We start from the raw sequence: 120,056 nt of genomic DNA, 5'->3' as shown, positions 1-120,056 counted from the left end.
CAGTAATGTAATCAAACTTTAAACTGGTAATGTCGTTATCAGTAGTGTAATCAAACTTCAGACTGGTATCGTCGTTATCGGTGATATAATCAAACTTTAAACTAGTAATGTCGTTTATCAGTAATGTAATCAAACATTAAACTAGTAATGTCGTTATCAGTAATGTGATCAAACTTTTAAACTGGTAATGTCGTTATCAGTAGTATAATCAAACTTCAGACTGGTAATGTCGTTTATCAGTGATGTAATCAAACTTTAAACTAGTAATGTCGTTATCAGTAATGTAATCAAACTTTCTTTTAGACTAGTAATGTCGTTATCAGTAATGTAATCAAACTTTAAACTGGTAATGTCGTTATCAGTAATATAATCAAACTTTAAACTGGTAATGTCGTTATCAGTGATATGATCATACTTTTAGACTGGTAATGTCGTTATCAGTAGTGTAATCAAACTTTAGACTGGTAATGTCGTTATCAGTAATGTAATCAAACTTTAAACTGGTAATGTTTATCAGTAATGTAATCAAACTTTAAACTGGTAATGTCGTTATCAGTAATGCAATGAAAACTTTAGACTGGTAATGTCGTTATCAGTAGTGTAATCAAACTTTAAACTGGTAATGTCGTTATCAGTAATGTAATCAAACATTAAACTGGTAATGTCGTTATCAGTAATATAATCAAACTTTAAACTGGTAATGTGTCGTTATGAGGTATGTAATCAAACTTTAGACTGGTAATGTCGTTATAAAATATGTAATCAAACTTTAACTGTTGTGTCGTTATCAGTAATATAATCAAACTTTAGACTGGTAATGTCGTTATCAGTAATGTAATCAAACTTTAAACTGGTAATGTCGTTATCAGTAGTGTAATCAAACTTCAGACTGGTAATGTCGTTATCAGTAATGTAATCAAACTTTTAAACTGGTAATGTCGTTATCAGTAATGTAATAAAACTTTAAACTGGTAATGTCGTTATCAGTAATGTAATCAAACTTTAAACTGGTAATGTCGTTTATCAGTAGTGTTATCAAACTTTAAACTGGTAATGTCGTTATCAGTAATGTATTAATCAAACTTTAGACTGGTAATGTCGTTATCGGTAATAAAATCAAACTTTAAACTGGTAATGTCGTTGTCGGTGGTTATTGATCAGGCTTTTAAACTGGTGATGTCGTTATCGGTAATATAATCAAACTTGGACTGGTAATGATCGTTTAACATCCAGTGATAATGATCAAACTTTAGGCAATGTCGTTATCGGTGATTATTGATCAAACTTTTTACTGGTGTGTCGTTTGTCGGTAATGTAATCAAACATTAAACTGGTAATGTCGTTATCAGTAATATAATCAAACTTTAAACTGGTAATGTCGTTATGAGTAATGTAATCAAACATTAAACTGGTAATGTCGTTATCAGTAATATAATCAAACTTTAAACTGGTAATGTCGTTATCAGTGATGTGATCAAACTTTAAACTGGTAATGTCGTTATCGGTAATGTAATCAAACTTTAAACTGGTAATGTCGTTATCAGTAATTTAATCAAACTTTTAAACTGGTAATGTCGTTATCAGTAGTGTTATCAAACTTTAAACTGGTAATGTCGTTATCAGTGTGTAATCAAACTTTAAACTGGTAATAATCGTTTATCAGTGATGTAATCAAACTTTAAACTAGTAATGTCGTTATCAGTAATGTAATCAAACATTAAACTAGTAATGTCGTTATCAGTAATGTAATCAAACTTTTAAACTGGTAATGTCGTTATCAGTAATGTAATCAAACTTTAAACTGGTAATGTCGTTATCAGTAATGTAATCAAACTTTAAACTGGTAATGTCGTTATCAGTAATGTAATCAAACTTAAACTGGTAATGTCGTTATCAGTAGTGTAATCAAACTTTCAGACTGGTAATGTCGTTATCAGTAATGTAATCAAACTTCAGACTGGTAATGTCGTTATCAGTGATGTAATCAAACTTTAAACTAGTAATGTCGTTATCAGTAATGTAATCAAACTTTAAACTGGTAATGTCGTTATCAGTAATGTAATCAAACTTTAAACTGGTAATGTCGTTATCAGTATGTCGTTATGTGATGTGATCAAACTTTAAACTGGTAATGTCGTTATCAGTAATGTAATCAAACTTTAAACTGGTAATGTCGTTATCAGTAATGTAATCAAACTTTAAACTGGTAATGTCGTTATCAGTAGTGTAGTCAAACTTTAAACTGGTAATGTCGTTATCAGTAATATAATCATACCTTAAACTGGCAGTAATGTCGTTATCGGTAGTATCAATCAAACTTTTAGACTGGTAATGTCGTTATCAGTAATGTAATCAAACTTTAAACTGGTAATGTCGTTATCAGTAATGCAATGAAACTTTAGACTGGTAATGTCGTTATCAGTAGTGTAATCAAACTTAAACTGGTAATGTCGTTATCAGTAATGTAATCAAACATTAAACTGGTAATGTCGTTATCAGTAATATAATCAAACTTTAAACTGGTAATAATCGGTTATGAGTAATGTAATCAAACTTTAGACTGGTAATGTCGTTATGAGTAATGTAATCAAACTTTAGACTGGTAATGTCGTTATCAGTAGTATAATCAAACTTTAGACTGGTAATGTCGTTATCAGTAATGTAATCAAACTTTAAACTGGTAATGTCGTTATCAGTAATGTAATCAAACTTTAGACTGGTAATGTCGTTATCAGTAATGTAATCAAACTTTAAACTGGTAATGTCGTGTATCGTTATCAGTAGTGTAATCAAACTTTAAACTGGTAATGTCGTTATCAGTAATGTAATCAAACTTTAAACTGGTAATGTCGTTATCAGTAATGTAATCAAACTTTAAACTGGTAATGTCAATGGGTATCAGTAATGTAATCAAACTTTAGACTGGTAATGTCGTTATCAGTAATGTAATCAAACTTTAAACTGGTAATGATTTATCAGTAGTGTAATCAAACTTTAAACTGGTAATGTCGTTATCAGTAATGTAATCAAACTTTAAACTGGTAATGTCGTTATCAGTAATGTAATCAAACTTTAAACTGGTAATGTCGTTATCAGTAATGTAATCAAACTTTAAACTGGTAATGTCGTTATCAGTAATGTAATCAAACTTTAAACTGGTAATGTCGTTATCAGTAATGTAATCAAACATTAAACTGGTAATGTCGTTATCAGTAATGTAATCAAACTTTAAACTGGTAATGTCGTTATGAGTAATGTAATCTTTAGGCTGGTAAATGTCGTTATGGTAATGTAATCAAACTTTAAACTGGTAATGTCGTTATCAGTGATGTGATCAAACTTTAGACTGGTAATGTCGTTATCAGTAATGTAATCAAACTTTAAACTGGTAATGTCGTTATCAGTAATTTAATCAAACTTTAAACTGGTAATGTCGTTATCAGTAGTGTTATCAAACTTTAAACTGGTAATGTCGTTATCAGTAATGTAATCAAACTTTAAACTGGTAATGTCGTTATCAGTAATATAATCAAACTTTAAACTGGTAATGTCGTTATCAGTAATGTAATCAAACTTTAAACTGGTAATGTCGTTATCAGTAATGTAATCAAACTTTAAACTGGTAATGTCGTTATCAGTAATGTAATCAAACTTTAAACTGGTAATGTCGTTATCAGTAATGTAATCAAACTTTAAACTGGTAATGTCGTTATCAGTAATGTAATCAAACTTTAAACTGGTAATGTCGTTATCAGTAATGTAATCAAACTTTAAACTGGTAATGTCGTTATCAGTAATGTAATCAAACTTTAAACTGGTAATGTCGTTATCAGTAATTTAATCAAACTTTAAACTGGTAATGTCGTTATCAGTAGTGTTATCAAACTTTAAACTGGTAATGTCGTTATCAGTAATGTAATCAAACTTTAAACTGGTAATGTCGTTATCAGTAGTGTAATCAAACTTTAAACTGGTAATGTCGTTATCAGTAATATAATCAAACTTTAGACTGGTAATGTCGTTATCAGTAGTGTAATCAAACTTTAGACTGGTAATGTCGTTATCAGTAATGTAATCAAACTTTAAACTGGTAATGTCGTTATCAGTAATGTAATGAAACTTTAGACTGGTAATGTCGTTATCAGTAGTGTAATCAAACTTTAAACTGGTAATGTCGTTATCAGTAATGTAATCAAACATTAAACTGGTAATGTCGTTATCAGTAATATAATCAAACTTTAAACTGGTAATGTCGTTATGAGTAATGTAATCAAACTTTAGACTGGTAATGTCGTTATGAGTAATGTAATCAAACTTTAGACTGGTAATGTCGTTATCAGTAATATAATCAAACTTTAGACTGGTAATGTCGTTATCAGTAATGTAATCAAACTTTAAACTGGTAATGTCGTTATCAGTAGTGTAATCAAACTTTAAACTGGTAATGTCGTTATCAGTAATTTAATCAAACTTTAAACTGGTAATGTCGTTATCAGTAGTGTTATCAAACTTTAAACTGGTAATGTCGTTATCGGTAATGTAATCAAACTTTAAACTGGTAATGTCGTTATCAGTAGTATAATCAAACTTTAAACTGGTAATGTCGTTATCAGTAATGTAATCAAACTTTAAACTGGTAATGTCGTTATCAGTAATATAATCAAACTTTAAACTGGTAATGTCGTTATCAGTAGTGTAATCAAACTTTAAACTGGTAATGTCGTTATCAGTGTAATCAAACTTTAAACTGGTAATGTCGTTATCAGTAATATAATCAAACTTTAAACTGGTAATGTCGTTATCAGTGATGTGATCAAACTTTAGACTGGTAATGTCGTTATCGTAATCAAACTTTAAACTGGTCGTTTATCAGTAATGTAATCAAACTTTAAACTGGTAATGTCGTTATCAGTAATGTAATCAAACTTTAAACTGGTAATGTCGTTATCAGTAATGTAATCAAACTTTAAACTGGTAATGTCGTTATCAGTAATATAATCAAACTTTTAAACAGTAAAATGTAATCAAACTTTAAACTGGTAATGTCGTTATCAGTAATATAATCAAACTTTAAACTGGTAATGTCGTTATCAGTAATGTAATCAAACTTTAAACTGGTAATGTCGTTATCAGTAATGTTATCAAACTTTAAACTGGTAATGTCGTTATCAGTAATGTAATCAAACTTTAAACTGATAATGTCGTTATCAGTAATGTAATCAAACTTTAAACTGGTAATGTCGTTATCAGTAATGTAATCAAACTTTAAACTGGTAATGTCGTTATCAGTAATGTAATCAAACTTTAAACTGGTAATGTCGTTATCAGTAAGTGTAATCAAACTTTAGACTGGTAATGTCGTTATCAGTAATGTAATCAAACTTTAAACTGGTAATGTCGTTATCAGTAATGTAATCAAACTTTAAACTGGTAATGTCGTTATCAGTAATGTAATCAAACTTTAAACTGGTAATGTCGTTATCAGTAATGTAATCAAACTTTAAACTGGTAATGTCGTTATCAGTAATGTAATCAAACTTTAAACTGGTAATGTCGTTATCAGTAATGTAATCAAACTTTAAACTGGTAATGTCGTTATCAGTAATGTAATCAAACTTTAAACTGGTAATGTCGTTATCAGTAATGTAATCAAACTTTAGACTGGTAATGTCGTTATCAGTAATGTAATCAAACTTTAAACTGGTAATGTCGTTATCAGTAGTGTAATCAAACTTTAAACTGGTAATGTCGTTATCAGTAATGTAATCAAACTTTAAACTGGTAATGTCGTTATCAGTAATGTAATCAAACTTTAAACTGGTAATGTCGTTATCAGTAATGTAATCAAACTTTAAACTGGTAATGTCGTTATCAGTAATGTAATCAAACTTTAAACTGGTAATGTCGTTATCAGTAATGTGTAATCAAACTTTAAACTGGTAATGTCGTTATCAGTAATGTAATCAAACTTTAAACTGGTAATGTCGTTATCAGTAATGTAATCAAACTTTAAACTGGTAATGTCGTTATCAGTAATGTAATCAAACTTTAAACTGGTAATGTCGTTATCAGTAATGTAATCAAACTTTAAACTGGTAATGTCGTTATCAGTAATGTAATCAAACTTTAAACTGGTAATGTCGTTATCAGTAATGTAATCAAACTTTAAACTGGTAATGTCGTTATCAGTAATGTAATCAAACTTTAAACTGGTAATGTCGTTATCAGTAATATAATCAAACTTTAAACTGGTAATGTCGTTATCAGTAATGTAATCAAACTTTAAACTGGTAATGTCGTTATCAGTAATGTAATCAAACTTTAAACTGGTAATGTCGTTATCAGTAATGTAATCAAACTTTAAACTGGTAATGTCGTTATCAGTAATGTAATCAAACTTTAAACTGGTAATGTCGTTATCAGTAATGTAATCAAACTTTAAACTGGTAATGTCGTTATCAGTAATGTAATCAAACTTTAAACTGGTAATGTCGTTATCAGTAATGTAATCAAACTTTAAACTGGTAATGTCGTTATCAGTAATGTAATCAAACTTTAAACTGGTAATGTCGTTATCAGTAATGTAATCAAACTTTAAACTGGTAATGTCGTTATCAGTAGTGTAATCAAACTTTAAACTGGTAATGTCGTTATCAGTAATGTAATCAAACTTTAAACTGGTAATAAAAACTTTAAACTGGTCGTCGTTATCAGTAATGTAATCAAACTTTAAACTGGTAATGTCGTTATCAGTAGTGTAATGAAACTTTAAACTGGTAATGTCGTTATCAGTAATGTAATCAAACTTTAAACTGGTAATGTCGTTATCAGTAATATAATCAAACTTTAAACTGGTAATGTCGTTATCAGTAGTGTAATCAAACTTTAAACTGGTAATGTCGTTATCAGTAATGTAATCAAACTTTAAACTGGTAATGTCGTTATCAGTAATATAATCAAACTTTAAACTGGTAATGTCGTTATCAGTAGTGTAATGAAACTTTAAACTGGTAATGTCGTTATCAGTAATATAATCAAACTTTAAACTGGTAATGTCGTTATCAGTAATATAATCAAACTTTAAACTGGTAATGTCGTTATCAGTAGTGTAATCAAACTTTAAACTGGTAATGTCGTTATCAGTAATGTAATCAAACTTTAAACTGGTAATGTCGTTATCAGTAGTGTAATCAAACTTTAAACTGGTAATGTCGTTATCAGTAGTGTAATCAAACTTTAAACTGGTAATGTCGTTATCAGTAGTGTAATGAAACTTTAAACTGGTAATGTCGTTATCAGTAATATAATCAAACTTTAAACTGGTAATGTCGTTATCAGTAATATAATCAAACTTTAAACTGGTAATGTCGTTATCAGTAATATAATCAAACTTTAAACTGGTAATGTCGTTATCAGTAATGTAATCAAACTTTAGACTGGTAATGTCGTTATCAGTAGTGTAATGAAACTTTAAACTGGTAATGTCGTTATCAGTAATGTAATCAAACTTTAAACTGGTAATGTCGTTATCAGTAATGTAATCAAACTTTAAACTGGTAATGTCGTTATCAGTAGTGTAATGAAACTTTAAACTGGTAATGTCGTTATCAGTAGTGTAATCAAACATTAAACTGGTAATGTCGTTATCAGTAGTGTAATCAAACTTTAAATTCGTAAGGTCGTTATCAGTAATGTAATCAAACTTTAAATTCGTAAGGTCGTTATCAGTAATGTAATCAAACTTTAAATTCGTAATGTCGTTATCAGTAATGTAATCAAACATTAAACTGGTAATGTCGTTATCAGTAGTGTAATGAAACTTTAAACTGGTAATGTCGTTATCAGTAGTGTAATCAAACTTTAAACTGGTAATGTCGTTATCAGTAATGTAATCAAACTTTAAACTGGTAATGTCGTTATCAGTAATATAATCAAACTTTAAACTGGTAATGTCGTTATCAGTAGTGTAATCAAACTTTAGACTGGTAATGTCGTTATCAGTGATGTAATCAAACTTTAAACTAGTAATGTCGTTATCAGTAATATAATCAAACTTTAGACTGGTAATGTCGTTATCAGTGATGTAATCAAACTTTAAACTAGTAATGTCGTTATCAGTAATGTAATCAAACATTAAACTAGTAATGTCGTTATCAGTAATGTAATGAAACTTTAAACTGGTAATGTCGTTATCAGTAATGTAATAAAACTTTAAACTGGTAATGTCGTTATCAGTAGTGTAATCAAACTTTAAACTGGTAATGTCGTTATCAGTAGTGTAATCAAACTTTAAATTCGTAAGGTCGTTATCAGTAATGTAATCAAACTTTAAATTCGTAATGTCGTTATCAGTAATGTAATCAAACTTTAAACTGGTAATGTCGTTATCAGTAGTGTAATCAAACTTTAAACTGGTAATGTCGTTATCAGTAATATAATCAAACTTTAGACTGGTAATGTCGTTATGAGTAATGTAATCAAACTTTAGACTGGTAATGTCGTTATGAGTAATGTAATCAAACTTTAGACTGGTAATGTCGTTATCAGTAATATAATCAAACTTTAGACTGGTAATGTCGTTATCAGTAATGTAATCAAACTTTAAACTGGTAATGTCGTTATCAGTAGTGTAATCAAACTTTAAACTGGTAATGTCGTTATCAGTAATTTAATCAAACTTTAAACTGGTAATGTCGTTATCAGTAGTGTTATCAAACTTTAAACTGGTAATGTCGTTATCAGTAATGTAATCAAACTTTAAACTGGTAATGTCGTTATCAGTAATATAATCAAACTTTAAACTGGTAATGTCGTTATCAGTAATGTAATCAAACTTTAAACTGGTAATGTCGTTATCAGTAATGTAATCAAACTTTAAACTGGTAATGTCGTTATCAGTAATGTAATCAAACTTTAAACTGGTAATCTCGTTATCAGTAATATAATCAAACTTTAGACTGGTAATGTCGTTATCAGTAATGTAATCAAACTTTAAACTGGTAATGTCGTTATCAGTAATGTAATCAAACTTTAAACTGGTAATGTCGTTATCAGTAATGTAATCAAACTTTAAACTGGTAATGTCGTTATCAGTAATGTAATCAAACTTTAAACTGGTAATGTCGTTATCAGTAATGTAATCAAACTTTAAACTGGTAATGTCGTTATCAGTAATGTAATCAAACTTTAAACTGGTAATGTCGTTATTAGTAATATAATCAAACTTTAAACTGGTAATGTCGTTATCAGTAATGTAATCAAACATTAAACTGGTAATGTCGTTATCAGTAATATAATCAAACTTTAAACTGGTAATGTCGTTATCAGTAATATAATCAAACTTTATACTGGTAATGTCGTTATCAGTAATGTAATCAAACTTTAAACTGGTAATGTCGTTATGAGTAATGTAATCAAACTTTAAACTGGTAATGTCGTTATCAGTAATGTCATCAAACTTTAAACATTTTATATTATCTATTATGAACAGAAAATAATATATCAAACATTAAACTGGTAATGTCGTTATCAGTAGTGTTATCAAACTTTAATGTTGTATATATAAATGTTTCCAACTAACCCTGACGTACACCTTACAGAATCATTACTTAACTTCACATTGATAAGACACATGACTCACTTGTTAAGACCAAACAGGTCAATGAACATGTATATAGCTGCTGACACTTTCTGTTCAGAGTCCAGAGAGAATGGAGAAAAGTTGAATCTGTCCAAAGAATGAATGAGAGATGTTAGAAATTATTTACTTAATATCGTGTATTAGCCATCTATAAACTAGAGATTTAGATAGATAATCACATGGGTAATAGTTGTTTAAAACTAGAATATGTCTTTAAGACGGTCACAAGTGTCCCAGTTGTGACATGTGTTTAAGTCGGTCACATTTGTATTGTCTTATGTGTTGCTTGAAAGATAAAATAAAATGGTACCGGTAGATAAACTGTTTACAGACTTTAAATTTCGAATTAGCCTGTCCTGTAAAACAGTTTGCGTGTAAGTAATAAGTTTCATAAACTGACCAGTCAGTTCAGAATAAAATAGAGTAAACGTAATCTTAAGAGATTAAACATATAAGTAAATAAACGTATTAATTATAATAGTATGAACACAGTGATGATGTAATATTACACAACACGATTTATCTCATTCACTGATTCACGACTCGCTACAAGTGTCATTCTGAACTGGACAGTAGCTGTACATTTTACCTTTGTTTGATTTCTTTTTTGAATTTCGCGCAAAGCTACTCGAGGACTATCTGCGCTATCCGTCCCTTACTTTGCAGTGTAAGACTAGAGGGAAGGCAACTTGTCGTCACCACCCACCGCCAACTCTTGGGCTACTCTTTTACCAACGAATAGCGGGATTGACCCTAACAATATATCGCCCCCACGGCTAAAAGGTCGAGCGTGTTTGGTGTGACGGGGATTCGAACCCACGAATCTCTGTTTGGTCAAGAAGGATGTTCCAATCACTGTGCGATATTTGAATATTCGTAAGAAATAGCCCAATCAGTGTGCAGTATTTGAGCCTCCATAATAAATAGTCCAATCACCGTGCGGTATTTGATGCTACGTAATAAGTAGTCCGATTATCGTGTGTTACTTCAACCTTTGTAATAATCAGTCCAATGACTGTGCGTTATTTGAATCTTTGTAATGAGCAGTCCAATCACTGTGCAATATATGAATCTATGTAATAAATAGTCCAATCACCGTGCGGTATTTGATGTTACGTAATAATCAGTCCAATGACTGTGCGTTATTTGAATCTTTGTAATGAGCAGTCCAATCACTGTGCAATATATGAATCTATGTAATAAATAGTCCAATCACCGTGCGGTATTTGATGTTACGTAATAATCAGTCCAATGACTGTGCGTTATTTGAATCTTTGTAATGAGCAGTCCAATCACTGTGCAATATATGAATCTATGTAATAAATAGTCCACTACGTGATGACGAGAAACCCATTTCAAGTATAAACGTATTTCAGGACATATGGTGTGGGTATTAGCGTATTTTAGGTCATCGTCAGGTTAGCTAAAATGGTCGAAACGTTGTTTACTGCTTTATTTTGGTAAAAGTATCCAGCCGTCCTGGAATGCAAATTGTCCATAACTCTGCGGTGGTTGATTCTACATAATAAACAGTCCAATCACTGTGCGATATTTGATTTTTCGTAATATATAGTCCAATCAGTGTGCAGTATTTGATGCTACGTAAGATATCGTCCAATCAGTGTGCAGTATTGATGATACGTAATATATCGTCCAATCAGTGTGCAGTATTTGATGCTACGTAATATATTGTCCAATCAGTGTGCAGTATTTGATGATACGTAATATATCGTCCAATCAGTGTGCAGTATTTGATGATACGTAATATATCGTCCAATCAGTTTGGAGTAACAATTACACGAGAAAAGGTTTAAACTTCCAATGATCGCAAATTTTTATAACAAATAGTTTGGAAAACTCACCCAGTGTTAGAACTGATGTGTGTACGGAGTTGTCCCGCAAAAAACACACAATAAAACAAACAAACACTTATACGACACTCATAAATACCGTGTTTCCTATCTTTAAAAACAACTTATCCGTTATAGAACGTTGTTTATATGTTTAAACACATTCGTTTGTCTTTATTACTACATTACAGACGACGTCGGAAAAAGAGACACGAAACTTATAAAAAGATACAAATGTAAGTAAACTTACTCCGCCAACGACTGCGCGCTCGGTAAAGGCGGTGAATGTTTAATCTCGTTCACTTCCGTTTCCGTGCACGTGCTATGGTACGATAGAACTTCTAGCGCCACCTTGTATTTCTGTTCGGAACGACGAATTTTATCGTACAACTGTAAAACAAAATGCAATCAAATGTTTAACCATTTAAACACAAAATGTCTCTAAACCATTACCTTGAAACACAAAATGTCTCTAAAACCAGTACCTTCAAACACAAAATGTCTCTACTTTATTATATATATATCAGTTACTAGTGTATTCAAAAGTGTACGCTTCTTATACTGTATTATGGCAGATGGAAAGAAACCACTAAGAGCACTCTACCACACCGCTATCCATGCTAAGAAAAGGATTATTACTCTTATAACACACCCACAAGTTATCAAAGAATAATTTCTGGTGTCACACATTTTGGAACTGGTTCGTCAAAATTAACCACCTACCATTCACACAGAGAATTTGACTGCTACTTCTATAAGGTACCCAATGCCTAACACTTTGCTCACATCTTACCAATGCGAAATATGGGATTCAACACATCATAACAACGCTTACTCAGTCGAAAAGATCGGAGAGGTTTGGTGACGGGATTCAAACTCGCGACCCACAGATTGCGACTCGAGCGCCCTCTAACCACAAGCATAGATATCTTATGCTTGTATAACGACCCTGTATTTTCTAAGCCTACCTTGGCATGATGAAGAGCTAGTCCACAGTAAGTAGCAAAAGTGGCAAACGCTTCCTCGTCAGCTTTACTGAAAGGTCCACTTTCCTTGTTGACCATCTGGACAACTCCGATGACACTGAAATAACGTAGAAAAGAAACCTGTTCATCTGGGCTCACTTTAATAAAGGTCTAAATGTCACATCTACCTCACTGTAGACAAGGTCTAAATGTCACATCTACCTCACTGTAGACAAGGTCTAAATGTCACATCTACCTCACTGTAAACAAGGTCTAAATGTCACATCTACCTCACTGTAGACAAGGTCTAAATGTCACATCTACCTCACTGTAGACAAGGTCTAAATGTCACATCTACCTCACTGTAGACAAGGTCTAAATGTCACATCTACCTCACTGTAGACAAGGTCTAAATGTCACATCTACCTCACTGTAGACAAGGTAGAAATGTCACATCTACCTCACTGTGGACAAGGTCTAAATGTCACATCTACCTCACTGTAGAGAAGGTCTAAATGTCACATCTACCTCACTGTAAACAAGGTCTAAATGTCACATCTACCTCACTGTAGACAAGGTCTAAATGTCACATCTACCTCACTGTAGACAAGGTCTAAATGTCACATCTACCTCACTGTAGACAAGGTCTAAATGTCACATCTACCTCACTGTAAACAAGGTCTAAATGTCACATCTACCTCACTGTAGATAAGGTCTAAATGTCACATCTACCTCACTATAGACAAGGTCTAAATGTCACATCTACCTCACTTTAAACAAGGTCTAAATGTCACATCTATCTCACTGTAGACAAGGTCTAAATGTCACATCTACCTCACTGTAGACAAGGTCTAAATGTCACATCTACCTCAATGTAGACAAGGTGTAAATGTCACATCTACCTCACTGTAGACAAGGTCTAAATGTCACATCTACCTCACTGTAAACAAGGTCTAAATGTCACATCTACCTCACTGTAGATAAGGTCTAAATGTCACATCTACCTCACTTTAAACAAGGTCTAAATGTCACATCTATCTCACTGTAGACAAAATCTAAATGTCACATCTACCTCACTGTAGACAAGGTCTAAATGTCACATCTACCTCACTGTAGACAAGGTCTAAATGTCACATCTACCTCACTGTAGACAAGGTCTAAATGTCACATCTACCTCACTGTAGACAAGGTAGAAATGTCACATCTACCTCACTGTGGACAAGGTCTAAATGTCACATCTACCTCACTGTAGAGAAGGTCTAAATGTCACATCTACCTCACTGTAAACAAGGTCTAAATGTCACATCTACCTCACTGTAGACAAGGTCTAAATGTCACATCTACCTCACTGTAGACAAGGTCTAAATGTCACATCTACCTCACTGTGAGACAAGGTCTAAATGTCACATCTACCTCACTGTAAACAAGGTCTAAATGTCACATCTACCTCACTGTAGATAAGGTCTAAATGTCACATCTACCTCACTATAGATAAGGTCTAAATGTCACATCTACCTCACTTTAAACAAGGTCTAAATGTCACATCTATCTCACTGTAGACAAGGTCTAAATGTCACATCTACCTCACTGTAGACAAGGTCTAAATGTCACATCTACCTCAATGTAGACAAGGTGTAAATGTCACATCTACCTCACTGTAGACAAGGTCTAAATGTCACATCTACCTCACTGTAAACAAGGTCTAAATGTCACATCTACCTCACTGTAAATAAGGTCTAAATGTCACATCTACCTCACTTTAAACAAGGTCTAAATGTCACATCTATCTCACTGTAGACAAAATCTAAATGTCACATCTACCTCACTGTAGACAAGGTCTAAATGTCACATCTACCTCACTGTGGACAAGGTCTAAATGTCACATCTACCTCACTGTAAACAAGGTCTAAATGTCACATCTACCTCACTGTAGACAAGGTCTAAATGTCACATCTACCTCACTGTAAACAAGGTCTAAATGTCACATCTACCTCACTGTAGATAAGGTCTAAATGTCACATCTACCTCACTTTAAACAAGGTCTAAATGTCACATCTATCTCACTGTAGACAAAATCTAAATGTCACATCTACCTCACTGTAGACAAGGTCTAAATGTCACATCTACCTCACTGTGGACAAGGTCTAAATGTCACACCTACCTCACTGTAAACAAGGTCTAAATGTCACATCTACCTCACTGTGGACAAGGTCTAAATGTCACATCTACCTCACTGTAAACAAGGTCTAAATGTCACATCTACCTCACTGTAAACAAGGTCTAAATGTCACATCTACCTCACTGTAAACAAGGTCTAAATGTCACATCTACCTCACTGTAGATAAGGTCTAAATGTCACATCTACCTCACTGTAAACAAGGTCTAAATGTCACATCTACCTCACTGTAGACAACGTCTAAATGTCACATCTACCTCACTGTAGACAAGGTCTAAATGTCACATCTACCTCACTGTAGACAAGGTCTAAATGTCACATCTACCTCACTGTAGATAAGGTGTAAATGTCACATCTACCTCACTGTGGACAAGGTCTAAATGTCATCTACCTCACTGTAAACAAGGTCTTAATGTCACATCTACCTCACTGTAGATAAGGTCTAAATGTCACATCTACCTCACTTTAAACAAGGTCTAAATGTCACATCTATCTCACTGTAGACAAGGTCTAAATGTCACATCTACCTCACTGTAGACAAGGTCTAAATGTCACATCTACCTCACTGTAGACAAGGTGTAAATGTCACATCTACTACACTGTAAACAAGGTCTAAATGTCATCTACCTCACTGTAGACAAGGTCTAAATGTCACATCTACCTCACTGTAGACAAGGTCTAAATGTCACATCTACCTCACTGTAGATAAGGTCTAAATGTCACATCTACCTCAATGTAGACAAGGTGTAAATGTCACATCTACCTCACTGTAAACCAGGTCTAAATGTCACATCTACCACACTGTAGACAAGGTCTAAATGTCACATCTACCTCACTGTAGACAAGGTCTAAATGTCACATCTACCTCACTGTAGACAAGGTCTAAATGTCACATCTACCTCACTGTAGACAAGGTCTAAATGTCACATCTACCTCACTGTAGACAAGGTAGAAATGTCACATCTACCTCACTGTGGACAAGGTCTAAATGTCACATCTACCTCACTGTAGAGAAGGTCTAAATGTCACATCTACCTCACTGTAAACAAGGTCTAAATGTCACATCTACCTCACTGTAGACAAGGTCTAAATGTCACATCTACCTCACTGTAGACAAGGTCTAAATGTCACATCTACCTCACTGTAGACAAGGTCTAAATGTCACATCTACCTCACTGTAAACAAGGTCTAAATGTCACATCTACCTCACTGTAGATAAGGTCTAAATGTCACATCTACCTCACTATAGATAAGGTCTAAATGTCACATCTACCTCACTTTAAACAAGGTCTAAATGTCACATCTATCTCACTGTAGACAAGGTCTAAATGTCACATCTACCTCACTGTAGACAAGGTCTAAATGTCACATCTACCTCAATGTAGACAAGGTGTAAATGTCACATCTACCTCACTGTAGACAAGGTCTAAATGTCACATCTACCTCACTGTAAACAAGGTCTAAATGTCACATCTACCTCACTGTAGACAAGGTCTAAATGTCACATCTACCTCACTTTAAACAAGGTCTAAATGTCACATCTATCTCACTGTAGACAAAATCTAAATGTCACATCTACCTCACTGTAGACAAGGTCTAAATGTCACATCTACCTCACTGTGGACAAGGTCTAAATGTCACACCTACCTCACTGTAAACAAGGTCTAAATGTCACATCTACCTCACTGTAGACAAGGTCTAAATGTCACATCTACCTCACTGTAAACAAGGTCTAAATGTCACATCTACCTCACTGTAGATAAGGTCTAAATGTCACATCTACCTCACTTTAAACAAGGTCTAAATGTCACATCTATCTCACTGTAGACAAAATCTAAATGTCACATCTACCTCACTGTAGACAAGGTCTAAATGTCACATCTACCTCACTGTGGACAAGGTCTAAATGTCACACCTACCTCACTGTAAACAAGGTCTAAATGTCACATCTACCTCACTGTGGACAAGGTCTAAATGTCACATCTACCTCACTGTAAACAAGGTCTAAATGTCACATCTACCTCACTGTAAACAAGGTCTAAATGTCACATGTACCTCACTGTAAACAAGGTCTAAATGTCACATCTACCTCACTGTAGATAAGGTCTAAATGTCACATCTACCTCACTGTAAACAAGGTCTAAATGTCACATCTACCTCACTGTAGACAACGTCTAAATGTCATCTACCTCACTGTAGACAAGGTCTAAATGTCACATCTACCTCACTGTAGACAAGGTCTAAATGTCACATCTACCTCACTGTAGATAAGGTGTAAATGTCACATCTACCTCACTGTGGACAAGGTCTAAATGTCACATCTACCTCACTGTAAACAAGGTCTAAATGTCACATCTACCTCACTGTAGATAAGGTCTAAATGTCACATCTACCTCACTTTAAACAAGGTCTAAATGTCACATCTATCTCACTGTAGACAAGGTCTAAATGTCACATCTACCTCACTGTAGACAAGGTCTAAATGTCACATCTACCTCAATGTAGACAAGGTGTAAATGTCACATCTACTACACTGTAAACAAGGTCTAAATGTCACATCTACCTCACTGTAGACAAGGTCTAAATGTCACATCTACCTCACTGTAGACAAGGTCTAAATGTCACATCTACCTCACTGTAGACAAGGTCTAAATGTCACATCTACCTCAATGTAGACAAGGTGTAAATGTCACATCTACCTCACTGTAAACAAGGTCTAAATGTCACATCTACCACACTGTAGACAAGGTCTAAATGTCACATCTACCTCACTGTAGACAAGGTCTAAATGTCACATCTACCTCACTGTAAACAAGGTCTAAATGTCACATCTACTACACTGTAAACAAGGTCTAAATGTCACATCTACCTCACTGTAGACAAGGTCTAAATGTCACATCTACCTCACTGTAGACAAGGTCTAAATGTCACATCTACCTCACTGTAGACAAGGTCTAAATGTCACATCTACCTCACTGTAAACAAGGTCTAAATGTCACATCTACCTCACTGTAAACAAGGTCTAAATGTCACATCTACCTCACTGTGGACAAGGTCTAAATGTCACATCTACCTCACTGTAGACAAGGTCTAAATGTCACATCTACCTCACTGTAGACAAGGTCTAAATGTCACATCTACCTCACTGTAGACAAGGTCTAAATGTCACATCTACCTCACTGTAGACAAGGTCTAAATGTCACATCTACCTCACTGTAGACAAGGTCCAAATGTCACATCTACCTCACTGTGGACAAGGTCTAAATGTCACATCTACCTCACTGTAGATAAGATCTAAATGTCACATCTACCTCACTGTAAACAAGGTCTAAATGTCACATCTACCTCAATGTAGACAAGGTGTAAATGTCACATCTACCTCACTGTAAACAAGGTCTAAATGTCACATCTACCTCACTGTAAACAAGGTCTAAATGTCACATCTACCACACTGTAGATAAGGTCTAAATGTCACATCTACCTCACTTTAAACAAGGTCTAAATGTCAAATCTATCTCACTGTAGACAAGGTCTAAATGTCACATCTACCTCACTGTAGACAAGGTCTAAATGTCACATCTACCTCACTGTAGATAAGGTCTAAATGTCACATCTACCTCAATGTAGACAAGGTGTAAATGTCACATCTACCTCACTGTAAACCAGGTCTAAATGTCACATCTACCACACTGTAGACAAGGTCTAAATGTCACATCTACCTCACTGTAGACAAGGTCCAAATGTCACATCTACCTCACTGTAGATAAGGTCTAAATGTCACATCTACCTCACTGTAGACAAGGTCTAAATGTCACATCTACCTCACTGTAAACAAGGTCTAAATGTCACATCTACCTCACTGTAGACAAGGTCTAAATGTCACATCTACCTCACTGTAGAGAAGGTCTAAATGTCACATCTACCACACTGTAGACAAGGTCTAAATGTCACATCTACCTCACTGTAGACAAGGTCCAAATGTCACATCTACCTCACTGTAGACAAGGTCTAAATGTCACATCTACCTCACTGTAAACAAGGTCTAAATGTCACATCTACTACACTGTAAACAAGGTCTAAATGTCGCATCTACCTCACTGTAGACAAGGTCCAAATGTCACATCTACCTCACTGTAGATAAGGTCTAAATGTCACATCTACCTCTGTGTCGACAAGGTCTAAATGTCACATCTACCTCACTGTAAACCAGGTGTAAATGTCACATGTACCTCACTGTAAACAAGGTCTAAATGTCACATGTACCTCACTGTAAACAAGGTCTAAATGTCACATCTACCTCACTGTAAACAAGGTCTAAAAGTCACATGTACCTCACTGTAAACAAGGTCTAAACTATACACAAACTTATTGCAGATGATGACACACACAACGGCCTTACTTGTTTCTGATGGACACATAACAACAACCTTACTTGTTTCTGATGAAGATTGGCATACATAGTAAGTTCCTTGTTCTGTAACCTGTCTGCTGATCCACTGTCCTGTTCAGAAACGTTAAGGATCATTTATATATTAATAATGTAGTTAACACAACTGAAAATATGAATTACTATACTGGTGTCTTTGATATTTATAATTAACACGTTACATTGTTAGATAATCCTCTATATCTATAAAGCACATTGTTAGCTAATCCTATATATCTATACAGCACATTGTTAGCTAATCCTATATATCTATACAGCACATTGTTAGCTAATCCTATATATCTATAGAGCACATTGTTAGCTAATCCTATACATCTATACAGCACATTGTTAGCAAATCTTGTATATCTATAAAGCACATTGTTAGCTAATCCTCTATTTCTATGAAGAACACTATCAGCTAATTTTTTATATTTATACAGCACATTGTTAGCTAATCTTGTATATCTATAAAGCACATTGTTAGCTAATGCTCTATATCTATGAAGAACATTGTTAGCTAATCCTTTATATCTATAAAGCACATAGTTAGCTATCCCTCTATATCTATAAAGCACATTGTTAGCTATTCCTTTATATTTATAGAGCACATTGTTAGCTAATCCTATATATCTATACAGCACATTGTTAGCTAATCCTATATATCTATACAGCACATTGTTAGCTAATCCTATATATCTATAGAGCACATTGTTAGCTAATCCTATACATCTATACAGCACATTGTTAGCTAATCTTGTATATCTATAAAGCACATTGTTAGCTAATCCTCTATTTCTATGAAGAACACTATCAGCTAATTTTTTATATTTATACAGCACATTGTTAGATAATCTTGTATATCTATAAAACACATTGTTATCTAATCCTATATATCTATAATGCACATTGTTCGCTAATCCTATATATCTATAAAGCACATTGTTAGCTAATCCTGTATATCTATACAGCACATTGTTAGCTAATCCTATATTTCTATAAAGCACATTGTTAGCTAATCCTGTGCATCTATAAAGCACATTGTTATCTAATCGTATATTTCTATAAAGCACATTGTTAGCTAATCCTCTATATCTATAAAGCACATTGTTAGTTAATCCTCTATACCTATGAAGCACATTGTTATCTAATCCTATATTTCTATAAAGCACATTGTTAGCTAATCCTGTGCACCTATAAAGCACATTGTCAGCTAATCCTTTATATTTATACAGCACATTGTTAGCTAATCTTGTATATCTATAAAGCACATTTTTAGCTAATCCTCTATATCTATGAAGAACATTATCAGCTAATCCTTTATATCTATACAGCGCATTGTTAGCTAATTCTTTATATCTATACAGCACATTGTTAGTTAATCCTCTATACCTATGAAGCACATTGTTATCTAATCCTATATTTCTATAAAGCACATTGTTAGCTAATCCTCTATATCTAGATAATAAACTACTGATATCTAAGAAAGGAAGGTTACAAAAACCTAGATAAAAATAATTTATTATAAAAATTTCTCTCACCTGTTGAATCTGTCATCATCATATGCATCTGGAATGTTCAGTGATTGCCCTGTCAAAGCAACATGTCCAGCTATTCCCTTCCCAACTGGAAACCTGAACATACAGATGAAGTTATCTAATGAACAGTTGGGAAGACCACTATAACACAACATCAAATAGATATCACATAATTTACAGTCGAACCAATAATTTTTGTACACAACAAATAATACCAAACTTTAAAGAGAACCCATGATGTTTAACCATACATACTATTATATAACGAATATTATTACAGGTGGATATGAATATAACTAATAACAGTCTAGTGTCATCTACAGAATATACCATAATATATTAAAAATATTCCATACTGCACACAGATAAAAACACTGATCCACCTTTCAACCTTCTAAAGTAAAAAAACAGCAAAGTCACCAGAATAATACTAACAACAACAATAGTGCAACCAAAATACTACTAACAACAATAGTACAACCAGAATAATACTAACAACAACAGTAATACAACCAGAATAATACTAACAACAATAGTACAACCAGAATAATACTAACAACAACAGTAGTACAACCAGAATACTAATAACAACAATAGTACAACCAGAATAAAACTAACAACAAGAATAGTACAACCAGAATAATTCTAACAACAATAGTACAACCAGAATAATACTAACAACAGTAATACAACCAGAATAATACTAAGAAAAACTGTAGTACAACCAGAATAATTCTAAAAACAGTAGTACAACCATATTACTACTAACAACAGTAGTACAACCAGAATAATACTAAAAACAGTACTACAACCAGAATAATACTAACAACAACAATAGCTAAACCAGAATAATACCAACAACAACATTAGTACAACCAGAATAATACTACGAATAACAGTACTACATCCAGAATAATACTAACAACAACAATAATACAACCAGAATAATACTAACAACAATAGTATAACCAAAATACTAAAAACAACAATAGTAATACAACCAGAAAAATACTAATAACAACAGTACAACCAGAATAATACTAACAACAACAGTAGTACAACCTGAATACTACTAACAACAATAGTACAACGAGAATAATACCAACAACAACAGTAATACAACCAGAATAATACTAACAACAATAGTACACACAGAATAATACTAACAACAGTAGTACAACCAGAATAATACAATAGTACAACCAGAATAATACTAACAACAATGGTAGTACAACCAGAATAATACTAACAACAATGGTAGTACAACCAGAATAATACTACGAATAACAGCAGTACAACCAGAATAGTACCAACAACAACATTAATATACAACCATAATACTACTAAAAACAACATTAGTACAACCATAATACTACTAACAACAACAGTACTACAACCAGAATAATACTACGAATAACAGTAGTACAACCAAAATACTACTAAAAACATTAATACAACCATAATACTACTAACAACAGTAGTACAACCAGAATACTACTAACAACAGCAGTAGTACAACGAGAATAATACTACGAAAAACAGTAGTACAACCAGAATACTAACAGCAACATTAGTACAACCATAATACTACTAACAACAACAGTAGTACAACCAGAATACTACTAACAACATTGGTAGTACAACCAGAATACTACTAACAACAACAGTACAACCAGAAAAATACTAAAAACAACAATAGTAGAACCAGAATAATACTAACAACAATAATACTACCAGAATAATACTAACAATAGTACAACCAGAATAATACTAACAACAACAATAATAGAACCAGAATAATACTAAAAGCAACATTAGCACAGCCAGAATAATACTACGAATAGCAGTAGTACAACCAGAATACTACTAACAACAATGTTAGTAGAACGAGAATAATACTAAAAACAGAACTACATCCAGAATAATACTAACAACAACAACAGTACAACCAGAATAATACTAACAACAGTAGTGCAACCAGAATAATTCTAACAACAGTAATAAAACTAGAATAATACTGACAACAATAGTACAACGAGAATAATACTAAAAACAGAACTACAACCAGAATGATACTAACAACAATAATAATACAACCAGAATAATATTAAGAACAATAGTATAACCAAAATAATAATAACAACAGTAATACAACCAGAATATTACTAACAACAACAATAGTACAACCAGAATAATACTAACAACAATAGTACAACCAGAATAAAATTAACAACAACAGTAATATAACCAGAATTATACTAACTACAATAGTAGTACAAACATAATACTACTAACAACAACAGTAGTAAAACCAGAATACTACTAACAACAATGGTAGTACAACCAGAATAATACTAGGAATAACAGTAGTACAACCGGAATACTACCAGCAACAATGGTAGTACAACCAAAATAATAGTACGAATAACGGTAGTACAACCAGAATAATACTAAAAACAATAGTACAACCAGAATAATACGAAAAACAACAATAGTAGAACCAGCATACTACTTACAACAACAGTAATACTACCAGAAAAATACTAACAATAGTAAAACCAGAATATTACTAACAACAACAGTAATACAACTAAAATAATACTAAGAAGAACAGTAGTACAACCAGAATAATTCTATAAAAAGTAGCAAAAGCAGAATAATTCTAAAAACAATAGTACAACCAGAATAATACTAACAACAATTGTACAACCAGGATAATACTAACAACAACAATAACAGTAATACAACCAGAATAGCACTACGAATAACAATAGTACAACCAGAATATTACTAACAACAATGGTAGTACAACCAGAATAGCACTAACAACAATAGTAGTACAACCAGAATAGTACTACGAATAACAGTAGTACAACCAGAATACTACTAACAACAACATTAGCACAACCATAATACTACTAACAATAACAGTAGTACAAACATATTACTACTAATAACAACATTAATACAACCAGAATAATACTAAGAACAACTGTAGTACAACCAGAATAATTCTAAAAACAGTAGTACAACCAGATTACTACTAATAACAACATTAATACAACCAGAATAATACTAAGAACAACTGTAGTACAACCAGAATAATTCTAAAAACAGTAGTACAACCAGAATAATACTAACAATAGTACAACAAGAATAATACTAACAACAATAGTACAACCAGAATAATACTAACAATAATGGTAGTACAACCAGAATAATACTAACAACAACAATAGCAGAACCAGAATAATACTAACAACAACATTAGTACAACCAGAATAATACTACGAATAACAGTAGTACAACCAGGATACTACTAACAATAATGGTAGCAGAACGAGAATAATACTAAAAACAGAACTACATCCAGAACAATTCTAACAACAACAACAATACAACCAGAATAATACTAACAACAGTAGTACAACCAGAATAATTCTAACAACAACAGTAATACAACCAGAATAATACTGACAACAATAGTACAACGAGAATAATACTAAAAACAGAACTACATCCAGAACAATTCTAACAACAACAACAATACAACCAGAATAATACTAACAACAGTAGTACAACCAGAATAATTCTAACAACAACAGTAATACAACAAGAATAATACTAACAACAATAGTACAACCAGAATAATACTAACAATAATGGTAGTACAACCAGAATAATACTAACAACAACATTAGTACAACCAGAATAATACTACGAATAACAGTAGTACAACCAGGATACTACTAACAATAATGGTAGCAGAACGAGAATAATACTAAAAACAGAACTACATCCAGAACAATTCTAACAACAACAACAATACAACCAGAATAATACTAACAACAGTAGTACAACCAGAATAATTCTAACAACAACAGTAATACAACCAGAATAATACTGACAACAATAGTACAACGAGAATAATACTAAAAACAGAACTACAACCAGAATAATACTAACAACAAGAATAATACAACCAGAATAATATTAATAACAATAGTAATACAACCAGAATAATACTAACAACAACAGTAGTACAACCAAAATAATACTAACGACAATAGTACAACCAGAATAATATTAACAACAATAGTACAACCAGAATAATACTAACAACAACAGTAATATAACCAGAATAATACTAACAACAATAGTAGTACAAACATAATACAATTAACAACAACAGTAGTACAACCAGAATACTACTAACAACAATAGTACAACCAGAATAATACTACCAACAACAGTAATACAACCAGAATAATACTAACAACAATAGTAGTACAACCAGAATAACATTAAGAATATTAGTACAACAAGAATAATACTAACTACAACAGTAGTACAACAAGAATAATACTAACTACAACAGTAGTACAACAAGAATAATACTAACGACAGTAGTACAACCAGAATAATACTAACAACAACAATAGTACAACCAGAATAATTCTAACAACAATAGTACAACCAGAATAATACTAACAACAGTATAATAACCATAATACTACTAACAACAGTAATACAACCAGAATAATACTAAGAACAACTGTAGTACAACAAAAATAATACTAAAAATATTACAACCAGCATAATACTAACAACAACAGTACTACAACCAAAATACTACTAACAACAACAATAGTAAACCCAGAATAACAATAATACAACCAGAATAGTACTACGAATAACAGTAATACAACCAGAATAATACTAAGAACAATAGTAGTTCAACCAGAATAACACTACGAATAACAGTAATACAACCAGAATAGTACTACGAATAACAGTAATACAACCAGAATAATACTAAGAACAATAGTACAACCAGAATAATACTAACAGTAGTACAACCAGAATACTACTAACAACAACAGTAATACAACCAGAATAATACTAACAACAACAATAGTACAACCAGAATACTACTAACAACAATGGTAGTACAACCAGAATAATACTAGGAATAACAGTAGTACAACCGGAATACTACCAGCAACAATGGTAGTACAACCAAAATAATAGTACAAATAACGGTAGTACAACCAGAATAATACTAAAAACAATAGTACAACCAGAATAATACGAACAACAACAATAGTAGAACCAGCATAATACTTACAACAACAGTAATACTACCAGAATAATACTAACAATAGTAAAACCAGAATATTACTAACAACAACAGTAATACAACCAGAATAATACTAAGAAGAACAGTAGTACAACCAGAATAATTCTATAAAAAGAAGCAAAAGCAGAATAATTCTAAAAACAATAGTACAACCAGAATAATACTAACAACAATTGTACAACCAGAATAATACTAACAACAACAGCAATAACAGTAATACAACCAGAATAGCACTACGAATAACAATAGTACAACCATAATATTACTAACAACAATGGTAGTACAACCAGAATAGCACTAACAACAATAGTAGTACAACCAGAATAGTACTACGAATAACAGTAGTACAACCAGAATACTAATAACAACAACATTAGTACAACCATAATACTACTAACAATAACAATAGTACAAACAGAATACTACTAATAACAACATTAATAGAACCAGAATAATACTAAGAACAACAGTAGTACAACCAGAATAATAATAACAATAGTACAACAAGAATAATACTAACAACAATAGTACAACCAAAATAATACTAACAACAATAGCAGAACCAGAATAATACTAACAACAACATTAGTACAACCAGAATAATATTACGAATAACAGTAGTACAACCAGAATACTACTAACAATAATGGTAGCAGAACGAGAATAATACTAAAAACAGAACTACATCCAGAACAATTCTAACAACAACAATACAACCAGAATAACACTAACAACAGTAGTACAACCAGAATAATTCTAACAACAACAGTAATACAACCAGAATAATACTGACAACAATAGTACAACGAGAATAATACTAAAAACAGAACTACAACCAGAATAATATTAACAACAAGAATAATACAACCAGGATAATACTAATAACAATAGTAATACAACCAGAATACTACTAACAACAACAGTAATACAACCAGAATAATACTAACAACAATAGTAGTACAACCAGAATAACATTAAGAACATTAGTACAACCAGAATAATACTAACTACAACAGTAGTACAACAAGAATAATACTAACGACAGTAGTACAACCAGAATAATACTAACAACAACAATAGTACAACCAGAATAATTCTAACAACAATAGTACAACCAGAATAATACTAACAACAGTAATACAACCAGAATAATACTAAGAACAACTGTAGTACAACAAAAATAATACTAAAAATATTACAACCAGCATAATACTAACAACAACAGTAGTACAACCAAAATACTACTAACAACAACAGTAGTAAACCCAGAATAACACTACGAATAACAGTAATACAACCAGAATAGCACTACGAATAACAGTAATACAACCAGAATAATACTAAGAACAATAGTAGTACAACCAGAATAATACTAACAACAACAGTAGTACAACCAGAATAATACTAACAACAACAATAATACAACCAGAATAATTCTAACAACAATAGTACAACCAGAATAATACTAACAACAGTAGTACAACCAGAATACTACTAACAACAGTAATACAACCAGAATAATACTAAGAATAACAGTAGTACAACCAGAATAATTCTAAAAACAGTAGTTCAACCAGATTACTAACAACAACAGTAGTACAACAAGAATAATACTACGAATAACAGTAGTAAAACCAGAATACTACTAAACACAACATTAGTACAACCATAATACTACAAACAACAATAGTAGTACAAACAAAATACTACTAACAACAACAGTAGTAAAACCAGAATAATACTACGAATAACAGTAATACAACCAGAATAGCACTTCGAATAACAATAGTACAACCAGAATATTACTAACAACAATGGTAGTACAACCAGAATAGCACTAACAACAACAGTAGTACAACCAGAATAATACTAACAACAACAATAATACAACCAGAATAATTCTAACAATAACACTAGTACAAACAGAATACTACTAATAAGAACATTAATACAACCAGAATAATACTAAGAACAACTGTAGTACAACCAGAATAATTCTAAAAACAGTAGTACAACCAGATTAGTACTAACAACAGTAATACAACCAGAATAATACTGACAATAGTACAACAAGAATAATACTAACAACAATGGTAGTACAACCAGAATAATACTAACAACAACAATAGCAGAAACAGAATAATACTAACAACAACATTAGTACAACCAGAATAACACTACGAATAACAGTAATACAACCAGAATAGCACTACGAATAACAGTAATACAACCAGAATAATACTAAGAACAATAGTAGTACAACCAGAATAATACTAAAAACAATAGTAGTACAACAATAATAATAATAACAACAATAGTACAACCAGAATAATTCTAACAACAATAGTACAACCAGAATAATACTAACAACAGTAGTAGAACCAGAGTAATACTAACAACAAAAATAGCAGAACCAGAATAATACAAACAACAACAGTAGTACAACCAGAATAATAAAAACAACAATAGTAATACAACCAGAATACTACTAACAACAACATTAGTACAACCATAATACTACTAACAACAACAGTAGTACAACCAGAATACTACTGACAACAATGGTAGTACAACCAGAATAATACTACGAATAACAGTAGTACAACCAGAATAATACTAACAACAACAATAGTACAACCAGAATAATTCTAACAACAATAGTACAACCAGAATAATACTAACAGTAGTACAACCAGAATAGAACTAACAACAACAGTAATACAACCAGAATAATACTAAGAATAATATTAGTACAACCAGAATAATTCTAAAAACAGTAGTACAACCAGAATAATTCTAACAACAACAGTAATACAACCAGAATAATACTAACAACAATAGTACAACGAGAATAATACTAAAAACAGTACTACAACCAGAATAATACTAACAACAACAATAGTACAACCAGAATAATACTAACAACAATGGTAGTACAACCAGAATAGCACTAACAACAATAGTAGTACAACCATAATACTTCTAACAATAACAGTAGTACAAACAGAATACTACTAATAACAACATTAATACAACCAGAATAATACTAAGAACAAATGTAGTACAACCAGAATAATTCTAAAAACAGTAGTACAACCAGATTAGTACTAACAACAGTAGTACAACCAGAATAATAATAACAATAGTACAACAACAATAATACTAACAACAATAGTACAACCAGAATAATAATAACAATAATACAACAAGAATAATACTAACAACAATAGTACAACCAGAATAATACTAACAACAATAGCAGAACCAGAATAATACTAACAACAACATTAGTACAAGCAGAATAATACTACGAATAACAGTAGTACAACCAAAATACTACTAAAAACAATGGTAGTACAACCAGAATAGCACTAACAACAATAGTAGTACAACCACAATAGTACTACGAATAACAGTAGTACAACCAGAATACTACTAACAATAACACTAGTACAAACAGAATACTACGAATAAGAACATTAATACAACCAGAATAATACTAAGAACAACTGTAGTACAACCAGAATAATTCTAAAAACAGTAGTACAACCAGATTAGTACTAACAACAGTAATACAAGCAGAATAATACTGACAATAGTACAACAAGAATAATACTAACAACAATGGTAGTACAACCAGAATAATACTAACGACAATAGTACAACCAGAATAATATTAACAACAATAGTAAAACCAGAATAATACTAACAACAATAGTACAACGAGAATAATACTAAAAACAGAACTGCAACCGGAATAATACTAACAAGAATAATACAACCAGAATAATACTAATAACAATAGTAATACAACCAGAATAATACTAACAACAACAGTGCTACAACCAAAATAATACTAACAACAATAGTACAACCAGATCACTACTAACAACAGTAGTACAACAAGAATAATACTAAAAATATTACAACCAGCATAATACTAACAACAATAGTACAGCCAGAATAATACTAACAACAACAGTAGTACAACCAAAATACTACTAACAACAACAGTAGTAAACCCAGAATAACACTACGAATAACAGTAATACAACCAGAATAGCACTACGAATAACAGTAATACAACCAGAATAATACTAAGAACAATAGTAGTACAACCAGAATAATACTAACAACAACAGTAGTACAACCAGTATAATACTAAGAATAATATTAGTACAACCAGAATAATTCTAAAAACAGTAGTACAACCAGAATAATTCTAACAACAACAGTAATACAACCAGAATAATACTAACAACAATAGTACAACGAGAATAATACTAAAAACAGTACTACAACCAGAATAATACTAACAACAACAATAGTACAACCAGAATAATACTAACAACAATAGTAGTACAACAATAATAATAATAACAACAATAGTACAACCAGAATAATTCTAACAACAATAGTACAACCAGAATAATACTAACAACAGTAGTAGAACCAGAATAATACTAACAACAAAAATAGCAGAACCAGAATAATACAAACAACAACAGTAGTACAACCAGAATAATACAAACAACAAAAGTAATACAACCAGAATACTACTAACAACAACATTAGTACAACCATAATACTACTAACAACAACAGTAGTACAACCAGAATGCTACTAACAACAATGGTAGTACAACCAGAATAATACTACGAATAACAGTAGTACAACCAGAATAATACTAACAACAACAATAGTACAACCAGAATAATTCTAACAACAATAGTACAACCAGAATAATACTAACAGTAGTACAACCAGAATACAACTAACAACAACAGTAATACAACCAGAATAATACTAAGAATAATATTAGTACAACCAGAATAATTCTAAAAACAGTAGTACAACCAGAATAATTCTAACAACAACAGTAATACAACCAGAATAATACTAACAACAATAGTACAACCAGAATAATACTAAAAACAGTACTACAACCAGAATAATACTAACAATAACAATAGTACAACCAGAATAATACTAACAACAATGGTAGTACAACCAGAATAGCACTAACAACAATAGTAGTACAACCATAATACTTCTAACAATAACAGTAGTACAAACAGAATACTACTAATAACAACATTAATACAACCAGAATAATACTAAGAACAAATGTAGTACAACCAGAATAATTCTAAAAACAGTAGTACATCCAGATTAGTACTAACAACAGTAGTACAACCAGAATAATAATAACAATAGTACAACAAGAATAATACTAACAACAATAGTACAACCAGAATAATAATAACAATAGTACAACAAGAATAATACTAACAACAATAGTACAACCAGAATAATACTAACAACAATAGCAGAACCAAAATAATACTAACAACAACATTAGTACAAACAGAATAATACTACGAATAACAGTAGTACAACCAGAATACTACTAACAATAATGGTAGCAGAACGAGAATAATACTAAAAACAGAACTACATCCAGAACAATTCTAACAACAACAATACAACCAGAATAATACTAACAACAGTAGTACAACCAGAATAATTCTAACAACAACAGTAATACAACCAGAATAATACTGACAACAATAGTACAACGAGAATAATACTAAAAACAGAACTACAACCAGAATAATACTAACAACAAGAATAATACTAATAACAATAGTAATACAACCAGAATAATACTAACAACAACAGTAGTACAACCAAAATAATACTAACGACAATAGTACAACCAGAATAATATTAACAACAATAGTACAACCAGAATAATACTAACAACAACAGTAATTTAACCAGAATAATACTAACAACAATAGTAATACAAACATAATACTACTAACAACAACAGTAGTACAACCAGAATACTACTAACAACAATAGTATAACCAGAATAATACTACCAACAACAGTAATACAACCAGAATAATACTAACAACAATAGTAGTACAACCAGAATAACATTAAGAACATTAGTACAACCAGAATAATACTAACTACAACAGTAGTACAACAAGAATAATACTAACGACAGTAGTACAACCAGAATAATACTAACAACAACAATAGTACAACCAGAATAATTCTAACAACAATAGTACAGCCAGAATAATACTAACAACAGTATAATAACCATAATACTACTAACAACAGTAATACAACCAGAATAATACTAAGAACAACTGTAGTACAACAAAAATAATACTAAAAATATTACAACCAGCATAATACTAACAACAACAGTAGTACAACCAAAATACTACTAACAACAACAGTAGTAAACCCAGAATAACACTACGAATAACAGTAATACAACCAGAATAGCACTACGAATAACAGTAATACAACCAAAATAATACTAAGAACAATAGTAGTACAACCAGAATAATACTAACAACAACAGTAGTACAACCAGAATAATTCTAACAACAATAGTACAACCAGAATAATACTAACAACAATACTAATACAACCAGAATAATACTAACAACAACAGTAGTACAACCAGAATACTACTAAGAACAATAGTACAAAGAGAATAGAACTAACAACAACAATAGTACAACCAGAATAATACTAACAACAATGGTATAACCAAAAGAATAATAACAACAATAGTAATACAACCAGAATATTACTAACAACAACAGTATTACAACTAGAACACTACTAACAACAATAGAACAACGAGAATAGTACTAACAACAATGGTAGTACAACGAGAATAATACTACGAATAACCGCAGAACAACCAGAATACTACTAACAACAATGGTAGTACAACCAGAATAGCACTAACAACAATAGTAGTACAACCAGAATAGTACTACGAATAACAATAGTACAAGCAGAATACTACTAACAACAACATTAGTACAACCATAATACTACTATCAATAACAGTAGTACAAGCAGAATACTACTAACAACAATGGTAGTACAACCAGAATAATACTACGAATAACAATAGTACAAGCAGAATACTACTAACAACAATATTAGTACAACCATAATATTACTAACCACAATGGTAGTACAACCAGAATAATAATACGAATTACATTTGTACAACAAGAATACTACTTACAACAATGGTAGTACAACCAGAATACTACTAACAACAATGGTAGTACAACCAGAATAATACTACGAATAACAATAGTACAACCAGGATACTACTAACAACAACACTAGTACAACCAGAATATTACTAACAACGATGGTAGTACAACCAGAATAATAATACGAATTACATTAGTACAACAAGAATACTACTTACAACAATGGTAGTACAACCAGAATACTACTAACAACAATGGTAGTACAACCAGAATAATACTACGAATAACAATAGTACAACCAGGATACTACTAACAACAACATTAGTACAACCATAATAATACTGACAACAATGGTAGTACAACCAGAATAACACTACGAATAACAGTAGTACAACCAGAATAGTACTAACAACATCATTAGTACAACCATAATACTACTAACACCAGTAGTACAACCAGAATACAACTAACAACAACAGTAGTACAATGAGAATAATACTACGAATAACAGTAGTACAACCAGAATACTACTAACAACAACATTAGTACAACCATAATACTAGTAACAACAACAGTAATAAAACCAGAATATTACTAACAACAATGGTAGTACAACCAGAATAATACTAACAACAACATTAGTACACCCATAATAATACTAACACCAATGGTAGTACAACCATAATAATACTACGAATAACAGTAGTACAACCAGAATACTAACAACAACATTAGTACAACCATAATACAACTAACAAGAACAGTAGTACAACCAGAATACTTCTCACAACAACAGTAGTACAAGGAGAATAATACTACGAATAACAGTAGGACAACCAGAATACTACTAACAACATTGGTAGTATAATCAGAATAATACTAACAACAACAGTACAACCAGAAAAATACTAACAACAACAATAGTAGAACCAGAATAATACTAACAACAGTAATACTACCAGAATAATACTAACAATAGTACAACCAGAATAATACTAAAAACAGTACTACAACCAGAATAATACCAACAACAACAATAGCAGAACCAGAATAATACTAACAACCATGGTAGTACAACCAGAATAATACTAACAACAACAGTAGTACAACCAGAATAATACTAACAACAGTAGTACAACCAGAATAATACTACGAATAACAGTAGTACAACCAGAATACTACTAACAACATTAGTACAACCATAATACTACTATAACAACAACAGTAGTACAACCAGAATACTACTAACAACAATGGTAATACAACCAAAATACTACTAATAACAATGGTAGTACAACCATAATACTACTTACAACAATGATAGTACAATCAGAATAGTACTATGAATAACAGTAGTGCAACCAGAATAATACTACGAATAACAGTTGTACAACAACCACAATACCAACAATAACAAGGTTTTATTGTTTCTCTACTTAGACACTGCTGTTATACGAGTATGTTTTTCACAGATAACCTTAGTTTGTAATAAATTATTGTTTATTATTATAATCTACACATGGTTACACTGTCATGTAACACTCAATGTGGTTTATTTGGTTATATTTATTCACTTAAATACTGTTTATCTCTACCGGATTTCTTTCGACGTCTCTGAAACAGACACAGTAGACTTGCTCTCTTGGTCTCCGCTGACGTCAAATATTCGAGCATACAATTCCTTAGTTCGTCCGTCAACCAGGAAAAGTGAAGCCCTGTCAGCGTTCACCAGCTTTTGAGCGAATGTCTGAAGATGTAATAAAGATAAAATATCTCATTAAAACCATTGACGTAAATAATATGTACAATATTTAATAAAAGGTATCACGGTAAGTGAAGGGTATCGCTTATCTTAAGGAAATGTTACGATAAGCAACAATAACTCAAACACACACAATAAATATTAATACCTCCCCCAGTTGTGGTAATAAAATCTTATAAGTTACGTTTGTTGAAAGTAAAGACCTGTAGACATGAGGCTTCATTATCTCATCTTGGACTCTGTATCTTTATTATAATCATGAGAGTCAACTGTCTGCCATCTCTCATTATTTAGACTAATTCAAACAAATTCGCTATATCTGGGAAAACAGTTTTTCGTGCAAATGCCAATTTACATTCTGTTATTAATTAATTTTAATAAATATGTTTCCTGATATTAATATGTTTTCAATTAACTTACATTCAGGTTTTTAATTTGTTTGGTTTCTTAGTCTTATAGGGCCTGCTCTGTTCATGACCAACCTGATATTATAATTTTCCTAATTAATACACATTTTGTTTTTAATTAGTTTCACAACGAACTTTCGTGTTTATTAAATATCTGCCTGGTCTGTGATATCGGGGTTAAATTCCCTTATTTTATGATCAATATCTATTTGCTTATATTTAATAACTGAATATGAATATTATTTGAGCTTCAATGTCTTTAGTTTTAGATATATGTAAAATATTAACAATAAAATATAGTTATTGTTGTTAGTGCCATACGTTCATTTATTACCTATTTATAAAGATAAAATAAAGCGAGGGAAAACTAAACAACGGTTAGGCTTAACCTCCAAACAAAATTATAAACATGATTCGATTTGTTCTTGTTAATGTAACAAGGCGAGTATTCAACTAAGAACAGTTAGGCTTAACCTCCAACCTAAATTATAAACATAATTCTATTTGTTCTTGTTAATATAACAAGGCGAGTATTCAACTAAGAACAGTTAGGCCTAACCTCCAAACTAAATTATAAACATGATTCTATTTGTTCTTGTTAATATAACAAGGCGAGTATTCAACTAAGAACAGTTAGGCTTAACCTCCAAACTAAATTATAAAAAGAATTTGGGATCATTGTTATTTAAATAACAAGATAAGAGTTAAACTACACAATGATTGGGCTTAACCTTCAAACTAAACTAAAAACCGAAAATAGTCTGATATTCATCCAATAAAACAATAGGTAGAATTAACCAGTTTAAAGTACTAGATAACGCGACAACATGTTCTTACCATTATCTTGACTATCACTGAGTCCATTGAAATCATGTCTTGAAAGATTGACCTAAAATATATGTATAACATTATTTTCTGCCTACTGTATATCTGCCCTGAAGATTTCAACAAATACAATCACCATATAACTGTATCTTAGCTCAACAAATAACATCACCATGTAACTCTAACTTAGCTCAACAAATAACATCACCATATAACTCTAACTTACCCCTAATACAAAAGAAAAGTTAAAAAAGTATTTGAAATAATAAGTCGCAATTATTTTTAACTTTCAAACCTCATTATACAAAATAATTTAAAACATCTAAAGCAATCCTATTCAGACAACATTATCCTATTATAGTCCTCACCACACAATGTTATTTTGAACCTATTGTAGTCCTCATCACACAATGTTATATTGAAACTATTGTAATCATCATCAATGATAGTTCTACTGTAGTCATCATCAATGATAATCCTACTGTAGTCATCATCAATGATAGTCCTGCTGTAGTCATCATCAATGATAGTCCTACTGTAGTCATCATCAATGACAGTCCTACTGTAGTCATCATCAATGACAGTCCTACTGTAGTCATCATCAATGGCAGTCCTACTGTAGTCATCATCAATGTTAGTCCTGCAGTAGTCATCATCAATGACAGTCCTACTGTAGTCATCATCAATGACAGTCCTGCTGTAGTCATCATCAATGACAGTCCTACTGTAGTCATCATCAATGATAGTTCTACTGTAGTCATCATAAATGATAATCCTGCTGTAGTCATCATCAATAATAGTCCTGCTGTAGTCATCATCAATGACAGTCCTACTGTAGTCATCATCAATGACAGTCCTGCTGTAGTCATCATCAATGACAGTCCTACTGTAGTCATCATCAATGATAGTTCTACTGTAGTCATCATCAATGATAATCCTGCAGTAGTCATCATCAATGATAGTCCTGTTGTAGTCATCATCAATGATAGTTCTACTGTAGTCATCATCAATGATAATACTGCAGTAGTCATCACCAATGATAGTCCTGCTGTAGTCATCATCAATGATAGTCCTACTGTAGTCATCATCAATGACAGTCCTACTGTAGTCATCATCAATGATAGTTCTACTGTAGTCATCATAAATGATAATCCTGCTGTAGTCATCATCAATGATAGTCCTGCTGTAGTCATCATCAATGACAGTCCTACTGTAGTCATCATCAATGACAGTCCTGCTGTAGTCATCATCAATGACAGTCATACTGTAGTCATCATCAATGAGAGTTCTACTGTAGTCATCATCAATGATAATCCTGCAGTAGTCATCATCAATGATAGTCCTGTTGTAGTCATCATCAATGATAGTTCTACTGTAGTCATCATCAATGATAATCCTGCAGTAGTCATCACCAATGATAGTCCTGCTGTAGACATCATCAATGATAGTCCTACTGTAGTCATCATCAATGATAGTTCTACTGTAGTCATCATCAATGATAGTCCTGCTGTAGTCATCATCAATGACAGTCCTGCTGTAGTCATCATCAATGACAGTCCTGCTGTAGTCATCATCAATGATAGTCCTGCTGTAGTCATCATCAATGATAATCCTGCTGTAGTCATCATCAATGATAGTTCTACTATAGTCATCATCAATGATAGTCCTGCTGTAGTCATCATCAATGATAGTTCTACTTTAGTCATCATCAATGACAGTCCTGCTGTAGTCGTCATCAATGACAGTTCTACTGTAGTCATCATCAATGATAGTCCTGCTGTAGTCATCATCAATGATAGTCCTGCTGTAGTCATCATCAATGATATTTCTACTGTAATCATCATCAATGATAGTTCTACTGTAGTCATCATCAATGATAGTCCTACTGTAGTCATCATCAATGTTAGTCCTGCTGTAGTCATCATCAATGACAGTTCTACTGTAGTCATCATCAATGACAGTCCTGCTGTTGTCATCATCAATGATAGTTCTACTATAATCATCATCAATGATAGTTCTACTATAGTCATCATCAATGATAGTTCTACTGTAGTCATCATCAATGATAGTCCTGCTGTAGTCATCATCAATGATAGTTTTACTGTAGTCATCATCAATGATAGTCCTGCTGTAGTCATCATCAATGATAGTTCTACCGTAGTCATCATCAATGATAATCCTGCTGTAGTCATCATCAATGACAGTTCTACTGTAGTCATCATCAATGACAGTCCTGCTGTTGTCATCATCAATGATAGTTCTACTATAATCATCATCAATGATAGTTCTACTATAATCATCATCAATCATAGTTCTACTATAGTCATAATCAATGATAATCCTGCTGTAGTCATCATCAATGATAGTCCTGCTGTAGTCATCATCAGTGATAGTTCTACTGTAGTCATCATCAATGATAGTTCTACTGTAGTCATCATCAATGATAGTCCTACTGTAGTCATCATCAATGATAGTTCTACTGTAGTCATCATCAATGATAGTCCTGCTGTAGTCATCATCAATGATAGTTCTACTGTAGTCATCATAAATGATAGTTCTACTGTAGTCATCATCAATGATAGTCCTACTGTAGTCATCATCAATGTTAGTCCTGCTGTAGTCATCATCAATGATAGTTCTACTGTAGTCATCATCAATGATAATCCTGCTGTAGTCATCATCAATGTTAGTCCTACTGTAGTCATCATCAATGATAGTTCTACTGTAGTCATCATCAATGACAGTTCTACTGTAGTCATCATCAATGACAGTCCTGCTGTAGTCATCATCAATGATAGTTCTACTGTAGTCATCATAAATGATAGTCCTGCTGTAGTCATCATCAAAGATAGTTTTACTGTAGTCATCATCAATGATAGTCCTGCTGTAGTCATCATCAATGATAGTTCTACCGTAGTCATCATCAATGATAGTCCTACTGTAGTCATCATCAATGTTAGTCCTGCTGTAGTCATCATCAATGATAGTTCTACTGTAGTCATCATCAATGATAATCCTGCTGTAGTCATCATCAATGATAGTTCTACTGTAGTCATCATCAATGTTAGTCCTGCTGTAGTCATCATCAATGACAGTCATACTGTAGTCATCATCAATGACAGTCCTACTGTAGTCATCATCAATGATACTTCTACTGTAGTCATCATCAATGATAGTCCTGCTGTAGTCATCATCAATGTTAGTCTTGCTGTAGTCATCATCAATGACAGTTCTACTGTAGTCATCATCAATGACAGTCCTGCTGTTGTCATCATCAATGATAGTTCTACTATAATCATCATCAATGATAGTCCTACTGTAGTCATCATCAATGACAGTCCTACTGTAGTCATCATCAATGATAGTTCTACTGTAGTCATCATAAATGATAATCCTGCTGTAGTCATCATCAATGATAATCCTGCTGTAGTCATCATCAATGACAGTCCTACTGTAGTCATCATCAATGACAGTCCTGCTGTAGTCATCATCAATGACAGTCCTACTGTAGTCATCATCAATGATAGTTCTACTGTAGTCATCATCAATGATAATCCTGCAGTAGTCATCATCAATGATAGTCCTGCTGTAGTCATCATCAATGATAGTTCTACTGTAGTCATCATCAATGATAATCATGCAGTAATCATCACCAATGATAGTCCTGCTGTAGTCATCATCAATGATAGTTCTACTGTAGTCATCATAAATGATAATCCTGCTGTAGTCATCATCAATGATAGTCCTGCTGTAGTCATCATCAATGACAGTCTTACTGTAGTCATCATCAATGACAGTCCTGCTGTAGTCATCATCAATGACAGTCCTACTGTAGTCATCATCAATGATAGTTCTACTGTAGTCATCATCAATGATAGTCCTGCTGTAGTCATCATCAATGACAGTCCTGCTGTAGTCATCATCAATGACAGTCCTGCTGTAGTCATCATCAATGATAGTCCTGCTGTAGTCATCATCAATGATAATCCTGCTGTAGTCATCATCAATGATAGTTCTACTATAGTCATCATCAATGATAGTTCTACTATAATCATCATCAATGATAGTTCTACTATAGTCATCATCAATGATAATCCTGCTGTAGTCATCATCAATGATAATCCTGCTGTAGTCATCATCAATGATAGTTCTACTGTAGTCATCATCAATGATAGTCCTGCTGTAGTCATCATCAATGATAGTCCTTCTGTAGTCATCATCAATGATAGTTCTACTGTAATCATCATCAATGATAGTCCTGCTGTAGTCATCATCAATGATAGTCCTGCTGTAGTCATCATCAGTGATAGTTCTACTGTAGTCATCATCAATGACAGTCCTACTGTAGTCATCATCAATGTTAGTCCTGCTGTAGTCATCATCAATGACAGTTCTACTGTAGTCATCATCAATGACAGTCCTGCTGTTGTCATCATCAATGATAGTTCTACTATAATCATCATCAATGATAGTTCTACTATAGTCATCATCAATGATAATCCTGCTGTAGTCATCATCAATGATAGTCCTGCTGTAGTCATCATCAATGATAGTTCTACTGTAGTCATCATCAATGATAGTCCTACTGTAGTCATCATCAATGATAGTTCTACTGTAGTCATCATCAATGATAGTCCTGCTGTAGTCATCATCAATGATAGTTCTACTGTAGTCATCATCAATGATAGTTCTACTGTAGTCATCATCAATGATAGTCCTACTGTAGTCATCATCAATGTTAGTCCTGCTGTAGTCATCATCAATGATAGTTCTACTGTAGTCATCATCAATGATAATCCTGCTGTAGTCATCATCAATGTTAGTCCTACTGTAGTCATCATCAATGATAGTTCTACTGTAGTCATCATCAATGACAGTCCTGCTGTAGTCATCATCAATGATAGTTCTACTGTAGTCATCATCAATGATAGTTGTACTGTAGTCATCATCAATGATAGTCCTACTGTAGTCATCATCAATGATAGTTCTACTGTTGTCATCATCGATGATAGTCCTACTGTAGTCATCATCAATGATAGTCCTACTGTAGTCATCATCAATGATAGTCCTGCTGTAGAATATAGTCGCTTCAATCTTACTATCTTCATCATAGTGATAGTTTCATCCACTTCAAATATCCAGTTAAGTGAATGCTATTCACGATACGTACGGAAATCTTTTCAGTAAGTTCAGGTGAAAACGTTCAACTGCTGGACATATGAAATAAACGGTATATAAATTACTCTAACAAAATGTTGTTAGATATTTTTATCGGTAAAAACAAAGCATGAAGCAAGAACTGTAAAATACATTGTAGCTGATAAGTTGGTACCAGTAAGTGTGTAATCCTAAACCATCACAAGCATTGTAAAATACATTGTAGCTGATAAGTTGGTACCAGTAAGAGTGTAATCCTAAACCATCACAAGCATTGTAAAATACATTGTAGCTGATAAGTTGGTACCAGTAGGAGTGTAATCATAAACCATCACAAACACTGTAAAATACATTGTAGCTGGTAAGTTGGTACCAGTAAGAGTGTAATCCTAAACCATCACAAGCATTGTAAAATACATTGTAGCTGATAAGTTGGTACCAGTAAGAGTATAATCCTAAACCATCACAAACACTGTAAAATACATTGTAGCTGATAAGTTGGTACCAGTAAGAGTATAATCCTAAACCATCACAAACACTGTAAAATACATTGTAGGTGATAAGTTGGTACCAGTAAGTGTGTAATCCTAAACCATCACAAACACTGTAAAATACATTGTAGGTGGTAAGTTGGTACCAGTAAAAGTGTAATCCTAAACCATCACAAACACTATAAAATACATTGTAGGTGGTAAGTTGGTACCAGTAAGAGTATAATCCTAAACCATCACAAACACTGTAAAATACATTGTAGGTGGTAAGTTGGTACCAGTAAGAGTGTAATCCTAAACCATCACAAGCATTGTAAAATACATTGTAGCTGATAAGTTGGTACCAGTAAGTGTGTAATCCTAAACCATCACAAGCATTGTAAAATACATTGTAGCTGATAAGTTGGTACCAGTAAGAGTGTAATCCTAAACCATCACAAGCATTGTAAAATACATTGTAGCTGATAAGTTGGTACCAGTAGGAGTGTAATCCTAAACCATCACAAGCATTGTAAAATACATTGTAGGTGATAAGTTGGTACCAGTAAGAGTGTAATCCTATACCATCACAAGCATTGTAAAATACATTGTAGCTGATAAGTTGGTACCAGTAGGAGTGTAATACTAAACCATCACAAACATTGTAAAATACATTGTAGCTGATAAGTTGGTACCAGTAAGAGTGTAATCCTATACCATCACAAGCATTGTAAAATACATTGTAGCTGATAAGTTGGTACCAGTAGGAGTGTAATACTAAACCATCACAAGCATTGTAAAATACATTGTAGCTGATAAGTTGGTACCAGTAAGAGTGTAATCCTAAACCATCACAAGCATTGTAAAATACATTGTAGCTGATAAGTTGGTACCAGTAAGAGTGTAATCCTAAACCATCACAAGCATTGTAAAATACATTGTAGCTGATAAGTTGGTACCAGTAAGAGTGTAATCCTAAACCATCACAAGCATTGTAAAATACGTTGTAGCTGATAAGTTGGTACCAGTAAGAGTGTAATCCTAAACCATCACAAGCATTGTAAAATACGTTGTAGCTGATAAGTTGGTACCAGTAAGAGTGTAATCCTAAATCATCACAAACACTGTAAAATACATTGTAGCTGATAAGTTGGTACCAGTAAGAGTGTAATCCTAAACCATCACAAGCATTGTAAAATACATTGTAGGTGATAAGTTGGTACCAGTAAGTGTGTAATCCTAAATCATCACAAACACTGTAAAATACATTGTAGCTGATAAGTTGGTACCAGTAGGAGTGTAATCCTAAACCATCACAAACACTGTAAAATACATTGTAGGTGGTAAGTTGGTACCAGGAAGTGTGTAATCCTAAACCATCACAAACACTGTAAAATACATTGTAGCTGATAAGTTGGTACCAGTAAGTGTGTAATCTTAAACTATCACAAGCATTGTAAAATACATTGTAGCTGATAAGTTGGTACCAGTAAGTGTGTAATCTTAAACTATCACAAACACTGTAAAATGCATTGTAGCTGATAAGTTGGTACCAGTAAGAGTGTAATCCTAAACCATCACAAGCACTGTAAAATACATTGTAGGTGGTAAGTTGGTACCAGTAAGAGTGTAATACTAAACCATCACAAACACTGTAAAATACATTGTAGGTGATAAGTTGGTACCAGTAAGAGTGTCATCCTAAACCATCACAAACACTATAAAATACATTGTAGGTGGTAAGTTGGTACCAGTAAGTGTATAATCCTAAACCATCACAAACACTATAAAATACATTGTAGGTGATAAGTTGGTACCAGTAAAAGTGTAATCCTAAACCATCACAAACACTGTAAAATACATTGTAGCTGATAAGTTGGTACCAGTAAGAGTGTCATCCTAAACCATCACAAACACTATAAAATACATTGTAGGTGATAAGTTGGTACCAGTAAGTGTATAATCCTAAACCATCACAAACACTATAAAATACATTGTAGCTGATAAGTTGGTACCAGTAGGAGTGTAATCCTAAACCATCACAAGCATTGTAAAATACATTGTAGCTGATAAGTTGGTACCAGTAGGAGTGTAATCCTAAACCATCACAAACACTGTAAAATACATTGTAGGTGGTAAGTTGGTACCAGGAAGTGTGTAATCCTAAGCCATCACAAACACTGTAAAATACATTGTAGCTGATAAGTTGGTACCAGTAGGAGTGTAATCCTAAACCATCACAAACACTGTAAAATACATTGTAGCTGATAAGTTGGTACCAGTAGGAGTGTAATACTAAACCATCACAAACACTGTAAAATACATTGTAGGTGGTAAGTTGGTACCAGTAAGTGTGTAATCCTAAACCATCACAAACACTGTAAAATACATTGTAGCTGATAAGTTGGTACCAGTAAGAGTATAATCCTAAACCATCACAAGCATTGTAAAATACATTGTAGCTGATAAGTTGGTACCAGTAAAAGTGTAATCCTAAACCATCACAAACACTGTAAAATACATTGTAGCTGATAAGTTGGTACCAGTAGGAGTGTAATACTAAACCATCACAAACACTGTAAAATACATTGTAGGTGGTAATTTGGTACCAGTAAGAGTGTAATCCTAAACCATCACAAACACTGTAAAATACATTGTAGCTGATAAGTTGGTACCAGTAAGAGTATAATCCTAAACCATCACAAACACTATAAAATACATTGTAGCTGATAAGTTGGTACCAGTAAGAGTATAATCCTAAACCATCACAAGCATTGTAAAATACATTGTAGCTGGTAAGTTGGTACCAGTAATAGTGTAATCCTAAACCATCACAAGCATTGTAAAATACATTGTAGCTGATAAGTTGGTACCAGTAAGAGTGTAATCCTAAACCATCACAAACACTGTAAAATACATTGTAGCTGATAAGTTGGTACCAGTAAGAGTATAATCCTAAACCATCACAAACACTGTAAAATACATTGTAGCTGATAAGTTGGTACCAGTAAGAGTATAATCCTAAACCATCACAAACACTGTAAAATACATTGTAGCTGATAAGTTGGTACCAGTAAGTGTGTAATCCTAAACTATCACAAGCACTGTAAAATACATTGTAGCTGATAAGTTGGTACCAGTAAGAGTGTAGTCCTAAACCATCACAAGCATTGTAAAATACATTGTAGCTGATAAGTTGGTACCAGTAAGAGTGTAATCCTAAACCATCACAAACACTGTAAAATACATTGTAGCTGATAAGTTGGTACCAGTAAGAGTATAATCCTAAACCATCACAAACACTGTAAAATACATTGTAGCTGATAAGTTGGTACCAGTAAGAGTATAATCCTAAACCATCACAAACACTGTAAAATACATTGTAGCTGATAAGTTGGTACCAGTAAGTGTGTAATCCTAAACTATCACAAGCACTGTAAAATACATTGTAGCTGATAAGTTGGTACCAGTAAGAGTATAATCCTAAACCATCACAAACACTGTAAAATACATTGTAGCTGATAAGTTGGTACCAGTAAGTGTGTAATCCTAAACCATCACAAACACTGTAAAAGTACATTGTAGGTGATAAGTTGGTACCAGTAAGAGTGTAATCCTAAACCATCACAAACACTGTAAAATACATTGTAGGTGATAAGTTGGTACCAGTAAGAGTATAATCCTAAACCATCACAAGCATTGTAAAATACATTGTAGCTGATAAGTTGGTACCAGTAAGAGTATAATCCTAAACCATCACAAGCATTGTAAAATACATTGTAGCTGATAAGTTGGTACCAGTAAGAGTATAATCCTAAACCATCACAAACACTGTAAAATACATTGTAGGTGATAAGTTGGTACCAGCAAGTGTGTAATCCTAAACCATCACAAACACTGTAAAATACATTGTAGGTGGTAAGTTGGTACCAGTAAAAGTGTAATCCTAAACCATCACAAACACTATAAAATACATTGTAGGTGGTAAGTTGGTACCAGTAAGAGTATAATCCTAAACCATCACAAACACTGTAAAATACATTGTAGGTGGTAAGTTGGTACCAGTAAGAGTGTAATCCTAAACCATCACAAACACTGTAAAATACATTGTAGGTGATAAGTTGGTACCAGTAAAAGTGTAATCCTAAACTATCACAAGCACTGTAAAATACATTGTAGCTGATAAGTTGGTACCAGTAAGAGTGTAATCCTAAACCATCACAAACACTGTAAAATACATTGTAGGTGATAAGTTGGTACCAGTAAAAGTGTAATCCTAAACCATCACAAACACTGTAAAATACATTGTAGCTGATAAGTTGGTACCAATAAGAGTGTAATCCTAAACCATCACAAGCATTGTAAAATACATTGTAGCTGATAAGTTGGTACCAGTAAGAGTGTAATCGTAAACCATCACAAACACTGTAAAATACATTGTAGGTGATAAGTTGGTATCAGTAAAAGTGTAATCCTAAACCATCACAAACACTGTAAAATACATTGTAGCTGATAAGTTGGTACCAGTAAGTGTGTAATCTTAAACTATCACAAGCACTGTAAAATACATTGTAGCTGATAAGTTGGTACCAGTAAGAGTGTAATGCTAAACCATCACAAACACTGTAAAATACATTGTAGCTGATAAGTTGGTACCAGTAAGAGTATAATCCTAAACCATCACAAACACTGTAAAATACATTGTAGCTGATAAGTTGGTACCAGTAAGAGTGTAATACTAAACCATCACAAACACTGTAAAATACATTGTAGGTGATAAGTTGGTACCAGTAAGAGTGTAATGCTAAACCATCACAAGCATTGTAAAATACATTGTAGCTGATAAGTTGGTACCAGTAAGAGTGTAATGCTAAACCATCACAAGCATTGTAAAATACATTGTAGCTGATAAGTTGGTACCAGTAAGTGTATAATCCTAAACCATCACAAACACTATAAAATACATTGTAGCTGATAAGTTGGTACCAGTAGGAGTGTAATCCTAAACCATCACAAGCATTGTAAAATACATTGTAGCTGATAAGTTGGTACCAGTAAGAGTATAATCCTAAACCATCACAAGCATTGTAAAATACATTGTAGCTGATAAGTTGGTACCAGTAAGAGTATAATCCTAAACCATCACAAACACTATAAAATACATTGTAGGTGATAAGTTGGTACCAGTAAGAGTATAATCCTAAACCATCACAAGCATTGTAAAATACATTGTAGCTGATAAGTTGGTACCAGTAAGAGTATAATCCTAAACCATCACAAACACTGTAAAATACATTGTAGCTGATAAGTTGGTACCAGTAAGAGTATAATCCTAAACCATCAAAACACTGTAAAATACATTGTAGGTGATAAGTTGGTACCAGTAAGTGTGTAATCCTAAACCATCACAAACACTGTAAAATACATTGTAGGTGGTAAGTTGGTACCAGTAAAGTGTAATCCTAAACCATCACAAACACTATAAAATACATTGTAGGTGGTAAGTTGGTACCAGTAAGAGTATAATCCTAAACCATCACAAACACTGTAAAATACATTGTAGGTGGTAAGTTGGTACCAGTAAGAGTGTAATCCTAAACCATCACAAGCATTGTAAAATACATTGTAGCTGATAAGTTGGTACCAGTAAGAGTGTAATCCTAAACCATCACAAACACTGTAAAATACATTGCAGGTGATAAGTTGGTACCAGTAAAAGTGTAATCCTAAACCATCACAAACACTGTAAAATACATTGTAGCTGATAAGTTGGTACCAGTAAGAGTGTAATCCTAAACCATCACAAGCATTGTAAAATACATTGTAGCTGATAAGTTGGTACCAGTAACAGTGTAATCGTAAACCATCACAAACACTGTAAAATACATTGTAGGTGATAAGTTGGTACCAGTAAAAGTGTAATCCTAAACCATCACAAACACTGTAAAATACATTGTAGCTGATAAGTTGGTACCAGTAAGTGTGTAATCTTAAACTATCACAAGCACTGTAAAATACATTGTAGCTGATAAGTTGGTACCAGTAAGAGTGTAATGCTAAACCATCACAAACACTGTAAAATACATTGTAGCTGATAAGTTGGTACCAGTAAGAGTGTAATGCTAAACCATCACAAGCATTGTAAAATACATTGTAGCTGATAAGTTGGTACCAGTAAGAGTGTAATACTAAACCATCACAAACACTGTAAAATACATTGTAGGTGATAAGTTGGTACCAGTAAGAGTGTCATCCTAAACCATCACAAACACTATAAAATACATTGTAGGTGGTAAGTTGGTACCAGTAAGTGTATAATCCTAAACCATCACAAACACTATAAAATACATTGTAGGTGATAAGTTGGTACCAGTAAAAGTGTAATCCTAAACCATCACAAACACTGTAAAATACATTGTAGCTGATAAGTTGGTACCAGTAAGAGTGTCATCCTAAACCATCACAAACACTATAAAATACATTGTAGGTGATAAGTTGGTACCAGTAAGTGTATAATCCTAAACCATCACAAACACTATAAAATACATTGTAGCTGATAAGTTGGTACCAGTAGGAGTGTAATCCTAAACCATCACAAGCATTGTAAAATACATTGTAGCTGATAAGTTGGTACCAGTAGGAGTGTAATCCTAAACCATCACAAACACTGTAAAATACATTGTAGGTGGTAAGTTGGTACCAGGAAGTGTGTAATCCTAAGCCATCACAAACACTGTAAAATACATTGTAGCTGATAAGTTGGTACCAGTAGGAGTGTAATCCTAAACCATCACAAACACTGTAAAATACATTGTAGCTGATAAGTTGGTACCAGTAGGAGTGTAATACTAAACCATCACAAACACTGTAAAATACATTGTAGGTGGTAAGTTGGTACCAGTAAGTGTGTAATCCTAAACCATCACAAACACTGTAAAATACATTGTAGCTGATAAGTTGGTACCAGTAAGAGTATAATCCTAAACCATCACAAGCATTGTAAAATACATTGTAGCTGATAAGTTGGTACCAGTAAAAGTGTAATCCTAAACCATCACAAACACTGTAAAATACATTGTAGCTGATAAGTTGGTACCAGTAGGAGTGTAATACTAAACCATCACAAACACTGTAAAATACATTGTAGGTGGTAATTTGGTACCAGTAAGAGTGTAATCCTAAACCATCACAAACACTGTAAAATACATTGTAGCTGATAAGTTGGTACCAGTAAGAGTATAATCCTAAACCATCACAAACACTATAAAATACATTGTAGCTGATAAGTTGGTACCAGTAAGAGTATAATCCTAAACCATCACAAGCATTGTAAAATACATTGTAGCTGGTAAGTTGGTACCAGTAATAGTGTAATCCTAAACCATCACAAGCATTGTAAAATACATTGTAGCTGATAAGTTGGTACCAGTAAGAGTGTAATCCTAAACCATCACAAACACTGTAAAATACATTGTAGCTGATAAGTTGGTACCAGTAAGAGTATAATCCTAAACCATCACAAACACTGTAAAATACATTGTAGCTGATAAGTTGGTACCAGTAAGAGTATAATCCTAAACCATCACAAACACTGTAAAATACATTGTAGCTGATAAGTTGGTACCAGTAAGTGTGTAATCCTAAACTATCACAAGCACTGTAAAATACATTGTAGCTGATAAGTTGGTACCAGTAAGAGTGTAGTCCTAAACCATCACAAGCATTGTAAAATACATTGTAGCTGATAAGTTGGTACCAGTAAGAGTGTAATCCTAAACCATCACAAACACTGTAAAATACATTGTAGCTGATAAGTTGGTACCAGTAAGAGTATAATCCTAAACCATCACAAACACTGTAAAATACATTGTAGCTGATAAGTTGGTACCAGTAAGAGTATAATCCTAAACCATCACAAACACTGTAAAATACATTGTAGCTGATAAGTTGGTACCAGTAAGTGTGTAATCCTAAACTATCACAAGCACTGTAAAATACATTGTAGCTGATAAGTTGGTACCAGTAAGAGTATAATCCTAAACCATCACAAACACTGTAAAATACATTGTAGCTGATAAGTTGGTACCAGTAAGTGTGTAATCCTAAACCATCACAAACACTGTAAAGTACATTGTAGGTGATAAGTTGGTAACAGTAAGAGTGTAATCCTAAACCATCACAAACACTGTAAAATACATTGTAGGTGATAAGTTGGTACCAGTAAGAGTATAATCCTAAACCATCACAAGCATTGTAAAATACATTGTAGCTGATAAGTTGGTACCAGTAAGAGTATAATCCTAAACCATCACAAGCATTGTAAAATACATTGTAGCTGATAAGTTGGTACCAGTAAGAGTATAATCCTAAACCATCACAAACACTGTAAAATACATTGTAGGTGATAAGTTGGTACCAGCAAGTGTGTAATCCTAAACCATCACAAACACTGTAAAATACATTGTAGGTGGTAAGTTGGTACCAGTAAAAGTGTAATCCTAAACCATCACAAACACTATAAAATACATTGTAGGTGGTAAGTTGGTACCAGTAAGAGTATAATCCTAAACCATCACAAACACTGTAAAATACATTGTAGGTGGTAAGTTGGTACCAGTAAGAGTGTAATCCTAAACCATCACAAACACTGTAAAATACATTGTAGGTGGTAAGTTGGTACCAGTAAAAGTGTAATCCTAAACTATCACAAGCACTGTAAAATACATTGTAGCTGATAAGTTGGTACCAGTAAGAGTGTAATCCTAAACCATCACAAACACTGTAAAATACATTGTAGGTGATAAGTTGGTACCAGTAAAAGTGTAATCCTAAACCATCACAAACACTGTAAAATACATTGTAGCTGATAAGTTGGTACCAGTAAGAGTGTAATCCTAAACCATCACAAGCATTGTAAAATACATTGTAGCTGATAAGTTGGTACCAGTAAGAGTGTAATCGTAAACCATCACAAACACTGTAAAATACATTGTAGGTGATAAGTTGGTATCAGTAAAAGTGTAATCCTAAACCATCACAAACACTGTAAAATACATTGTAGCTGATAAGTTGGTACCAGTAAGTGTGTAATCTTAAACTATCACAAGCACTGTAAAATACATTGTAGCTGATAAGTTGGTACCAGTAAGAGTGTAATGCTAAACCATCACAAACACTGTAAAATACATTGTAGCTGATAAGTTGGTACCAGTAAGAGTATAATCCTAAACCATCACAAACACTGTAAAATACATTGTAGCTGATAAGTTGGTACCAGTAAGAGTGTAATACTAAACCATCACAAACACTGTAAAATACATTGTAGGTGATAAGTTGGTACCAGTAAGAGTGTAATGCTAAACCATCACAAGCATTGTAAAATACATTGTAGCTGATAAGTTGGTACCAGTAAGAGTGTAATGCTAAACCATCACAAGCATTGTAAAATACATTGTAGCTGATAAGTTGGTACCAGTAAGTGTATAATCCTAAACCATCACAAACACTATAAAATACATTGTAGCTGATAAGTTGGTACCAGTAGGAGTGTAATCCTAAACCATCACAAGCATTGTAAAATACATTGTAGCTGATAAGTTGGTACCAGTAAGAGTATAATCCTAAACCATCACAAGCATTGTAAAATACATTGTAGCTGATAAGTTGGTACCAGTAAGAGTATAATCCTAAACCATCACAAACACTGTAAAATACATTGTAGGTGATAAGTTGGTACCAGTAAGAGTATAATCCTAAACCATCACAAGCATTGTAAAATACATTGTAGCTGATAAGTTGGTACCAGTAAGAGTATAATCCTAAACCATCACAAACACTGTAAAATACATTGTAGCTGATAAGTTGGTACCAGTAAGAGTATAATCCTAAACCATCACAAACACTGTAAAATACATTGTAGGTGATAAGTTGGTACCAGTAAGTGTGTAATCCTAAACCATCACAAACACTGTAAAATACATTGTAGGTGGTAAGTTGGTACCAGTAAAAGTGTAATCCTAAACCATCACAAACACTATAAAATACATTGTAGGTGGTAAGTTGGTACCAGTAAGAGTATAATCCTAAACCATCACAAACACTGTAAAATACATTGTAGGTGGTAAGTTGGTACCAGTAAGAGTGTAATCCTAAACCATCACAAGCATTGTAAAATACATTGTAGCTGATAAGTTGGTACCAGTAAGAGTGTAATCCTAAACCATCACAAACACTGTAAAATACATTGCAGGTGATAAGTTGGTACCAGTAAAAGTGTAATCCTAAACCATCACAAACACTGTAAAATACATTGTAGCTGATAAGTTGGTACCAGTAAGAGTGTAATCCTAAACCATCACAAGCATTGTAAAATACATTGTAGCTGATAAGTTGGTACCAGTAACAGTGTAATCGTAAACCATCACAAACACTGTAAAATACATTGTAGGTGATAAGTTGGTACCAGTAAAAGTGTAATCCTAAACCATCACAAACACTGTAAAATACATTGTAGCTGATAAGTTGGTACCAGTAAGTGTGTAATCTTAAACTATCACAAGCACTGTAAAATACATTGTAGCTGATAAGTTGGTACCAGTAAGAGTGTAATGCTAAACCATCACAAACACTGTAAAATACATTGTAGCTGATAAGTTGGTACCAGTAAGAGTGTAATGCTAAACCATCACAAGCATTGTAAAATACATTGTAGCTGATAAGTTGGTACCAGTAAGAGTATAACCCTAAACCATCACAAGCATTGTAAAATACATTGTAGCTGATAAGTTGGTACCAGTAAGAGTGTAATCCTAAACCATCACAAGCATTGTAAAATACATTGTAGGTGGTAAGTTGGTACCAGTAAGAGTGTAATACTAAACCATCACAAACACTGTAAAATACATTGTAGGTGATAAGTTGGTACCAGTAAGAGTGTCATTCTAAACCATCACAAACACTGTAAAATACATTGTAGCTGATAAGTTGGTACCAGTAAGAGTGTCATCCTAAACCATCACAAACACTGTAAAATACATTGTAGCTGATAAGTTGGTACCAGTAAGAGTGTCATCCTAAACCATCACAAACACTATAAAATACATTGTAGGTGATAAGTTGGTACCAGTCAGAGTGTAATCCTAAACCATCACAAACACTGTAAAATACATTGTAGGTGATAAGTTGGTACCAGTAAAAGTGTAATCCTAAACCATCACAAACACTGTAAAATACATTGTAGCTGATAAATTGGTACCAGTAAGTGTGTAATCCTAAACCATTACAAACACTGTAAAATACATTGTAGCTGATAAGTTGGTACCAGTAAGAGTGTAATACTAAACCATCACAAGCATTGTAAAATACATTGTAGCTGATAAGTTGGTACCAGTAAGAGTGTAATCCTAAACCATCACAAACACTGTAAAATACATTGTAGCTGATAAGTTGGTACCAGTAAGTGTGTAATCCTAAACCATTACAAACACTGTAAAATACATTGTAGCTGATAAGTTGGTACCAGTAAGAGTGTAATCCTAAACCATCACAAGCATTGTAAAATACATTGTAGCTGATAAGTTGGTACCAGTAAGAGTGTAATGCTAAACCATCACAAGCATTGTAAAATACATTGTAGCTGATAAGTTGGTACCAGTAAGAGTGTAATGCTAAACCATCACAAACACTGTAAAATGCATTGTAGCTGATAAGTTGGTACCAGTAAGAGTGTAATCCTAAACCATCACAAGCATTGTAAAATACATTGTAGCTGATAAGTTGGTACCAGTCAGAGTGTAATACTAAACCATCACAAATACTGTAAAATACATTGTAGCTGATAAGTTGGTACCAGTAAGAGTATAATCCTAAACCATCACAAACACTGTAAAATACATTGTAGCTGATAAGTTGGTACCAGTAATAGTGTAATCTTAAACCATCACAAGCATTGTAAAATACATTGTAGGTGATAAGTTGGTACCAGTAAGAGTGTAATCCTAAACCATCACAAGCATTGTAAAATACGTTGTAGCTGATAAGTTGGTACCAGTGAGAGTGTAATCCTAAACCATCACACCGTGATTGAATAATTAGTTTTATTTTTTTGTTAAGAGCAGAGTTTCACTTCTGACTGTTTGCATTCTACCCGTTGTAGGTATCAAAACTCGATATTTAGCGTGATAAGCTGAACCATTATAGGGAGAGAATGTTAAAAGCTATGAAAATAGAAAGATGTAAGACAACTGAAGCGTTAGAAACTTCCAATTAACCATTTGCTGGTTTATCCGTGATATGAGGAACGTCATAGCCTTAAAACGGAAATGACGTCAATAAAACAGTGCTGTACCTATATTTCTTTTGTGGTACCCAAATGGATCACTGATCAATATTCTGTAATCGTCCACACCGTCATATCCACAATGTTTGTAAACGTGATTATTTTATAATTAATGCAGAATATTTTCTGTTCGTTTTAACCCATTTTCTTGTTTTAATAAGTTAAATATCATTCAGTTTGTTTGTTCTAGGTAGCTAAGAAATGACTTTTCTCTCTCTCTGAGTTAGTCCTAAATCAAACTCACCTGACAACAGCCAATAGGAAGTTGTTGAGTTTCCTCTGTCGCGCCATATTGGTGTACATCTGAAATTTTGAACATGAAGATTATGAAAGACAAAAACGCCCAATATTATTATCAGCTTACATACAACTGGTGAATATCAAAGGACTCTAAACATAGTTAGCAATATCAGTAAATCGCAGGAAACAATTAGAACTTTAAGAAAACCTAATAAAATCAAGAGATATTAAAATAATTTTATCATATATTATTATAACGAACCCCTTGCACTGATTAAGTAATTAAATATTAAGACAGTGAGATATGCTATCTTAAATTAAACGCTAAGACATGTTAAGAGCCAGTCGATCCAAGATCATACATTTGTTTGTTTTGAATTTCATGCAAAGCTACTCGAGGGTTATCTGCACTAGCCGTCCCTAATTTAGCAGTGTAAAACTAGAGGGAAGGCAGCTAGTCATCACCACCCACCGTCAACTCTTAAGCTACTCTTTACCAACGAATAGTGGGATTGACCGCAACATTATAACACCCCTACGGCTGAAAGGGCGAGCATGTTTGGTGTGATAGGAATTCGATCTCGTGACCCTCGGATTAGGAGTCGAGTGCCTTAATCACCTGGCCATGCCAGGTCTAGATCATATGTCAACCTGGAGAAATTACTAGGCATACCTAGTACGGTTGGTCATGATACAAGGCCAAGGTTTTCCCATAGAAATCACCAGACAGCTCCGGTATGGTTGACCATCAAACAAGGCCTAAGCTTTCCTCGAGAAATTATAAGACTGCTATAGTATGGTTGACTATCAGACAAGGCCTAGGCTCTCCTACAGAAATTACTAGACAGCTTTCTTATGGTTGGACATCAGACAAGGCCTATGTTTTCCTATAGAAATCACTAGACAGCTATGGTTTTATTGTTGACCATCAGACGAAGCTTAGGGTTTCCTATAAAAATTTACTAGAAAACTCCGATACTGTTGGACATCAGACAAAGCCTATGTTTTCTTGTATAACCTAAAGAAGGATGGAGCTTAAGGTATTTTTACAATATAGATGAACGGTGGGATGATCTGATTGTTAGTGATGCTTATATATGTGTATTTAATCAAGTACGTAAGGTAAGATTGTGGTAATATAATGATATTAATGTACCGCATCACTGGTACGCAAACTTTTAATGGTGTCCCCTCACTAAACGTATTATGTTGTCCCCTTACTAAACGTATTATGTTGTCCCCTTACTAAACGTATTATGTTATCCCCTTACTAAACGTATTATGTTGTCCCCTTACTAAACGTATCATGTTGTCCCCTTACTAAACGTATCATGTTGTCCCCTTACTAAACGTATTATATTGTCCCCTTAATAAACGTATCATGTTGTCCCCTTACTAAACGTATCATGTTGTCCCCTTACTAAACGTATTATGTTGTCCCCTTACTAAACGTATTATGTTGTCCCCTTACTAAACGTATTATGTTATCCCCTTACTAAACGTATTATGTTGTCCCCTTACTAAACGTATCATGTTGTCCCCTTACTAAACGTATTATATTGTCCCCTTACTAAACGTATCATGTTGTCCCCTTACTAAACGTATCATGTTGTCCCCTTACTAAACGTATTATGTTGTCCCCTTACTAAACGTATTATATTGTCCCCTTACTAAACGTATTATGTTGTCCCCTGCTCCCAGTATAACTTTGCACACTGTACATAATATTTTTCCACTTTAATTGTTCTTACTATATTAATTAATACCAGTAACATTTATACACTAGTTTTTAAAACATGTTTGGTTTAAAATTTCTACTTTCAGATGTAATTTACATGTTCCAAGTTGTGCTTCCAACCGCCCTCCCGACTCTCCACGTCCCTCTTGGAAGAGACGACCCATAGTTTGAGTACCACGGCCCTATTCGACCACACAAGTCTAACTTTTCATTAATTAATATAAACGATTCATTTGAATACTATTACTACACATTAACTACAACAATAAAGTAACTACACCTAGGTGATCGTGCACGCTAGCAACCATGACAACGAATAAGTTAATTATTAGATGTTGGTACATACCTCGGCGTAATGTAGAGCAATACCTCCCCATACCAGATAGCTGTTGATGATCTAATAAAACAATAAGGACCACACGTGACTTTCTGTTTTAACATCATTGGTTACAAGTTACCCGCTATATTAAATTAGCTACGTTATTTACTAGACGAATTTCTAGTTTTCTCTATAAAAATAGTTTAATTTAAATGGTTACATAGCAACTGTATGGATCAAACAACGGATCTGTGGCTAATGATAAACACCTGTTATTACCTCCTCGTCTTCCTCGTGGAACGGTCCTTCTTCAGAATTCCGGTATAATTCGAGAACCCCTGTTTGAAATGAAAAAATAATCGTAATTATTGTTTGTTAATTCAAACGAAGGAAACAAATCCCTGGCTCGATTCAAAGCTCTGGATATAGAGTTCTGACAAAGGTGGCGACCTCTCACTTACCGTTAGATCTCACATAATACGAGAAAATTACAATTATTAACTAATATTGTGTTGTGTGAGATAATTTTTCTTACTTCGATTCTATTTGTTTTTGATGAGTTATACGATTGGTCAAAAATTCATTTTAAGTTCTAACCTTTAGCTAATGGCCAATAGCAGGCTAGCGTCGGAGCATGCGCAAAACGCATTTTAAAATTGCACTACAACTATTTTATACATATCACGCTTCGAAGGTCATTGTTCATAGGTCAGTGGCCCTTCATTAAAATGGTTCTCGCCAGATCGAGAAAGTAATGAATCCAGAAGATGGTCGACATGTATCTAGCTTGTTGGTCTTTGAATTTCACGTAAAGCTACACGAAGGCTATCTGTGCTAGTCGTTCCTAATTTAGCAGTGTGAGACAAAGGGAAGGCAGCTAGTCATCACCGCTCACCGTCAACTCTTGGGCTGCTATTTTATCAAGGAATAGTGAGATTGATCGTGCCATTATAACGCCTCCACGCCTGAAAAGGCGAGCATGTTAAGTGGGATGAAGATTCGAACCTGAGACGTTCAGAATCAAACAGCCCAAAACACCTGGCCAAGCCGGGGCCAACTTGTATTTATGGATATCGCGAGCAGTGCAAATGTTATTATTCTATTTTTCTTTCTACACATTAAAACATATTCAGCACGTGCGCATTATGACGTAAGTTACTTTACTCTGTTAATACACTACGCGCACATTTTGTCGAATTACCAAACTGACTGAAACTAAAAACAAGTGTTAAATTAGAGTTTCGGTTTTTGCTGGTAAGTTAAAACTGTAAAGGTGGATAACTGAATTTAATTTTTTTAGGTTAAAACACCTGGTTAAACGTGAACTCGTGACCTCACAAATCAACAGCCACAGCTTATAGAAGTGGTTTTAATCACCTGTTAATTCCCCGTCTGGTTGTTGAATGGGATGTGCTAAGATGAAAGCTGCCGAATCCGGGTAGACCATCGCGCCATCTGGAAATCTAGGATCCTACAGAGAGTCGAGATTCAATGAAACCAAAATTAATAACTTGAAGTATTTAATGGATTTAGACGACTAGCTTTTATTTATCCACTTAAAAAAAACTGATGCTTTTACAACAATGTAAAAACGTGCGCTATTACAGTGGTAAAAATGAACTGGTCATATAGTAAACGATGTTTTTAAACTACATTTATTTACTAATCACAGAAATGGATTTTGCGTTTATTCAAAAAATAGAATTTCTAGAGTTTGATACTTAATCTTATTACGTAATTGCTAATCATTCACGTGGCTATAAAATATTCCATTTTTACTACCAGATTATGTGAAGGAAGACGATTACCATAACAGCAGGCCCGGCATGGCCAGGTGGTAAAGGCACTCGACTCATAATCTGAGGGTCGCGAGTTAGAATTTCTGTCACACCAAACATGCCCGCCCTTTCAGCCGTGTGGGCATTATAATGTGACGGACAATCTCATTATTCGTTGGTAAAAGAGTAGCCAAAGAGTTGACGGTGGGTGGTGATGACTATCAGCCTTTCCTCGAGTCTTACTCTGCTAAATTGGGAACGGCTGGCGCAGATAGCCCTCGTGTAGCTTTGCGCAAAAATTCAAGACAAGTAAATAAACAAACCATAAGAGCGTAGTGACGTTAAAAAAGGCAGCAGGACGCATGCGCAGCAATAGACTCTGCCGAATGTGTTATGTTTGTATGTTTTGAATTTCGCGCAAAGCTACACGAAGGCTATCTGTGCTAGCCCTCCCCAATTTAGCAGTGTAGGATAGAGGGAAGGCAGCTAGTCATCACCACCCACCATCAACTCTTGGACAACTCTTTTACCAAAGAATAGTGGGATTGGTCGTAACTTTATAACGCCTCCTCGACTGAAAGGGCTAGCATGTTTGGTGCGACGGAGACTCAAATCTGCGACCCTCAGATTACGAGTCGAGTACCTTAACCACCTGGCCATGCTGGGCCACTGTATTACGTTAACCAAGTAATCACGGAAAATATAATAATTTGTTTACTGGAGAAATAAATTACGTCATCCTCTTTCCTTGGTTCGACAAAGAAAGGTAGTAAATTTAAAATGTGGTAAAATATATTTACATTTCGAATTGGTATTTATTACAAATATTAGACCTGTTCGTTTCTAATTCTTCGCTGGTTTTGAAATATTAATTTTACTTCATATTTCTAAATCACTAGAGGGTGCTCTGGTCGTTTTATGCATGTGCGATTGCATTCGTAATAATTTATATATACATAAGGCTCAAGAAAAGACAATATTAATTAAATTGTTGAAAATAATAGAGAAAAATTAAATAAAAACACAAACAGCTGGACTTGTTCTTAATCTATTTCACCCAAAAGCCTTTCTTTGAGATACGTATATAGAAATGTCGTTAAATAACAAACCAACCGAACCTTCTAGATACAATACCAAACATTGCATCTCATTTACAGAAATCTACAATCTGATATATATAAGTATAATAGTACCGTCTGTTGACTGTTATCTATATAAATGTAATAGTACGGACTGTTTTACGTCCATGTAACTACTTTACAGGTTGTGGATGTTCATTAGGTTTATTCGGGGTACATATGAACTTCCAATTTTGCGTTTTGCAGTTTTTATGAGATTTTTGCTGCTTTCCTACTACTTCGCCCCCTGTTGATGGATCTTCACAAAATCTAGAATGAACGTTTGTTAGGTCCATGCGAAGATACATAAATAAATAAATTTATGGTTTCGCATTTTGTGTTTTACACTTTTTTAGCAATTACATATAAGAGAAACAACTTTTCATGTGCTGAAATAACCTTTAGTCGATCATGAATTTACATAACTTCCGGCCAGGGGGCGGTACTGCACCTAGTAAAACTATTATATAACAATGCGTTACTACTGTATTACTGAAACAGAGAGACGTTAAAATTAAATATATAGCTATAATAAATGTTATATAGATACAGGTACGTATAATAATATGTATTGTTGTTGCTACAGATATACAGGTACATATAATAATATGTATTGTTGCTACAGATATACAGGTACATATAATAATATGTATTGTTGTTGCTATAGAGATACATGTACGTATAATTAGAGGTATTGTTGTTGCTGTAGAGATACAGGTACGTATAATTAGATGTATTGTCGTTGCTATACAGATACAGGTACGTATAATTACATGTATTGTCGTTGCTATAAAAATACCGGTACGTATAATTAGAGGTATTGTCGTTACTATAGAGATACAGGTACGTACAATTAGATGTATTGTTGTTGCTATAAAAATACCGGTACGTATAATTAGATGTATTGTTGTTGCTATAAAAATACCGGTACGTATAATTAGAGGTATTGTTGTTGCTATAAAAATACCGGTACGTATAATTAGAGGTATTGTCGTTGCTATAGAGATACAGGTACGTACAATTAGATGTATTGTTGTTGCTATAAAAATACCGGTACGTATAATTAGAGGTATTGTTGTTGCTATAAAAATACCGGTACGTATAATTAGAGGTATTGTTGTTGCTGGAAACATACAGGTACGTATAATAAGATGTATTGTCGTTACTATGCGTTGGTTATAGTGAGAAAAGAACTAAACATAAATATAATACTAAATAACTATATTTATCATAGTTTTCACGTATTTCTCACCGGTTCTCCAATGGCTATTCTTACTGGCTCTGAGTTTCTCGCCACAAAAGCTGTGATGTTGTTTTCCGCGTGGATGGAGATTTTACGAACTGTGCCTTCAGAGCTGCATAATTAACTGAATGTTAGGAAATAACTGATATGAAATGTTTCACTTTAATACTATCATAAGTTATAAAGACAAATAACTGATATCAAATGTTTTATCATAATGGGATTGAGTGTGGTTAACATATCATAACGGGATTGGGTGTGGTTAACATATCATAACGGGATTGAGTATGGTTAACACAACATAATGGGATTGAGTGTGGTTAACATATCATAATGGGATTGAGTGTGGTTAACATATCATAACAGGATTGAGTGTGGTTAACATATCATAACGGGATTGAGTATGGTCAACATATCATAACGGGATTAAGTATGGTTAACACATCATAATGGGATTGAGTGTGGTTAACATATCATAACGGGATTGAGTATGGTCAACATATCATAACGGGATTGAGTATGGTTAACACATCATAATGGGATTGAGTGTGGTTAACATATCATAACGGGATTGAGTATGGTCAACATATCATAACGGGATTGAGTATGGTTAACACATCATAATGGGATTGAGTGTGGTTAACATATCATAACAGGATTGAGTGTGGTTAACATATCATAACGGGATTGAGTATGGTTAACACATCATAATGGGATTGAGTGTGGTTAACATATCATAATGAGATTGAGTATGGTTAACACATCATAATGGGATTGAGTATGGTTAACACATCATAATGGGATTGAGTATGGTTAACACATCATAATGGGATTGCGTATGGTTAACACATCATAATGGGATTGAGTATGGTTAACACATCATAATGGGATTGAGTGTGGTTAACATATCATAACGGGATTGAGTATGGTTAACACATCATAATGGGATTGAGTGTGGTTAACATATCATAACAGGATTGAGTGTGGTTAACACATTATAACAGGATTGAGTATGGTTAACATATCATAACGGGATTGAGTATGGTTAACACATCATAACGGGATTGCGTATGGTTAACATATCATAATGGGATTGAGTATGGTTAACACATCATAACGGGATTGCGTATGGTTAACACATCATAATGGGATTGAGTATGGTTAACACATCATAATGGGATTGAGTATGGTTAACATATCATAACGGGATTGAGTATGGTTAACACATCATAACGGGATTGAGTATGGTTAACATATCATAACGGGATTGAGTATGGTTAACACATCATAACGGGATTGAGTATGGTTAACACATCATAATGGAATTGAGTATGGTTAACACATCATAATGCGATAGAGTATGGTTAACATATCATAACGGGATTGAGTATGGTTAACACATCATAACGGGATTGAGTATGGTTAACACATCATAACGGGATTGAGTATGGTTAACACATCATAACGGGATTGAGTATGGTTAACACATCATAATAGGATTGAGTATGGTTAACACATCATAATAGGATTGAGTGTGGTTAACACATCATAACGGGATTGAGTATGGTTAACACATCATTACGGGATTGAGCGTGGTTAACACATCATAACGGGATTGAGTATGGTTAACACATCATAATAGGATTGCGTATGGTTAACACATCATAATGGGATTGAATATGGTTAACACATCATAATAGGATTGAGTATGGTTAACACATCATAATGGGATTGAATATGGTTAACACATCATAATAGGATTGAGTATGGTTAACACATCATAATGAGATTGAGTATGGTTAACACATCATAATGGGATTGAGTATGGTTAACACATCATAATGGGATTGAGTATGGTTAACACATCATAATGGGATTGCGTATGGTTAACACATCATAACGGGATTGAGTATGGTTAACACATCATAATGGGATTGAGTATGGTTAACATATCATAATGAGATTGAGGATGGTTAACACATCATAATGGGATTGAGTATGGTTGACACATCATAATGGGATTGAGTATGGTTAACACATCATAATGGGATTGAGTATGGTTAACATATCATAATGAGATTGAGGATGGTTAACACATCATAATGGGATTGAGTATGGTTAACACATCATAATGGGATTGAGTATGGTTAACACATCATAATGGGATTGAGTATGGTTAACACATCATAATGGGATTGAGTATGGTTAACACATCATAATGGGATTGAGTATGGTTAACACATCCTGAATATTCGACCATTAAAATTTATATAAAACAACAATTCTTACACCAACTCTTTCGGGTTTCTTTATCATTAATGTAATCCTAACAGGAAGCAGAGATCCGTCGACAGGAAGTGACGTCACGAGAACAGCTTTTACTTTATAAATGCTTCACATTTGTGTTTTAGGCAGTTAACACCTAAACACCTCGCTATCTTTAGTTATAGATGGTTCATATCGTTAAAAGTATTGCTTTTATTGTAACCCTAGTCGGAGGTTTAGTTTTCAGAAGGCCCTGTGTTACACTTACTAATGTATGAACAAAGATGACAGTTATAAAACGGTAACAGTTCTGTAAAAAAACTTACTTTGGACGGTTGTCTTCTTTAGTGAAGCCATGCAGTTCCTAGAAGAAGAAAAAAATAAAAACTAAAACCATTTATTGTGTGACGTGATAAAATTTGTGCGGGTAAAAGCGCGAGAGAGCTTCCAGTTTGTAAATAAAGTATAACAAACTGTGTTACAATAGTCACGTTCTGAAGTGGCCGTGACAACGGATAAACGCACATTTAAACGTTAGCGTAGCAAATGAAATTTTTCAGCCAATATTGACTACTACCAACCTTGCAGCTTGTCTTATGTTGTAAATATTGGGTGGAAAATTTGTTTGTTTGCTTAATTTTCTCATAAAACCACCAGCTGTCCTTAATTTTGAACCGACGGAAAGCAGGTAGTCAACACCACTCGTCGCCAACATTCGGGCTTCTCTTGTCAGACCAAAAAATGGGGTTTGACCGTAACTCTTATAACGCACCCACGGCTCCAAAATGATGAGTGGACTTGTTATTTTTTATTTGACGTTACGAGACGCGAACCAGGAACTTTACGTCTATGTAGCGTCACACTATCTAGTTAGCTGTTCTCGCCCGATCACAATTCACAAATTATTGCTTTACTGTAGTGCAGATTAGTATTAACAAGAGATCACTGTTTTGGTAAGATTGTCAAATTATTCTGTAACTCGCGTGGCCTTGTGAATCTGAAAATTAAGGGTTCACGTCCCATGGTCGCAAAATAGACTTCACACTTTAAAGCCATGGTGTGTTTTTGGATTGACAGTAAAATTCTTCTATTGGGCAAGAAAAGAATAGTCCAACATGTGACGATGGATGTTGTTGCCTTCCTTCTAGTCTATCGGGTACGGCCAGCATTTATAACCATAGTATAGTTTTACAGGAACATTTAAAAAAAAAAAAACAAGCCAGCGTAACAAGTTTTTCAACCAAAGTTCATTCAGCTTAGCGAACTTTACCAGTTGAGTGACAAATGTTTAAACATTTTGATTTAATGGAAATTAGGGTTATTCTTAACGACAGGTCTTTTTTTTGTATGGTGAAAGCGAGCATAAATGGACACTAATATGTGGTCAACATGAATTGGTACTGACATGAGGTCAACATAACAACACTGATGTAGGGTCAACATGAATGGCTACTGACACGGGGTCAACATAACAACACTGATGTAGGGTCAACATAACAATACTGATGTTGGGTCAACATAACAACACTGATGTAGGGTCAACATAACAATACTAATGTAGGGTCGACATAAATGGACACTAACGTCTGATCAACATGAATGGCTACTGACATGAGGTCAACATAACAACACTGACGTAGGATCAACATAAATGGACACTAACGTCTGTTCAACGTGAATGGATACTGACATTAGGTCAACTTAACAACACTGATGTAGGGTCAACATGAATGAATACTGACAAGTCCCAGAGTTTTAACAATCAGTCTTAGAGTGAAAGTTGAATGTTAAACTGGTGTCTTTGTGGTTTGTTATATTTTTGTATACGCATAACAGACGTCAAAACCGGATGGTGGTGGGGACTGGTGGTGGTGATACATAACCATTAATAATTAAACCATAATTACTGATCGTAATTTCGTATTAAGTCTTTGTTTCTGTGCAGCTGTTTGAGTTTTTGTTTATCTACAATGAAAGGTAACTACTGTTCTTTGATGACGTCTACACAAACAACTTTGTTAGAATCTTTTCGTGTCTCTGTGTATTATCTGAAGGATTCATTCATTAACTTTGTAGCAACATAACAAACAACTTGTATCTTGTTTGTAAAATATGGTTTTTGTTGTCGTGTTGTTTACACTGATTCGTTTATAACGTGTCTAAAATCGAAAGAAACTTGCAATAGAAAAAATTCATTGTTTCCGTTAACCCTAAAAAAATTAAAAAAATACTCTCGTCAACAGAGATAACTACAGAGTTTCGTTCTCTTGACTTTTCAAACGCCTTATATACTTATCTCAAGTACTGCCACTCATTAACATACTGTAAGAGACATCAGAACACCAGTGGACAAGCTTGTCTACAATCACGTACCAGTCGGAATGATAAGCCGTTATCTTACGTTTTCGTAATACGGCTTGTCCGTGCAATACCAAACTCTAACCTTGGGAACTGATAAGTAACAAGTACTATTCGTTTATTTTTGTTTAACATATAGTTACATAATGGAAATAACTGTGCTGTATCCATCACGAGTATCAAATCCCGAGTTTGAGCGTCATAAGCCCAAGGCTTACTGCTCAACCATTTTAGGACAAACAAAAATAAACAGTTATGTCGAGAAAACCCACTTGCATAGAAAAATATTTATGTAAAAACGGCTCATTTGGGTTGAGAAAATTTTTTTTACGTGGAGCAGCGAACAACGTTTCGACCTTTGACATTCTAAACAATAATGAAGTTTATTTATTCTTGTTAAGTTCACAGGCACACAATGAGCTATTTGTGCTGTGTCAACCACGGGTATCGAATCCTGATTTTTAGCGTCATAACTCATCACACTTACCGCTCAGCCACTGGCGGGACAGACTAGAAGGGAAGTTATTTCTTTTGTTAATGGCATAGCAACATAATGAGTGACGTGCGCCGTGCCCACCATGAGTACTGAACTCCAATTTCCAACCTTCGTAAGTCCTCAGACTAGATGGTAAACGACACCCACCGTAATACCTTGTGTTACCCTAATCAAACAGATGGACTTTGACCATCCTTACTGTAACGTCCGGTTGCTCAGCGTTTTTTGTTTTTTTTTACGCGAAGAACTGGGTTTCAATACCCGTGATGGACAAAACACAGACGGTCCATTCTGTAGTTTTGCTCATAACACCAAACGAACAAAATTTAAGGAAGCCATGACCAACATTAAATAACATCTTATTATTACTTGTTTTAGTTTTTACAGGTTCGTTAACTACTGAGTCACGTTTGATCTGAGTTCGTTTCTATGTAATTATGTGAGATTTGTTGAAACCATTAACTTATCGTTTTGTTATCAAAGCTAAGAACGTGTGGGCTAATAAATCATCGAACTGCCAATACTGTTGAAGTATTCTAGAATATAATTTCTATTTTGGTTGTTATGAAAGTAGAACTTGTCGTCATTCATACATCCACAAACAACAGGTACACAAATATAATTTTTTTATCACTTCGGACACTCATAAGGATAAAATTACATGAGTTATTCACAAAATATGCTCGTTTTATAAGCCGAACAAAAACTAAAGTCTCCATTATTTTCCTATAAAACATAATATGACATAGTCTGTCCGAATCATAAAATAAATTATCAATGAATAATTGGTTATTGACAAATAAAAATAATTAATCACTTAAGTGTAATATTTATTACGTAAAAAAAAAAATTATATCAGACCAGTGTACTTATAAGTCCGTCCTCTAACTTCTCTTGTCTTTACAGGTAAACCCTCTTGTACTTATAAACCAATCAGGTAAGCTCTCTTGTACTTATAAACCAATCACGTAATCTCTCTTTTAATTACAGACAAAAATTACGACGAAATAACTAAGTGCACGAAACTTAATCTCAGTAAAACTAAGCTACTTTTAAACCATTTTATTATCGATTTCTCTGTTAAGTAATTATATTCAATGGGTATTTTCCAAGGTTGTTTGGGTAATAACTGCTAATTATATTGATTCATTAACTAAAACAATTTTCTTAATTAATTAAAAATTCTTAATTAAGATTTCAATGGTTATCCCCTACCACAGATCCTAAGATTATGATTACACTAAATATCAGCTCCACCTATACTCATGACTCTTAGCCCTAACTCTACATCCGAAAAATCCTACCACTTCCCACTATGGTTAAAGAAACAAAAGAACTAGTTACAGCAGTCCATACCTGAGTTCCCCTGTCGAATAGGTAAAGGTTCCAGCATTCCACATTCACGGCAGAGGCAATGGTGGCCACGAGCTCAGAAAGAACGTGCATCATGTTTGGACTCGTATAAAGACTTGTGGTCAGGTCCTGGAGCATCTTCCTTTTGTCTGCATGGACACAAAACTAGAAGGAAGAAAACAAAAACACCTTGTCGGACTACAATGACTCGAAACTAGAAGGAAGTTAAACTATTCACCCCGAGACTTAAACCAGTAATTTTCAAATTACAAAATTTGTAATCTGAAACCTCCGTCTACGTGTATACACCCCGTTCCTTACGTGTAGACTCGCCAGTTTCTTTCCTTTCAAACTGACAAAAAACAAGTTTTTCAGTTGCACAAGAGAAACAATAAACTAATTCACATTAATGGACAGGTGTCAAATATATAATTTATTTTACTACTAGATACTCGTTTTCTTTAATTATACCTGACAAAAGAAAGTTTGTCTTTGATAAATATACTCTATTTCTATACCTTTTCTTTAACCATCTGAATAAATGACAGCTTTATTCTTTATCATAATGTAGTTTTCTTTATTTTCTATTCTTTCTTTATCATAATTTAATTTCTTCAAACTTGACTTCTCACGAAATGTTATTTTAATTTCTACCTCCAAGAAAGTACAGCACAAGTACGAAAACACACGAATAACTTTAATAAATAAACTGTTTAAACTATCATTAATTCTTGTTATCTATGTTATAATATAAGAAATAAATACTTACCTTCCAGCGAGACAGGCTAGTCTTCCGTTCAGTTCGTCCTAAACACACAATGTATAAATATAGAATTTACAATTCGTCTCAAACACACATTGTTTATATCTCTAGTTTATAATTTGTCCTAAACACACAATGTGCAAATCTAGAATTTACAATTCGTCTCAAACACACATTGTTTATATCTCTAGTTTATAATTTGTCCTAAACACACAATGTACAAATCTAGAATTTACAATTCGTCTCAAACACACATTGTTTATATCTCTAGTTTATAATTTGTCCTAAACACACAATGTACAAATCTAGAATTTACAATTCGTCTCAAACACACATTGTTTATATCTCTAGTTTATAATTTGTCCTAAACACACAATGTACAAATCTAGAATTTACAATTCGTCTCAAACACACATTGTTTATATCTCTAGTTTATAATTTGTCCTAAACACACAATGTACAAATCTAGAATTTACAATTCGTCTCAAACACACATTGTTTATATCTCTAGTTTATAATTTGTCCTAAACATACAATGTACAAATCTAGAATTTACAATTCGTCTCAAACACACATTGTTTATATCTCTAGTTTATAATTTGTCCTAAACACACAATGTACAAATCTAGAATTTACAATTCGTCTCAAACGCACATTGTTTATATCTCTAGTTTATAATTTGTCCTAAACATACAATGTACAAATCTAGAATTTACAATTCGTCTCAAACACACATTGTTTATATCTCTAGTTTATAATTTGTCCTAAACACACAATGTGCAAATCTAGAATTTACAATTCGTCTCAAACACACATTGTTTATATCTCTAGTTTATAATTTGTCCTAAACACACAATGTACAAATCTAGAATTTACAATTCGTCTCAAACACACATTGTTTATATCTCTAGTTTATAATTTGTCCTAAACACACAATGTACAAATCTAGAATTTACAATTCGTCTCAAACACACATTGTTTATATCTCTAGTTTATAATTTGTCCTAAACACACAATGTACAAATCTAGAATTTACAATTCGTCTCAAACACACATTGTTTATATCTCTAGTTTATAATTTGTCCTAAACATACAATGTACAAATCTAGAATTTACAATTCGTCTCAAACACACATTGTTTATATCTCTAGTTTATAATTTGTCCTAAACACACAATGTACAAATCTAGAATTTACAATTCGTCTCAAACGCACATTGTTTATATCTCTAGTTTATAATTTGTCCTAAACATACAATGTACAAATCTAGAATTTACAATTCGTCTCAAACACACATTGTTTATATCTCTAGTTTATAATTTGTCCTAAACACACAATGTACAAATCTAGAATTTACAATTCGTCTCAAACACACTACTGCAGACACACTACTCAAAACATTAGTTTGTAGCTCGTCCAGAACATATATTGTTTTAGCTGATAGCAGAGCTAACCTTGTGTGACAACATTATTTATTGTAACTTAGTCGAACTTCGAAACATGAACTAATAAAACAGTTTTCATGTTAATACTAGCAGTATTTACATCATTTTATTATAAAGTTTGCCCAGGTCGAGCGACTAACATTTTCTTACGAGTTATTATTTATTTTCTTTGTTATTCAAGTGTATAAAACAAACAAATGACGTTACCGTTAACTTCCACAGACTGTGACCTGTTACGAGACTTCTGAACCCCTCGGATCATCCATCTTTCTAGAAGTTCCAAGCCAACATTGTTGATGACGTATTCTTCAAGAAAATCGATATTTTCACGAAGAAAATTTGTTACCTTCTCAGGGTTCAAACCTGTACAGAGTGTTTCTATTAATCATGGATACCACGTATCACGGTTTCAAAGTCGTCAAGTGCTATAATATTTGTACAGAATCAACCCTTACCCCCAATAAGTTTCAGGGTTTATAACGCAAAAAAACCGAGATTCGATGCCTAAAGTAGGAACAACCCAGACAACAACACCAACACTGTAGAGAAATTCTATCCTACCGTCGTGCACAAGTGAGGTGGCGACTCCTGTCCACCATAATAAGTTAAGTACTGACCACAATAATAATAATTTGGATGTTCAATAACACGTTATGTGTTGATCTCTCCCACAATAATAATAATTTGGATGTTCAATAACACGTGTTATGTGTTGATCTCTCCCCACAATAATAATAATTTAATCTTCAATAACACGTTATGTGTTGATCTCTCCCCACAATAATAATAATTTAGATCTTCAATAACACGTTATGTGTTGATCTCTCCCCACAATAATAATAATTTGGATGTTCAATAACACGTTATGTGTTGATCTCTCCCCACAATAATAATAATTTGGATGTTCAATAACACGTTATGTGTTGATCTCTCCCCACAATAATAATAATTTGGATGTTCAATAACACGTTATGTGTTGATCTCTCCCCACAATAATAATAATTTGGATGTTCAATAACACGTTATGTGTTGATCTCTCCCCACAATAATAATAATTTGGATGTTCAATAACACGTTATGTGTTGATCTCTCCCCACAATAATAATAATTTGGATGTTCAATAACACGTTATGTGTTGATCTCTCCCCACAATAATAATAATTTGGATGTTCAATAACACGTTATGTGTTGATCTCTCCCCACAATAATAATAATTTAGATGTTCAATAACACGTTATGTGTTGATCTCTCCCCACAATAATAATAATTTGGATGTTCAATAACACGTTATGTGTTGATCTCTCCCCACAATAATAAGATAGGCACAATCATGTATCTTATGATATTTGCTTTTTTATTTAATAAATAACAAATCTGCAAGATTTTATTAATCTACAACAATAAAAATCTTATCATATTTATTTCGTAATACTCAATACCACAGTTGTTAAGTCCGGTCCATCCGAAGGGCGTAATGTGCTATTGAGGTTAAAATACACTTTCAGACACAACTGAAGTTGTGGGCGTGTTTCAAACAAACCATAAAGTAATAACTTGTAGAATGAAATAATTAAACAAAACAGGATAAACCGGGAGTGGCCAGGTGGTTAAGGTGCTCGACTCGTAATCTAAGGGTCGCGGGTTCGAATCCTCCGTTACATCAAACATGCTCGTGTGTTGGAGTTATAATCTTACGGTCAATCACACTATTTGTTGATAAAAGAGTAGCCCAAAAACTGGCGGTGTGTCGTGATGAATAGCCGCTTCCCTCTAGTCTTATACCACTACATTAGGGACGGCTAGCGCAGATAGCCCTCGTGTAGCTTTAAGCATAATCCAAAACAAATAATTAAAAAATAGATATTTTAGGCCTAGGTTTGTCGTGCAGGAAGTGACGTGTGAAACTTTGTATTTCTGTTTTGCAGCTTATAAAAACATTAGGTATGAACTAAAATAATCAATCAAGTTTCATTTATTTAATATTATACCTTGATTCGATCCAAATGACGTTATCGCCGTAATGAAAGTCCAATGGTTGTCATGGCGACAGTCAATGGAAACCAACAAGATTTTACGAGATAATCGAACCTGCGGTTGATAAGAGTCTATCTCCCAGTTTTGTTTTCAGTTCATTAAAATTCGCACTCTAACCTTTAATGTCAAATGACGTGTGACACACTAAGCCGAAAAAGATGGTGGCTTCATTGTGCATCGTTCACCAACGTAACTAAACACATGTGTTAAGTGCTCTACAAATAACAGGTTGTTTGATTAAACCACTTACACTTACAAAACTCCAAGCTCTAATCTTACACGTACATCTATTTGTCTATCACTCTACAGTTTAAGCTAACTTTCCCAACTTAATTTGTCATCTGTCTTCATTTATTTGGGTTTTTTTTGTCATGGTTGTCAGTTTTTATTTCTAACCTAATTTTGTTTTTAATCTTTCACTCAATATTTAATAAGTGTTTCGTTACTGATACAAGTTGTTATTTTTAAACTAATATTATTTTTCAGTATATATATATATATATAATTCTTAAAAAATCCTTTTGTGATACACGTAATTTTATGTGTTTACCTTTACTGCTCAGGTTGTCATGGGAACAGCTTCTCATCATCTTCGTAGCGTTGTTACTAAGGAGATTACTGGAACCTATAAAAAACGAAAAGACAATAGATTATTACTCAGCCAATCAAAACGTTGCAAACAGTCCTTCGATGTGATACAAATGAATAATAGATTAGGTGTTATCCCGTGTTACAGATCAAGCTCAAAATACATGTTACACTAAACACCCGCGAGGCAGTTGTTATTTACTTACAAACATAATTACGGCTGATTTCCCTCTCTGTTCACTCTTCTACACAAGTCTTTCTAGCAATGCTGTTCTTCACTGTTGAATAAGTAGTTGTATCTATACGTATCGCTGGTCTTTATCGAACAACTGATAATTATGTACACAACTATTCTTTTGGGAAGTGTTAAATCTATTAAGCCTTAAGTCTCAAATTTAGGATTAAAATCTGTCAGCTCTGCTGAGCCTCGAGATTTACTTTCAACATAATATTCTGTCAGCTGTGCTAAGCCTAAAGTCATATTTTCACCATAATGTTCTGTCAGCTCTGCTAAACCTTTAGTCTTATTTTCAGCATGATGTTCTGTCAGCTCTGCTAAGCCTGAAGTTTTACTTTCAGAATAACATCCTTTCAGCTCCGCTAAGCCTAAAGTCTTACTTTCAGCATGATATTTTCAGTTCTGCTAAGCCTAAAGTCTTACTTTCGAGATGAATATCTGTCACTTTTCTTTACATCACATAAAATAAGTACTTCAAAAACTCTGAGGTAACAAACATCAAAACTAAAGTTGTGTATAATTTAAACACGTTACAAAAGTCTTAATGGTTAGCACGTCGAGTTGAGGGTGAGCAGATACAAGTTTGGACTTGCAACATTTCAGTAAACACATTATACACTTTTAGCTGTGGGCGCGATTTAAAATTGACAGTCAGTTCCGTTAATCAATATATAAAGTAGCTCTGATGCTACTGTTTCTATACCTTCCCTCTGACCAACAGTTTTAATTATGGGTAGCCAAGCCTTAACTTTGCAGTCTCTGATGCGATTGTTTAGCTCATGGGGTTTCATACCTTCAAAATATCAAATACGTTTTAAAATGTCTGTTTGTTCAAGGTAATCTTGTACAAATTATTCGTACTGTAAATGTTTTAAGGTAAATTAAATCATTCAGCTTTGAGTCGTTTTTAGCAGCCAAAGTGTGTTTCAGCAACAAACAAACGTTGAAGTTAAATCAAAATCTCTGTATTACAGAAAGTCTATGAACATCTACAAACGACAGTTTGTTTAACGTTCAAATAAATCTATTAACACGCATACAGATCACGTGTGCCAGAAATGGTAATGATTCTTTGATGGACAGGGTTCTACAAGAAATATATATCTTCTGGTTGTTAACAATCACCTGCTTTCCGTCTACTCTCTGCACCTCCTATTTCTGACATTGTTAGCACTACATAAATCATGATTCAATTCCACCCACTCTCTATTTTGTATTTTCATTGTGTTGAGTACAGCTACAAACACATTCAGGGTACAGCTACAAACACATTCAGGGTACAGCTACAAACACATTCAGGGTACAGCTATAAACACATTCAGGGTACAGCTACAAACACATTCACTTCCCTGAACACAACTGTATAGATATTCCACACACACACGAATTTAACGTTTTTAACATAGGCTTGGAAATTGGGCACAGCGAACCAACGAGACAGATATTATGGAATGAGATGCGTTTCACTCTCTTCCATCTTAAAACAGTATCTTCAACAGTGAGGAAATACAAAAACTTTGTTTCTATCAAATGTACATCAGAACAGGTTACGTCTATTAGCTATGCTTGGGATAGATTAACATCTGTTAAAGGTGGTTTCAGTATGTACATCTGAACAGGTTACGTCTATTAGCTATGCTTAAAATAGATTAACATCTGTTAAAGGTGGTTTCAGTATACATTAGAATAGGTTAACATCTATTATAGGTGGTTTCAGTATACATTAGGATAGATTAACATCTGTTAAAGGTGGTTTCAGTATACATTAGAATAAGTTAACATCTATTAAAGGCGGTTTTACTATACATTAGGATAAGTTAACATCTGTTAAAGATGGTTTCACTATACATTAGGATAAGTTAACATCTGTTAAAGATGGTTTCACTATACATTAAGATAGATTAAAATCTATTGAAGGTGGTTTTGGTAATCATTAGGATAACACCTATTAACGGTGGTTTCGTTACCTGTTAGAATATGTTAAAAGTGATTTCAGTACATATTACAATAAACCATTTCTTCTTAAGAAATCTTTTCCTGGTTTTGTGTCTTACAAAACATCACATGAACTATGTTTAGTCACTAGACGCTAAGTGGTTTTGACAAACCACGTGAAAATCTAGATGTGTGACGTAGTCTATTATCTATCTAAAACCCGATAAAGTGATGGTATACAAAGGTTGGACTGAAACAAAAGATACTGTTTTACACACCTGCGACATGATAAAAATTCAGGCTTAAAGCTTTAGTTGAAAGGTTATGATAAACAAAGATGATTGGTGTTTAAGTGAAAGTCCTGCTTGTATTTACATGTACGATAAACATTAAATCTCGACAATATTTGTAGCTTATACTAACCCGAATGTGGAGTTAGCGTTAGATAAAAGGTAGTAGTTAAAAATTAGTTTTGAAAGTGAGCAGACACATAACCAAAACGTTTTGCTAACAATCGAAACGGTTATGTTTTATCTGATGTAGATTCACGCCATTACGTTTTGCTAACAATGATAACGTCAGGATCGTCTTTTGTAAACTCATGACCGAAACGTTACATTAAAAGCTAAAACGTTGGGGTTATACCTAAACTAAATTCAAAACCGAAACGTTTCACTAAAACCAAAAGTTAGGGATGTATTTATGTCGACTTGTGAGCGAAACATTTCACTAAAATCCAAGAAGTTAGGGATGTATTTATGTCGACTTATGAGCGAAACATTTCACTAACAACCAAGAAGTTAGGGATGTATTTATGTCGACTTATGAGCAAAACGTTTCACTAACAACCAAGAAGTAGGGATGCATTTATGTCGACTTATGAGCAAAACGTTTCACTAAAAACCAAGAAGTTAGGGATGTATTTATGTCGACTTGTGAGCGAAACGTTTCACTAAAAACCAAGAAGTTAGGGATGTATTTATGTCGACTTGTGAGCGAAACATTTCACTAAAAACCAAGAAGTTAGGGATGCATTTATGTCGACTTATGAGCAAAACATTTCACTAAAAACCAAGAAGTTAGGGATGTATTTATGTCGACTTATGAGCAAAACATTTCACTAAAAACCAAGAAGTTAGGGATGTATTTATGTCGACTTATGAGCGAAACGTTTCACGAGCTTCTTTGTGCTGCTAGCTAACATAATTCCAGTTGGTCGTTTTAGTTTTCTTGTAAGTCTTACGTTGTACAGCGAAGCTAGAGTTAAACGATTTAAAACTCAGGACATTAAGTTACCATAGATGATGAAATGTCCCCTGCCGACACAAGTCCCAACATCTTACATGTAATTAACATATGCAAACAAAAATTAATCGATAAATCAATCTACTCTAACACTAGTCACGTTCGTATTGATTATTCTTTGTCATACTTTATGTTTTCATTATCTGATGACCTTAAGATAAGATGTTTCTAAACATAATAATGTTTCACTTAGACAATTTAATCGACTATAAATAGCGCCATCTGGGGTGTATTCAATTTGCTGGAATAATTCGGGCCGATATTAGAAAAGTCTAACCAAACCGTAAATCACACGATAGCAATTTGGTTTGTTTTTTGAATGTTTCGCGAAGCTACACGAGGGCTATCTGCGCTAGCAGTGAACCTAATTTAGTCGTGTAAGACTAGAGGAAAGGCAGCTACTCAGCATCATCCACCACCAAACTCTTCGACTACTCATTTTACCAACGCATTGTGAAATTGACCATCACATTATAACGCCCCGATGGCTAAAGGGTAAGTACATTTGACGTGACAGAGAATCGAACCCGCGCCCCTCGGATTACGACTCGAGTGCTCTAACCACCTGGCCGTGTCGAGCCCATGATAACGACCTATTTGCAAAGTGACTATAGTTTCTGAAATACAACAGTTAAAGTTCCAACTCTGGGAAAATAGAACATGTTCGTTTCTGGTGTTCGGGATTTTCATGCAAAACCAGACAATGAACAATTTATGATAGCCGACCCCAATTCTGAACTGAAGAACTGGACGGAAGGAAACAAGTTAAGAAAACGCATCACTCTTACAATGCATCCACGGTCAAATGTGCCGCGATCGTTCACCTGGCAACAGGAGACAAACCACCGGATTCACAGTCCGAGCGGCCTGACAAGAAGGCTGCGCCCGGCCTAACACTACACTGTTAATGATATAAGCGTTATGTTACCAACATAAGGAACTGCAGAGTCAAGTCGAGTAGTAAAACAAAAATACCTATAGCGCGGGTTGGCTCTCTGATAGAAATGTGGATTCTGGAACTGGTAAACCAGGTTCGAATCCACACGATTCCACAAAATGTTTCCCGCACTTTACACTACGGATGCGTTAGAAGAATAACAACCAAATCCTTACAGTGGAGAGTGTTCCTCATTGGCCACCTTCTCTTATGGTCAGCAGTTAAAAATTGAGGATGTGAACAAACCAAGTCCTTACAGTGAAGGGTGTTCCTCATTGGTCACCTTCTCTTCTGGTCAACAGTTAAACACTGAGGATGTGAACAAACCAAGTCCTTACAGTGAAGGGTGTTCCTCATTGGTCACCTCTCTCTGGTCAACAGTTAAACACTGGTCAACAGTTAAACACTGAGGATGTGAACAAACCAAGTCCTTACAGTGGAAGGTGTTCCTCATTGGTCACCTTCTCTTCTGGTCAACAGTTAAAAACTGAGGATGTGAACAAATCAAGTCCTTACAGTGGAGGGTGTTCCTCATTGGTCACCTTCTCTTCTGGTCAACAGTTAAAAATTGAGGATGTGAACAAACATTTTCAGTAGCTTCCTCACGAAAACAAAATACAAATCGAAAAAGATCGTTCGTTGGAAACCGCATGTTAGCACTACAAAATATCTATAGGTTACTCACCTCTGTTAATTAGAAACTGCGACATTAGCTGTGCTTCTTACATACTAAGCCCTAGCACTACAAAACAAGTACTTAAGTTTTGAAATATCAAAACCTAAGTTATAAAAAAAAAGGTAAGTAACTACACTTTTTCGTCACCTGTGGCTTGTTTGTGTCTGTTATCTTCTCTCAGTGACAAGCTTGTTACATACCCTAAGTTCTGGAAACAGATAACTGAGATGAAAGATCGATAAGGAAACCTCAGCAAGATTGAGAAATGAAGAGAAACCGTCACAATTTAAAGGTTTGGTGGATTTAATAACAACATGGGTTATTATCTTAAATAAGTTATCTTATTTAATAACATCAGATGTGGAAAGACTTTATCCAATTTCGAATCTTGCGCATATTTGTACAAGTAAACAAGCCTAATACAAACAGGAAGTTGCTCTTTTCAACCGGATGTGACGAAAGCTATAAGCGAAAGTAATTATTACTGTTTATATTTATGAAATACACTAGTAACTTCAATGAATGTCATCCTATAACTGTGCAGACCCTTGGTACCTATACTGATGTTCGAAATAAGTCCAATAGAATAAACAATAACCACCGTAGTCTGCACTAGCCACTACAACATCACACTTTATATACGTAGAAGCAGAGGTTTAAAAAGACACCAAACAGTGAGACAATACATCAGTAACAACGTTCACTAGGAGTGTAGAAGGTCATCAAACAGTAAGACAACACATCAGTAACCACGTTCACTAGGAGTGTAGAAGGTCATCAAACAGAGACAAAACATCAGTAACAACGTTCACCAGGAGAGCAGAAGGCCATCAAACAGTGAGACAAGACATCAGTAACAACGTTCACCAGGAGTGTAGAAGGTCATCAAACAGTGAGACAAGACATCAGTAACACCGTTCACTAGGAGTGTAGAAGGTCATCAAACAGTGAGACAAAACATCAGTAACAACGTTCACCAGGAGTGTAGAAGGTCATCAAACAGTGAGACAAGACATCAGTAACAACGTTCACTAGGAGTGTAGAAGGTCATCAAACAGTGAGACAAGACATCAGTAACAACGTTCACCAGGAGTATAGAAGGTCATCAAACAGTGAGACAAGACATCAGTAACAACGTTCATTAGGAGTGTAAAAGGTCATCAACCAGTAAGACAAGACATCAGTAACAACGTTCACTAGGAGTGTATGTCATCAAACAGTGAGACAAGCATCAGTAACAACGTTCATTAGGAGTGTAGAAGGTCATCAAACAGTGAGACAAGACATCAGTAACAACGTTCACTAGGAGTGTAGAAGGTCATCAAACAGTGAGACAAGACATCAGTAACAACGTTCACTAGGAGTGTAGAAGGTCATCAAACAGTGAGACAAGACATCAGTAACAACGTTCACCAGGAGTGTAGAAGGTCATCAAACAGTGAGACAAGACATCAGTAACAACGTTCACTAGGAGTGTAAAAGGTCATCAAACAGTGAGACAAGACATCAGTAACAACGTTCACCAGGAGTGTAGAAGGTCATCAAACAGTGAGACAAGACATCAGTAACAACGTTCACTAGGAGTGTAGAAGGTCATCAAACAGTGAGACAAGACATCAGTAACAACGTTCACCAGGAGTGTAGAAGGTCATCAAACAGTGAGACAAGACATCAGTAACAACGTTCACCAGGAGTGTAGAAGGTCATCAAACAGTGAGACAAGACATCAGTAACAACGTTCACTAGGAGTGTAGAAGGTCATCAAACAGTGAGACAAGACATCAGTAACAACGTTCACCAGGAGTGTAGAAGGTCATCAAACAGTGAGACAAGACATCAGTAACAACGTTCACCAGGAGTGTAGAAGGTCATCAAACAGTGAGACAAGACATCAGTAACAACGTTCACCAGGAGTGTAGAAGGTCATCAAACAGTGAGACAAGACATCAGTAACAACGTTCACCAGGAGTGTAGAAGGTCATCAACCAGTGAGACAAGACATCAGTAACAACGTTCACTAGGAGTGTAGTAGGTCATCAAACAGTGAGACAAAACATCAGTAACAACGTTCATCAGGAGTGTAGAAGGTCATCAAACAGTGAGACAAGACATCAGTAACAACGTTCACCAGGAGTGTAGAAGGTCATCAACCAGTGAGACAAGACATCAGTAACAACGTTCACTAGGAGTGTAGGTCATCAAACAGTGAGACAATGCATCAGTAACAACGTTCACTAGGAGTGTAATAGGTCATCAAAGAGTAACAACGTTGACTAGGAGTATAGAAGGTGATCAAACAGTGAGACAGGACATCAGTAACAACGTTCACTAGGAGTGTAGAAGGTCATCAAACAGTGAGACAAGACATCAGTAACAACGTTCACTAGGAGTGTAGAAAGTCATCAAACAGTGAGACAACACATCAGTAACAACGTTCACTAGGAGTGTAGAAGGTCATCAAACAGTGAGACAACACATCAGTAACAACGTTCACTAGGAGTGTAGAAGGTCATCAAACAGTGAGACAAAACATCAGTAACAACGTTCACCAGGAGTGTAGAAGGTCATCAAACAGTGAGACAAGACATCAGTAACAACGTTCACTAGGAGTGTAGGTCATCAAACAGTGAGACAAGACATCAGTAACAACGTTCACTAGGAGTGTAGAAGGTCATCAAACAGTGAGACAAGACATCAGTAACAACGTTCACTAGGAGTGTAGAAGGTCATCAAACAGTGAGACAAGACATCAGTAACAACGTTCACCAGGAGTGTAGAAGGTCATCAAACAGTGAGACAAGACATCAGTAACAACGTTCACCAGGAGTGTAAAGGTCATCAAACAGTGAGACAAGACATCAGTAACAACGTTCACTAGGAGTGTAGAAGGTCATCAAACAGTGAGACAAGACATCAGTAACAACGTTCACTAGGAGTGTAGAAGGTCATCAAACAGTGAGACAAGACATCAGTAACAACGTTCACCAGGAGTGTAGAAGGTCATCAAACAGTGAGACAAGACATCAGTAACAACGTTCATTAGGAGTGTAGAAGGTCATCAAACAGTGAGACAAGACATCAGTAACAACGTTCACCAGGAGTGTAGAAGGTCATCAAACAGTGAGACAAGACATCAGTAACAACGTTCACTAGGAGTGTAGAAGGTCATCAAACAGTGAGACAAGACATCAGTAACAACGTTCACTAGGAGTGTAGAAGGTCATCAAACAGTGAGACAAGACATCAGTAACAACGTTCACCAGGAGTGTAGAAGGTCATCAAACAGTGAGACAAGACATCAGTAACAACGTTCACTAGGAGTGTAGTGAAGGTCATCAAACAGTGAGACAAGACATCAGTAACAACGTTCACTAGGAGTGTAGAAGGTCATCAAACAGTGAGACAAGACATCAGTAACAACGTTCACCAGGAGTGTAGAAGGTCATCAAACAGTGAGACAAGACATCAGTAACAACGTTCACCAGGAGTGTAGAAGGTCATCAAACAGTGAGACAAGACATCAGTAACAACGTTCACTAGGAGTGTAGAAGGTCATCAAACAGTGAGACAAGACATCAGTAACAACGTTCACCAGGAGTGTAGAAGGTCATCAAACAGTGAGACAAGACATCAGTAACAACGTTCACCAGGAGTGTAGAAGGTCATCAAACAGTGAGACAAGACATCAGTAACAACGTTCACTAGGAGTGTAGAAGGTCATCAAACAGTGAGACAAGACATCAGTAACAACGTTCACTAGGAGTGTAGAAGGTCATCAAACAGTGAGACAAGACATCAGTAACAACGTTCACCAGGAGTGTAGAAGGTCATCAAACAGTGAGACAAGACATCAGTAACAACGTTCACTAGGAGTGTAGAAGGTCATCAAACAGTGAGACAAGACATCAGTAACAACGTTCACTAGGAGTGTAGAAGGTCATCAAACAGTGAGACAAGACATCAGTAACAACGTTCACCAGGAGTGTAGAAGGTCATCAAACAGTGAGACAAGACATCAGTAACAACGTTCACTAGGAGTGTAGAAGGTCATCAAACAGTGAGACAAGACATCAGTAACAACGTTCACTAGGAGTGTAGAAGGTCATCAAACAGTGAGACAAGACATCAGTAACAACGTTCACTAGGAGTGTAGAAGGTCATCAAACAGTGAGACAAGACATCAGTAACAACGTTCACTAGGAGTGTAGAAGGTCATCAAACAGTGAGACAAGACATCAGTAACAACGTTCACCAGGAGTGTAGAAGGTCATCAAACAGTGAGACAAGACATCAGTAACAACGTTCACTAGGAGTGTAGAAGGTCATCAAACAGTGAGACAAGACATCAGTAACAACGTTCACCAGGAGTGTAGAAGGTCATCAAACAGTGAGACAAGACATCAGTAACAACGTTCACCAGGAGTGTAGAAGGTCATCAAACAGTGAGACAAGACATCAGTAACAACGTTCACCAGGAGTGTAGAAGGTCATCAAACAGTGAGACAAGACATCAGTAACAACGTTCACTAGGAGTGTAGAAGGTCATCAAACAGTGAGACAAGACATCAGTAACAACGTTCACCAGGAGTGTAGAAGGTCATCAAACAGTGAGACAAGACATCAGTAACAACGTTCACCAGGAGTGTAGAAGGTCATCAAACAGTGAGACAAGACATCAGTAACAACGTTCACTAGGAGTGTAGAAGGTCATCAAACAGTGAGACAAGACATCAGTAACAACGTTCACTAGGAGTGTAGAAGGTCATCAAACAGTGAGACAAGACATCAGTAACAACGTTCACTAGGAGTGTAGAAGGTCATCAAACAGTGAGACAAGACATCAGTAACAACGTTCACTAGGAGTGTAGAAGGTCATCAAACAGTGAGACAAGACATCAGTAACAACGTTCACCAGGAGTGTAGAAGGTCATCAAACAGTGAGACAAGACATCAGTAACAACGTTCACTAGGAGTGTAGAAGGTCATCAAACAGTGAGACAAGACATCAGTAACAACGTTCACTAGGAGTGTAGAAGGTCATCAAACAGTGAGACAAGACATCAGTAACAACGTTCACTAGGAGTGTAGAAGGTCATCAAACAGTGAGACAAGACATCAGTAACAACGTTCACTAGGAGTGTAGAAGGTCATCAAACAGTGAGACAAGACATCAGTAACAACGTTCACTAGGAGTGTAGAAGGTCATCAAACAGTGAGACAAGACATCAGTAACAACGTTCACTAGGAGTGTAGAAGGTCATCAAACAGTGAGACAAGACATCAGTAACAACGTTCACTAGGAGTGTAGAAGGTCATCAAACAGTGAGACAAGACATCAGTAACAACGTTCACTAGGAGTGTAGAAGGTCATCAAACAGTGAGACAAGACATCAGTAACAACGTTCACCAGGAGTGTAGAAGGTCATCAAACAGTGAGACAAGACATCAGTAACAACGTTCACTAGGAGTGTAGAAGGTCATCAAACAGTGAGACAAGACATCAGTAACAACGTTCACTAGGAGTGTAGAAGGTCATCAAACAGTGAGACAAGACATCAGTAACAACGTTCACCAGGAGTGTAGAAGGTCATCAAACAGTGAGACAAGACATCAGTAACAACGTTCACTAGGAGTGTAGAAGGTCATCAAACAGTGAGACAAGACATCAGTAACAACGTTCACTAGGAGTGTAGAAGGTCATCAAACAGTGAGACAAGACATCAGTAACAACGTTCACTAGGAGTGTAGAAGGTCATCAAACAGTGAGACAAGACATCAGTAACAACGTTCACTAGGAGTGTAGAAGGTCATCAAACAGTGAGACAAGACATCAGTAACAACGTTCACCAGGAGTGTAGAAGGTCATCAAACAGTGAGACAAGACATCAGTAACAACGTTCACTAGGAGTGTAGAAGGTCATCAAACAGTGAGACAAGACATCAGTAACAACGTTCACTAGGAGTGTAGAAGGTCATCAAACAGTGAGACAAGACATCAGTAACAACGTTCACCAGGAGTGTAGAAGGTCATCAAACAGTGAGACAAGACATCAGTAACAACGTTCACCAGGAGTGTAGAAGGTCATCAAACAGTGAGACAAGACATCAGTAACAACGTTCACCAGGAGTGTAGAAGGTCATCAAACAGTGAGACAAGACATCAGTAACAACGTTCACTAGGAGTGTAGAAGGTCATCAAACAGTGAGACAAGACATCAGTAACAACGTTCACCAGGAGTGTAGAAGGTCATCAAACAGTGAGACAAGACATCAGTAACAACGTTCACCAGGAGTGTAGAAGGTCATCAAACAGTGAGACAAGACATCAGTAACAACGTTCACAGGAGTGTAGAAGGTCATCAGACATCCAGGAGTGTAGAAGGTCATCAAACAGTGAGACAAGACATCAGTAACAACGTTCACTAGGAGTGTAGAAGGTCATCAAACAGTGAGACAAGACATCAGTAACAACGTTCACTAGGAGTGTAGAAGGTCATCAAACAGTGAGACAAGACATCAGTAACAACGTTCACCAGGAGTGTAGAAGGTCATCAAACAGTGAGACAAGACATCAGTAACAACGTTCACTAGGAGTGTAGAAGGTCATCAAACAGTGAGACAAGACATCAGTAACAACGTTCACTAGGAGTGTAGAAGGTCATCAAACAGTGAGACAAGACATCAGTAACAACGTTCACTAGGAGTGTAGAAGGTCATCAAACAGTGAGACAAGACATCAGTAACAACGTTCACATCAAACAGTGAGACAAGTGTAGGAAGGTCATCAAACAGTGAGACAAGACATCAGTAACAACGTTCACTAGGAGTGTAGAAGGTCATCAAACAGTGAGACAAGACATCAGTAACAACGTTCACAGTGAGACAAGGAGTGTAGAAGGTCATCAAACAGTGAGACAAGACATCAGTAACAACGTTCACTAGGAGTGTAGAAGGTCATCAAACAGTGAGACAAGACATCAGTAACAACGTTCACTAGGAGTGTAGAAGGTCATCAAACAGTGAGACAAGACATCAGTAACAACGTTCACTAGGAGTGTAGAAGGTCATCAAACAGTGAGACAAGACATCAGTAACAACGTTCACTAGGAGTGTAGAAGGTCATCAAACAGTGAGACAAGACATCAGTAACAACGTTCACTAGGAGTGTAGAAGGTCATCAAACAGTGAGACAACACATCAGTAACAACGTTCACTAGGAGTGTAGAAGGTCATCAAACAGTGAGACAAGACATCAGTAACAACGTTCACCAGGAGTGTAGAAGGTCATCAAACAGTGAGACAAGACATCAGTAACAACGTTCACTAGGAGTGTAGAAGGTCATCAAACAGTGAGACAAGACATCAGTAACAACGTTCACCAGGAGTGTAGAAGGTCATCAAACAGTGAGACAAGACATCAGTAACAACGTTCACTAGGAGTGTAGAAGGTCATCAAACAGTGAGACAAGACATCAGTAACAACGTTCACTAGGAGTGTAGAAGGTCATCAAACAGTGAGACAAGACATCAGTAACAACGTTCACTAGGAGTGTAGAAGGTCATCAAACAGTGAGACAAGACATCAGTAACAACGTTCACCAGGAGTGTAGAAGGTCATCAAACAGTGAGACAAGACATCAGTAACAACGTTCACCAGGAGTGTAGAAGGTCATCAAACAGTGAGACAAGACATCAGTAACAACGTTCACTAGGAGTGTAGAAGGTCATCAAACAGTGAGACAAAACATCAGTAACAACGTTCACTAGGAGTGTAGAAGGTCATCAAACAGTGAGACAAGACATCAGTAACAACGTTCACCAGGAGTGTAGAAGGTCATCAAACAGTGAGACAAGACATCAGTAACAACGTTCACTAGGAGTGTAGAAGGTCATCAAACAGTGAGACAAGACATCAGTAACAACGTTCACCAGGAGTGTAGAAGGTCATCAAACAGTGAGACAAGACATCAGTAACAACGTTCACTAGGAGTGTAGAAGGTCATCAAACAGTGAGACAAGACATCAGTAACAAACGTTCACCAGGAGTGTAGAAGGTCATCAAACAGTGAGACAAGACATCAGTAACAACGTTCACTAGGAGTGTAGAAGGTCATCAAACAGTGAGACAAGACATCAGTAACAACGTTCACCAGGAGTGTAGAAGGTCATCAAACAGTGAGACAAGACATCAGTAACAACGTTCACCAGGAGTGTAGAAGGTCATCAAACAGTGAGACAAGACATCAGTAACAACGTTCACTAGGAGTGTAGAAGGTCATCAAACAGTGAGACAAGACATCAGTAACAACGTTCACTAGGAGTGTAGAAGATCATCAAACAGTGAGACAAAACATCAGTAACAACGTTCATCAGGAGTGTAGAAGGTCATCAAACAGTGAGACAAGACATCAGTAACAACGTTCACTAGGAGTGTAGAAGGTCATCAAACAGTGAGACAAGACATCAGTAACAACGTTCACTAGGAGTGTAGAAGGTCATCAAACAGTGAGACAAGACATCAGTAACAACGTTCACTAGGAGTGTAGAAGGTCATCAAACAGTGAGACAAGACATCAGTAACAACGTTCACTAGGAGTGTAGAAGGTCATCAAACAGTGAGACAAGACATCAGTAACAACGTTCACTAGGAGTGTAGAAGGTCATCAAACAGTGAGACAAGACATCAGTAACAACGTTCACTAGGAGTGTAGAAGGTCATCAAACAGTGAGACAAGACATCAGTAACAACGTTCACTAGGAGTGTAGAAGGTCATCAAACAGTGAGACAAGACATCAGTAACAACGTTCACTAGGAGTGTCAGTCATCAAACAGTGAGACAAGACATCAGTAACAACGTTCAGTAGGAGTGTAGAAGATCATCAAACAGTGAGACATGACATCAGTAACAACGTTCACTAGGAGTGTAGAAGGTCATCAAACAGTGAGACAAGACGTCAGTAACAACGTTCACTAGGAGTATAGAAGGTCATCAAACAGTGAGACAAGACATCAGTAACAACGTTCACTAGGAGTGTAGAAGGTCATCAAACAGTGAGACAAGACATCAGTAACAACGTTCACTAGGAGTGTAGAAGGTCATCAAACAGTGAGACAAGACATCAGTAACAACGTTCACCAGGAGTGTAGAAGGTCATCAAACAGTGAGACAAGACATCAGTAACAACGTTCACTAGGAGTGTAGAAGGTCATCAAACAGTGAGACAAGACATCAGTAACAACGTTCACTAGGAGTGTAGAAGGTCATCAAACAGTGAGACAAGACATCAGTAACAACGTTCACTAGGAGTGTAGAAGGTCATCAAACAGTGAGACAACACATCAGTAACAACGTTCACTAGGAGTGTAGAAGGTCATCAAACAGTGAGACAAGACATCAGTAACAACGTTCACCAGGAGTGTAGAAGGTCATCAAACAGTGAGACAAGACATCAGTAACAACGTTCACTAGGAGTGTAGAAGGTCATCAAACAGTGAGACAAGACATCAGTAACAACGTTCACTAGGAGTGTAGAAGGTCATCAAACAGTGAGACAAGACATCAGTAACAACGTTCACCAGGAGTGTAGAAGGTCATCAAACAGTGAGACAAGACATCAGTAACAACGTTCACCAGGAGTGTAGAAGGTCATCAAACAGTGAGACAAGACATCAGTAACAACGTTCACTAGGAGTGTAGGTCATCAAAAGGTCATCAACGTTCAGTGAGACAGTGAGACAAGACATCAGTAACAACGTTCACTAGGAGTGTAGAAGGTCATCAAACAGTGAGACAAGACATCAGTAACAACGTTCACTAGGAGTGTAGAAGGTCATCAAACAGTGAGACAAGACATCAGTAACAACGTTCACTAGGAGTGTAGAAGGTCATCAAACAGTGAGACAAGACATCAGTAACAACGTTCACTAGGAGTGTAGAAGGTCATCAAACAGTGAGACAAGACATCAGTAACAACGTTCACTAGGAGTGTAGAAGGTCATCAAACAGTGAGACAAGACATCAGTAACAACGTTCACTAGGAGTGTAGTCATCAAACAAGGTCATCAAACAGTGAGACAAGACATCAGTAACAACGTTCACTAGGAGTGTAGAAGGTCATCAAACAGTGAGACAAGACATCAGTAACAACGTTCACCAGGAGTGTAGAAGGTCATCAAACAGTGAGACAAGACATCAGTAACAACGTTCACTAGGAGTGTAGAAGGTCATCAAACAGTGAGACAAGACATCAGTAACAACGTTCACTAGGAGTGTAGAAGGTCATCAAACAGTGAGACAAGACATCAGTAACAACGTTCACTAGGAGTGTAGAAGGTCATCAAACAGTGAGACAAGACATCAGTAACAACGTTCACTAGGAGTGTAGAAGGTCATCAAACAGTGAGACAAGACATCAGTAACAACGTTCACTAGGAGTGTAGAAGGTCATCAAACAGTGAGACAAGACATCAGTAACAACGTTCACCAGGAGTGTAGAAGGTCATCAAACAGTGAGACAAGACATCAGTAACAACGTTCACTAGGAGTGTAGAAGGTCATCAAACAGTGAGACAAGACATCAGTAACAACGTTCACCAGGAGTGTAGAAGGTCATCAAACAGTGAGACAAGACATCAGTAACAACGTTCACTAGGAGTGTAGAAGGTCATCAAACAGTGAGACAAGACATCAGTAACAACGTTCACCAGGAGTGTAGAAGGTCATCAAACAGTGAGACAAGACATCAGTAACAACGTTCACCAGGAGTGTAGAAGGTCATCAAACAGTGAGACAAGACATCAGTAACAACGTTCACTAGGAGTGTAGAAGGTCATCAAACAGTGAGACAAGACATCAGTAACAACGTTCACTAGGAGTGTAGAAGGTCATCAAACAGTGAGACAAGACATCAGTAACAACGTTCACTAGGAGTGTAGAAGGTCATCAAACAGTGAGACAAGACATCAGTAACAACGTTCACCAGGAGTGTAGAAGGTCATCAAACAGTGAGACAAGACATCAGTAACAACGTTCACCAGGAGTGTAGAAGGTCATCAAACAGTGAGACAAGACATCAGTAACAACGTTCACTAGGAGTGTAGAAGGTCATCAAACAGTGAGACAAGACATCAGTAACAACGTTCACTAGGAGTGTAGAAGGTCATCAAACAGTGAGACAAGACATCAGTAACAACGTTCACTAGGAGTGTAGAAGGTCATCAAACAGTGAGACAAGACATCAGTAACAACGTTCACTAGGAGTGTAGAAGGTCATCAAACAGTGAGACAAGACATCAGTAACAACGTTCACTAGGAGTGTAGAAGGTCATCAAACAGTGAGACAAGACATCAGTAACAACGTTCACTAGGAGTGTAGAAGGTCATCAAACAGTGAGACAAGACATCAGTAACAACGTTCACTAGGAGTGTAGAAGGTCATCAAACAGTGAGACAAGACATCAGTAACAACGTTCACCAGGAGTGTAGAAGGTCATCAAACAGTGAGACAAGACATCAGTAACAACGTTCACTAGGAGTGTAGAAGGTCATCAAACAGTGAGACAAGACATCAGTAACAACGTTCACTAGGAGTGTAGAAGGTCATCAAACAGTGAGACAAGACATCAGTAACAACGTTCACTAGGAGTGTAGAAGGTCATCAAACAGTGAGACAACACATCAGTAACAACGTTCACTAGGAGTGTAGAAGGTCATCAAACAGTGAGACAAGACATCAGTAACAACGTTCACCAGGAGTGTAGAAGGTCATCAAACAGTGAGACAAGACATCAGTAACAACGTTCACTAGGAGTGTAGAAGGTCATCAAACAGTGAGACAAGACATCAGTAACAACGTTCACTAGGAGTGTAGAAGGTCATCAAACAGTGAGACAAGACATCAGTAACAACGTTCACCAGGAGTGTAGAAGGTCATCAAACAGTGAGACAAGACATCAGTAACAACGTTCACTAGGAGTGTAGAAGGTCATCAAACAGTGAGACAAGACATCAGTAACAACGTTCACTAGGAGTGTAGGTCATCAAAGGTCATCAAACAGTGAGACAAGACATCAGTAACAACGTTCACTAGGAGTGTAGAAGGTCATCAAACAGTGAGACAAGACATCAGTAACAACGTTCACTAGGAGTGTAGAAGGTCATCAAACAGTGAGACAAGACATCAGTAACAACGTTCACTAGGAGTGTAGAAGGTCATCAAACAGTGAGACAAGACATCAGTAACAACGTTCACTAGGAGTGTAGAAGGTCATCAAACAGTGAGACAAGACATCAGTAACAACGTTCACTAGGAGTGTAGAAGGTCATCAAACAGTGAGACAAGACATCAGTAACAACGTTCACCAGGAGTGTAGAAGGTCATCAAACAGTGAGACAAGACATCAGTAACAACGTTCACTAGGAGTGTAGAAGGTCATCAAACAGTGAGACAAGACATCAGTAACAACGTTCACTAGGAGTGTAGAAGGTCATCAAACAGTGAGACAAGACATCAGTAACAACGTTTCACTAGGAGTGTAGAAGGTCATCAAACAGTGAGACAAGACATCAGTAACAACGTTCACCAGGAGTGTAGAAGGTCATCAAACAGTGAGACAAGACATCAGTAACAACGTTCACTAGGAGTGTAGAAGGTCATCAAACAGTGAGACAAGACATCAGTAACAACGTTCACAAGGTCATCAAACAGTGAGACAAGACATCAGTAACAACGTTCACTAGGAGTGTAGAAGGTCATCAAACAGTGAGACAAGACATCAGTAACAACGTTCACTAGGAGTGTAGAAGGTCATCAAACAGTGAGACAAGACATCAGTAACAACGTTCACTAGGAGTGTAGAAGGTCATCAAACAGTGAGACAAGACATCAGTAACAACGTTCACTAGGAGTGTAGAAGGTCATCAAACAGTGAGACAAGACATCAGTAACAACGTTCACCAGGAGTGTAGAAGGTCATCAAACAGTGAGACAAGACATCAGTAACAACGTTCACTAGGAGTGTAGAAGGTCATCAAACAGTGAGACAAGACATCAGTAACAACGTTCACCAGGAGTGTAGAAGGTCATCAAACAGTGAGACAAGACATCAGTAACAACGTTCACTAGGAGTGTAGAAGGTCATCAAACAGTGAGACAAGACATCAGTAACAACGTTCACTAGGAGTGTAGAAGGTCATCAAACAGTGAGACAAGACATCAGTAACAACGTTCACCAGGAGTGTAGAAGGTCATCAAACAGTGAGACAAGACATCAGTAACAACGTTCACTAGGAGTGTAGAAGGTCATCAAACAGTGAGACAAGACATCAGTAACAACGTTCACTAGGAGTGTAGAAGGTCATCAAACAGTGAGACAAGACATCAGTAACAACGTTCACCAGGAGTGTAGAAGGTCATCAAACAGTGAGACAAGACATCAGTAACAACGTTCACTAGGAGTGTAGAAGGTCATCAAACAGTGAGACAAGACATCAGTAACAACGTTCACTAGGAGTGTAGAAGGTCATCAAACAGTGAGACAAGACATCAGTAACAACGTTCACAGTGAGGAGTGTAGAAGGTCATCAAACAGTGAGACAAGACATCAGTAACAACGTTCACTAGGAGTGTAGAAGGTCATCAAACAGTGAGACAAGACATCAGTAACAACGTTCACCAGGAGTGTAGAAGGTCATCAAACAGTGAGACAAGACATCAGTAACAACGTTCACCAGGAGTGTAGAAGGTCATCAAACAGTGAGACAAGACATCAGTAACAACGTTCACTAGGAGTGTAGAAGGTCATCAAACAGTGAGACAAGACATCAGTAACAACGTTCACTAGGAGTGTAGAAGGTCATCAAACAGTGAGACAAGACATCAGTAACAACGTTCACCAGGAGTGTAGAAGGTCATCAAACAGTGAGACAAGACATCAGTAACAACGTTCACCAGGAGTGTAGAAGGTCATCAAACAGTGAGACAAAACATCAGTAACAACGTTCACTCAGGAGTGTAGAAGGTCATCAAACAGTGAGACAAGACATCAGTAACAACGTTCACCAGGAGTGTAGAAGGTCATCAAACAGTGAGACAAGACATCAGTAACAACGTTCACCAGGAGTGTAGAAGGTCATCAAACAGTGAGACAAGACATCAGTAACAACGTTCACTAGGAGTGTAGAAGGTCATCAAACAGTGAGACAAGACATCAGTAACAACGTTCACTAGGAGTGTAGAAGGTCATCAAACAGTGAGACAAGACATCAGTAACAACGTTCACTAGGAGTGTAGAAGGTCATCAAACAGTGAGACAAGACATCAGTAACAACGTTCACTAGGAGTGTAGAAGGTCATCAAACAGTGAGACAAGACATCAGTAACAACGTTCACTAGGAGTGTAGAAGGTCATCAAACAGTGAGACAAGACATCAGTAACAACGTTCACTAGGAGTGTAGAAGGTCATCAAACAGTGAGACAAGACATCAGTAACAACGTTCATTAGGAGTGTAAAAGCTCATCAACCAGTAAGACAAGACATCACTAACAATGTTCACCAAAAGTGTAGAAGGTCATCAAACAGTGAGGCAAGACATAAATAACAACGTTCACTAGGAGTGTAGAAGGTCATCAAACAGTGAGACAAGACATCAGTAACAACGTTCACTAGGAGTGTAGAAGGTCATCAAACAGTGAGACAAGACATCAGTAACAACGTTCACTAGGAGTGTAGAAGGTCATCAAACAGTGAGACAAGACATCAGTAACAACGTTCACTAGGAGTGTAGAAGGTCATCAAACAGTGAGACAAGACATCAGTAACAACGTTCACCAGGAGTGTAGAAGGTCATCAAACAGTGAGACAAGACATCAGTAACAACGTTCACCAGGAGTGTAGAAGGTCATCAAACAGTGAGACAAGACATCAGTAACAACGTTCACTAGGAGTGTAGAAGGTCATCAAACAGTGAGACAAGACATCAGTAACAACGTTCACTAGGAGTGTAGAAGGTCATCAAACAGTGAGACAAGACATCAGTAACAACGTTCACCAGGAGTGTAGAAGGTCATCAAACAGTGAGACAAGACATCAGTAACAACGTTCACCAGGAGTGTAGAAGGTCATCAAACAGTGAGACAAGACATCAGTAACAACGTTCACTAGGAGTGTAGAAGGTCATCAAACAGTGAGACAAGACATCAGTAACAACGTTCACTAGGAGTGTAGAAGGTCATCAAACAGTGAGACAAGACATCAGTAACAACGTTCACTAGGAGTGTAGAAGGTCATCAAACAGTGAGACAAGACATCAGTAACAACGTTCACTAGGAGTGTAGAAGGTCATCAAACAGTGAGACAAGACATCAGTAACAACGTTCACTAGGAGTGTAGAAGGTCATCAAACAGTGAGACAAGACATCAGTAACAACGTTCACTAGGAGTGTAGAAGGTCATCAAACAGTGAGACAAGACATCAGTAACAACGTTCACTAGGAGTGTAGAAGGTCATCAAACAGTGAGACAAGACATCAGTAACAACGTTCACCAGGAGTGTAGAAGGTCATCAAACAGTGAGACAAGACATCAGTAACAACGTTCACTAGGAGTGTAGAAGGTCATCAAACAGTGAGACAAGACATCAGTAACAACGTTCACCAGGAGTGTAGAAGGTCATCAAACAGTGAGACAAGACATCAGTAACAACGTTCACTAGGAGTGTAGAAGGTCATCAAACAGTGAGACAAGACATCAGTAACAACGTTCACCAGGAGTGTAGAAGGTCATCAAACAGTGAGACAAGACATCAGTAACAACGTTCAAGGTCATCAAACAGTGAGACAAGACATCAGTAACAACGTTCACTAGGAGTGTAGAAGGTCATCAAACAGTGAGACAAGACATCAGTAACAACGTTCACTAGGAGTGTAGAAGGTCATCAAACAGTGAGACAAGACATCAGTAACAACGTTCACCAGGAGTGTAGAAGGTCATCAAACAGTGAGACAAGACATCAGTAACAACGTTCACTAGGAGTGTAGAAGGTCATCAAACAGTGAGACAAGACATCAGTAACAACGTTCACTAGGAGTGTAGAAGGTCATCAAACAGTGAGACAAGACATCAGTAACAACGTTCACTAGGAGTGTAGAAGGTCATCAAACAGTGAGACAAGACATCAGTAACAACGTTCACTAGGAGTGTAGAAGGTCATCAAACAGTGAGACAAGACATCAGTAACAACGTTCACCAGGAGTGTAGAAGGTCATCAAACAGTGAGACAAGACATCAGTAACAACGTTCACTAGGAGTGTAGAAGGTCATCAAACAGTGAGACAAGACATCAGTAACAACGTTCACTAGGAGTGTAGAAGGTCATCAAACAGTGAGACAAGACATCAGTAACAACGTTCACTAGGAGTGTAGAAGGTCATCAAACAGTGAGACAAGACATCAGTAACAACGTTCACCAGGAGTGTAGAAGGTCATCAAACAGTGAGACAAGACATCAGTAACAACGTTCACTAGAGTGTAGAAGGTCATCAAACAGTGAGACAAGACATCAGTAACAACGTTCAGGAGTGTAGAAGGTCATCAAACAGTGAGACAAGACATCAGTAACAACGTTCACTAGGAGTGTAGAAGGTCATCAAACAGTGAGACAAGACATCAGTAACAACGTTCACTAGGAGTGTAGAAGGTCATCAAACAGTGAGACAAGACATCAGTAACAACGTTCACCAGGAGTGTAGAAGGTCATCAAACAGTGAGACAAGACATCAGTAACAACGTTCACTAGGAGTGTAGAAGGTCATCAAAAAGTGAGACAAGACATCAGTAACAACGTTCACTAGGAGTGTAGAAGGTCATCAAACAGTGAGACAAGACATCAGTAACAACGTTCACTAGGAGTGTAGAAGGTCATCAAACAGTGAGACAAGACATCAGTAACAAACTAGGAGTGTAGAAGGTCGTTCACATCAGTAACAACGAGTGTAGAAGGTCATCAAACAGTGAGACAAGACATCAGTAACAACGTTCACTAGGAGTGTAGAAGGTCATCAAACAGTGAGACAAGACATCAGTAACAACGTTCACTAGGAGTGTAGAAGGTCATCAAACAGTGAGACAAGACATCAGTAACAACGTTCACTAGGAGTGTAGAAGGTCATCAAACAGTGAGACAAGACATCAGTAACAACGTTCACCAGGAGTGTAGAAGGTCATCAAACAGTGAGACAAGACATCAGTAACAACGTTCACTGAGGAGTGTAGAAGGTCATCAAACAGTGAGACAAGACATCAGTAACAACGTTCACCAGGAGTGTAGAAGGTCATCAAACAGTGAGACAAGACATCAGTAACAACGTTCACTAGGAGTGTAGAAGGTCATCAAACAGTGAGACAAGACATCAGTAACAACGTTCACCAGGAGTGTAGAAGGTCATCAAACAGTGAGACAAGACATCAGTAACAACGTTCACCAGGAGTGTAGAAGGTCATCAAACAGTGAGACAAGACATCAGTAACAACGTTCACTAGGAGTGTAGAAGGTCATCAAACAGTGAGACAAGACATCAGTAACAACGTTCACTAGGAGTGTAGAAGGTCATCAAACAGTGAGACAAGACATCAGTAACAACGTTCACTAGGAGTGTAGAAGGTCATCAAACAGTGAGACAAGACATCAGTAACAACGTTCACTAGGAGTGTAGAAGGTCATCAAACAGTGAGACAAGACATCAGTAACAACGTTCACCAGGAGTGTAGAAGGTCATCAAACAGTGAGACAAGACATCAGTAACAACGTTCACTAGGAGTGTAGAAGGTCATCAAACAGTGAGACAAGACATCAGTAACAACGTTCACCAGGAGTGTAGAAGGTCATCAAACAGTGAGACAAGACATCAGTAACAACGTTCACTAGGAGTGTAGAAGGTCATCAAACAGTGAGACAAGACATCAGTAACAACGTTCACCAGGAGTGTAGAAGGTCATCAAACAGTGAGACAAGACATCAGTAACAACGTTCACCAGGAGTGTAGAAGGTCATCAAACAGTGAGACAAGACATCAGTAACAACGTTCACTAGGAGTGTAGAAGGTCATCAAACAGTGAGACAAGACATCAGTAACAACGTTCACTAGGAGTGTAGAAGGTCATCAAACAGTGAGACAAGACATCAGTAACAACGTTCACTAGGAGTGTAGAAGGTCATCAAACAGTGAGACAAGACATCAGTAACAACGTTCACCAGGAGTGTAGAAGGTCATCAAACAGTGAGACAAGACATCAGTAACAACGTTCACCAGGAGTGTAGAAGGTCATCAAACAGTGAGACAAGACATCAGTAACAACGTTCACTAGGAGTGTAGAAGGTCATCAAACAGTGAGACAAGACATCAGTAACAACGTTCACTAGGAGTGTAGAAGGTCATCAAACAGTGAGACAAGACATCAGTAACAACGTTCACTAGGAGTGTAGAAGGTCATCAAACAGTGAGACAAGACATCAGTAACAACGTTCACTAGGAGTGTAGAAGGTCATCAAACAGTGAGACAAGACATCAGTAACAACGTTCACTAGGAGTGTAGAAGGTCATCAAACAGTGAGACAAGACATCAGTAACAACGTTCACTAGGAGTGTAGAAGGTCATCAAACAGTGAGACAAGACATCAGTAACAACGTTCACAGTGAGACAGGAGTGTAGAAGGTCATCAAACAGTGAGACAAGACATCAGTAACAACGTTCACTAGGAGTGTAGAAGGTCATCAAACAGTGAGACAAGACATCAGTAACAACGTTCACTAGGAGTGTAGAAGGTCATCAAACAGTGAGACAAGACATCAGTAACAACGTTCACTAGGAGTGTAGAAGGTCATCAAACAGTGAGGACATCAGTAACAACGTTCACTAGGAGTGTAGAAGGTCATCAAACAGTGAGACAAGACATCAGTAACAACGTTCACCAGGAGTGTAGAAGGTCATCAAACAGTGAGACAAGACATCAGTAACAACGTTCACCAGGAGTGTAGAAGGTCATCAAACAGTGAGACAAGACATCAGTAACAACGTTCACTAGGAGTGTAGGAGGTGTGAGAAGGTCATCAAACAGTGTAGAAGGTCATCAAACAAGACATCAGTAACAACGTTCACCAGGAGTGTAGAAGGTCATCAAACAGTGAGACAAGACATCAGTAACAACGTTCATTAGGAGTGTAGAAGGTCATCAAACAGTGAGACAAGACATCAGTAACAACGTTCACTAGGAGTGTAGAAGGTCATCAAACAGTGAGACAAGACATCAGTAACAACGTTCACTAGGAGTGTAGAAGGTCATCAAACAGTGAGACAAGACATCAGTAACAACGTTCACTAGGAGTGTAGAAGGTCATCAAACAGTGAGACAAGACATCAGTAACAACGTTCACTAGGAGTGTAGAAGGTCATCAAACAGTGAGACAAGACATCAGTAACAACGTTCACTAGGAGTGTAGAAGGTCATCAAACAGTGAGACAAGACATCAGTAACAACGTTCACCAGGAGTGTAGAAGGTCATCAAACAGTGAGACAAGACATCAGTAACAACGTTCACCAGGAGTGTAGAAGGTCATCAAACAGTGAGACAAGACATCAGTAACAACGTTCACTAGGAGTGTAGAAGGTCATCAAACAGTGAGACAAGACATCAGTAACAACGTTCACTAGGAGTGTAGAAGGTCATCAAACAGTGAGACAAGACATCAGTAACAACGTTCACTAGGAGTGTAGAAGGTCATCAAACAGTGAGACAAGACATCAGTAACAACGTTCACTAGGAGTGTAGAAGGTCATCAAACAGTGAGACAAGACATCAGTAACAACGTTCACCAGGAGTGTAGAAGGTCATCAAACAGTGAGACAAGACATCAGTAACAACGTTCACTAGGAGTGTAGAAGGTCATCAAACAGTGAGACAAGACATCAGTAACAACGTTCACTAGGAGTGTAGAAGGTCATCAAACAGTGAGTCAGTAACAACGTTCACAGGAGTGTAGAAGGTCATCATCAGTGAACACATCAGTAACAACGTTAGGAGTGTAGAAGGTCATCAAACAGTGAGACAAGACATCAGTAACAACGTTCACCAGGAGTGTAGAAGGTCATCAAACAGTGAGACAAGACATCAGTAACAACGTTCACTAGGAGTGTAGAAGGTCATCAAACAGTGAGACAAGACATCAGTAACAACGTTCACTAGGAGTGTAGAAGGTCATCAAACAGTGAGACAAGACATCAGTAACAACGTTCACTAGGAGTGTAGAAGGTCATCAAACAGTGAGACAAGACATCAGTAACAACGTTCACTAGGAGTGTAGAAGGTCATCAAACAGTGAGACAAGACATCAGTAACAACGTTCACTAGGAGTGTAGAAGGTCATCAAACAGTGAGACAAGACATCAGTAACAACGTTCACCAGGAGTGTAGAAGGTCATCAAACAGTGAGACAAGACATCAGTAACAACGTTCACTAGGAGTGTAGAAGGTCATCAAACAGTGAGACAAGACATCAGTAACAACGTTCACCAGGAGTGTAGAAGGTCATCAAACAGTGAGACAAGACATCAGTAACAACGTTCACTAGGAGTGTAGAAGGTCATCAAACAGTGAGACAAGACATCAGTAACAACGTTCACCAGGAGTGTAGAAGGTCATCAAACAGTGAGACAAGACATCAGTAACAACGTTCACCAGGAGTGTAGAAGGTCATCAAACAGTGAGACAAGACATCAGTAACAACGTTCACTAGGAGTGTAGAAGGTCATCAAACAGTGAGACAAGACATCAGTAACAACGTTCACTAGGAGTGTAGAAGGTCATCAAACAGTGAGACAAGACATCAGTAACAACGTTCACCAGGAGTGTAGAAGGTCATCAAACAGTGAGACAAGACATCAGTAACAACGTTCACAAACAGGAGTGTACGTTCAAGGTCATCAAACAGTGAGACAAGACATCAGTAACAACGTTCACTAGGAGTGTAGAAGGTCATCAAACAGTGAGACAAGACATCAGTAACAACGTTCACTAGGAGTGTAGAAGGTCATCAAACAGTGAGACAAGACATCAGTAACAACGTTCACTAGGAGTGTAGAAGGTCATCAAACAGTGAGACAAGACATCAGTAACAACGTTCACTAGGAGTGTAGAAGGTCATCAAACAGTGAGACAAGACATCAGTAACAACGTTCACTAGGAGTGTAGAAGGTCATCAAACAGTGAGACAAGACATCAGTAACAACGTTCACTAGGAGTGTAGAAGGTCATCAAACAGTGAGACAAGACATCAGTAACAACGTTCACTAGGAGTGTAGAAGGTCATCAAACAGTGAGACAAGACATCAGTAACAACGTTCACTAGGAGTGTAGAAGGTCATCAAACAGTGAGACAAGACATCAGTAACAACGTTCAGGAGTGTAGAAGGTCATCAAACAGTGAGACAAGACATCAGTAACAACGTTCACTAGGAGTGTAGAAGGTCATCAAACAGTGAGACAAGACATCAGTAACAACGTTCACTAGGAGTGTAGAAGGTCATCAAACAGTGAGACAAGACATCAGTAACAACGTTCACCAGGAGTGTAGAAGGTCATCAAACAGTGAGACAAGACATCAGTAACAACGTTCACCAGGAGTGTAGAAGGTCATCAAACAGTGAGACAAGACATCAGTAACAACGTTCACTAGGAGTGTAGAAGGTCATCAAACAGTGAGACAAGACATCAGTAACAACGTTCACTAGGAGTGTAGAAGGTCATCAAACAGTGAGACAAGACATCAGTAACAACGTTCACTAGGAGTGTAGAAGGTCATCAAACAGTGAGACAAGACATCAGTAACAACGTTCACTAGGAGTGTAGAAGGTCATCAAACAGTGAGACAAGACATCAGTAACAACGTTCACTAGGAGTGTAGAAGGTCATCAAACAGTGGACATCAGTAACATCAAACAGTGAGACAAGACATCAGTAACAACGTTCACTAGAGTGTAGAAGGTCATCAAACAGTGAGACAAGACATCAGTAACAACGTTCACCAGGAGTGTAGAAGGTCATCAAACAGTGAGACAAGACATCAGTAACAACGTTCACCAGGAGTGTAGAAGGTCATCAAACAGTGAGACAAGACATCAGTAACAACGTTCACTAGGAGTGTAGAAGGTCATCAAACAGTGAGACAAGACATCAGTAACAACGTTCACCAGGAGTGTAGAAGGTCATCAAACAGTGAGACAAGACATCAGTAACAACGTTCACTAGGAGTGTAGAAGGTCATCAAACAGTGAGACAAGACATCAGTAACAACGTTCACCAGGAGTGTAGAAGGTCATCAAACAGTGAGACAAGACATCAGTAACAACGTTCACTAGGAGTGTAGAAGGTCATCAAACAGTGAGACAAGACATCAGTAACAACGTTCACTAGGAGTGTAGAAGGTCATCAAACAGTGAGACAACACATCAGTAACAACGTTCACTAGGAGTATAGACGGTCATCAAACAGTGAGACAAGACATCAGTAACAACGTTCACCAGGAGTGTAGAAGGTCATCAAACAGTGAGACAAGACATCAGTAACAACGTTCACTAGGAGTGTAGACAAGGTCATCAAACAGTGAGACAAGACATCAGTAACAACGTTCACCAGGAGTGTAGAAGGTCATCAAACAGTGAGACAAGACATCAGTAACAACGTTCACTAGGAGTGTAGAAGGTCATCAAACAGTGAGACAAGACATCAGTAACAACGTTCACTAGGAGTGTAGAAGGTCATCAAACAGTGAGACAAGACATCAGTAACAACGTTCACCAGGAGTGTAGAAGGTCATCAAACAGTGAGACAAGACATCAGTAACAAGAGGTCATCAGTGAACAAACATCAGTAACAACGTTCACTAGGAGTGTAGAAGGTCATCAAACAGTGAGACAAGACATCAGTAACAACGTTCACTAGGAGTGTAGAAGGTCATCAAACAGTGAGACAAGACATCAGTAACAACGTTCACCAGGAGTGTAGAAGGTCATCAAACAGTGAGACAAGACATCAGTAACAACGTTCACTAGGAGTGTAGAAGGTCATCAAACAGTGAGACAAGACATCAGTAACAACGTTCACTAGGAGTGTAGAAGGTCATCAAACAGTGAGACAAGACATCAGTAACAACGTTCACCAGGAGTGTAGAAGGTCATCAAACAGTGAGACAAGACATCAGTAACAACGTTCACTAGGAGTGTAGAAGGTCATCAAACAGTGAGACAAGACATCAGTAACAACGTTCACTAGGAGTGTAGAAGGTCATCAAACAGTGAGACAAGACATCAGTAACAACGTTCACTAGGAGTGTAGAAGGTCATCAAACAGTGAGACAAGACATCAGTAACAACGTTCACTAGGAGTGTAGAAGGTCATCAAACAGTGAGACAAGACATCAGTAACAACGTTCACTAGGAGTGTAGAAGGTCATCAAACAGTGAGACAAGACATCAGTAACAACGTTCACAAGTGTAGAAGGTCATCAGTAACAACGTTCACCAGGAGTGTAGAAGGTCATCAAACAGTGAGACAAGACATCAGTAACAACGTTCACCAGGAGTGTAGAAGGTCATCAAACAGTGAGACAAGACATCAGTAACAACGTTCACCAGGAGTGTAGAAGGTCATCAAACAGTGAGACAAGACATCAGTAACAACGTTCACGTTAGGAGTGTAGAAGGTCATCAAACAGTGAGACAAGACATCAGTAACAACGTTCACCAGGAGTGTAGAAGGTCATCAAACAGTGAGACAAGACATCAGTAACAACGTTCACCAGGAGTGTAGAAGGTCATCAAACAGTGAGACAAGACATCAGTAACAACGTTCACTAGGAGTGTAGAAGGTCATCAAACAGTGAGACAAGACATCAGTAACAACGTTCACCAGGAGTGTAGAAGGTCATCAAACAGTGAGACAAGACATCAGTAACAACGTTCACTAGGAGTGTAGAAGGTCATCAAACAGTGAGACAAGACATCAGTAACAACGTTCACAGTGAGACAAGACATCAGTAACAACGTTCACTAGGAGTGTAGAAGGTCATCAAACAGTGAGACAAGACATCAGTAACAACGTTCACTAGGAGTGTAGAAGGTCATCAAACAGTGAGACAAGACATAGTAACAACGTTCAACGTTAGGAGTGTAGAAGGTCATCAAACAGTGAGACAAGACATCAGTAACAACGTTCACTAGGAGTGTAGAAGGTCATCAAACAGTGAGACAAGACATCAGTAACAACGTTCACTAGGAGTGTAGAAGGTCATCAAACAGTGAGACAAGACATCAGTAACAACGTTCACTAGGAGTGTAGAAGGTCATCAAACAGTGAGACAAGACATCAGTAACAACGTTCACTAGGAGTGTAGAAGGTCATCAAACAGTGAGACAAGACATCAGTAACAACGTTCACTAGGAGTGTAGAAGGTCATCAAACAGTGAGACAAGACATCAGTAACAACGTTCACTAGGAGTGTAGAAGGTCATCAAACAGTGAGACAAGACATCAGTAACAACGTTCACTAGGAGTGTAGAAGGTCATCAAACAGTGAGACAAGACATCAGTAACAACGTTCACTAGGAGTGTAGAAGGTCATCAAACAGTGAGACAAGACATCAGTAACAACGTTCACTAGGAGTGTAGAAGGTCATCAAACAGTGAGACAAGACATCAGTAACAACGTTCACTAGGAGTGTAGAAGGTCATCAAACAGTGAGACAAGACATCAGTAACAACGTTCACTAGGAGTGTAGAAGGTCATCAAACAGTGAGACAAGACATCAGTAACAACGTTCACCAGGAGTGTAGAAGGTCATCAAACAGTGAGACAAGACATCAGTAACAACGTTCACCAGGAGTGTAGAAGGTCATCAAACAGTGAGACAAGACATCAGTAACAACGTTCACCAGGAGTGTAGAAGGTCATCAAACAGTGAGACAAGACATCAGTAACAACGTTCACTAGGAGTGTAGAAGGTCATCAAACAGTGAGACAAGACATCAGTAACAACGTTCACTAGGAGTGTAGAAGGTCATCAAACAGTGAGACAAGACATCAGTAACAACGTTCACTAGGAGTGTAGAAGGTCATCAAACAGTGAGACAAGACATCAGTAACAACGTTCACTAGGAGTGTAGAAGGTCATCAAACAGTGAGACAAGACATCAGTAACAACGTTCACCAGGAGTGTAGAAGGTCATCAAACAGTGAGACAAGACATCAGTAACAACGTTCACCAGGAGTGTAGAAGGTCATCAAACAGTGAGACAAGACATCAGTAACAACGTTCACTAGGAGTGTAGAAGGTCATCAAACAGTGAGACAAGACATCAGTAACAACGTTCACTAGGAGTGTAGAAGGTCATCAAACAGTGAGACAAGACATCAGTAACAACGTTCACTAGGAGTGTAGAAGGTCATCAAACAGTGAGACAAGACATCAGTAACAACGTTCACTAGGAGTGTAGAAGGTCATCAAACAGTGAGACAAGACATCAGTAACAACGTTCACCAGGAGTGTAGAAGGTCATCAAACAGTGAGACAAGACATCAGTAACAACGTTCACTAGGAGTGTAGAAGGTCATCAAACAGTGAGACAAGACATCAGTAACAACGTTCACTAGGAGTGTAGAAGGTCATCAAACAGTGAGACAAGACATCAGTAACAACGTTCACTAGGAGTGTAGAAGGTCATCAAACAGTGAGACAAGACATCAGTAACAACGTTCAGTAACAACGTTCACTAGGAGTGTAGAAGGTCATCAAACAGTGAGGCAAGACATCAGTAACAACGTTCACAGGAGTGTGGAAGGTCATCAAACAGTGAGACAAGACATCAGTAACAATGTTCACTAGGAGTGTAGGTCATCAAACAGTGAGTCAAGACATCAGTAACAACGTTCACCAGGAGTGTAGAAGGTCATCAAACAGTGAGACAAGACATCAGTAACAACGTTCACCAGGAGTGTAGAAGGTCATCAAACAGTGAGACAAGACATCAGTAACAACGTTCACTAGGAGTGTAGAAGGTCATCAAACAGTGAGACAAGACATCAGTAACAACGTTCACTAGGAGTGTAGAAGGTCATCAAACAGTGAGACAAGACATCAGTAACAACGTTCACTAGGAGTGTAGAAGGTCATCAAACAGTGAGACAAGACATCAGTAACAACGTTCACCAGGAGTGTAGAAGGTCATCAAACAGTGAGACAAGACATCAGTAACAACGTTCACCAGGAGTGTAGAAGGTCATCAAACAGTGAGACAAGACATCAGTAACAACGTTCACTAGGAGTGTAGAAGGTCATCAAACAGTGAGACAAGACATCAGTAACAACGTTCACTAGGAGTGTAGAAGGTCATCAAACAGTGAGACAAGACATCAGTAACAACGTTCACTAGGAGTGTAGAAGGTCATCAAACAGTGAGACAAGACATCAGTAACAACGTTCACTAGGAGTGTAGAAGGTCATCAAACAGTGAGACAAGACATCAGTAACAACGTTCACTAGGAGTGTAGAAGGTCATCAAACAGTGAGACAAGACATCAGTAACAACGTTCACTAGGAGTGTAGAAGGTCATCAAACAGTGAGACAAGACATCAGTAACAACGTTCACTAGGAGTGTAGAAGGTCATCAAACAGTGAGACAAGACATCAGTAACAACGTTCACTAGGAGTGTAGAAGGTCATCAAACAGTGAGACAAGACATCAGTAACAACGTTCACCAGGAGTGTAGAAGGTCATCAAACAGTGAGACAAGACATCAGTAACAACGTTCACCAGGAGTGTAGAAGGTCATCAAACAGTGAGACAAGACATCAGTAACAACGTTCACTAGGAGTGTAGAAGGTCATCAAACAGTGAGACAAGACATCAGTAACAACGTTCACTAGGAGTGTAGAAGGTCATCAAACAGTGAGACAAGACATCAGTAACAACGTTCACCAGGAGTGTAGAAGGTCATCAAACAGTGAGACAAGACATCAGTAACAACGTTCACCAGGAGTGTAGAAGGTCATCAAACAGTGAGACAAGACATCAGTAACAACGTTCACCAGGAGTGTAGAAGGTCATCAAACAGTGAGACAAGACATCAGTAACAACGTTCACCAGGAGTGTAGAAGGTCATCAAACAGTGAGACAAGACATCAGTAACAACGTTCACCAGGAGTGTAGAAGGTCATCAAACAGTGAGACAAGACATCAGTAACAACGTTCACTAGGAGTGTAGAAGGTCATCAAACAGTGAGACAAGACATCAGTAACAACGTTCACAGTGAGGACATCAGTGTTCACCAGGAGTAGAAGGTCATCAAACAGTGAGACAAGACATCAGTAACAACGTTCACCAGGAGTGTAGAAGGTCATCAAACAGTGAGACAAGACATCAGTAACAACGTTCACTAGGAGTGTAGAAGGTCATCAAACAGTGAGACAAGACATCAGTAACAACGTTCACTAGGAGTGTAGAAGGTCATCAAACAGTGAGACAAGACATCAGTAACAACGTTCACCAGGAGTGTAGAAGGTCATCAAACAGTGAGACAAGACATCAGTAACAACGTTCACTAGGAGTGTAGAAGGTCATCAAACAGTGAGACAAGACATCAGTAACAACGTTCACTAGGAGTGTAGAAGGTCATCAAACAGTGAGACAAGACATCAGTAACAACGTTCACTAGGAGTGTAGAAGGTCATCAAACAGTGAGACAAGACATCAGTAACAACGTTCACTAGGAGTGTAGAAGGTCATCAAACAGTGAGACAAGACATCAGTAACAACGTTCACTAGGAGTGTAGAAGGTCATCAAACAGTGAGACAAGACATCAGTAACAACGTTCACTAGGAGTGTAGAAGGTCATCAAACAGTGAGACAAGACATCAGTAACAACGTTCACCAGGAGTGTAGAAGGTCATCAAACAGTGAGACAAGACATCAGTAACAACGTTCACTAGGAGGAGGTCAAACAGTACAAAGGTCATCAAACAGTGAGACAAGACATCAGTAACAACGTTCACTAGGAGTGTAGAAGGTCATCAAACAGTGAGACAAGACATCAGTAACAACGTTCACTAGGAGTGTAGAAGGTCATCAAACAGTGAGACAAGACATCAGTAACAACGTTCACCAGGAGTGTAGAAGGTCATCAAACAGTGAGACAAGACATCAGTAACAACGTTCACTAGGAGTGTAGAAGGTCATCAAACAGTGAGACAAGACATCAGTAACAACGTTCACTAGGAGTGTAGAAGGTCATCAAACAGTGAGACAAGACATCAGTAACAAACGTTAGGAGTGTAGAAGGTCATCAAACAGTGAGACAAGACATCAGTAACAACGTTCACCAGGAGTGTAGAAGGTCATCAAACAGTGAGACAAGACATCAGTAACAACGTTCACCAGGAGTGTAGAAGGTCATCAAACAGTGAGACAAGACATCAGTAACAACGTTCACCAGGAGTGTAGAAGGTCATCAAACAGTGAGACAAGACATCAGTAACAACGTTCACTAGGAGTGTAGAAGGTCATCAAACAGTGAGACAAGACATCAGTAACAACGTTCACCAGGAGTGTAGAAGGTCATCAAACAGTGAGACAAGACATCAGTAACAACGTTCACCAGGAGTGTAGAAGGTCATCAAACAGTGAGACAAGACATCAGTAACAACGTTCACCAGGAGTGTAGAAGGTCATCAAACAGTGAGACAAGACATCAGTAACAACGTTCACTAGGAGTGTAGAAGGTCATCAAACAGTGAGACAAGACATCAGTAACAACGTTCACCAGGAGTAGAAGGTCATCAAACAGTGAGACAAGACATCAGTAACAACGTTCACTAGGAGTGTAGAAGGTCATCAAACAGTGAGACAAGACATCAGTAACAACGTTCACAGTGAGGAGTGTAGAAGGTCATCAAACAGTGAGACAAGACATCAGTAACAACGTTCACTAGGAGTGTAGAAGGTCATCAAACAGTGAGACAAGACATCAGTAACAACGTTCACTAGGAGTGTAGAAGGTCATCAAACAGTGAGACAAGACATCAGTAACAACGTTCACTAGGAGTGTAGAAGGTCATCAAACAGTGAGACAAGACATCAGTAACAACGTTCACCAGGAGTGTAGAAGGTCATCAAACAGTGAGACAAGACATCAGTAACAACGTTCACTAGGAGTGTAGAAGGTCATCAAACAGTGAGACAAGACATCAGTAACAACGTTCACTAGGAGTGTAGAAGGTCATCAAACAGTGAGACAAGACATCAGTAACAACGTTCACTAGGAGTGTAGAAGGTCATCAAACAGTGAGACAAGACATCAGTAACAACGTTCACTAGGAGTGTAGAAGGTCATCAAACAGTGAGACAAGACATCAGTAACAACGTTCACCAGGAGTGTAGAAGGTCATCAAACAGTGAGACAAGACATCAGTAACAACGTTCACCAGGAGTGTAGAAGGTCATCAAACAGTGAGACAAGACATCAGTAACAACGTTCACCAGGAGTGTAGAAGGTCATCAAACAGTGAGACAAGACATCAGTAACAACGTTCACTAGGAGTGTAGAAGGTCATCAAACAGTGAGACAAGACATCAGTAACAACGTTCACTAGGAGTGTAGAAGGTCATCAAACAGTGAGACAAGACATCAGTAACAACGTTCACTAGGAGTGTAGAAGGTCATCAAACAGTGAGACAAGACATCAGTAACAACGTTCACCAGGAGTGTAGAAGGTCATCAAACAGTGAGACAAGACATCAGTAACAACGTTCACTAGGAGTGTAGAAGGTCATCAAACAGTGAGACAAGACATCAGTAACAACGTTCACCAGGAGTGTAGAAGGTCATCAAACAGTGAGACAAGACATCAGTAACAACGTTCACTAGGAGTGTAGAAGGTCATCAAACAGTGAGACAAGACATCAGTAACAACGTTCACCAGGAGTGTAGAAGGTCATCAAACAGTGAGACAAGACATCAGTAACAACGTTCACTAGGAGTGTAGAAGGTCATCAAACAGTGAGACAAGACATCAGTAACAACGTTCACTAGGAGTGTAGAAGGTCATCAAACAGTGAGACAAGACATCAGTAACAACGTTCACCAGGAGTGTAGTCATCAAACAAGGTCATCAAACAGTGAGACAAGACAACATCAGTAACAACGTTCACAGTGAGACAAGACATCAGTAACAAGTGTAGAAGGTCATCAAACAGTGAGACAAGACATCAGTAACAACGTTCACTAGGAGTGTAGAAGGTCATCAAACAGTGAGACAAGACATCAGTAACAACGTTCACTAGGAGTGTAGTCATCAAACAGTGAGTAACAAACAACAGTGAGACATCAGTAACAACGTTCACTAGGAGTGTAGAAGGTCATCAAACAGTGAGACAAGACATCAGTAACAACGTTCACTAGGAGTGTAGAAGGTCATCAAACAGTGAGACAAGACATCAGTAACAACGTTCACTAGGAGTGTAGAAGGTCATCAAACAGTGAGACAAGACATCAGTAACATCAGTCAAACAGTGAGACAAGACATCAGTAACAACGTTCACCAGGAGTGTAGAAGGTCATCAAACAGTGAGACAAGACATCAGTAACAACGTTCACCAGGAGTGTAGAAGGTCATCAAACAGTGAGACAAGACATCAGTAACAACGTTCACCAGGAGTGTAGTCATCAAACAAGGTCATCAAACAGTGAGACAAGACATCAGTAACAACGTTCACCAGGAGTGTAGAAGGTCATCAACCAGTAAGACAAGACATCAGTAACAACGTTCACTAGGAGTGTAGAAGGTCATCAAACAGTGAGACAAGACATCAGTAACAACGTTCACTAGGAGTGTAGAAGGTCATCAAACAGTGAGACAAGACATCAGTAACAACGTTCACTAGGAGTGTAGGTCATCAAACAGTGAGACAATACATCAGTAACACCTAGGAGTGTAGAAGGTCATCAAACAGTGAGACAAGACATCAGTAACAACGTTCACAGTGAGGAGTGTAGAGTGTAGAAGGTCATCAAACAGTGAGACAAGACATCAGTAACAACGTTCACCAGGAGTGTAGAAGGTCATCAAACAGTGAGACAAGACATCAGTAACAACGTTCACCAGGAGTGTAGAAGGTCATCAAACAGTGAGACAAGACATCAGTAACAACGTTCACCAGGAGTGTAGAAGGTCATCAAACAGTGAGACAAGACATCAGTAACAACGTTCACTAGGAGTGTAGAAGGTCATCAAACAGTGAGACAAGACATCAGTAACAACGTTCACCAGGAGTGTAGAAGGTCATCAAACAGTGAGACAAGACATCAGTAACAACGTTCACCAGGAGTGTAGAAGGTCATCAAACAGTGAGACAAGACATCAGTAACAACGTTCACCAGGAGTGTAGAAGGTCATCAAACAGTGAGACAAGACATCAGTAACAACGTTCACTAGGAGTGTAGAAGGTCATCAAACAGTGAGACAAGACATCAGTAACAACGTTCACCAGGAGTGTAGAAGGTCATCAAACAGTGAGACAAGACATCAGTAACAACGTTCACAAGACATCAGTAACAACGTTCACTAGGAGTGTAGAAGGTCATCAAACAGTGAGACAAGACATCAGTAACAACGTTCACTAGGAGTGTAGAAGGTCATCAAACAGTGAGACAACACATCAGTAACAACGTTCACTAGGAGTGTAGAAGGTCATCAAACAGTGAGACAAGACATCAGTAACAACGTTCACTAGGAGTGTAGAAGGTCATCAAACAGTGAGACAAGACATCAGTAACAACGTTCACTAGGAGTGTAGAAGGTCATCAAACAGTGAGACAACACATCAGTAACAACGTTCACTAGGAGTGTAGAAGGTCATCAAACAGTGAGACAAGACATCAGTAACAACGTTCACTAGGAGTGTAGAAGGTCATCAAACAGTGAGACAAGACATCAGTAACAACGTTCACCAGGAGTGTAGAAGGTCATCAAACAGTGAGACAAGACATCAGTAACAACGTTCACTAGGAGTGTAGAAGGTCATCAAACAGTGAGACAATACATCAGTAACAACGTTCACCAGGAGTGTAGAAGGTCATCAAACAGTGAGACAAGACATCAGTAACAACGTTCACTAGGAGTGTAGAAGGTCATCAAACAGTGAGACAAGACATCAGTAACAACGTTCACTAGGAGTGTAGAAGGTCATCAAACAGTGAGACAAGACATCAGTAACAACGTTCACTAGGAGTGTAGAAGGTCATCAAACAGTGAGACAAGACATCAGTAACAACGTTCACTAGGAGTGTAGAAGGTCATCAAACAGTGAGACAAGACATCAGTAACAACGTTCACCAGGAGTGTAGAAGGTCATCAAACAGTGAGACAAGACATCAGTAACAACGTTCACCAGGAGTGTAGAAGGTCATCAAACAGTGAGACAAGACATCAGTAACAACGTTCACTAGGAGTGTAGAAGGTCATCAAACAGTGAGACAAGACATCAGTAACAACGTTCACTAGGAGTGTAGAAGGTCATCAAACAGTGAGACAAGACATCAGTAACAACGTTCACTAGGAGTGTAGAAGGTCATCAAACAGTGAGACAAGACATCAGTAACAACGTTCACTAGGAGTGTAGAAGGTCATCAAACAGTGAGACAAGACATCAGTAACAACGTTCACTAGGAGTGTAGAAGGTCATCAAACAGTGAGACAAGACATCAGTAACAACGTTCACCAGGAGTGTAGAAGGTCATCAAACAGTGAGACAAGACATCAGTAACAACGTTCACTAGGAGTGTAGAAGGTCATCAAACAGTGAGACAAGACATCAGTAACAACGTTCACTAGGAGTGTAGAAGGTCATCAAACAGTGAGACAAGACATCAGTAACAACGTTCACCAGGAGTGTAGAAGGTCATCAAACAGTGAGACAAGACATCAGTAACAACGTTCACCAGGAGTGTAGAAGGTCATCAAACAGTGAGACAAGACATCAGTAACAACGTTCACCAGGAGTGTAGAAGGTCATCAAACAGTGAGACAAGACATCAGTAACAACGTTCACTAGGAGTGTAGAAGGTCATCAAACAGTGAGACAAGACATCAGTAACAACGTTCACTAGGAGTGTAGAAGGTCATCAAACAGTGAGACAAGACATCAGTAACAACGTTCACCAGGAGTGTAGAAGGTCATCAAACAGTGAGACAAGACATCAGTAACAACGTTCACTAGGAGTGTAGAAGGTCATCAAACAGTGAGACAAGACATCAGTAACAACGTTCACTAGGAGTGTAGAAGGTCATCAAACAGTGAGACAAGACATCAGTAACAACGTTCACCAGGAGTGTAGAAGGTCATCAAACAGTGAGACAAGACATCAGTAACAACGTTCACTAGGAGTGTAGAAGGTCATCAAACAGTGAGACAAGACATCAGTAACAACGTTCACTAGGAGTGTAGAAGGTCATCAAACAGTGAGACAAGACATCAGTAACAACGTTCACTAGGAGTGTAGAAGGTCATCAAACAGTGAGACAAGACATCAGTAACAACGTTCACTAGGAGTGTAGAAGGTCATCAAACAGTGAGACAAGACATCAGTAACAACGTTCACTAGGAGTGTAGAAGGTCATCAAACAGTGAGACAAGACATCAGTAACAACGTTCACCAGGAGTGTAGAAGGTCATCAAACAGTGAGACAAGACATCAGTAACAACGTTCACCAGGAGTGTAGAAGGTCATCAAACAGTGAGACAAGACATCAGTAACAACGTTCACTAGGAGTGTAGAAGGTCATCAAACAGTGAGACAAGACATCAGTAACAACGTTCACTAGGAGTGTAGAAGGTCATCAAACAGTGAGACAAGACATCAGTAACAACGTTCACTAGGAGTGTAGAAGGTCATCAAACAGTGAGACAAGACATCAGTAACAACGTTCACTAGGAGTGTAGAAGGTCATCAAACAGTGAGACAAGACATCAGTAACAACGTTCACCAGGAGTGTAGAAGGTCATCAAACAGTGAGACAAGACATCAGTAACAACGTTCACTAGGAGGAGGTGTAGAAGGTCATCAACCAGTGAGACAAGACATCAGTAACATCGTTCACAGAGAGTGTAGAAGGTCATCAAACAGTGAGACAAAACATCAATAACAACGTTCACCAGGAGTGTAGAAGGTCATCAAACAGTGAGACAAGACATCAGTAACAACGTTCACTAGGAGTGTAGAAGGTCATCAAACAGTGAGACAAGACATCAGTAACAACGTTCACCAGGAGTGTAGAAGGTCATCAAACAGTGAGACAAGACATCAGTAACAACGTTCACTAGGAGTGTAGAAGGTCATCAAACAGTGAGACAAGACATCAGTAACAACGTTCACTAGGAGTGTAGAAGGTCATCAAACAGTGAGACAAGACATCAGTAACAACGTTCACTAGGAGTGTAGAAGGTCATCAAACAGTGAGACAAGACATCAGTAACAACGTTCACCAGGAGTGTAGAAGGTCATCAAACAGTGAGACAAGACATCAGTAACAACGTTCACTAGGAGTGTAGAAGGTCATCAAACAGTGAGACAAGACATCAGTAACAACGTTCACCAGGAGTGTAGAAGGTCATCAAACAGTGAGACAAGACATCAGTAACAACGTTCACCAGGAGTGTAGAAGGTCATCAAACAGTGAGACAAGACATCAGTAACAACGTTCACCAGGAGTGTAGAAGGTCATCAAACAGTGAGACAAGACATCAGTAACAACGTTCACTAGGAGTGTAGAAGGTCATCAAACAGTGAGACAAGACATCAGTAACAACGTTCACCAGGAGTGTAGAAGGTCATCAAACAGTGAGACAAGACATCAGTAACAACGTTCACCAGGAGTGTAGAAGGTCATCAAACAGTGAGACAAGACATCAGTAACAACGTTCACTAGGAGTGTAGAAGGTCATCAAACAGTGAGACAAGACATCAGTAACAACGTTCACCAGGAGTGTAGAAGGTCATCAAACAGTGAGACAAGACATCAGTAACAACGTTCACTAGGAGTGTAGAAGGTCATCAAACAGTGAGACAAGACATCAGTAACAACGTTCACTAGGAGTGTAGAAGGTCATCAAACAGTGAGACAAGACATCAGTAACAACGTTCACTAGGAGTGTAGAAGGTCATCAAACAGTGAGACAAGACATCAGTAACAACGTTCACCAGGAGTGTAGAAGGTCATCAAACAGTGAGACAAGACATCAGTAACAACGTTCACCAGGAGTGTAGAAGGTCATCAAACAGTGAGACAAGACATCAGTAACAACGTTCACTAGGAGTGTAACAAGAAGGTCATCAAACAGTGAGACAAGACATCAGTAACAACGTTCACTAGGAGTGTAGAAGGTCATCAAACAGTGAGACAAGACATCAGTAACAACGTTCACTAGGAGTGTAGAAGGTCATCAAACAGTGAGACAAGACATCAGTAACAACGTTCACTAGGAGTGTAGAAGGTCATCAAACAGTGAGACAAGACATCAGTAACAACGTTCACTAGGAGTGTAGAAGGTCATCAAACAGTGAGACAAGACATCAGTAACAACGTTCACTAGGAGTGTAGAAGGTCATCAAACAGTGAGACAAGACATCAGTAACAACGTTCACTAGGAGTGTAGAAGGTCATCAAACAGTGAGACAAGACATCAGTAACAACGTTCACTAGGAGTGTAGAAGGTCATCAAACAGTGAGACAAGACATCAGTAACAACGTTCACCAGGAGTGTAGAAGGTCATCAAACAGTGAGACAAGACATCAGTAACAACGTTCAAACAGGAGTGTAGAAGGTCATCAAACAGTGAGACAAGACATCAGTAACAACGTTCACCAGGAGTGTAGAAGGTCATCAAACAGTGAGACAAGACATCAGTAACAACGTTCACCAGGAGTGTAGAAGGTCATCAAACAGTGAGACAAGACATCAGTAACAACGTTCACTAGGAGTGTAGAAGGTCATCAAACAGTGAGACAAAAGACATCAGTAACAACGTTCACTAGGAGTGTAGAAGGTCATCAAACAGTGAGACAAGACATCAGTAACAACGTTCACTAGGAGTGTAGAAGGTCATCAAACAGTGAGACAAAACATCAGTAACAACGTTCACCAGGAGTGTAGAAGGTCATCATCAGTAACAAACAGTGAGACAGTGAGACAAGACATCAGTAACAACGTTCACCAGGAGTGTAGAAGGTCATCAAACAGTGAGACAAGACATCAGTAACAACGTTCACCAGGAGTGTAGAAGGTCATCAAACAGTGAGACAAGACATCAGTAACAACGTTCACCAGGAGTGTAGAAGGTCATCAAACAGTGAGACAAGACATCAGTAACAACGTTCACCAGGAGTGTAGAAGGTCATCAAACAGTGAGACAAGACATCAGTAACAACGTTCACCAGGAGTGTAGAAGGTCATCAAACAGTGAGACAAGACATCAGTAACAACGTTCAGTAGGAGTGTAGAAGGTCATCAAACAGTGAGACAAGACATCAGTAACAACGTTCACTAGGAGTGTAGAAGGTCATCAAACAGTGAGACAAGACATCAGTAACAACGTTCACTAGGAGTGTAGAAGGTCATCAAACAGTGAGACAAGACATCAGTAACAACGTTCACCAGGAGTGTAGAAGGTCATCAAACAGTGAGACAAGACATCAGTAACAACGTTCACTAGGAGTGTAGAAGGTCATCAAACAGTGAGACAAGACATCAGTAACAACGTTAGGAGTGTAGAAGGTCATCAAACAGTGAGACAAGACATCAGTAACAACGTTCACCAGGAGTGTAGAAGGTCATCAAACAGTGAGACAAGACATCAGTAACAACGTTCACTAGGAGTGTAGAAGGTCATCAAACAGTGAGACAAGACATCAGTAACAACGTTCACTAGGAGTGTAGAAGGTCATCAAACAGTGAGACAAGACATCAGTAACAACGTTCACTAGGAGTGTAGAAGGTCATCAAACAGTGAGACAAGACATCAGTAACAACGTTCACCAGGAGTGTAGAAGGTCATCAAACAGTGAGACAAGACATCAGTAACAACGTTCACCAGGAGTGTAGAAGGTCATCAAACAGTGAGACAAGACATCAGTAACAACGTTCACCAGGAGTGTAGAAGGTCATCAAACAGTGAGACAAGACATCAGTAACAACGTTCACTAGGAGTGTAGAAGGTCATCAAACAGTGAGACAAGACATCAGTAACAACGTTCACTAGGAGTGTAGAAGGTCATCAAACAGTGAGACAAGACATCAGTAACAACGTTCACTAGGAGTGTAGAAGGTCATCAAACAGTGAGACAAGACATCAGTAACAACGTTCACTAGGAGTGTAGAAGGTCATCAAACAGTGAGACAAGACATCAGTAACAACGTTCACTAGGAGTGTAGAAGGTCATCAAACAGTGAGACAAGACATCAGTAACAACGTTCACTAGGAGTGTAGAAGGTCATCAAACAGTGAGACAAGACATCAGTAACAACGTTCACCAGGAGTGTAGAAGGTCATCAAACAGTGAGACAAGACATCAGTAACAACGTTCACTAGGAGTGTAGAAGGTCATCAAACAGTGAGACAAGACATCAGTAACAACGTTCACCAGGAGTGTAGAAGGTCATCAAACAGTGAGACAAGACATCAGTAACAACGTTCACCAGGAGTGTAGAAGGTCATCAAACAGTGAGACAAGACATCAGTAACAACGTTCACCAGGAGTGTAGAAGGTCATCAAACAGTGAGACAAGACATCAGTAACAACGTTCACCAGGAGTGTAGAAGGTCATCAAACAGTGAGACAAGACATCAGTAACAACGTTCACTAGGAGTGTAGAAGGTCATCAAACAGTGAGACAAGACATCAGTAACAACGTTCACCAGGAGTGTAGAAGGTCATCAAACAGTGAGACAAGACATCAGTAACAACGTTCACCAGGAGTGTAGAAGGTCATCAAACAGTGAGACAAGACATCAGTAACAACGTTCACTAGGAGTGTAGAAGGTCATCAAACAGTGAGACAAGACATCAGTAACAACGTTCACTAGGAGTGTAGAAGGTCATCAAACAGTGAGACAAGACATCAGTAACAACGTTCACCAGGAGTGTAGAAGGTCATCAAACAGTGAGACAAGACATCAGTAACAACGTTCACCAGGAGTGTAGAAGGTCATCAAACAGTGAGACAAGACATCAGTAACAACGTTCACCAGGAGTGTAGAAGGTCATCAAACAGTGAGACAAGACATCAGTAACAACGTTCACCAGGAGTGTAGAAGGTCATCAAACAGTGAGACAAGACATCAGTAACAACGTTCACTAGGAGTGTAGAAGGTCATCAAACAGTGAGACAAGTAACATCAGTAACAACGTTCACGTTAGGAGTGTAGAAGGTCATCAAACAGTGAGACAAGACATCAGTAACAACGTTCACTAGGAGTGTAGAAGGTCATCAAACAGTGAGACAAGACATCAGTAACAACGTTCACTAGGAGTGTAGAAGGTCATCAAACAGTGAGACAAGACATCAGTAACAACGTTCACTAGGAGTGTAGAAGGTCATCAAACAGTGAGACAAGACATCAGTAACAACGTTCACTAGGAGTGAAGAAGGTCATCAAACAGTGAGACAAGACATCAGTAACAACGTTCACTAGGAGTGTAGAAGGTCATCAAACAGTGAGACAAGACATCAGTAACAACGTTCACTAGGAGTGTAGAAGGTCATCAAACAGTGAGACAAGACATCAGTAACAACGTTCACTAGGAGTGTAGAAGGTCATCAAACAGTGAGACAAGACATCAGTAACAACGTTCACCAGGAGTGTAGAAGGTCATCAAACAGTGAGACAAGACATCAGTAACAACGTTCACCAGGAGTGTAGAAGGTCATCAAACAGTGAGACAAGACATCAGTAACAACGTTCACTAGGAGTGTAGAAGGTCATCAAACAGTGAGACAAGACATCAGTAACAACGTTCACCAGGAGTGTAGAAGGTCATCAAACAGTGAGACAAGACATCAGTAACAACGTTCACTAGGAGTGTAGAAGGTCATCAAACAGTGAGACAAGACATCAGTAACAACGTTCACTAGGAGTGTAGAAGGTCATCAAACAGTGAGACAAGACATCAGTAACAACGTTCACTAGGAGTGTAGAAGGTCATCAAACAGTGAGACAACACATCAGTAACAACGTTCACTAGGAGTGTAGACGGTCATCAAACAGTGAGACAAGACATCAGTAACAACGTTCACCAGGAGTGTAGAAGGTCATCAAACAGTGAGACAAGACATCAGTAACAACGTTCACCAGGAGTGTAGAAGGTCATCAAACAGTGAGACAAGACATCAGTAACAACGTTCACTAGGAGTGTAGAAGGTCATCAAACAGTGAGACAAGACATCAGTAACAACGTTCACCAGGAGTGTAGAAGGTCATCAAACAGTGAGACAAGACATCAGTAACAACGTTCACTAGGAGTGTAGAAGGTCATCAAACAGTGAGACAAGACATCAGTAACAACGTTCACTAGGAGTGTAGAAGGTCATCAAACAGTGAGACAAGACATCAGTAACAACGTTCACCAGGAGTGTAGAAGGTCATCAAACAGTGAGACAAGACATCAGTAACAACGTTCACTAGGAGTGTAGAAGGTCATCAAACAGTGAGACAAGACATCAGTAACAACGTTCACTAGGAGTGTAGAAGGTCATCAAACAGTGAGACAAGACATCAGTAACAACGTTCACTAGGAGTGTAGAAGGTCATCAAACAGTGAGACAAGACATCAGTAACAACGTTCACTAGGAGTGTAGAAGGTCATCAAACAGTGAGACAAGACATCAGTAACAACGTTCACCAGGAGTGTAGAAGGTCATCAAACAGTGAGACAAGACATCAGTAACAACGTTCACCAGGAGTGTAGAAGGTCATCAAACAGTGAGACAAGACATCAGTAACAACGTTCACCAGGAGTGTAGAAGGTCATCAAACAGTGAGACAAGACATCAGTAACAACGTTCACCAGGAGTGTAGAAGGTCATCAAACAGTGAGACAAGACATCAGTAACAACGTTCACCAGGAGTGTAGAAGGTCATCAAACAGTGAGACAAGACATCAGTAACAACGTTCACCAGGAGTGTAGAAGGTCATCAAACAGTGAGACAAGACATCAGTAACAACGTTCACCAGGAGTGTAGAAGGTCATCAAACAGTGAGACAAGACATCAGTAACAACGTTCACTAGGAGTGTAGAAGGTCATCAAACAGTGAGACAAGACATCAGTAACAACGTTCACCAGGAGTGTAGAAGGTCATCAAACAGTGAGACAAGACATCAGTAACAACGTTCACCAGGAGTGTAGAAGGTCATCAAACAGTGAGACAAGACATCAGTAACAACGTTCACTAGGAGTGTAGAAGGTCATCAAACAGTGAGACAAGACATCAGTAACAACGTTCACTAGGAGTGTAGAAGGTCATCAAACAGTGAGACAACACATCAGTAACAACGTTCACTAGGAGTGTAGAAGGTCATCAAACAGTGAGACAAGACATCAGTAACAACGTTCACCAGGAGTGTAGAAGGTCATCAAACAGTGAGACAAGACATCAGTAACAACGTTCACCAGGAGTGTAGAAGGTCATCAAACAGTGAGACAAGACATCAGTAACAACGTTCACCAGGAGTGTAGAAGGTCATCAAACAGTGAGACAAGACATCAGTAACAACGTTCACTAGGAGTGTAGAAGGTCATCAAACAGTGAGACAAGACATCAGTAACAACGTTCACTAGGAGTGTAGAAGGTCATCAAACAGTGAGACAAGACATCAGTAACAACGTTCACTAGGAGTGTAGAAGGTCATCAAACAGTGAGACAAGACATCAGTAACAACGTTCACTAGGAGTGTAGAAGGTCATCAAACAGTGAGACAAGACATCAGTAACAACGTTCACTAGGAGTGTAGACAAGGTCATCAAACAGTGAGACAAGACATCAGTAACAACGTTCACTAGGAGTGTAGAAGGTCATCAAACAGTGAGACAAGACATCAGTAACAACGTTCACCAGGAGTGTAGAAGGTCATCAAACAGTGAGACAAGACATCAGTAACAACGTTCACCAGGAGTGTAGAAGGTCATCAAACAGTGAGACAAGACATCAGTAACAACGTTCACCAGGAGTGTAGAAGGTCATCAAACAGTGAGACAAGACATCAGTAACAACGTTCACTAGGAGTGTAGAAGGTCATCAAACAGTGAGACAAGACATCAGTAACAACGTTCACTAGGAGTGTAGAAGGTCATCAAACAGTGAGACAAGACATCAGTAACAACGTTCACCAGGAGTGTAGAAGGTCATCAAACAGTGAGACAAGACATCAGTAACAACGTTCACCAGGAGTGTAGAAGGTCATCAAACAGTGAGACAAGACATCAGTAACAACGTTCACCAGGAGTGTAGAAGGTCATCAAACAGTGAGACAAGACATCAGTAACAACGTTCACCAGGAGTGTAGAAGGTCATCAAACAGTGAGACAAGACATCAGTAACAACGTTCACCAGGAGTGTAGAAGGTCATCAAACAGTGAGACAAGACATCAGTAACAACGTTCACTAGGAGTGTAGAAGGTCATCAAACAGTGAGACAAGACATCAGTAACAACGTTCACCAGGAGTGTAGAAGGTCATCAAACAGTGAGACAAGACATCAGTAACAACGTTCACCAGGAGTGTAGAAGGTCATCAAACAGTGAGACAAGACATCAGTAACAACGTTCACCAGGAGTGTAGAAGGTCATCAAACAGTGAGACAAGACATCAGTAACAACGTTCACCAGGAGTGTAGAAGGTCATCAAACAGTGAGACAAGACATCAGTAACAACGTTCACTAGGAGTGTAGAAGGTCATCAAACAGTGAGACAAGACATCAGTAACAACGTTCACCAGGAGTGTAGAAGGTCATCAAACAGTGAGACAAGACATCAGTAACAACGTTCACCAGGAGTGTAGAAGGTCATCAAACAGTGAGACAAGACATCAGTAACAACGTTCACTAGGAGTGTAGAAGGTCATCAAACAGTGAGACAAGACATCAGTAACAACGTTCACCAGGAGTGTAGAAGGTCATCAAACAGTGAGACAAGACATCAGTAACAACGTTCACTAGGAGTGTAGAAGGTCATCAAACAGTGAGACAAGACATCAGTAACAACGTTCACCAGGAGTGTAGAAGGTCATCAAACAGTGAGACAAGACATCAGTAACAACGTTCACTAGGAGTGTAGAAGGTCATCAAACAGTGAGACAAGACATCAGTAACAACGTTCACCAGGAGTGTAGAAGGTCATCAAACAGTGAGACAAGACATCAGTAACAACGTTCACGTTCAGGAGTGTAGAAGGTCATCAAACAGTGAGACAAGACATCAGTAACAACGTTCACTAGGAGTGTAGAAGGTCATCAAACAGTGAGACAAGACATCAGTAACAACGTTCACCAGGAGTGTAGAAGGTCATCAAACAGTGAGACAAGACATCAGTAACAACGTTCACCAGGAGTGTAGAAGGTCATCAAACAGTGAGACAAGACATCAGTAACAACGTTCAGGTCAAACAGTGAACGACATCAGTAACAACGTTCACTAGGAGTGTAGAAGGTCATCAAACAGTGAGACAAGACATCAGTAACAACGTTCACTAGGAGTGTAGAAGGTCATCAAACAGTGAGACAAGACATCAGTAACAACGTTCACTAGGAGTGTAGAAGGTCATCAAACAGTGAGACAAGACATCAGTAACAACGTTCACTAGGAGTGTAGAAGGTCATCAAACAGTGAGACAAGACATCAGTAACAACGTTCACTAGGAGTGTAGAAGGTCATCAAACAGTGAGACAAGACATCAGTAACAACGTTCACTAGGAGTGTAGAAGGTCATCAAACAGTGAGACAAGACATCAGTAACAACGTTCACCAGGAGTGTAGAAGGTCATCAAACCGTGAGACAAGACATCAGTAACAACGTTCACCAGGAGTGTAGAAGGTCATCAAACAGTGAGACAAGACATCAGTAACAACGTTCACCAGGAGTGTAGAAGGTCATCAAACAGTGAGACAAGACATCAGTAACATCAGTAGGTCATCAAACGTGAGACAAGACATCAGTAACAACGTTCACCAGGAGTGTAGAAGGTCATCAAACAGTGAGACAAGACATCAGTAACAACGTTCACTAGGAGTGTAGAAGGTCATCAAACAGTGAGACAAGACATCAGTAACAACGTTCACCAGGAGTGTAGAAGGTCATCAAACAGTGAGACAAGACATCAGTAACAACG

The 120,056-nt window shown here is 36.7% G+C and overlaps 1 protein-coding gene across 1 annotated transcript; it reads right to left on the bottom strand.

Moving 5' to 3' along the window:
- Positions 1-9,636: 9,636 nt before the first annotated feature.
- On the bottom strand, positions 9,637-76,714 carry LOC143241754 (putative 3',5'-cyclic phosphodiesterase pde-5). Its single transcript, XM_076484977.1, has 18 exons — positions 76,577-76,714; positions 71,439-71,513; positions 69,062-69,217; positions 67,417-67,454; positions 66,651-66,812; positions 62,767-62,804; positions 60,185-60,287; positions 57,414-57,507; positions 56,316-56,374; positions 56,064-56,114; positions 53,984-54,042; positions 35,788-35,839; positions 34,377-34,528; positions 20,599-20,691; positions 19,064-19,132; positions 12,459-12,573; positions 11,741-11,880; positions 9,637-9,727 (listed from the first exon to the last, which is right to left on the bottom strand). Exons 1-18 carry the CDS (start codon positions 76,599-76,601, stop codon positions 9,637-9,639), a joined length of 1,572 nt encoding a protein of 523 aa, XP_076341092.1. The 5' UTR covers positions 76,602-76,714.
- Between the last annotated feature and the right edge of the window lie 43,342 nt (positions 76,715-120,056).

Source organism: Tachypleus tridentatus, unplaced genomic scaffold (assembly GCF_004210375.1).
Source record: "Tachypleus tridentatus isolate NWPU-2018 unplaced genomic scaffold, ASM421037v1 Hic_cluster_1, whole genome shotgun sequence".
Classification (NCBI taxonomy): Eukaryota; Metazoa; Arthropoda; class Merostomata; order Xiphosura; family Limulidae; genus Tachypleus; species Tachypleus tridentatus.
Note: the sequence above shows the minus strand (reverse complement) of the source record. Positions and strands in the feature narration are given on the sequence as shown.

What these genes read in the sequence shown, in the direction of transcription:
- LOC143241754 (XM_076484977.1), bottom strand. Translation starts at nt 76,601, where the DNA reads ATGTCGCAGTTTCTAATTAACAGAG. An exon ending in TTGCTCTACATTACGCCGAG is followed by an intron (nt 54,043 to 56,063) that starts GTATGTACCAAC and finishes TCAAAATTTCAG; the next exon opens with ATGTACACCAATATGGCGCG. An exon ending in AGCGCGCAGTCGTTGGCGGA is followed by an intron (nt 9,728 to 11,740) that starts GTAAGTTTACTT and finishes TTCTTTGGACAG; the next exon opens with ATTCAACTTTTCTCCATTCT.